Source organism: Sceloporus occidentalis, unplaced genomic scaffold (genome assembly GCF_023333645.1).
Source record: "Sceloporus occidentalis isolate IW3139 unplaced genomic scaffold, rSceOcc1.0.p SCAF_5, whole genome shotgun sequence".
NCBI lineage: Eukaryota > Metazoa > Chordata > Lepidosauria > Squamata > Phrynosomatidae > Sceloporus > Sceloporus occidentalis.
The window spans coordinates 101,919,523-102,063,701 of NW_028316985.1; the positions used below are offsets into that span (position 1 = coordinate 101,919,523).

The 144,179-nt window shown below is 41.2% G+C and overlaps 1 protein-coding gene across 3 annotated transcripts; it reads right to left on the bottom strand.

Annotated features, from left to right (window-relative positions):
• Positions 1–6,111: 6,111 nt before the first annotated feature.
• Positions 6,112–97,940, bottom strand: LOC149312595 (proline-rich protein 5-like). Of its 3 annotated transcripts, none has more exons than XM_089524940.1 (10): positions 97,785–97,870; positions 66,334–66,466; positions 50,378–50,491; positions 33,791–33,871; positions 31,284–31,332; positions 28,940–28,997; positions 26,707–26,798; positions 23,521–23,661; positions 9,904–10,042; positions 6,112–8,360 (listed from the first exon to the last, which is right to left on the bottom strand). In XM_089524940.1, the coding sequence occupies exons 3-10, from the start codon at positions 50,479–50,481 to the stop codon at positions 7,807–7,809; spliced, it is 1,218 nt and encodes a 405-aa protein (XP_089381066.1). In that variant the 5' UTR covers positions 50,482–50,491; positions 66,334–66,466; positions 97,785–97,870; the 3' UTR covers positions 6,112–7,806. The 3 variants fall into 3 exon arrangements, with proteins under 3 accessions (XP_089381066.1, XP_089381065.1, XP_089381067.1); XM_089524939.1 differs by having other exon boundaries at positions 50,378–50,636; XM_089524941.1 differs by lacking the exon at positions 66,334–66,466 and having other exon boundaries at positions 97,785–97,940.
• Between the last annotated feature and the right edge of the window lie 46,239 nt (positions 97,941–144,179).

A 144,179-nucleotide genomic window follows, 5' to 3' on the forward strand; every position in this document is an offset into this window, starting at 1 on the left:
ATAGCACAGTTTTTTCTCTCTTTCTCATACTTAAAACAGAAACAGGGAGAAGGAATGCGATTATGGGTTGCATTTTTTATTTTTATTACAGCAAATTTCAATGTGTAAATCTACAGCGCTATATAAATAAAGCATAATAATAATAATAATAATAATGTAAAGTACATTTCAATATGAGCTTAGATAATAAATGTGTAATTTATTATCTAAATATAATAAATGCCCCCTTTTCAAAGTGATCATAATAAATATAAGGGTTTTGGCCCTTTTGTTTGTTTATTTGATTATTTTTTGGTGCAAACAGAACAACACCATAGCACTTTCCGACTAACTTTCTGATCTCTGGTTTGCTCACTTCTGTGATTAATAGTGAGGAGGAGAAGTGACACACAGATTCAAAGGCCAGCACAAACCTAGCAGGGTGTCAGTGAAAGCAAATTGGTAATTGATGGACATTCATACATTCAACTTTCACAGACTGTTAATAGGAACTGCAATCACAGCAAATTGGTTTTGCCACCAGCCAAAAATAATCTGCTAGTCTCAGCAACACAGCTCATTGAATTTCCTTCCACATGCTCAGGACCTCATGCCAAAAACAAGTGTACACATACCAGAAATAGTGGGTAGCAATTACAGCAAATGCCCAGCATTGCAAACCTCACTTACTCACTCTTAAATTATGCCTATTGTTAAGGTTGCCAGCTTGGAGTTCTTGCAGGTCTTGTGTTGTGAAAAACTGAACACCTGGTAGACATTTAAAAGCTGCAGGTTTACCCAAAGGGGAATGCATTGATGAGAAAAGCTTCATTTGTTGAATTTCTGCCTGTTGGAAAACTCACACCATAATTTAACTTTAATTTTTAATTTTTAATGATTTTTTTTTTAAAAAGCCTAGGGACTCTCCTTTCTCCTCCCACTGAGCCACAACCTGTTCCTGCCAAAATTGAGAGTTCCTGCATGGCAGAATGGGGTTAGACTGGATGGCCCTTATGGTCTCTTCCAACTCTAAGGTGACACTATACTCTTATAGTGCTACTATTCCACTTTAACTGCTCTAGCTGCCTCCTGTTGCATTCTGGGATTTGCAGTTTTAAGGAGGGGTATTTAGAATTCTCAGGCAGAGAATTTCTCTGCCTGAGAATTCTAAATACCCCTCCTTAAAACTGCAAATCCCAGAATGCAACAGGAGGTAGCTAGAGCAGTTAAAGTGGAATAGTAGCACTATAAGAGTATAGTGTGATAAACACCTATGACTCATCAAAAGAAAGAAGTTTGGGGAACAGTGATGGTACCCCCATCACCGTTACAGTCCCCTGGCGATGCCACTGCAAATAATCCTGGATTGTTGGTTTTTCCCTTCTTTGAAACAAGAGCCAGATTTGGACTTTCCTGAATTCTCACATCAGAAGCACTTGGGAGTAATAAGAATAAGACCATGCTCAGTGGGACATACATCCAATAAGTGTACAGATTACTATAGCCTTAGACTGAAGACATGGAACAGGAAGGTGCATGAAAGTGCTCTCAGTTTAGCTTACAGACAGTACAGATCCTCAAGCAGAAGCTGCTCCATAAGTAGCTGTCAATGGGAAACCTCACATTATGAGCATTTGGCCTCTGGATGGCCCCCAGTCTGTGTTTCTATATAGAACACATGTTTTTTGTATGATTTTTCTAAACAACAAATATCAATCCACAAATCTCCAGCAGAGAATGTCTGTTTGATGGGAGTAGACACTACCGTTTCCTGAGACTCACCCACTGGAAGGAAAAACAAAAACACAATTGAGAAACAACAGTAGGATACAATTGCAGAATGTCTTTGCTGCCAAGACTGCTTTGTGATCTCTTCCTGCTGCCTGTTGATTTAGAGACATTTCCTCATTTATCACCAGCAGAGTGCTTTACACCCTGTTGAGAAGCAACTTGGGTTGTTTGTACAAGAACAGAAATGTAGCCAACAAATGATGGTTTTGTTTGGGGCCGTGTAAGTATAATATCACTCATGGAGCAGTAATTTAAAAACAAACACCATGGAAATAAAATAGCTTACACACACAATGAACTGGGCACCAGAGCTTGGGACTACGTTGTCTTCTCCTTGGAAATACCATATTACTCTGTTGCCAAGGCAGTGGCAAGAAAATCTTGGGGAAGAAGTAGAGTCTGTAAAGCCCCTGCAAAGGGGTTTGTCAGTCACTCTCTCTAGGGTATAACTATGGCTCACCAATCCTCAAGGTAGCTTCCTCCTTTAAAACTCTGACCACTCTTAACTTCTTAGAATCTCCTTGTTATTTTATGGCAAAGGGAGGTATTCTGAAGGAAGTGGTGGCAGATCTAAAAGTCTGGTCAATTAACATGTCAAAGCTCCATATCTGAGTGCTAAAAGTTCAAACAGTCTATTCGAGTGAGAAAGATGAAACAGCTGAAGACAACCTTTCCTTGGGGAAACGGTGCAAGTGGAAAGTGTAACTCTACCTCCTAAACTACTTCTCTCCATCTTTGTGATTTGTGAGAAATTTGTGATTATTTTGATCTAAAAGAAATACCATGGAATATGTTGATCCCACATTTTGCATGTGTGATATCGACTATGCTATGAGAAGCTACAGCAAGTTGCTTTTGCCTGAGCCTACAGGGAAGGACAGAATTCTGCTTGTTCTTCTATCTCCCCTGCTGAGTTCATTGTGTGCAAACTATGTTTGCACTTTGAACTCAGTTTGCAACAACTGAAGTAAGCTGAGGGCAAAGGGGAAAGTGGGATGAGGAGATAAGAAAATCGAGAGGATTCATCAGGACAGTGCCTGACAAACTGGGACTGAAGGGGTATGATGCTGTATGAAAATAAAACAATAAAAAGGTATCCATCCCAGAGGCATGCAGTCTAAAAAAATGCACTGCAGTAAAGGGTATGTATGATGTCTAGAACTTTAAAAAAATCTGGAAAGGTTATTTTCGTGGCGGGGGGGGGGGGGGAATAGATTCCCAGAATCACACAGCCCACTTCTCTGAATGATGAGAAACCTAATGTATGTGTGTGCCTGCTTATTTAGGTATGGTTCCTTTGTGGTTGTCAGGTTGGAGAGTACTTGACTTTTGCAATATTTGTATTTAAATGGTGTGCAAAGAGGTTGAGTATAAGTAGAGGCACAGTTTAAACAGTCCAGCAAACCATGAAATCCACTGCTTTCATGCCTGAACCTAAGAAGCAGCATCCATGATACAGAGTCCCCACTCCTCAAAAATTAGTCCATTGCTGTTTATCTGTGTCTCCCAAAGTGGAACATGGTTTCCTCTTCTTTTTACAGATATCTAGATTACACCAGCCTTGACTGGGAGCAGAGGAAGGTCTATTTTTACCCCATTCAGAGTAGAAATCTTGCCATTAGCTCCCATGGAAACATATCTTCCAAATATCCAGGGGCCATAATACTCCTTTGTCAAGTCCCAAACTCCAGCTAGGTATTATCCTAAGGCAAACTGCACTTATAATACTATTCAAAGAAATCTGATTTTCAAGCCTATTATGGTATCACCTTACAGCAGCAGCTCTTGGTAAAAATGCCAAGAAATCAGAATTGCTTCTATTGAGATAACGGAAGAACACTTTTATGAACCCAATTCAACATACATACTATGCCAGTGATACTGGATTTTGGAATTGGGCTAATTTACAGAATTCTTAGAATTCAATTTTAAAGCTTTACTGGAATTGTACCACTTCAGAGTGTGAACTGTTTAATGTTGCCTGGAAGCAAAACTAAGCTAAATCTTTATTTCCAACATGCAAATTCTCTATGTACATCAATGTTGTTTTTTAATGGACAACTGTGCAGATACGCAACATCTTCGTTCCTAAAATCAAAAGCTCTACAGTCCAGAAAGACCTTGATTGAAAATGAATTCTGCTGATTCTATAAATTGGTCCTACCAATCGTTTTTAAGTAGACAACTGCTATGTGAGTGAGTTTCACTCTGGCATCACATTGCTGCCTGCCCACTGCCTTTACTTGGCACAATGGTGCATTCCAGTGGCCAGTATGGATAGTAGCAGTGTGCTGTTTCTTGTTTAGGAGTACTATGACAAATATTTGGGGTGAAGGTTTCTGAAAAGGTCTCTCTCCAAGGCAGGATTCCAGGATAGACTGAATGAAAGGGAAATGAAGATGCCCATTAGATGCTGATAGTTCAGGTGCAGAGAAAATGCAGTTGGTAATTGTAATCAATAGGCATTATCATTTTAAAAGCCTCCATTTTCCAGTGCTTCAATTAGCTGAAACTGAAATGGGAAATTATGGAAACATGGCAGATTGGAGAGCAAATGAATATGGGGAGGCAGCAAAAAATGGGACAGGGTAGATTTTTCTTCGTCTCCCATAGTAAACACAGGGGAATTTTATATCCAAAACAGAACCATCACCAAGATATTAAAGACAATTTACATTACAAGGTAGTTGAGACAGACTTGTCATGAGAAGACTCTGAATCATAGAATCATAAAGTTGGAAGAGACCTCAAGGGCCATCCGGTCCAAACCCCTGCCATGCAGGAACACATAATGAAAGCACCCCGGAGAGATGGCCATCCAGTCTCTGTTGAAAAAACCTCCAAAGAAGGAGATTCCACCACTCTCCGAGACAGCATATTCCACTGTCGACCATCAGGAAGTTCTTCCCAGTATTTAGGTGGAATCTCTTTTGCTGTCGCTTGAATGCTAGCCTCTGAAGCAGAGGCTGGGCAGGGTTTTCAAACAGAAACATTTTGTGAGGATTCAAGGATGTACCTGTCTTAGTCTAGGTCAGAAAGAAAAGTTTCTTGGCACTTTAAAGCCAAATACATTTTATTAGGCATGATTTTTCATTGGCTACATCCTACTTCATCTGAAGCATGATTTCAGAATTCAGTTACCTTTAAAATTATTCCAGAAGATCCCTACAATTATACTGCATGGGTTCATGCCTGGCATTTTCTTTGTATATTACCTTAAGACTATTATTTCTGGCCTAGAAAGTGGTATGTGAGGGAAAGAAAGTAAAAAGGAAACAGACTGCATGTGCTTTGAGGGTTTTACCCACAGCAAAGATCCTGTGGGAGAGTGCTGTTTTGTCTTCTCAGAGAAGCAGCAAGATCTTGAGTCAGTGTAGCAGTTAGAACCTGGATCAGTGATGAGGGGCTAAATTGAGCTATGTCCGTCCTCTTCCACTCTTGTTTGATGATCACATTTGTTTTTACTCTGCCTCCTGCTGATCATCCCCACCCAATGTGTTGTGTCATCTTTATTTAAATGAATGGAGCCCGTTCATTCCCTCTTCTCCGCCTAATCATTCACTTTCTTGCTCATGTAGCAATCTTGCACACTTTCTCCTTTCATTCCACCATACATACATCGCAGAGCTCTGAATAACCGAGTGAGCAAATAATGGGACGAGGGAATGCACACACTCCAGTCACTTAAATATAAACAAGGATGACACAATACTGATTGAATGGGGGGAAGAATAAAAAATATGTAAGAGACACCAGGCTTGCCAGACCCAACCAGTCCCACTCACCAAAAATTCCTCCTGCTCTTGGCTCCACACTGAAGCCACCTCACGGGACTGGAGAAACACAGAATATTCATATTTTTAGATGTTTGGGGTAAAAGGTGACTTCTTAGAAATCAGATTAAAGCTCTCTGAACCACATTCCCTGAAAATTCACAGCAACTTCTCTGTGAATTGCCAAAAATGTTGTGTGCTTGCTGTGAGGTAAGGCTGGTTTTCTTTTTTTGGCCCTAGATGTAGAATAAAGGCAACACTTCTGTTAGGTCAGTAGATACCATTATGCCAACAAAGTATCACAGTGGAAGGCCAATGGGAGAGATACACGACTTTTCAAAAAGCCCAAATTCTCAAACTTCAAGTAGTGCACACTCAGTATAATTAAAGCCAGAATGGCTTCAATCTCTATGTATAAATTTTCAGTGAGCACCTCTGGCACAAACAAAATGCTCTTTCTGGTTGTGCTTCATGAGAAGAAGCTGGAGATTTTAAGAACTATATTTATCAAAATTATCTTGCATCTTCTGTAAAAAACAACAACACACCACTCAGGCTTCCAAGCATGTTATGTATCACACTGTTTATTTTTTCAAACTTCAACTTGAATCAGTAAAAGGTGTTTCAATGTACTCAGAAAAAGTAACAAATGGTCACTAGAAATCATCAGATGCTGCTTTTTACAGTTAAAACAAAAACATTGTTTGAATCATAAGGAAGTGTTTCCATTCAAAGCGCAATCCTGGCATTTATGTGTGCTTGGAACTCCTGAAAAATGAAGGGACAAGAGAGATGCTCAAGGGGCTCCAAGATCAAGGTCGGAAATATGTGTACTGCTGAACAATATTTGACAAAGGAAACAGTACCTTGTTCAGGAATTTAAATAGACAGTAAGAAGCATTCTTAGATGTGTGTGTGTGCATTGTGGTGCGTGTCTGGTGCTGTTTCACACATGCATGCATGTTCACTACACAATGACTGCAATATTAATGGTGATTTGTGAACGTGACTGGGCTATCAAGATTAAGCACCATAAATATATCATTGCATACCACATCAAACTTAATGGCCACAAGGCAATTAAAGTCTGCCTATGTCCCAATAAAACCCAGAAGGCTCATGTTAATCAGAACTAACTTGTCTCACTGATTTCAATGCAACTTACAAGGAACTAATTCCTTTGTGGCTTTTGAGGGGTCATGTTAAGCCATCAATGATGTCATTGGGAATTAAGTAATCCAGTGACACCCCTCCCCCCATTTGTTCATTCATTGTGTCTGATCCCTCATGGCACTATGTTCTATTCATCCTGCTTGCTTGCACCACAGATGGGCAACCATGATGATTAATTCCACTACTGCAGCAGTGGTATGGATTTCTACCATACCCCAATAGTTCTGATTTTCCTGAAACTGTTCCTTATATTTTGTGTTTATGCTGAGCTACCCAACTGGGAACATTGAATGCTTTCAGGCAGGCATGTTCTCATGCCCAGGTCATATGCTTCTATTCAGAATGAAATCCTCATCCATCTGCCTGTGTCCAGCACTACACTGATAACACACTTGTTTTCAGGAAGCATGTGGACTAAAGTGAATTGCTTCCTAAACTAGTCATATGTCATCAGTTAGTTGCATGTGGCTCTACCTATTGATTAGAGCTGCAGTGTGGAACTCAGTCATTTGGAAAGTGTTCCAGTGCCATGTAGGTAACATATAATTCAAGCCTAAGGGCAGAACAATAGGATGGGGAAAGAACCACAGTGGCCAAGCTTTGAGGCTAGTGTGTTACAAACCTAATGTCCACTAGAAAACATGTGCAGGATTCTCAGAATTTTGCCTCTAGTCTGTTGAGCCTGGGAGGAGGCATCTGTATAGTTGGAGAACAGGTGAGCTCATCTACTCCAAACTCCTGCTGGCTGTGCCCCATGCCTCAATTCGACCTCTGATGGAACTGAGTATCGCTTTCAACGGACTTGGCTTGCAGTTCATACAACCTGGCAAAACACCACTGTAGTAAACAGAGGAGGCACTTCCCAACAACTAAGATTTAGTGGTAATTACCATTATCCACACCATGGGTATCCCCCCACCCTATGTTCCTCTCGTGTCACTCTGAGTCTTAGGAATGTATTCTTTTATCTGAATTTCCAATTGCTCAAGAATTTCAGATGAACCTCCCAAATCATTCACATAAAAGATGTGCTGCCGAATTCCAAAAGCCACATTCCTAAGCCCAAACTGGAATGTTTGTCTAGAGTCCTTCAGACAATGCTCTGCCTGCTCACATCCACATTATACCCAGATGAACTGGAGCAGCTCTGGCCAAAATCAATGAAAATCCCATCAGAATCTGATTCAATAGACTCCAAGATCTGGTCCACGATATTTTCAGGGCTGGCGGTTGGGGCTATGGCGATCAAGTCTGAGTCCCTGGCCAACTCATATGCCCTGCTTTGGTCATCTCTTGGGTAGAAGAGTCCTTTTTGTTGTTCCACAGCACCGAGGTGGTTTGAACACTGAGCTGAGCCTGCAGAAAGGCGCTCTGATTCTCCTGACTGTGAGCTCTTCGTGGTGACCATAGAGCTCTTGGAACCATTGTCTGTGATGGTTGTGAGATTGGAGTAGCCCTGCACTTCTGTGCAGGAAGTCATTTCAGACACAGAGTGCCTTCGAATGCCCGTGCCATTGGGAGGTGCTCCCTCAGTTTCATACTCGGCTACTGGAGTTAGCAAGGGATTGTTGTAACTTTTGGATCTCACTACAGGATTTTTGGCAAGAATGTCCCCAGATTTAGAGCGGCGAAAGTAACGCTTTTCTGTTAACAAATAGAAAGAATAATTAAATGCTTCACATACATTAGAGGATCATCTCTCTATTCATTAGGGAACTTTCTATTATCAAAATCAGTTTTTTCAATGGATTATTTTCTCTTACAATATATCAGTTCATTCCTATCTTCCTAGAAGGAACTTATATAGGACTTACAATGGTCTTTTATCCAGAAATTGGTTATCAGCCATACCCTTTTGACTTCAAGAATAGGAAAGAATTAGCCAGACTTACCACTGGAATTCTTTTTCAGAATGGCCACAGGGTGGCACCAGTTTTATGCTGTTACTTGCAATGGAATAAATACCTTTTGGAAATGGGACGGTTTCTAAAAAATGACTGGCTTTCTAAACATAGAGACCACTTCAAATAACAAGACTGAGCATGATACACAACTCTTTCCCCCCTCTAAATATTCTAAGCAAACAAACACAGGTTGAGTATTCCTATCTGAAATGCTTGGGTCTAGAAATATTTTGAGTTTTGGATTTTTTTTTAATATTTGCATATACAGTGGCGCCTCCGCATACGCGGTCTTTTTATAGGTGGCTTTGAGCATAGGCACTCAAAGCCGCCGGCGCGTGTGGGGCAGAAGGGGCGGCGCGTCCCATTCAATTGAATGGGCGCGCGCACCCGTTGCGCCTCGTGCACTGCCACGCCGCCGCGCACGAGCCCCATTGGAAACAATGGGGCTCGAGCATAGGTGGATTTTATACGCGGAGGGATCCGGAACGGATGCCCCACGTATAATAAGGTTCCACTGTACATAATGAGATATCTTGGAGTTGGGATCCAAGTATAAATTTGGATATATATATAAAATTAATGTATGTTTCATATTGTGATTTGCACTGTGGCCCTTCTGAAATCTGCCCAATGACTAAAACAACATATCCTGAAGAACCCACTTCTTGCTCTTCATAGACTGTGCAGGTGTTGCAGTGTCACCTCGATGTGTTCCTCTGTTTATATCCTTGGTGTTGGTTATTTGGGGCATAACTATTTGTTTTCATCCTAAAGGCTGGATGGATGAGGGAGTAGAGTGAGTGCTTCCAGGACAGTGTTTCTTGCCTTTCACCAGGGGATGGTTTCTTTTACAGTACGTACATTGATCTGTGGATAAGTTGGCTCAGTGTTTTAGGGATCAATGTTTGGATTGGTAGACTTATACATGAATATATACAATATTAGGACTACTATTTCCCCTTGAAACTATGAGAGCAGAAAACAGGAAGCTGATTAATGTCACTGCCCCCAACTTGGTTCTGAGTTCACAGAGTAAGGTTTTAAAAAAATGCAATATACATTTACCATAGATTAGCCTTAGAGTTTACTGGAAAAGGAGTCACAAGAGCAGATGCACTCTGCTCACCCTCTCTTTATTATACACCATTAGCCAAGTAAAATCTCCTGGATAAGATGGACTTGGGTTATTGAAGGCACATTTTCAGCTGGCAAAAGCTCATTACTGAAATAACTACTATGTCTGCAAATAAAAAGTATGATCTTAGACATTTGTATTCACTTACCTAAAATGCACGAAGAGTGTGTGATAGGCCCATCACTGGAGTATAAGCCATATGTGCCCAAATAGGGGGAAACAACCTTCTGTAACAGGACTTCCAGTTTTAAATAGTCTTCAGTTACTCCTTTTGATTCATGAACCCCCTGAAAAAAAGAATAAAAAACACACTTCCATAAAAAAAACAACAATAATATTTCAGGATCAAGTTATTCAAGTTAAAACAGGAGTGGACTTCTTCCAAAGCAGAAGGTCACACTGCCACTCTCCTGGTCTGAATTCACAACTGTACCCTGCTGGTGCATAACCAATTTTGCTGTAATAATGTCAAATTTCAGTGGTGCAGTCATAGCAAAACAACAACAAAAAATGATGATACAGGATTTCCTTTGAGAAAAGAAATGTGCAGGCAACATATGCTTTGTTTTAAACTAGAATTCTGCTTCCAGAAGGCTTCAGAGAATACAATTATGCTTTAAAACAAGGTGGCAGCTCCCCATATACTATGTTTCCTGAGGAAATTGAGAGGTTTCTAGAGCCACAGTACCAAATTAAGTGGATTCTCACATTAGTGTAAAACGACGCACTGGCTCAAGTAGTTAAGATGCTGACTCTGTTGACTGCAAGACTGGCAGGTTGGCAGTTCGAGACCTGGGTGCTGCATGATGAGGTGAGCTCCTGTCACTAGTCCCAGCTTCTGCCAACCTACCAGTTCAAAAGCATTCAAATACAAGCAGATAGATAGGTAACACTTCTCAGTGGGAAGGTAACAGCGTTCGGTGCAGTCATGCTGGCCATATGACCACCAGAGCAGTCCTCTGACAATGCTGGCTCTTTGGCTTAGAAATGGAGATGAGCACCACCCCCTACAGTTGTTTACGACTAGATATTCATGTCAAGTAACCACCTTTACTTTTTACCTTTATACTTCACTTATCTATGAAATATAACTGTTGGCTTAACATGAAACATATATAATGACTTGACTGAAGTGCAACAGGGCTCAAATCAGGAGAGGTTTGCTCCTGCAGTTACTGACTATGTATATGGCTCCTATTGCCCAGAGGGATGAACTGCAAGCCTTCTTCACACAACAGTACGGAATCTGCCTGGTCAGTGAATATCAATAAGTTAAATCCCACATGCTCCACAATATGGTGCTTCACTTCCTATGCTGGAAAACAGGACCTAGTGAAGTAATGATATTGTCTGTCTGCACTGACAAACAAATGCTCTTTCACCAGTCCTGCTACTGTCTACCTGCTGCCCAGCTACTTCAGATATTTGCTGTTCTCCCTCAGGCTTGAGCACAAAACATGAATGTTCGGCTTCAAAGAGCTCCTTCCCTTCTGAAAAACCTCTTAAAAACTGGCTCTTCTCATTCATCAAAACATCAGAATTTACACTAAATGCACAGGATATGTTGGCCTACTGCAGTGATTCCCAAAACTTTGATCCTCCAGATGTTTTGGACTTCAGCTTCCAGAAGTCCTGACTGTTGGCCATGCTGGCTGGGGCTTATGGGAGTTAAAGTCCAAAATGCCTGATGGAGCAAAGTTTGGGAATCACTGGTCTATTGCATCAGTACAAATTGCTCACAGTCTGAGGCTACTTCATATGGAGTAAACACTTACTACAGAGCACATAGAGGTCACTACCTTCTTCAGCTCTACTTCGCAGCCTGTAGATAAGCCCATGCTCCAGCCCTATTGCCCAGTGTGTAGCAGCCAGACCCACAGCCCTCAAGTGCTGGAAATACTGCATTACACCCATGGTCCATTAGGTGCCACTGCAATGCAAGACTTGTACTTGCAGAGATTAGGAAGACAAAGTTATAGCCCAGAGGTCTTGCTGGGAGAATGAAGAATTGGTAGCTGATTAGTATGCTGAAGCAGAAACAGCTAAGAACTGTGGCTTCTTCAAGTCCGACAAGTTTTATTTAGCAGAAAATTTCATGGGCTGCAGTTCACTTGAATAAGTCATATTGCATCTGATGAAGTGGGCTGCAGTCCCCAAAAGCTTATGCCAGACATAATTGGTTATGTCTTTGAAGACACTTTGTTGTCTTGTCCCAGAAATCTTGTTTACAGTCATAACTTACAACAGCAAAATGGCCTGCTAGTGGGTTTGCTTTATTTACACAGCAACATCTTAAGGAAATCATGGTCCAGCCATTATGGTTGCCCTTGTGAGAAAAAAATATGAGACATACATACACAAAAAGCCTGTTTTTTCTCTGTCATGGGAATAAATAATTCTTTAGCTCAAGGGTGACTACAGGCCACTTGTGTCTCACCCCAGCTGTTTTATGACTCCCAGCCCTCGCAATAAAAAAAAACAACAACTCTTTTTTTGCCTCAAAGTGCCCTAGAATACTCTCTATGAGGTATGTGTATGTGTGGGATTTTCCACATACTTGTCCCCCCATCCATTTTAGGCTCAACTCCCTCCTCAGACCCCTCCCAAGGCTGCACCCAGCAAGCTTTAAAAGCCTGTTTTTCTCTGCAGTCTCTCTCAAAACGACAACAGGAAACAAAACATCACTTTCTGTTGCCATTTTGAGAGGGTCTACAGAACAAAAGGGAGGTTATTTGGGGTGTATTCTGGAAACCTGTGAGGATGAGGTGTTTTTGCATTTTCACACTTTGGGGGCTTTCAGCATGGTTTGGTGGCATCCCCCCCATCCACCCAAATAGCACCTATGTTTTTTTAAATGGGTGGGGGACAGTGGGGGGAACTAGTGAGGGTTTGACAGGCCACAAAACATCCAGGGGTTGCATATGGCCAATCAGCTGTATTTTCCCCACCACTGCTGTAAGTAGTATTATTTACATTGTGATAAGCCACTTTGAAATGACCCCCCTGTCCTTCTTTATATCACGGATCTTATGCATGAGCCCAGTTGCTAACTATCAGGAAAACATCAAGAAAACATTACAAGAAACACGTGAGAAAGCCTAAAACACTAGAGCAGTCTTCCTCAATTTTTTTGGGGGGGGCTACTGCTCCCTTTCATCTTGGGTGCCAATCCTAGCACCCTCCCACCCCCAGTGCATGTGTTTTATATTAGGTCTACTGCAAATTCAAAACAACCAATCTTGGATGCAGTTCCATTTGCACTCAGTCACCAAGCAGCTGGCTAAGCAGTGAACCAGAAATTTCTTGCTTGTGGCAGCCTGGTACAAAGCAATCATTTTGACTGCTGTTTGACTGGCTGCTCGATTGCTGCTCCCTTTGTGTCCTATCATCCTGGGAGCAGCAACTGAGCAGCTGGCTGAGCAGAGACTGAGAAGCCTCTCACCCGTGCCAGCCTTGCAGCATAGGCCAGTGCGGACAAGGGGCCTCTTGGTTGCTGCTCAGTTGCTGCTTCCAGGGTGACCAGGTGCAAGGGAGAAGCTTCTCCCTAGAGAGGAGGAACTCTCAATCCTTCATTGGGGCAGAGGTAGGTGCAGCTGGTATGTGTCTAGGGGATTTACAGAGGCCACATGCTCTGGACTGGAGACATGTGGGTTGGAAAGGAAGAGATTTTAACTACAGGAGCCACTCTAAGACTAAGGACTTTCTCCAAGAATTGACCACAAATACTCCTTCCCCAGAGACATGTCCTCTACACACAGCTTGACGTGTTCACTCACCCATAAAAAAATTATTTCTTCTGCTACCTCTTCTCTTAGCCTGTCTGACAAGAGAAATCTGGAGCAGCAGTGCAACTCCAACCTGCTAGCCATGCCCCAGCAAAGGCCACAAAGCAGATTATCACACAGAGGCTTATCATCATTAAAATGCCACTAAATCATCCTAAAGCGCGATGGTGTGATCGCCAGTCATGCTTGTCCCCTGTGATTAAATTGTCATGGAGGTGTCCCCTCGACTCTCTCATCATTAACGGGTTTGCGGAGCAACTATTTCTCCAATAACGGAAGTTATTCTTGAGGGAGAAACCACAGAATACTGAAGGCTAGAAAGACTACCATGTCTGAGTTTTAATTAGAGATAAACCAGAGAGTACAGTGAACTGATACATCAAAAGACAATGGAACCTTTAGTGCTCTGCCATTTTCTACTTAATGTTATCCTTGAGAAAGAAATCACCCAAACTGGGATGGCTGGCCTGGGAGCAGTCCATTTAGGTTCCAAAACAAAAAAAGGTGCAATGTGGACAAGGCAACTGGGGTGAGGGAATGACAACTAGGGTGGCAACAGGGATGTAGGTTGCTAATATGTGATATTAACCATCCTCAGTTAGAGGTGGTTATTGTAACACAAGAGGCTTAACTCTTGGTCCATTTGGATTATGATCAAAAGTGGATTTTCATTCACATTACCAATGGCTCTCTTCAGGTTTCACTTCTGCATTAAGAATGATCAGAATTTCATATAAACACTGGACACAAGACACTCAAGCATCTTTGATCTACTTTTTAATGAAGCTATTCAGAGATTTAAAGTCCTTCATCAATCCCAATCTCATTTCACTTTGAGAAATTAGGCTTCCTTAGGAATGTAATATATGCCCATCTAATTTCTTTCAAGGGCTGTGGTGTAGAACATTTCTCAAACTCATATGGTGTATATAAAAAGGAATGCTGTTGATTTTTTATCCAGGAACTGGCAAAGAACATAGGCCCATGTTCTCCCTTGAAAATGGAGCGCAATGAACAGTGAGGCTGGTGTAAGAAGCCAACAAGCAAGTCTCAAGCCAAAGAAAATCTCTGGTTGTGATTTGTTACAGAAATAACATAGTATAAAAACTCTGGGGTAAATAAAATACATTGTAGTAAATGTGACACTACACAGCTGATCTGAGTTCAAACATACAAGTTATCACCAAGACATAAACCAACTTGTGTGAGCGAGACTATTTGTTTATATATATATGTATATGTGTGTGTGTGTGTGTGTGTGTGTGTGTGTGTGTGTACACAAACACACACACACACACACATATGTTATATATGTTTTGCCCATCAGGAAGCTTTGGCTAATAGATTTAAAATAAAAAAAATAACAACCCACTGGCCCAATGTCCCGAATCTGGTCTCAACTAGCGCATATCCACCGAGTCAATGAGATTTACCTTTGTGTTGATTTACCATTACACAATTAATACAAAGCCTCTACTCTAGTGAAACTAAACAACAGGATTCAGGTGAATATTTCAGATTATGACTAACTTCATCTACACATTCAAGTTGCTCCTTCGAACCTTCCTTTTGGAAAATTGTCACTGATATTTTTACAATTTTCTCTGCTGTTATTTCATGCAATGCAGACAATCTATTTTTAACTTTCAGGAAACCAACAACAACAGGCATCATGAAGGCACTCAGCACCATTCAGGATGTATTCACTCAAGAATACTTGGTTGCCTGTGGTGAGTAAGAATAACCTCCCAATTATCAGGTAGGAAAGTTTTATATAAAACTTGCTTTTTGTTTGTCTTGCAAGCTATCTAATATGTCAGTAAGCTCCTAAACAAAAGTACATCAATAAGTTTTGTGAACCTGTTTGCAACAATGCTTTAATTGTGAAAGGATAATTTAATTAAAGTTGCAACCTCAAGTCTAACTCTGAGTGATGGGAAAACAGTAGGAAAGCTGCACCCACAAAAGACATTTGTAACCTCAGAAATTTAAGAGGGGCATGGCCTCACGTCTCAGAAAAAAAATAATCTGTTCTGCACAGCTTTAGGAGTACCTGCAGGGATTGTTTTAAAGATGAGAACTTAAGGAAATCTAAGCAAATATTTTTCCTCTTTGATGTTTTATTGATTATTTCACAACATGACAACAGACTTGGAGGTGATAAAGAGCTGCAGCAAGAGCTTTAAATGTGCAATGAAAACACTGACAGTGTTTACAGCCATTCAGAACAAATGTTGCTCTTTTAATGACACTCCATTAAAGAGAAAAAAAGATACACAAAGTGCTGCTGTGGCATGGACTACGCATAGATCTTCCTTAAATTGTCCCATTCTACAATGTGACAGAATACAAGCCACACATCCCCTTTTGTGTCAAGAGAGCTGCCCACCTGATCACTCTTGAGACCTTAGTTGGGTGTCATCTTGGCCAGCATAGTAGAGACCTCCAGCTCATGCTCCAGCTGCAAAAGTAACTAGCATGGCTCCCTGGAGCACCAGCCTCATTCATGCCGCACTCTGAGGATTCACTTGTGCAAGGCATTGTCAAGCCTCTCCAGAGAATCATTCTGGATGTGTTCCTGAAGTAAAGTCTCTAGAGTGACCGACCTCCTATCAGATATCTCACTCTAAGAAGTCCTCAGAGTGAGACATCCATTAGCCACCACTACCTCCTCCTCGTTGAGTTTGCCTGACTGTCCTGATGCCACAACAAGCAAAGTTTAGTGTCCCTCCTGGCAATCAACGAAACAATTCACTACATTTTCCCAACTGCCCCAGAGAAGAAAGGTTCATCCCATCTCTTGGGAGCAATACCCCTACATTTATTGGAGAAAGTCTAAAGTGACAGCTCCTGTGCTCACTGCCACTACTTAGCTAAGTCTCTCTACACCACTGGTTCCCAAACTGTGCTCCTCCAAGTGTTTTGGACTTCAGCTCTCAGAAGCCCCAGCCAGTTGGGACAACAGTCAAGAATTCTGGGAGCAGAAGTCAAAAACACTTGGAAGACTAAAGTTTGGGAACCACTTCTCTACACCAAACCCCATCCAGTGTAGGCAGATGTTTTCCCCAGAGGAGTAAAAAGTGACAATTGGCCAACACCGTGGTTGTAGTAAACCTGTTTCTTGCCCCAGTGGCCTGACCTGTGGAAAATCAAGCATGTTCCAGTGCTATTATCTTTCTTTCTATAGAGTGAAACAGAATGTTGGTTGTTGAATTTTATTTAAGGGGGTCGTGCAATAGGTTGTAATATAGCTACATCCCCTAAGAAAGGTGCTCCTGTCCAGCACTTCAGACAGCTTGGAATAGGATGTCTCTGGAGCTCTTCAGTCAACAGAAGACTGCAGCGCTAGTGTGAAAATCTTCCTGTCTCAGAACACTGCAGCTACAGTGTGTGTGGGGTGAAGGAGTTCTAGGGACTGGACCATCCCTGAATATAAAAGTGATGGAGTTTTTAACCTTAAGGTGTGCATGTTCAAAAAAAGGTACTAAGGGCCTGAGCAGGCTACGTTTCTCTGTCTACTTGTTCCTGAAAATTCTTTTGAGGTGTAAGGGTAATTAGTGTCAACAGATGATGATGATGATGATGATGATGATGATGATGACTGTCCTGCCTTTTCTCCCAAATTGGGACCCAAGTCAGCTTACAATTTAATACAAGCAAAATATGGCTAAAAACATACAGAAGCCCAATATTAAAATAGAATTAATATATTAAAATGATATTATTTTATATTATTAAAATATTAATATTAAAAATAACATATATTTAAGAAAGATAAACCATTTAAATAATTCAGTTTAAAAAACACAGGGCCCTCTTAAAAGCTCCTTCTTTAAAAAGTTTAATTTCTAAATGCTTTTTTAGATGCTTTTGCCAGCTGACAGAAGGACAACAATGTTGTCCTTCAGTCTCTGGAAGAGGCAGTTCCAGAGCCTAAGAGCAGACACTGGGAAGGGCAGCTCATCTCATGTGAAGGCTGTAGGACTGAAAGAAGGGAAAATTCTGAGGATCTCATATAGCTTGGACCTAAGCTATAAGTCATAGCTCACTTCAAATTGTGCCCAGAAAAGAACAGGCAGACAGCAGAGCTATTGCAACAGGGGCATTGTATGGGTTATGATAACAATAACAGTGTATGCTGCAGTTGCTATCACCTTATAATTAACTGACAGACTCACCCTGATCTTGTTCAGATGTCAGGGCTATGTGTTCAAGGAACCTGTGGTCCTGGAATGAACAGTTCTGCTCCCATCACTGTGTTATGCCCACCTACCCCATGTGTCACATATGATATTTCACATATTTGGGCCCACCAATGCTATATGGAATCCAACTACGTGAAGAACTTGTAAGTACTTAAAACAGTTACTCTTTTTAGACATCTGTCTTCAATGAATGGACACTAGGAAGAGGACATATATGATGTGGGAGTGGGCTGAAAGAACAAGGCCTGATATAGGTTCACACATTCCTCGAACGTAAGTGCCCTGAGCTCTGAATGTGGCCTGTACTTTGTTAATTTCTGGAAATTTACAGTCTCTTATCTCTCTACAGGCTCAGCTGGAATCAGTATAATGTAAATTCAGAGGTTTTCATCAGACAATTTTGAGTTTCTTTTTAAAAATAATATTACATCGAATCCTTGCAAGTCCATATTGTTGTGTGGCCCTCACAGTTCACCAAAGAGGAAATTTGTATACATTTATTGCTGAAATTTAGCATATTATTGCAGCTGAGATCCAAGTAGGAGGAGGACAAGTTGATAAGAAAGTTTACTTTAAAAAGCTGTGGTTGGCTTACTTATATTTCTTTGAACTCAAATGCTAGGCAGGTGCTTTTGAAGATGGGTGAATGCTGGCAAGCCTGCAGTTGAGCACTTGTGAGGATAACACAGATACACAAATCTTTCTATACCTATGCTCTCCAACTAAAACATTAATGAGTTTTTCATTTTGATGGATTTCAGTTTTCAAAGGCTCTTCATAGCTTTTCCCTCTGAGAAGAATTATATCAGTTTGACTGGTTTTTTCTTCTGCTTTTGAAGTATGACTGGAGAAACTGATTAGAAATCTTTATAAGGTTGTACAGTGCAACTATTTTTGCCATCTTAATAATTAGGCCATCCATTTTTGTTAAGAATTTTAACAGTTACTAAAGGCAATCCATCATGTATCCTACAGAAGACTGTGCATTTTAATATATGTGATGTGCCCTACAAAATAGTCAAGTGTACACTCAAAGCAGTAATTCCTTTAAAGCTTCTCCATGTTATGGTTTATTGTCCAAAATGCAAGCGAACAGACACTGTCAAAATATGTCTAAATCAATGCTCGAAGAACACCACGCAAACACAGAAGGTCTAGATCTCTATGAAGTAAAATTACATGTAACCAAATCTGAAATAGCAATATTATAACAAAAATCAAGGCTGCTTGAGGTACTTATTTCTACTAATGGGGTTTCCAATATTTGGCTTAAAAATAAACAAAGACTTGACACAGGGAAGAGTAATGGTGGCACCATTTGCCCAACCAGTGGCTTCCTAGAAACATAATGATCCTAGATACAGAATCAGGTGTAAAGTCCATGTTTAAAATTCAATAAAATTTTCTTTAACATATTCAAATGAGGCAGCTAGCAAAGTATTTAGGTCTTGTTTCTAAATATTTTATGACAGCAAGACCTGGATTACTAGAGTTGTTGTGTGCACACTGGATCGTGTCCTATGAATTCATATTAGTTTGAAAATAGGTGAATGCTATCTATAGGGCCTCATTATGTACTATATGCTGCCATGTAAGTTCAAGGTTTGTTTTGATGAATTGCCACAAGCAGAATGTACAGCCCTGAATAATATGGTAGGCTCAGGTGGAATTCTATAAATGCTTCTGGCGCTGCAGAGAGTGAGACACTGAAAATCTTTCACACCTACAACTCTCATACTTACTATGTTCACATTCCCTTGGTGACTCTGTTACCCTTTTGGATGCCTCAAGCGTATTTCCAACTGTTTATCTGAAGTTTTCCATTACTGCAATGCTAGAAATTTGGGGACTGATGAAATATTTCATTATGGGAGGACGATGCCCTCATTTTACCCCCACCCCACCCCAGTGACAACTCTTGTTTATGGCAGATGTTTATTTTACATGGTGGTCCTTTCTGTTGTGTATGAAGCTTCATATAATTATACCATGACATAGTCAGATTTCTATTTATCTGCACCATTTTTGTTAAAAAATGCAGTTTGTGAGTTCATACTATGATGTGGGAAAATGTCATCACCTTGGCACTGTCTAAATTTACCCTGCTACTTCCTCACAAATGAGTTCTGGATCAGGATGTTATAAAATTATAATATTTCTTTATTGTGCTCCTGGCACTCTGCATCCTCTTCCTTTCAAATTGCAGAACTCCCAGTACTGCCAAAGGGACCTCTATGGCTGACTGAAGTTGGAAATGGCCCTCCCAAGCAGAATCCGTTTCAGCTTGACCTTGTCCTATCCCTGAGCTGCAGCTGGCCAAGCTCCAGGCATTCATAACTACATAGGGTTCATTTCACCCTGTTACACTGTAAATAGAGCTCCCAGTGTTGTCCAAGCACATTATCTATAATTAGGCTCTACAGTAATTAGCTTATGCCACTGCTGACTTGGGAAAGATCTGGTGATGACACAGGAGTTACTGAAAGACTCATTGGCCTAATGGAAAAGAACTTTAGCTTGGGTGCTCTGTCTTGATTGATTCATGCTGAGTTATACAGACAGCTTTTACTTCTCAATACAGGGCCAAGTTAACAAAGCAGGGAAGCAAGAGGGGAAGAAATAGTTGCCTGAAAAGAAGCTGAGCTCTTAGTTACCCAGCTTTTCAACTGGACATCTTGCATTCTTTTTCCTGCCTTTGAGTTTCTTCTCCTGTGACTGCCTTTTAATAGTCTCTAGCCACAATATGGGAGGACAGGATGACAGGAAAAAGGGAAGGGGAATAACAAAAGCAGATAAAGCTACCACTGAATGAAATGAAGAGCAACAGAAACTGCAAGGGGTAAACTATGACGATTGAAGGAGGAAATACTATGTTCACTCAGTATTATCTATTGGTGTTCAATTCTAGTACACCTACAGCAGTGCAAGCAGAAAAGAAGGCAATGGAAGGTGACAAACTCCCAGCCAGAAATCCTGGCAACCAAAGTGAGGGATTATTATTATTTGAACAGGGCTTTTCCTAAAGGCACCCCTTGTTGTTGTTCTTGTTGTTAACTGCTTTCAACTCGACCCTGACTCATAGCAATCCTGTGGGTGAGACATCTCTAAGACCCTCTGTCCTTCACCACTCTGCTTAGGTCCTGTAAATTTAGGCCTGTGACCTCCTTGACTGAATCTATTCATCTGGTGTGTTGTTAGGACTTTAGACTGCAGCTAGGAATGTTCTTCCCATATATAGAAAACTACCATGGTCAATTTAAGGATTTATTCTTACCCACTGTCAGCTATATATAAAGAAGTCTTCTGCACAGAAAGTACCTATCTGAAGCTGAATTGGTATAGCTGAGACAAAGGCAAAGTGGGATCTCCATCACACCACCAGCTTGGTAGCCTATAATGCACTATCATTTTGAAAATCATGATATAATCTCAACATTGTATAAAATGTTTTCAAGTTCCTCCTTCCCTTGTGTCAAATTGTGAAGTCATTTTGATAAATAGCATTCATGTTTACCAGCTCTTTCTCCTAGGCCAAAAATAGGACAATCAGGACACATTACCAGAAAACAAATGACTTCAAGCCACAGGCTTCTATTTCTATATATTTGTGGTCTTTTAGACTGTTGTACAAACAGTTTCTATGAGGCACTGGATGTTTATTCTAGTTCAAATCTTGCTTTAGCCCACAGCTCACCAGGTGGCCTTGAGCAACCTTAGCAGTCACTCAGGGCTGATTTGCACATTATAGAAGAGCATATGCACACAAATGCTTAGAAAGAACTGTATCGTGCAGCCTCTCCCTTGCAAGTGTACACTTGGCAGCAAACCTTGGTTTGATATCAAACAACTAGGCCTTTGCCTTAGAAATACCTACATTTATTCACTATGACTTAAAGGCAAAACAGATGGCCCTGATAGAGGGGTGCCCCACTGACCTTTTCAGCACTGGATTGGGGCTGCGGCAACTGCATGCCGCACCCCACAATCCGGCACTTTCCTGGCTAAAAAGAGGCAGCAAAATGCCGCTCCTTTTGGAGCCAGAAAAAGGTGGTTTTGCCATGGCGGCAGCGCTTTTTGCGCTCCTTTGGTGCAGTGTGCCACCTACCGTGCAGTCAAGTGGGCAGCATGATGCCGGCATGGATGCAGTGTCAGGGCGTGCGTCATCCAAACACCATGCCCCCACACTGGCACTTCAAGCCAATCTGTTTTTCCCTTTATACATATAATCTAGAATTAATTTTCAACTCATAATTTTTAAAAAGTAACTGACTTCAGAAAACAGTGGCCTTCAGTTTGTAGAAAATATACTAAGAAAATACTTGTTTCCTTTCTGTAGTTACACTCTCTGTGAAGAGAAAGAAGCTCATATGAATGACTACCCAAAGAATTCTAAATTCTACTGATAGGGAGAGTTAAGAACATATGTAAATATCCCCTTCTAAATCAACAAAACTAGACTAGACCACAAGATATTTACTAAATTTATTGCTTGTAATTTTAATTTTTAGAAGTGTATAATCATTTTTAAGGGGGGCTATTGTTTATATTGTTATATCATTTTAATGTTGTACGCTGCTTTGATTGTTTTAACAAAAATCAGGACATAAATAAATGTTTTATTATTATTTATTTATTATTTGACTAGATCATATCCACTTTTAAAATTGGTTGTATTCGTCTGACTGACACACTTCCAAAATGAGCAACGATCTGGTCTTATAAATAAATGAATACAGTAAAGCTCTGTTGCATATTAAAGTTGCAATGGCTGCCTTGTCCATAAAGGGTATTAATTTCCTTCTGTACACAAAACAAAATGGCAATTTAGAACATACTAGCATACTAAGGGCCCAAACAGACAGGCCAAAATAAAGCTGCTTCGAGTTACTTTGGAGGTATGCTGTTTAAATGTTGCATGCATCCTAATAGGCTGAAAGCCGCACCAAATCATGCTCCAGTCCTAAGGACTAGAGCACAGCTTTGGCGCAGCTTCTGGCCTCTTAAGAGATGTTTGTCATTTAAACAGTATGCATCCAAAGTGACCCAAAGCAGCTTTATTTTGGCCTGTCTGTTCAGGCCCTAAAAACCCTTTTTCCAGTTTATGAAAGCTTGTTTTACCACATGATTAACAATTTGCAATGTTGTACTAAAGATAGCGGCAATCACCTCTTGTCTATGAAAAGGACATTTATGCAGGAAATGGGGAGAAAAAACAGACTGAGTGACAAATCCCTAATTAGGGTCCAGAGACCATTGTTCCCTCTCCCTGGTCTTTACAAGCCACACAACTTCCTTGCAGTCTCCCCCTACATATCAGTCCCCCAGATCTCACCAAAAAACCTCTAGGGATGCTATTTGCCTTATTAATGCAATTTCTCAACTGCCAGTCTCTCTCATTTTCTATTTTCTTTCTTTCATTTCTTTTTTTTTTTTTTTTTTTTTTTTTTTTTGTTAAAAAAGGTGTTTCTGGCCCCCTACAAATGTATAGTAGGAGTTCCATTTATAGGGTGAATTTTACATTCCTGAGAATTCTTTGGGGGTGATTTGTCTTGGGAAGTATGATTTGGAGTAAGTCTTAGGCACCTTGGGTGCCACTGCTATACTTTATTCACCCCTTCCCTAGATGAATGGGTTGCTTCATAGAAAGTGGTACTGCATGGAGCAAACTAAAGCCCTTTTGAAAGGTTATGAACCCAAAGTCAGCAATACCAATAACTGCTTTGATGTGACATATCCTGACCATGACACAGATTTGGCATACCCAGGAAAACATACCTGTAGAATAAGCAACATCTGAATGATTGAAGGAGGAATCCTTGCTCGGGAACGGGACAAAGCATCTTCCAATTTAATATTGAGAGCTATAATATTTCTGAAATGCAACAAAGCCAGTTGGCGAACAGATGGCTCCTTTCCCTTGGGGAAATAAAAAGAATGAAAATAAAGAAATTGAGTGGACTTATCCATGGGTCAATTTAAATACTGCACTTTAACTCTTTTTAAAAACAATTTTACTGAACATTGAACATTTAGCTCTTATTTAAAAAGAAAAGGCAAGACTATAATCTGTTCTGGAAGCCCTGAGCCCTCTGCTGCTCTCTCATTCATCCACCCTTTAATGTCAGCACAAACAGTTATAGTGTGCCCTTGCCTTATGCAGGGGATCTGTTCCGGACCCCTCTGCATAAGGCAAATAGCGTGTATGCTCGAGCCCCATTGAAAATAATGGGGCTCGTGCATGACGTGCGGCGCACACGCCATTCCAACCCTGTCGCGTGGCTTTCAGCATAAGCTGAAAGCTGCGTAAAAGGTGCCCGCATATGACGCGGGTACACTGCATTCTTGCTGAAATTTTGTAAATTCTTTGGCATCGTTTTCCTTTGCTTCATCCTTTAGATCCTTTGTTACATGCCCTTAAGTTTTACCCTCAATTTATCCATGGGTCACATCAAAATTGTTAATTTTGGCCCCCAAAAGTGCCCTTGACTCAAGGTCAACCATATACGGTGTATCTTACTCTTTCAAAAAATTCTAGTGCAATAATCTCACTCTTACCTAATTGAAAATGCTCATTTAAAAGGTCCCAGCTATGTTGGTAGTCAGCCATTACATCTATAAAGTTTTGTTCTTGGATGCTATCACAACTTTTTTAAAATGTACAACTAGATGCAAAGAAATTTGTGTAGCTAAAATTTTTGTTAAGACAAATTTCTTTTGCATTAGCAGACCTAAAAAGTATCTGATAACAAAGTGAACAGCAAAGTAAGCAATCTATCCTCTTCTAGAATGCCAAATCCTGTTCAAGCGTATCAATGTCTCCTCCTGCTGCCAAAGCCAGTTTCTGCCAAATGTTCAGCAGTTTTAATGCTATATGAAAGAAATAATTCTTTCATACAAATATAAATCTTCATTTATTTTATTTTCACAACTCTGAATGAAATTTTTTGAAGTTTTCTCTCTGCTAGGTGAGTTTATGAGTTTTTGTGTACTTTTCAATTATTTTTATTTTCTTTTGTAAACACTGATTTTCACACGCAAAAACTGATTTGTGATTCTGTTCACACATTGCATAACATAAAATTACACCAGCATAGCTACAGTGAAGACACTAGACTGCTGCATTGCATAACCAAATGGGTAGTATAAGTGTGCATTCTCCCATTGCATATTTGAGCCAACTTTCCATCCACTGCTTAGCACTTCATTTATGGAACTGCAGGAAGACAAAACTGCTTGCACAATGGTTTATGCCTGTATTCCATGCAACCTGAAATAGAATGGCAACCTTGTGCAAACTCTGAAAAACAGAAAGTGCTGGTGCAATGGCAATTATACCCACAGAAGCCACAACAGGATTCTTTTGTGCAAACGGTGTACTATAAAACTGTAATGTTTTGGTATAAACAAAGTTTCACAAAAAAATTCCCCTGAATCAGAAAAATGGGCTATAATATGTTGCAATTATCCTTTTTGCTTAAGGATGAGAAAGTTTGCAAATATTTTATACATTCCTGTTTGAGAACACAAAGAACTTCCTCTTGAATGAAACTGAAGTTTACAATATTATGGTAAAGATGATACTGTCAGAAAATATCTAATACATTCTTTAGTAGTACTGTGTTTGTACACCTCCTTTAAAAAAAACAACCCTCATTTCACCAATTTTAAAAATTAAAGTACATACTGCCTTTGTGCAAAGTTTCCAACATTCTGCATTATTTCTATAAAATTACTATGATTTTCTATAGGCTTCTAAAGGTCACAGACTGTTACTCTAAGTAACAAAAACAGTCAGAAGGCAAAGGCATAATGGTGTTATAGTGACATAGGCTATAAAGATGAATCATAACCACATGCTAATGTACAACTGTGTCTCCCAAACCAGAAAAGTTCCTTGACCATCCTTGCTTTTCTTAAAATTGTTTTTGTGTTCCTCATGTTTACTAAAATCACAAACTTTGAAATTCCACTCAGTTTCAAAACTGATTTGTCCTATGTTCAATGGTGCTGGATAGCACTGTACCATATTTTCCGGCGTATAAAACGACAGGGCGTATAAGACAACCCCCAACTTTTAAGATGAAAATATAGATTATAGCATATACTCACAGTATAAGGCTACCCTCCTCCTGAGTAGCGCAGCAGCCGGCCGTGCATGCACCAGCTTCAAGGGGCCTCCGGAGGCCCCTTAGAAGCCGGCGCGCGTGTGCACGGCCGGTTGCCAGCTTTCCGGGCCTCCGGAGGCCTGAGAGGCTGATGGCCCCAGAGCGCGCACGCCAGCTTCTAACGGGCCTCAGAAGGCCCCTTCAAGGCCGGCGCGGGGCTGCCGGCTTCCCAGGCCTCTGGAGGCTTGAGAGGCCGGTGGCCCCAGAGCGCGCGCGCTGGCTTCTAAGGGGCCTCCGAAGGCCCCTTTGAAGCCGGCGCGGGGCTGCTGGCTTCCCAGGCCTCCGGAGGCCTGAGAGGCTGGCAGCCCCGAGAGCGTGCGTGCCTGGCCGCGGGGCTGCTGGGCTCAACCCGGCCTACAAGATGACCCCCGACTTTTGACTCAATTTTATTGGGTCAAAATTTCGTCTTGTACGCCGGAAAATACGGTACTTCAAACAGCCAGTCCAAATATTCCCTGGAAAAGCAAAACAAGTTATAGAATTCTTTAGGTCCTGGCCAATTATATTGAGGTACTGGGACACAGCTACATTGGGAGGACAGTGGAGAGTTTTTGTGAGTCAAAACTATTTTTTTAGTGACAACATGAATATTGTGACATGGAGAGGAAAATGCCTACAAGTTCTACTGTTTTGATCCTTTCCCTCACTCTGTGTTTTGCAGAAGTACTTCCTGATCCACGCTAGTATCAGTTTGCCATGCCAGGATGTCTGACAATTTATGGCTCTCTGTTGATCAACCAGCAGAGTTACTTTTTCTGGTTTTTCTGGATTTTGAAGCAACAAAGTAATACTTTACCTGCACAGGATAGAATATAGCCTGAAGCATGGGCAAGACATCACTGAAAAAGAAGTCCCATGTTTCAGCCAAGGTATCCAAAAGTTTCTGTCCTGTATGTTGGGGGAAAAAGTATAGTCAAAGGACACAGGTCACAAAAGAACATCACAGACAAAGGTATTTTGTGTATCAGTGTTAAAGCTGCCAAATAGATGAGTTGTGCAAGTGGGTATTTTCAGCTCCTTGTCTTTCTAAGATTCAAACAATAGAGGGGATTTCCCCCCCCCCCCATAGATTTTAGAAACAAAGTATGCAGAGTATATTGTACATGGAGATCATAACTGTAAGGCATAACTGAGGACTCTTGAGTTTGTTGATATGGGAAGTGCCTTCAAACATCACAGAGAAAATCCACAGGGATGCATGCAGACATAATGGGTGAATCCATTTTTGTAAGTGGAAACTCTGCCTCCGGTCTGGTTTTGTTGCAAGCATAAATTATTTCACCCTGATAACAGACTGTAGTTGCAGTAGCTGAAAACTGAAATGAAACTAATTTGCTCTTGTTCCTGAACATCCTCAGAAATTCTGAGTTAAGGTGGCCAGTTAGGGATGGAAAGGATATTCACCATTATTCATTGCCAAAAAATGAGGTTTTCTGAAACTTGGAAAACTTGATCAGGAATACAGTAGTAAGACTTTTGTGCAGATTTCGTCTAGTATTTACACATCCTGAAGTGTTTTGGGAAATTACTCTGCACAGGAATACACGTGACAGACACACATTATTTTGTGCAAAAAACAGCTATCCTGCACACACACATCACATTTTTGTTGTGTAAGATAAATGTTTTCTGTGCAAGGCATTTGTTGTTCAGGATTTTTTTGTTGTTTTTGTGTAGAAAACAGAAATCTTGCACGAAAAACACATGGCTGCTTGGAAACAGTATTTATTGTGCAAAAACACACCATTCTGTGCAGAATAATTTCCCAAATCCCTTTGGGCTGTATGAATATCAGGTGAGAACAGTGCAGAAATATTTTTTTCTCTCTGTAGCAGTGAGAAAATTGTAGAAATTATTCATTGTCACTTTTGAGGATGAAACAATCAAATATGAACACTCAAAAGGTCTGTCCACATGGGCAAAAAGAATAGTGCTCCCTTTGGCCTTGTGGTGACCTGTTTGGATGATGTGAGTCATTAGCCCCAGGCTGGGATCAGGATTGGATCCAGTGGATACATCCTGAGCCCAAGGCAAAGGAGCTTCAATGCAAGTCAATGTGACCCCATTTGTCGTGGTGTTAAATCCGCATGTTCTTTCCTGGTTTGTTTGCTCAGCCCCCTGGTCACCAGCAAATTGAAAGGAAAAGTTGGTGAGGTGCACAGCCTGTAAACGAAGAACTGGCAAATTCTGGACTTCCCGTTCTCAGTCACCAGGATCCACTGCAAGCTGAACTAGCCCCTATATTCACCCACCCCCAAAAGAAAACCAGAGGTGGCAAGAAGTTCACTTCCAATGGGAGCAGGGGAGATGCTGGGATCCATGCATCCTGTCTGAAGGAATCTTATTAGACAGGCATGAGACCTGATCCATAGAATTTCAGTTTTGGCTGTTTTCCCTCCCTTCAATGGAGGTATGTATTCAGTTCCACTTCCAGGATCAAGCTGGGAATTATGCACAATACCAATTTTCCATCCAGTTGGCAGTGTGTGTCTGTGTGTCTGTGTGTCTGTGTGTAGGCTTTCACAGATCTATAGTCCCTCACTAGATTTAGGAAGGCTTGCTAATTCAAACATTTGGAAACCCGCCATAAAGTCCCAGGGAACAGTGTCAAGGCACATAATGCAGCTCTACCACAGAAGCGGTTGATCTGGCCCCAAGCACTGCCAGGATGGGAGACTGCTTGAGAAATGCATGTAAATGGCTTCTATTTGAAAGAAGAGTAGTCTAAGCAAAATAATATTTTTGGTGAAGTGCCTTCTGCAGTTTTTCACCAATGTTCATGTGGCTATTTAATTGTAAAGAGTTTTATAATTTGAGAAAAAGGTAAACCGTCACCCTGGAGGCTGCAGTTTGCTCAGCTGATGTGCCAGACAAATTTCATTTCCTTGTTCAGCAAGCAGGAACATTAAACGACTGCTGAGGCAGAAGCTGGCTGTTATGGGTTTTGGTCTGAAGCCAGTTGAAAAGGCATTTTGATTTTGATGTCCTTTTAGATGAGGCTCAGCAGGTATAATTGATGTCTCGATTACCTTCATAAAACCGGATCTTGTCCCTGAGGATCACCATGCCTTTTGTGAGCAACTGATTCTGCAAATGTAACATAAATAACTTCATTTCTCTTTTCTTGTAACCCTGAATCTATTAAAGACATTAATCTTTTATGTCAACCACGAATAACTTTTTTAAGAAGGCAATTCATTAAAAGAGAATTGCTCATACTTTTTACTTGGGCCATATTTGGCATAATTCTGCTGTATAGGATTTCCTGTCTTAACATTTTAAGCACTGTATAATTCTAGACTCTGCTTATTGACTGTATTAGGGCTTAATCATTTTCCTTTGGTAAACAGTCAATATGCAGATAGACTAGGATTGTGCAATACTCTTATAATATGTTAAGAGGAATCAAACTTACAAATTGCACCCTCATTGATTTTCACACCCTTCACAAACTGACTTGTCTGCCAAGTAACCCTTGCATATTGATAGAGGAACTTGGGTATGCTCTGGGGTGTGCAAGCAGAGGCCTAAATCAACTGTTTGTTCCAACTAGAGTACACCCACTGGATCATCAACATTTACATAAAGCAAACAATTCAGTATGTCTACTCTAGCTGAGAAGAGAAAATGGATGTAAGCCAGAATATGCTCTAATACTGTTAATTTTTTTCCTGTTTATTTCATTTCAACCATTCATTCAGGAAGAAGTGAAAACAAAACTGTGCCAAAATTGTGAGAAGTGGTAATACTTTGAGAAACTTCTTTGAGTACAGGCCATGGGTACTTCCCTGTTTACCCTAGTCCAAGGAGGTGGCTGAGGGGTGGGGTGAATGGTTGTGCTCTTTATTTTGCAACTTGTCCATCATCCTTATTTCCTGCCTTCTTGGCTTCCTGAAAAAGCTCCTATGGGAATTAATCTCATGCTCTCCTTCTACGGACTTCTCCAGTGCTGCTGCCAGCTGAGTGAAACTCTGAAAATTCAGAGAGATTTTGTTGTTGTTGTTGTTGTTTTGCTGTTGTTAAAGCAATTGTTTCTCTGTCTTTATTACTTATAAAATTATGACAGTGACAAGATGCAGCTTGTCTTTTGGGCACTCAGCAGGGAGCACAATCAAAAGCTCCAGGGAGGAGGTTATGATGTTAGGACCTCAAGGAGGCTTACAGGGAAGTTCAAGCAGCTAGGGAAGGCTGCAAAGCACAGGAGAATGGCACATAACTTGCAAAACAAAGAACACACTCTTCCCAGCCATTTTGTTAAATTAAGTGAGCACTGAAGAGAAATTCTCAGAAATTCTCTATTCACCCACAAAAAAGGGGAAAAATACAAAGGTCTCTTTGGAAGAAGGGCACAGGGCTTGGAAAAGGACAGATGAGGATTTGATGTAGCACAATTTCTAGTATTCCTCATTCACTCTGGAAAAGAAGTGGTGGCAGGGGTGTAGTAATGGGTGGGGGCAAAATGAGGGCATTGCCCCCAATAACAATTCTTCCTCACCATCACGTTTTCCTTTTGTCCCCAAATATGAATGATTTTCAGTGTTTCAGCCTCTGCAATAGTAAACACTTGGAGAATGAAGGAAAAATTCATCTAAGGGACAAAATTCTTATTTCGCTAAGTCCTCATTTTGACCCCTGTATCTTTACCCTGAGTGGTGGGTAAGCAGTTGTGGGGTAGGTAAGTGGCTCACAGGCCACATACAACCATCAGTGTCTTGTCCCCTCAAACAACTCTATGGCTGAACAGAGACTGCCAAAACTCCATTAAAATAAACAGGCATTTGAGAACATATTAGCACCATCCTACTGAATATCTGGATGCTATTAACTGAACAATGTATTCTTTGTTTCACTGGAGAGCTATGATTACTGTAAGTTATAACCATTAAATATGATCTACACGGCAGTTTGACATATCTGGTACATTTCAATTCCACTTCCTGCTAGCCTTCCTGCTTTAAGGCTATTTTAGAAATGCAAAATCTCCTCCTGTCCCTCCCCAGGATTTTGATATGCTGAATACATGAGTTGAATGGATGAAGAAGAAAAAAAGATTTACAGTGGAATTCAAAGCACATGCCCTCATTCCTGAGAGATCTAATTGTGTATAGGACAGCAACCATAGTTGCTTTTGCAATTATTTTGACATGAAATCGCTATACCTAGAGTCCTGTGTAAAAGGAAAATGTTATGTATGAATGAACACTGAAATATGTGCACTCTCCCATGCTATTTGACAATGTGCCATCCAGGCATAGGGTGGCGACTTCATTGAGAAACAGGCCTTGGATTATGCTAACAGTGTGTCCAGCAGCCTGCTTCAAGTAACAATGCAAAAAGTAAATAAAAGCTTGAACATGACAAAAGTGTACAAACCTGTAAATATTCACTAAAGAAGGATCCCAGCTCAGTTTTCAGTAGCTGCCTATTCCAAAGAGAAGTTTAAAAAAGCTATGTAACTATAGGATTGTACTATATATATATACATATATATTACTGTAGTTTACAGTAAGGAATTAGCTTCTTGTATCTGTTGCTTACGTTATTATACTGCAGATGCATTTCCACCTGTATGTTTGATATATCACCTTCATCACCATCTCAAACTCAGTGTGTCCAGGAAGAAACTAATAATCTGTCTTCTCAAATGTTGTTCTTGTCAATCTCCCTAACATTTGCCAATAAAAATGGCTTAATCTTTGCTGTTCACTCTTGCTTGATCAATTCCTTAGTTGTGCTAAATCTTTTTCATTCCATTCCTTCAGTGAAGATCTCTCATGCTATGGCCTCCTCCCATGTTACCTACTACTGACTTTTCTCCTCTTGCAGACCTCAGTCATTTCTTAAAAACGTGTTATGCATTTCTTTTGGGCCTCTGACAAAGTGATGTCTCCTCTTGTAGTCCTTCACAGCCCCCATCCCCTTTTATATCCATTGTATTCCTAGTTGCTGCTTTTTGAAGGTACCCTCAGCCTCACCCCCACAACAACCTTTAGTCCTCAGTTCTTGTTATATCTCTGCTGCTCCTGCTCCACACCATACTTAGCTAACTGGATGTCTCTTGCTCCTTCAAATGACTTCACCATTCCCAGTCACAACCACCACCACTTTGAACAAGACATGGTGCCACCTCTCTCCTCCCTTCAAATCTATATCAAGTGAAGAAGACTAAAGGGACAATTTTATAAACCCAAATGCTTTGGAAAAATGTTGCCCAGTGCAGACAATATTGCTATCCAAAACAAAAGTGCAAGTTCATTTAAGTTGCTTATTGTTCCTTTTTTTAATCTGAACACAACATGTTATTAACCTGATGTCAAAACAATTGTTCTTTCTAAATCTGATCACAACATGCTATTAACATGATGTCAAAACAACTGACCCATAAAGATCAAGCAGCCATAGAAATTCTCTGACCTTGAGCTATGTATGGTACATACTTTGTAATTGCCATGGCAATGCCTCCCCAGGTTGAATGAAACTCTACTGGTAGTAATCTTTACAAGGCCTCACTACACTACACTGTGAACTTCCATAAATCCCAATAATCTCCTCATAAGGTGAGTCTAGTCCTCACACTATAGTGCAGTGGGTCTGTCATCTTAAGTATCAACACAATCCAGGCAACCAACAGGATTAGTGTTTGCAACAACCACTGTGAAATGAAGCAAAACCATAAGCAAGAGGGTTTTTTGCTTTTTCTAACAGACCCAGTCTGATCTTGGAGGCTAAGCAGGGTCAGCCCTGGTTAGTAACTGGATGAGAAACAGCCAACAAATACCAGGTGCCAGAGGTAGTATTTCAGAGGAAGGTACTGGCAAAACAACCTCTGAAGCAGTGACATAGCCAGGATTTTGGGAAATGGGGGGGGGGGGGGGGTCCAGACTAAGTGCCATCATTATAATGGGGCTTGGGTGCAGCGGTGCGGCAGCACACACCATTCATTTTATCTAACGGAAGGGGGGTCTGGACCCCAAGAACCCCCCCCCCCCTTGGCTATGTCCCTGTCTGAAGATTCCTTGCCTAAGAAAACCCCATTAAATTAATGGGATTGCCATAAGTCAACAGGCGACTTGAAGGTGGGGTGCACACACACTATCTTGCCATGTTAATTCCTTGTGGGCAAAAACCTATCTTGTTGTCTTCTTTTTCATTTACCATTTTCTGTACATTACCATTTTAAGCAGGTGTGGTGGTCTGAATGATGCAGCGGGGATTTCAAGAGGATTCAACTCTCCTCTCAGCCATGGAAACCCCTTGCATGACCTTGGACAAGTCACACTCTCTCAGTCTTAGGGCAAAGCAATGGCAAATCTCTGAATTAATATTGCCAAGAGAAACCTAAGATATGGGTTCTACAAGTTACAGATGATGTGATGGCACAGTACAATAACAGCATTACCATGTACACTAAGTGTGGGCAACTTCAATATGTCCAAAAAGCAAATAATCCAAACATCACTTTATAGATAGTACTAGCTGTCTGCTGCTGTTGTTTCATGGCAGAAGTGCACGTAGCCACACAAAGGTTTTTAAAATGCACCTTCTCATTAAAACGTGGCATCTAGGGGATGCGTGCCTTATTCTAAAGGAAAACTGTGGTCTGAAAGTGTGTTTCACTTGTTGTAATAGAAAAAATGGGTATTGTTTACCACTGTGCTGCACTGACAAATTGTGATGAAAAGCCACAACAACAGGCAAGGGAAGTTGCATGTGGCCTGTGGGTGCTGTGTTGCACAGTCCTGATTTATACCAATGGCACTTGCAAAAGCAGCGGTGGTTCGTGGTTGCCATGTTTGGGGAAGGCAGATCTGCTCCATGGTTGGTTCTGAACTTCAATGGGGCTATCAAATAGTTCCAGCACCTAGGATAATATTACTTACCTGACACCTTCATTGAGATTGTAAAGTTCATGTTCTGCAAGTCCTTTGCGTTGGAATACAGCTATTACTCCATTATGGATACTGCAAGGAAGAGGTTAAGAAACAAAATGTTAATAATCACAAATCTTCAAGAAACCCACTTTCCAACAAGCCAAGAGCAAGGAAGCTTTTGATCTTAAACAGCCAGAAGGCTCAGGAAGGGAGACAGATTACAGCAGACAGATTACATTGCCAGAAAAAACAAAATTAGATTGTTAGGAAGGGAGTCAATAGCAAACACAAGGACTTGTCCCCTTTCTCCTCCTTGTCTAGGAAGATTACAATGCTAGTGGATGTCTGAGTGTAGGGGAGCTTCACTATTTTCACCCTCCTATACCTCTCTGTAGCTGCTCGGTATTTAATTTTAGATCTTCTCCCACATCATGTGGAATACTCTCCATGAGTGGCAGGTCTCTTTTGTCCCCTACTTGTCAGTACCATCTTCATCCTACTGCTGCTATAGAACCATAACAGGGCCAGGTTTTATCATGGAATCATAGAATCATAGAGTTCGAAGAGACCACAAGGGCCATCCAGTCCAACTCCCTGCCATGCAGGAACTCTCATTCAAAGCATCCATGACAGATGGTCATCCAGCCTCTGCTTACCCTAACAATATATTGTTGTTGTTGTTGTGTGCCTTCAAGTCATTTCCGACTTACAGTAATCCTAAAATGAACCTATCATGGGGTTTTCTTGGCAAGTTTGTTCATAGGGAGTTTGCCATTGCCATTCCCTGAAGCTGAGAGCATGTGACCTGCCTAAAGTCACCAGTGGGTTTCATGGCAGTGCAGGAATTGAACCCTGGTCTCCAGATTCATAGTCCAGCACTCAATCCACTATGCCACACTGGCTCTCTCCCTCCTATGATACTGATATTATAATCAGATATTTCCTAGGATAAAACTTGTGTGCAGGGAAGTGGCAATCATGCTTTTGTTCAATGGCTGCTGTGTTTTTGTGATCCTTTCTGATTCAACAGCTTATCACTCACTGCCAATTTGGCACAGCTTGGAAAGTTACTTTTAAAATGGAATTAGTTGTGACTGCAGGATCTCCAGACGCGTTAGTTATCTCTGTAATTATTTTTTTTACAAAGTAATTCTTTACTCCCTGTTCATAAAATATAACTGTTTCTTTCAGTTACTTTAAAAAGAAAACAATGTCACTGGCCTGTAGTGTAGAACTTTATATATCTGTATATATGTATTTCTGGAGTTATTCGGCAAAAGAAGTGGTGTTATCCCTCATTAATTTAAATTAGGTGTGCCTTTAAAACTGCAAAACAGAATTAATTGCAAATAATTATTAACAAGGGCTTGTGTCCAGGCATCACAGTTTAGTACACACAGAAACACTGTGGCGAGACACAGGAACTGAAGCAAGAAGCTCTGGCCTCATCATAACAGTTACAGGAAACTAAAAGTGGCAGTCTGGGGCAATGGGGCCAATATGCAGCCATGCAGAAATGCATGAACAGACGAAAATAGAAAACATGTTATGGTTTACACCCCAACCATCATTCTTTCAGTTAATAAGAATTTCAAACTTGTTAAAATCCTTTGTTTGAACTCTTGTCCTAGAAGCACAGTTCACTGCATTTGGGTTAGCATTAAGATACATGTGACACAAAGCTAAACATCTTTATACACAGCATTGCAACAGAGGAGTAATTCATACGATATGGAACACAGAATATCTGTAGACACTTTGCAAATGGAATTGGTTTGATTTGTATTTTGCATAAAGTAATTTATTCTACTACTATGTATGTATATTCAAGAAGGAAAGCAAAGGGGTATTTTTGTGTGTACGTGCCTTCAGGTTGCCTGTTGACTTATAGTGACCCTATTAATTTCATAGGATTTTCTTAGGCAAGGAATACTCAGAAATGGTTTGCCATTTCTCTTCTCTGAAATATAGCCTACAGCACCTGTTATTCATTGGTGTTCTCCCATCCAACTACTAATCAGGGGTGATCCTGCTTAGCTTCCAAGTTCAGATTAAATCTGATGCCTTTAGGGTATTTCAGCTATCCTTAAAAGTAGGAACCCCATTCAAGTGCCTCCCTAAAATGTCAGCAAATATTATATACACACTTCTAGCACATCACTGTTATATTAAGACTGAGAGTCACTTTAAAAGGGTAAAGAGCTGAAATTATCAGGAAGCTGGATTCTGCATTTGGTATTCAATGCTGCATTTTTCAGTGCTCCTGATGAAAAAAAGCATCCCTAGATCTATTATAGTACTAATATGTATCTACAGCATATCTATCTATATCTATATCTCTGTATATATTGTAATATATTAATATATAATATATGATTCCATGCCCACATACATCAGAACTGGGAGCAAATATATTAAAATAGAAAAAGCGTGCGCCTCTCAGACATATGATGCTCACTCACAAGTGGTAATTTCTCTTTTTATATTATCATTTTTGAAGGCACCCTGGTAGCACAGTGGTTAAATGCCAGTACTGCAGCCATTCACAGCCACAAGGAGGGTTCCAGGGTTGACTCAGCCTAGCATCCTTCTGTAGGTTGCTAAAATAAGTACCCAGCTTGTTGGGAGCAATTAGCTTACATGTTATAAACCACTTAGGGAGTGCTTAAATGCATCAATAAGCAGTATAGAAATGTACTTGATATTGCCATTTTTCTACACAAAAGTTTGGTTCCTTTTCTCAAGGAATGCTGCCATCGGCTAGGTTGGGAGAGAGTAATGGGATTTTCTTGCCAAAATTAGTTCAGAGGGGGTTTAGCATTGCCTTCCTCTGAGACTGAGAGGGTATAGCAGTTGCCCAAGATCACCCAGTGGGTTTCCACGGCAAAGTGGAGATTCGAAACTTGACCCTCCAGAGTCATTGTCCAATGCTTCAAATCACTACATCATGCTGGCTCTCCTTAAAAAGTGAAAATCCTGAACAGAAATCTCTCTCTCTCTTTCTCCCTCTCCCTCCCTCTCTCTCTTTCTCTCTCCCTCTCCTAAAAACACTGTTCAGCAAATTGTCCGTCCTGACATTTCTTGAATTGGTCAGACTATCAAAATTCCTAACCAATCACCACTCCTCTTGAATACAAAGTCAATTATCATACAACACACTTTTGTGCCATGTTCCCCAGTTTGCAGTCAGCTGAATTCAACCCCCAAATGAATTGTAATATGAAGTAAGTGCAACATATTTTGTAGAAAAGGCTGCTGCACAATGTTCAAAAATTCTTTGTAGTCATTGTCACAATTCACTATCAAGGCAACGTCTTCCAACATCTATGGCTGTGTTTCTAAAATTGCCAGCCCAATAAAGGGCTACTTGGTCACACGGGCTACTACCCACTGATACTGTACTAACAAACCCATCTTCAATGAGGTTATGCTCAATATTATGACCCCTTTCAACTGAGGTATCCACCAACAACACCCGTTCAAGAGGTCTACCACAATTCCGATTATGTTGATTCTTTATAGCCTATTTTCAAATGCTAGCTGTTCTAATAATAATGTTAATGCTACTTATAATCATAATATATAATAGAGACAGTTTAAAGATTAGGCTAAGAGTCCATAGTGTCAAACCACTCATGCATAGAATCATTACATGAATCATTACACATCAATTTTGGTGCTCATTCAGGGAGCTATCCAAGACAACCCTGCACAAGGAGAAAAGCAGCAACAGTGAGAAACAGTATAGATAATCCCTGGCTGTCCTTTTATGCTGCCATGAGATAGCCATCATCTGCCACTGACCAGCCTCTTCAAGAGTTCTCAGTACCTAGACACTATGGGATGAGTGATCTGAGAAATTGTCTGTGACTTTTTGACAGGCACTTTCTCAAGCCAGTTTCCCAAGTCCTCCCATACTGCCTTGGCCTTGAGACATTAAAAAGATCAAATGAATTGAAAAGAGTGGACTTTTGCCAGAAGGCATGTACTGGATGATCTGGAATGCAATGCCAGTGAAGCATTCTATAATGTAGTATAGCATCCAACCACACAGACGTGGCTCCCATCCTGCACAGATAATGTCCAGGTCTACACGAATTCTAACATAAGGACCAAGCATTCTGCTCCACCAGGTGAAATAGCATCTTTGTCTTTATGTTAGAATATATGTAGACCTGGACACTACCTGTGCAGAATGGGAGCCACATCTATGTGGTTGGCTACTATACACCATCATTATAGTCAGATGGATCACACAGCGGCTGTCTGTGGCCCTGGGAAAGAGTAAAACAATTCTTGGAGGCTGCCAAGGCACCCACCCCTTCCACACACAGATTTACCAACACAACAGGAAGGTTCAACAGTCCAAAAGGAGCTGCCTTGGCAGAAGGAAAACCATAAGAATTGGCTCTAACACAAACTTTGCACCAGCTTGTGAATAAGCAACTAGCATCATAGTGGATGCCGAACAACCTCCAAAGGTGGCAAACACTAGCTTCTCACAACATTATTATTGATGTTCTTTTTATTTACACACCAGAATCAATGTTCATAGTACTTTAATATACGGCGAATACAAAGGGCCAATTCTCTATCCAGAGGACTTGTAGTCTGTAATTCAATCCGAGGAGACAACAGAAGAAAAAGGAGGCAAAATGGAAGCACAAGTAAATAAGTGAAATGATACACTGTTATTTTCCTTACACATAATTAAGCTCAGATACAAAGGCAGAGGTGTGGGGAACCTTTCCTCGCTTGAGGGAGGCAGTAACTCTGTGGAAACCTGTTGGAGGCCACATGCCAGCAATGGGAGGGGTCACCCACTCAGTTCACTCTCTCTTTCATACACACACACACACACACACACACACACACACACACAGCCACACACACAGAGTTTCACACTACTCATGCAGAACATGGCTGGGCAGAACACAGAGGACAAGAAACAAAGTAAGCTAGCAATCCTGGAAAAGGTTGCTGTCTCCTTGAACTACCAGCTGCCTGTTTCATCTTGGGGGATGAACAGACTGCCCCAAAGAGGCAGCTTGTAGCCACCTCTTTCTTCGCCAGATCGGGGCTGTAGCAACCACATACTGCAGCCCCGATCTGGCCTTTTTGTGCCATAGCTGCCAGCACCACAGCTTTTCGGCACTCCTTTGGCACTCCGTCAACTGGACGCAGCACCCGAGGAGCACCATGATGCCACCTGCTATGTGGTGGGGTGTGTGGCATCATGCCGGCATACAGATGGAGTCAGGGTGTGGGATGCCAGTCTGTAGAGCCTGTTGGTTTACTGAGAAAAGGACTGGAGCTCAAGAAGAGAAATTTTTTGGCAACTGTCAGAGCAGCTTCACTTTACCTCTATTCAATTAATAGCAGAACAGCAGCTCTATCTTCCATCCAAGAACCACAGCTTGGCTATTTGGGAAAGAGCTGGCAGCAGTGAAAAGGCCTTTTGCTATTCTTCAGGAGCAAGTGCCTAGTCACTCTGTGCACCTTCATGTAGCAGCTCCCAAGAATGCTGGTGTTATGTGCTCCCATCCCAAAAATGGTTAAAGTGGTGGCATCCCAGAAAAACAATCCCATTTGCTATTGGTTATCACACACAGAGCACAACAAGGGGTTAAAAGCACATTAAAGTGGGTCCAATGCAAAAGGAGACAAACAAATCCCCATTGCCTGCTTATAAATATCTTTTCTGAGCATGCTCAAAACTGTCATTTCCACAAGTGCACACACAGACATGCTCCAGGGAGGGGAGGAGAGGGGAGGGGGGATACAGGGGGGAGGGAATCCTCTTTGGCACAGAAGCTCTGAAAGGTGTTTTAGAGAAAGGCAGAATGAGGCTGCCCTTTGCAATTTGCATTTGTCTTAATTATATTCCCAGATTTCTTATTGCCTCTCCCTTTCATCATCCTGTTACAATACTAAAGATTAAGCCTGAGTTGCACATGCTCACAAAAGGACATACAAAGGCAGACACTCTGGCTTTATATATGTCTGTACTACTCTCCATTTGGACCAAAGGTCAGAAACCAATTAAAATCTATGTTTTATGGCCAGTTTTCACTTCAGCCCTCTTACTCCTGACACACCACAGCCAGCAGCTAAAAAGCTCAACAAAGAAAGAAAGGAATCTACATTATCTTAATCCTGTGCAAATAATGTGTGCTTTAATGAAACTATAAGAGGAGGCAGATTACGCTGATGTTTGCAGTTTGTCTGGTTTTTCTTGTGCTGTTTGTGAAATGGGCATTGTAAGCTGCTTTGGGGGTTTCTGGGAAAGCTGAAGAGGCCATGAATTTATAAAGTATAAATTTACATAGCAGAAACTTGGCAGCAGATTCCCTTTGATCTGACATTTTCACTTTAACTTTGAAAGCTAAGGGAAATCCCTGCAGAGAGAAAAAGCATGCAAGGAATTCAATATCCTACAGCCCAGCCAAATCGTGATTGTTGTAGGGAAACATTCCATCACACCTCCTTTGACCTCAAGCACTGCCAAGGGAAAGAAAGGGCCGAGAAGCAGCAAGACCTCATCAAAAAGTGTGGTCAAGCATCACATATTTTGTTTGGCCATTTTTGCCCTGAATTCTATATCAAGGCTTCTGTTGAATAACTCAAGCATTTTGAGTGTGTGATTTTCAATTCTTCTTTCACCCCCTATACCCTATTTCTCCATGCCTACCAACTAGCATGTCAAAATGCGCCACATGCTACCTCTGCCCCCTCAAAAATGTAGATACCGGCCTTTCTTCCACTAAAAAACGGTATTCACTTCCTCCTTCCCAATCTTTAAAATCACATTTGTCAGTTTCAACTGCAATCCAGAATTTTGCTTTAGTCCTTTAAAATTATCAAAAAGAAGTGAGGAGGTGAAGCAGGTACAACTTCTCATCCCCATTTTCCTGCACTATTTTTTTATTCTTTACAATCTCTGTGATTCACAAAAAACTTTTTGATTCTCACCATTCCCACCCATCTGTCATAATGGGTGCTTCATGTGTGACAGAACAGGGGAGAGACAGGTGCTAGACAAAAGGTATGGGGATAGGGGAAGGGGTACATATACCAGGCAATCAAATAAATGTAACTGCATTTAGGTAATCATCCCAAGCTCAGCAGCCATCTGTTTGTCTCTCAGATGTAATCATACGATGACATAACTATGTATAAGTATACTCTCGGCCCTCCTTATCCACAGATTTTTTAATCCACGGATTCAAGCATCCATGGCTTGAAAATATTCCAAAAAAGTATAAATTCCAAATAGCAAACCTTGATTTTCCATTTTATATAAGGAACACCATTTTGCTCTGCCATTATATTTAATGAGATTTGAGCATCCACGGATTTTATTATCCACGGGAGATCTTGGAACCAAACCCCAGTGGATAACAAGGTCCCACTGTATTAGCAATAGCATTTACATTTCTATAGCACTTATCAGAACTCAGCACTGTCTAAGTGGTTTACAATCTGTAAGCCAATTGCGCCCAAGAAGCTGGGTACTCATTTTACTGAACTACAAAAGGATGGAAGGCTGAGTCAACCTTGGAACCCCTGGGATAGAACTCACAACCTTGTGGCTGTAGTACCGCATTTAATCACTGCACCACCAGGGCTCCTTGTATTGAAAAGCTAAGCATGATAAGCCAGAAGGTAAACCACTAGGGTGGTTCTCTTTCATACTAGTCCAACCTGAGTCACAAAAAAGCTAGCTATGCTTCTTCTAGCATTGAGTGATATGTATTGGGATAAAGACAGATAAGACAATTTGGATGCCACATACTCTAGTATTGAAAGCCTGAGACATCCTGGCTAGAGTAACCAAATGCTGGATATCCATGTGTAGCACATCACACTGTTCATTGTTAGCATCAAAATATGCTTTGAGATAGAAACAATTTCTCAAGAGACATTATACTATGGCTACATTACACTATGGCTTTCCCCATGAATGATTTGTTGATGAAGCATCCCTGGTTCTTTCTAGGATAAGTCCTCTCTAATCGTGACATTGTGGAAAAATCTTTGCTGTGATCACACGACAATCCCGTGAAAACTACCCCTGATTTCCCCCATGTGATAAAGTCCCTAGTCCAGCACGCAAGCTACTACACAATGCTGGTTCTCTATTAACTGATGAACACAGAAATTTAACAGTAAAGCTTTCCCCCATCATTATATGTCTAAGCTGGGATGCATAATTTTTCCTCTTAAAAACAGGAGTGTTCCTACTTGTAAATATACTGCAGCATTCTTTTTTTGAAATATTTTTTGTTAACTAGGAAAACCTAGTTGCTGAGGCATTCAGTATAGGACAGGCACATTGTGCCTTCATACGGTCTACTGAAGAAAAAGATGTGTTCTTACTTAGCCTTTCCCACTAAATATTAAATTCAGGAGCTGAAATTTTTCCTTTCACTCATTTTTCAATGGCAGAGAATTTCTTTCCTATATTTATACAAATCTCATCTAGACTTAAATAAAGAGAAGGGCTGCCTGGTTGATTAATCTCTGTAGAACAGACACCTCTTGGCTTTAACTCACATATGGAGGAGGCATGGCTATGCAGCAGTTGAAGACTTAATACATTATTAAGGCGGGTTACAGACTGCCCGTTTGGGGCAGGCTGCACCCGCCCCTTTCCCCGCTGTATCGGGGCCTCAGTGTCCAGAGCGGCAGCCGCTGAGGCCCCGATCCGCCGCTTTTCAGGCTGTGGGGAAGCGGCAAAAGGCCCCTTCCTCGCAGCTTGGAAAGGGGTGTCCTTGGGGCTTCAAGCCCCAAGGATACCCCGCGGCGGCAGGGAGGAGGAGAAAGGGGGCGCTTGGCCCCTTTCTCCTTTGGTCCGCTGGGCGCAGCTGTCTGAAGGCTGCGCCCAGCGGACCAAACCAGGAAGGAGCTCCGAAACGGAGCTCCTTCCTGCTCTGTGCTATGGGTGCACTAAGCGCCCTGGCGCGGAGCGAGGACATCACATCCGCCCCACCCCGTATAGAGGCGGCGCGGTCGTGACGTCCTCATGGCGGCGGCCGTGTGGAACGGCCGCTGCCATTTTGTGCGTGCAGAGCGTGCACTAGGGTTAGGGGGGTGCAGAAGCACCGCCCCTTTCTAACCCTAGTACGCGCTCTGCACGTACTTTCCTGCCCGTTTGTAATGGGCCCAAGTAATATTGGTTTGATGCTGGTGTAACTATCACTGTGTCTGTCCCATTTTCCAAATCTTAGAACTGGTAGTCCAGTAGCATGTTGAAGATGATGGTAAATGTAACCATTTCCTTGCTATCCACTCCTAAAACTAGGATTTGAAGGATCACCCTACCCCCTAAAAAGGGAAATTACTATTACATTGTTTTAAGTATGAAATGGGAATTTGGTCATGGTGGACTTTTGTTCAGAGCATCACTTGCACAAAGGTGACACAGAATACAAAAAAAATTGCTTTTTAGCTCAAATTGAAGCCTCATTCCTTGAAACTGGGTTGCCCCCACTTCAGAAGAGGGATGCTGGTGAAGTTTGTTCCACCTATATTTTTAAGTGAACTGATCCCTTCCAAGTCCCAAATTAAAACACAAACTGATATGCAGGCTTCCTTTGGACTGTACAGTTATCCAGATCTTGTGATATAATTCTTGGCTCAAAAATGTATACAAAAATGCTTATTTTAGTGGTCAGTGCACATAAAAATGTGCATTATATAGGTAAATGCCTACAAAGATGTGTTTCTGGCAAAAAAAATTACAATTTGAATAGAAACCAGTTTTAAAGCATATCACAAAAATGAGATGAAAGGAATACACCTGTAACACATAAACAGGCAGACTTCAACATCCCTACTTCAGAAAATGTCTTGAATCAGAAAATGTAATGTGCCTTAGGACAGGAAGGACAGGAACTCTTCTTCCTGATGTCTAAACTTTTGATTTAAAAAGGGAATGGCAAAAATCATCCAGTCATGGTGAATTTCCACTTGGATATGAAGTAATACAGCTTGACATATGTTTCTTATCCTAGTGAGAATAAGAGATAACCTCTTTGAAAAGTCCTGGCTCTTTATTTTCCAGTGATGATACACCTTGCCTTGGCTGATGCCAGAGCTTGGAAAAAACAAGGTACGAACAACTATTTAGTTGTAATTGACTCCCTACTTAATGAAATCTAACTGTTGTAATTTGATAAGAAATAACATCATTTGCTCTATGATATGACAAATAATATTTAGTAACTTGTATATTTATAGGCTGCAGCCTCACTAAATGGAGGAGAAACTGTACCACCAGGTTCAGGTACAGGCTTGTGCTCCTGAATGCAAAACATTCAAATGTCTCTCAAGTAACTATTTTGTTGTTGTTGTGTGCCTTCAAGTTGTTTCCGACTTATGGCAACCCTATCACAGGGTTTCTTCTTGGTACGTTTCTTCAGAGGGAGTTTGCCACTGCCATTCTCTGAGGCTGAGAGAGTGTGACTTGCCCAAGGCCACCCAGTGGGTTTTCATGCCTGAGCTGGGATTTGAACCCTGGTCTCCAAGTATCATAACCCAATACACAAACACTACACCACACTGGCTCTATAACTACAGGTATCTATATTTAGTTATCTTTGAAAAATGGGGAAGATAAAAGTTGTTAACTATAACAGTAACTTATTACTTGAAGGGTACTGGGAACTATAACTACTGTAATTCCTATTTAGGTGTAACTCTCAGTCCTGATTGCTCATGGATCTGACCTAGTACAAGGAGCTGTATGTCCTTCTGCAGAGTTGCTGTCTGAAGCAAAGGCATACACACACCTCACACCTATACAGCACCACTAAAACTCATCCATGGAAACATCTGCTCATGGTTAGAATAACAATACATCTGACTATGGGTAGAAGCTGAAAGAACAAAGGGCAGGAAATGCTTCTCTCACCCTTCTTTCAAATACCCACTCAAAGAAAGCCCTGCCATTCTGTGAAGGCTTCTACAGAATTCCATATGCCAGAATAAATATTGTAGGACCCCTGTATCCATGGTTTCACGTACCCATGTCTAAAATAATATATTCTCTATATTCATTTTCTAGGTCCTCATGATTCTATGGCATGCTTCCAGAGGAAGCTGACCGTACAGTCATGCTGGAGGACCTAGAAATGTATAAAGAGGTATTCTCTCTAGGAACCTCTAGGGCCTCCAGCATGAATCTATGGTGAACTTCCACAAGAGGTCATTCATTTCAATAGGGTTTGCTAATATCCACCATTTTCTGTTTCCACAATACATCTGGGAATGTATCCCCTGTGAATATGGGGGCATATTGTATCATGTGTCCCATGAGCTCTAGACAGCATAGCCAATGAGGAACCTTCAAAACTATAGCCCAACCACCTCTGGAGGGCTGCATGATTCTCACCTCAGTCCCAAACCTTCACACTTTATTCAACATTCAGCCTAAATTTTGTAACTGAATGAAATGAAATACATCTCCTTGCTCTCATTACACTTGTTTTCATTTTCTTCCCTTTCCTCTACATTTTTTGCATCATGCTGAGTTTCAAATTCTGTCTTCTCTAGGGCAAAAACCTGTTTTGTTGTACTTTCAGTTCTAAAGCACAGTGCACAATAATGGCAATAATAATCAACACTACTCATTTCATAAGGAAAGAGCTCACATTTTTGGTAAAAAACAAATGGCAACAAGAAAATTACATTTAAAAAAACTGCAGAGGATGGATGTATTTATTACCTGTTAAAGCAATAACAAGTGTTGCGTGGCACTGTAAAAACTACTAGTTTCATTGGGGTATAGTTTATGCCATAATAAATTTGAATGAAAAAGCAGAAGAAATTATAGTTAAATCCTCCAGTGTCTGTAAGGGAAGAATGATGTGGGGGGGGGGGGGGAAACACTCTTCCAACAATATTTAGTATTTTCAAAAGTCATCTATTGCTTTGCAATAACAAGGTTTAGTTTGGAATGTGTTTGTTTTAACCACTGATAAGCAGGAGATTTTCCTGTTCACAGAGGTCATCTGGAGCTGGTTTTATGGACCATTATATTCCGTTGTGTCAAATGAAGAGTTGGAATATCTTTCTGTTACTAAGCAGCTTGCAAACAAATCCAAGGTGAATTTACTAATCTGCTGGGCCCTCTCTCTGTCTCAAAGGGCACTGAGTAAAATACCAAATGCCATCCTTTCCACAGAGGAAGGTATGCAGGTATGGCTGTCATATTACTTGTCAAAACACATAAAAATTGTAATGCCTGTAAATCAAGCTACTATTAAGGTAGATGACTGGGGATTAAAATTTCTTAAATATAGTTGGTCCTCCATATCCATGGATTCTTTATCCACTCATTCAACTATCCATGACTTGAAAATATTTCAAAAATATATAAATTCCAAAAAGCAAACCTTGATTTGGCCATTGTATATAATTCTCATTATATATCATTGAACTTGAGCATCCACAGATTTTGGTATACATGGGAGGTCCAGGAACCAAACCCCAGCAGTTACCAAGGGCCCACTGTATTATCTTTGGCTGTAAAAGGGGTAGATGTATGCTTCAATCCTATTGTTAGTCCTGACTTTTGTTGCTGTTGTTATCTGCCCTCAACCTTGATCTTGACTCATAGTGTCTCTGTGAATGAGGCATCTCCAAGACTCCTTGTCATTAGCTTCTCTGCTCAGGTCCTGCAGGCTCAGGCCCTTGGCCTCCTTGATTGAGTCTATCCATCTCTTATGTGGTCTGCCTCTCTTTCTTCTGTTTGCTCTCTTTCCTAGCATAATTGTCTTTTCTAATGATTCATGTCTTCTCATGATGTGGCTAAAGTATGACAGCCTCAATTTGATCACCTTGGCTTCCAGGGACAGTTCAGGCTTGATCACTTCAAGAACCCATTTAATTGTCTTCTTAGCTGTCCACAATATCCTCTGAGTCTAGGCCTGCTTTTTCTACTATACTTTCTGCATAAGGCTGAATAAACAGGGTGACAGTGTGAAGCTTTGCTTCACCCCTTTCCCAATTGGGAACCGCTCTGTTTCTATCATCACTAGAGCAGACCATTTGAATCAATGGGATTTACCTATGTGTTGAATTATGGTTCTACTCTACTTAGGACTAATCAATGGGATGCTAGCTCTAATATGATTTTCAGTTTAAATCCTACCCACTTCATAATATCATGGTATCTCAGTACCTGTGCACAGGTACACTGTATCCTGTTGGATGCTTATGAACTGGTAACAAGTTGGCATCTTTGTACCATGTAAGCTGGCTATGGCCGGTTACAGACCGGCACTTGGGACGTCCACAGGACATCCCATTTTAAAAAAGGGGCGTCTCTTCTAGACGCCCCTGGCTCTAATACGGACTATGTCCGTACAATATGGCGCCAGCCGTTCCACACGGCCGGCGCCATCTTTACATATCGGACGCTGTGCGTCTGAATGTGTTGCGGTGTCTGTGACGTCGCGAATGCGCCCCTGGCGCCTCGCGACGTCACAGAGGCACCACAAGAAGAAGCTCCATTTTGGAGCTTCTTTTTCGGTCCGTGCGGGAGCCGCGCGGTGTGGCTGCTGCGGCTCCCGCACGGAGCAAACAGCGGCGGCGGCAGACCGCCTCAAAGCGGCGGTCTATAACCCGCCATAGTTTTAGGCACTTTTTACCAAAACAGGGAAAGCAGTAACATATATTGCACCATAGCAGTTTACCAACCACAAAAGAAAAAGCAGATCCTGCAGCCATTAAAAAAAAGAAGAAAGGAAAAGGAAAAGTTGGCTGTTAAGCTTACAAGCCAATGAAGAGATTATCAGTTTAAATGCCTACATGGTGTGCCACAGAATATGTAAGGACATTTTAATTAATGAATTTATTAAGAAACGTTCACAAGTGGCTTTGCTCTCTGGTCTTTCAAGAGTTTTAGTTGTCCAGTGGGAGGAAAAGCTGCTGCTTCTTTTCCCAGCCAACCAAATGATAGGTTTTGATCACAATAGACTACATCACAGGAGTGTAGGAAGCCTCTAAGAGTGGTCTGAGTGTTGGACTGGGAGACCAAGGTTTGAATTCCTTCAGCCTCGGGAACATATTGGGTGACCTTGGGCAAGTCATACTCTTTTAGCCTCAGAAGAAGGCAATGGGATACCCCATGATAGGTTGCCATTAGCCAGAAATGACCTGAAAGTAACAATAATAATGACGTAACAATAATAATAACAAAAATACAGTCGGCCGCCTCTTACGTGGGGGATCCATTCCAGACCCCTCGTGTATGGGGAATTGAGTGTATGCTCAAACCCCACTAGGGACAATAGGGTATGATCCCGTGGTGCACCATGGTGCACCGCACCCCATTGTTTCTATGGGGTGCACGCACCCCATTGTTTCTATCGGGGCTTGCCTTCCGTGTGAGCTCAAGTCCATGGAAGGAAAGCCTGCATAAGGGGCAGGCCAACTGTAAATCACAAAGGAAGAGGAAGTGGCAGCCTTGGGTCCAAATTCAATTCCCTCTCACGCATGCTCAGGCAGTGCATTGCTTCCACTAGTAAGACACAAATGAGAGTCCTTCTCACAGACCTCATTCCCTGAGAAGCCTATTTTGGGAGAGGTTCTCCTTCAAATATCCAGTTCCCAAGCCATTTCATCCTTAAAATGAATTCAAACCAGTGAATCCATTAATTCAAGCCAGTCTAATACCTTTAAAACCTGTATTCTATTATTGCTATGCAATGTTACTGTCAATTCCCTAGCACTAGCTACAGCTTTTGAGTCATTTTCAAGGGCAGTCCCATGTACAGCACATAGCAAAAGTCTAATCAGGAAATCCCCAATGTATGAACTTCTATGACCAAGTCATTTCTGTTCATGAAATGCTGTGGCTGGAGGAACAGGTGGTATGCTTCTAGGTACTCTCAGACACAGAGTTCATGTAGGCCTGGAGTGACAGAAATAGATCCAGGAGCACTGATGCAGATTTACCTATGTGTAATAGCCCTCACGTACAAAGGCTGAAAGAAAAGGCTAGCTTTGACAACACTCCATGTGCAGCCTTTTTGAATGCTGGGTAGTTGGACCAAATGTGCAATCTCTCCACACCAACCCAGCTAAATATTATCCCTGGCATGTAGAATTCAACTGTGTTTCACAAGGAGTTTTAACAGCATCTCTAGGATCATTTCACATGTAAGACTATGCCAGGAAATCACGAGCACTTCCTGTTTCCCTTTGCATCCTAAAACATCTAAAGCCAATCTAGGCAGCAGTCTTAAAAACCATGTTACAAGGATGTGGCTACTGGAGGCAGGGGGATGAGGGTAGTGCTTCCTAAATAAGAATTCTGCCAAATGAATTTTTTCTTAATTTCTATAGTTCTAAATTACTGGATTAGTTTACAGTTGTAAACTGCTTAGACATTGTGAAGTCGAAAGCTTTCATGGCCGGCGTCCATAGTTTTTTGTGGGTTTTTCGGACTATGTGGCCATGTTCTAGAAGATTTTCTTCCTGATATTTCACCAGCATCTGTGGCTGGCATCTTCAGAGAATTTCTCTGAAGATGCCAGCCACAGATGCTGGCGAAACGTCAGGAAGAAAATCTTCTAGAACATGGCCACATGCTCAGACACTGTTAGTTCAGTATGAAGCGGTATATAAATGAAGCTGTTTGAATGCTAGAAATTTAGGTACTACAGAAAAAATTCATTGGGGGCAGAATTCTTGTATTGAGAGGGAATACCCAGATACAATCTGGTCCTATTGAGGTCTATGAAGTTTATTTCCAAGAAAGGCCCTAACTCTGTTAAGTGAAATGTGCATGTGTCATAAACCCCCATTTTTAAGAGAAAAGGGATAGTAGAGGATTTAGAAAAAGCAGGCCCCTCAGTCTTTTCCACTCTAAGTTGTTTTCTCCTAAAATGTTTTCTTACACAAAAAGAGAGAAATCTATTAAGGTTTTATTGTACATACTTGAATATAGGACATTTACTTAGGTCCAAAGTGTCTGCATGTTTCTTTCATTTTGCAAAAACGTACAGTCTTACATCAGTAACAGAAAAAAATGATTAAGTGTACAGGAAATTCCAGAAATTGTTTTCTTTCAAGAAATCCCTCTCCCTCATTGCTGGGATTTCTTTCCGGTTACAAACATACCTAAATAATTCACTTAAAATGTATAAAGTTTTAATAATCATCCAGAAACATGAATGGAAGCCATTCCATTATATCTCCTTTTCAGGTATGGGAGGACAGCTGTGCAGTTAACTTTCACAAAGAGCAAAGCAAACAGGAGACAAGAAAAACAGCTGGATAGAAAGAGTTCCCTAGATCTTCCAGCCAAATGAAACAAGTATGAAGGAAAATTATCCATTTCATATCAGCATGAGTGAAATGGGAAGGCATACTGATTTGCTAGGAGGCATTTTCCAAACAAAATCAAAACCAGATTACAAACTGTGTTATGCTTTTTTTTAAGGGATGCAAGTGCATTTTCTTTTACAGAATTGAACAGCATAGTCATGTTGGCAAGGGTGAGAACATTCCTGGTGAGGAGTCAGGGGAAGGGCCAGAAGAGAGAGAGAGAAGAAGAGAGAGAAGAAGGAAGAGACCAAGTCTTACCTGTTCCAGGTGGCGTTGGAGCAGGCCCGTCGCTGTTGTGTCCCCCGCTCATCCAAGGCTGCTGGCTCTCTCTTGCCCAGATCACTGAGGCTGGGCGAACTCATGAACTTCAACCTGCGAAGAGTCCTCATGGTCAAATGTGTTGTTTTGTGCGTGGCAGCTAGAGAAACACCATCCTTTTAACAACACACACGCACGCACGCAGCTGGAGCAGCAGCACCAATGCGAGCGGTTCTCCGTTTGCTGTTCAAAAATGAAACTTAAAAAAAAAACACAAAGGGGAAAAAAAACAAAAACAAAAAAGAAGAGAGAACCAGTCTCTACAGAACACACCTCCGCCAGCAAGAAAACAAACCTTTAATCAGATCAACCCTGACGTCACAAATGGTAGTTAATAATTTCTCTAGGTGTTTTTGTTTTTAAGCTGAACCTCTCAGTGCTGTTCTTTACATATTAGAAAAACCCTTTATAGTGGAATGTGTTTTAAAAAAAGTTTTCTGTCCTCTAAAAAGAGAGAGAGAGAGAGAAATATCGTCCAGTGTGCATGTTCCACCTGCTGTAGTAAAGGCTTCCTCATTCAGTGAATTAACTTCAGTTTTCCCCCGCCCTCTTCTCTTGTAATTGGAGACGTGGACTTAGGGGAGGGTGGAATCTACTTACTAAAGGTGACGTATGGGGATTTTAGAGGAAAGTTTCATAATTACAAATCCTTTGCCACATTACTGCATGCACTTTCTCTCTTTACTCCCCAAGCAAACAACAATTCTGCTGTGTTCTTAAGAAGCTAAACTGAAAGCATGAGATAAACCAGTTGAGAGAGATTGGAGTGTTAAAACACAAGGGTGCTTTAAAGTATTTTAGAAACTTAATGTTGATGTCCTATAAGATTTTGGGACATAACTTTTACAGTAAGGGATGTACTTAGGCTGAAAATTAACCAGAGATGAGGTTAAAAGAAAGGAAGGAAATTGGGAAGTGACAGACAGAAAGAAGGGAGAAAAAATAAATCACAATGAAGGCAGGCTGTAAGCTTTCCATGTATCTAGCAGTTTATTGTGCAAAACCTGGAATTGATGTATGACCCATGGATCCCAGCATCAAGGGACTTTTCATTCTCATTAAAAATATTATTCTGAAGCCATTTTCACTTGCCTCAGGAACTATGCAGACCCACATCTGTTCATTTCTCCGAAGCTCAGTGCTCTCCTATTTCATAAATATTTGACCATAAAACTGGTAAGTTCTACATCCCAAAACCAAGCCAGTGACTGGATTGTTTTAGGCTTGGCATAGCCTCTATTTCAAACAGAAGCTATTGTCATTTCCAGTTTTTAAAAGTCTATTTGAGATCTAAAACAGACCCCAAGGTACCAAAAATGGCCTTTAAATGTTTTTTAAAAAGCTATTTGGGTCCAAAATCAGGCCACAGGGCACCCAAAGTAGCTTCTAAATGACCCATAGTCCATCAGAAAGTTTTGCCGAATGCAGCTAGCCATTTTTATGCAATTTTTCCAACTGAGAGGGAATCAAAGGGGCTGTGCTGGGGATCCTGTAGGCAGCCTACTTTGTCCACTTCTCCAGTACACAGAATGATGTTTCCTGAGAATAGCCTTTCACTGAATCCGCAAAGAACAGTGTGGCCCTGCATATATGATATGCAATATTGCAATGTGCAACATGTTATTGGGGGGAATAGTTTATTTTGGTAGGTAAGCTGAAGACATATTGACAGGGTCTCTCTCTTGTTTCATACGCTAAAGATTAGCAAATACATCAGGTTGTTAGTTGTGCGCATTTGCAATAAATCTCACAAAGCCAGAGCAAGGAGTGTTGATATTTTAAATGATATTTATTTTATAGGACCAGGTATTTATACATATGTCTACTATTCATTATTAACAACTAGTCCATAATGCATTTCTTAACCAGATTTCAAAACTGAAATTTTCCCAAGGGGGCTTTCAATGGAGAACATAACCTGTTTATAATGGTTCATTTCAAAGCAAATCAGATTTTGACTATGTACTTTACATGCACCTCCCCCTTGACACATGCTGCACAGAAGTGCAACAGTTCAGGCTCCTTCATGGTAAACTCTCTTCAAAGCCATGCTGATTGGGATGATGTAGTCCAACACGTTTGGAGGACTGCTCTATAAGTGGAGTCACTCTTCCCAAATTGCCCCTATCTTTCAGCCTGAAGACTTTTCTTACATTACACAACACAGCAGGAATGCCTTCCCAGCCCTGGGGACCACATGCCTCTGGTGTTGACTGGGGACCACATGTCACACATTTTGCATTATAGACTGAAAGGACTTCCCTCATCCTACCTGCCATTCCTTATCTGTCACCAAGGTGTGATGCTCACACATACCCTGCTTTGCTACATGGAGGTTCCATTTTGTCATCATGATTAAAGAGTCATTCTCTGTGGGTTTGTGTTTAGTTTTTTTTCTTTTAAAACTGTGTGTTCCTAGAAACTGTAACACTAGGGCCACTGACTCAGATTAGTATAGATGGTAGTCATTGAGGCTGTTGGCTAAAAAGCGCTTCTGTGGAATTTTGTTTTTTAATGCCAAACTCCACCAGAAATATTCTAACTGTATCCGGATGTCGCTCTCTCTCACTCACGCATGGAAATTACTGAAGCAGCTGCTTCCTCCTCTACTGACAATTTTACTCTCACCAGGCCTGAGTAGCGGCTGATCTACATTGTACACCTTCCCCCTTATACAAAAGCAGTTAGTTACATAAACATTTTACACAGAAAACATAACTTGTGAGTTCAGACAGAACTGACTGTAATTGCCACAATCATGCTGATTGGAAAAAGGTCACTGAGCATAGAAACTGCACCTTGATGCTTGATTTTGTCCTAATGATGTAGTGAATATTACAGTGTCCAATAATTGGACTGTTTAAAATATATCAGACATAGGCCTTTACAAGGGTAAGCAGACAGAAAAGGGAACAGGGGTCCTGTATTTTTAACAATTGTACAATAAATAGTTCTGGGCCTTCTCTCCTTTCAACCAGGCTATCTTATGCCTGTCTAGCAACTTGGGAATAACTGTTTCCCACCTTCTTTTCTGTGTGTGTCATCTGAGTGCATATAGAAAAGTATACCTTGTTGCAGGAGCATCATCTAGTGGTCACAACCAACCACTGTAACTCCATTCAGGAAACATGAAATATTCTTGAGGAAGTCAAGGGGGACCTGTTGTGTTGCAATGTGCTCTCATCTCCTAAAAGTGGTGTTGCTGTTTGGAGTTCCAGATAACCCTTCCTCCTTCCTGGATATTCTTGTTAATAGGAGCTGGGATTTATAACTGCCCCATGTGATAAGATGCTGAACTGCAGCAGTTGACAACTCCTAAGTAGAATACTCTTCAGCTCTAGACTAATGGCACCCAGACCAGCTACCAGAACTTCCTGAAAGGGATTACTACTTGAGCCTTGTTTGGTCAGCAAGATCCTTCTGAGCTCTGATATCTGCCTTGATCCTTTGACTCTTCCTCCTGCTTGCTCCTTTACACTTTACACCCAACTACTGGCATTCTCCACAAGCTCCCAACTCAAGGTTGACTTCTGCCTGCTGCCTAGGGCTGACCCTTGACAACTATATGTTGTAAGGGAACTCAGGCAGGCGAAGTCACAGGCTCCTTTCTGTACTTCCCTTGGTTGTTCTGGTTTTCTTTTCCAATTGACACAACATTCAATGGTCCAGGAGCCCACTAAGCATGTTCAATCCATCAAAATGGACCTTTGTTTCTGCCATTTTGTTTCTCAGTGGACCCATTTCTTTTCCAGCTGTGTTAACACTACCCTCTCCCAAGTTTATTTCAGGAAGTAAAGGTGCAATTTGGCTTGAAAACTAGAACAGCTACCTCCCCCACAACAGGAATTCCATATAGGAGTGTAGCATAGCAGAGGAAGGGTGTATGACATGAGGCACACATCCTATACTACTAACATTACTAAGGATTCAATCACGCCAATTGCCCCCATATCTTTCTTCTTCCCAAATGGCATATTCAACATTCCATGGATCCTGAAGCACAACATACATGGTTGGCTTATTGAACTGTTTTGTTTTTCTTTCTGAACATTTTTTGTATAAACCTGGGCAGTCTCCTACATACTGTATGTAGAAACTCTGACTTGGTCAGATGGTGCCTCTGTTTCACAGCTTTGGCAACATATATTGTACCACCAAGTTTATTATCAGAAGGAATGAAATGGCTTTTATGCTTTAGCTAATCTGCACAGTGTGTGATGCTCAACTGATATATCAGAGAAAGCCATGCAGTAACAGCCAAAAAGGAAACACTGGAAACTCTTTGTTCACCTCAATGCTCTGTATTGTTCTTTAAGTTGCCTACCTTTGCAAAATGTTAATTGCTTCTCAAATACTTTGATCCTCATGTAGTACTGAAAGTACTACTGTCACATGCAAGTGTGTCTTTTAAACCCTTGCAACCAAATTGTGTTTCTTGTAGCCAGTAGCATCACTGGGGGGTGCAGTGGTGCGGCCTGCATCGGGTAACACGGAAGAAGATGGGTGACACCCGGTAGGGCCCTCCTCCTGCATGGGAGGCAAGTAGGCTCCTTAGTCGCGAATAGACTGCCACTACAGCTACCTTTACTACAGGGAAGGAGAAGGGGTTAGTGGGCCCTTTTTGGCCATGCCCCTTATCAGGTGACACTGGGGGAGAGGAAATGTCACTACTTGTAGCCAAATTATCTACATCCAATATTTTAATTTAATTATGGAAGAATCAGACAGCCATATTGCTGTATTTCTCTGTCACCCACTCTATCTCTGAATAATGTATGTAAAGCATGAGGAATATTGTAAAATAGGCTTGTAAGTAGTTGCTTGTAACAAGTAAGAATCCCCCCAAGGTAATAGTTTCGCTGAAGTTATTATTGCACCAGCCCCTTCAAAATCTAAAAAACACAGCATTAGTATCTGTGGATAAGAGAGGATACGAATGCTAGGAAATGTATTTGCAAGATTAAATCCACTTTAAGTACCCATGTATCCACAGAGGATACATTCCTAGACTGTAGAAACATGAAACCACAGATAATAGCAAATCCTACTGAAAGGAATGACTTTAAATGGAAGTTGACCATACAGTTGTGCTGGAGGACCTAGAGATTCCTAGAGATAATACCTTTCTAGGCATTTCTATGTCCTCCAGCATGATTCCATTGTCAATGTCCATCAGAGAAGCATGGCAGAGAATCGTGTCGGAGAACCTAGAAAATTTTTAGAGAGAAAAAAAATGTTTGGAAACAGGTAATGAAACTGTGCGTACTGGTTCCACAGATACACGGTTCATACCGTATTAAGATTATTTGATGATGTCTAGAGTTATACATATTGTCTTCTAAATTACACATATAATGCAAATTTGTATACATCAATTTTTCTTAATTACAGAGAGCAACATAATTACAGGTTTTGGCCAATGTCCATGGTCTAACTATTGAATATTCAAGCCAGGTCACCCTCCAACTTAGTTGTTACTACCCATTTTCTACACATACTCAAATCTATCTTTACAGCCATAAAGCTGCTGAATTTACAGTCATTATCGTAAATGTACAATCTAACCAAGCCTAAAACCGAAAGAAATATTCATATGCATATAGAAATATATATGCACAGGTTGAGTAACCCTATCTGGAATTCCAAAATCTAAAATTTTCCACATGGTGGATGAGATAGTGACACCTTTGCCTACTGATGGTTCAGTGTACACAAACTTTGTTTCATCCACAAAATTATTTAAAATGTTATGTATGCAATTATCTTCAGGCTATGTCTATTACATGTTTACAAAACATAAATGAATGTCATGTTTAGACTTGGGTCCCACCTTTTATGTATATGCAAACACTCCAAAATCCAAAAAAATCCAAAATCCAAAACACTTCTGGTCGCAAGCATTTCAGATAAGGGAGATTCAACCTGTATTTACATTACTACCAGATTTAAATTTAAAGCTTGCCACTGTAACATAAAGGATAAAGTATACAGACTGGAGGGCTGATCCCTGGAGTGAGGATAAAGCATGCAGCAAAGAGAGTGTGAGGATCCTCGCTTGTCATGCACAAATTGCTGGCATTAGAAGTAACAGTACAAATCAGTGTTGCTAAAATGCAAATTCTTCTCTGCTTTATGCCCCCCCCCCCAAAAAAAACCCCCAAAATCTCTGGATTCTTTCTTTCATTATCTATAAGACAGCTCCCTGGCTTGTTGTATTATGGAAACTAGCCCTTCTTAGTCTGAACTATCCCAAAGCATTGTTGCAAGAAGAAAGTTATTGTGGGATATAGGTGAAAAATTGCTGTTCAGATTTCAAACAAGAAAAGTTCCAGGTTGTATACTGAATAGATAATTACTACAAGGAGCCCTGGTGGCGCAGTGGTTAAATGCCTGTACTGCAATCACAACACTGTGGGTTTGATCCTGAGGGGCTTCAAGGTCAACTCAGCCTTCCATCCTTTTGTAGGTCGGTAAAATGAGTACCCAGCTTGATGAGGGTAATTGGCTTACACATTGAAAACTGCTTAGAGACTGTTTAATTCAGTATGAAGCAGTACAGAAATGTATATGCTATTGATACTGCTACCGTGTCTAGACTGGTCTGGAAAAACATCAAAAGTAAAATCTCACACTGCCATCTAGGTTATTACATCTAGGTACAAGTGTATCAAGTATGCTCATCCCTCCACATTTGTAGCTTTTACATTTGCGGATTTGATTATTCACAGATTTTATTAATACATTTTCGCTAGGAATATCTAGGTCCTCCAGAGCAACTCTATGGTCAACTTTAACCAAAGGTTGCACTGAAGGACCTAGAGAGCTCCTCGTGTGCAATTCTATGTCCAATGTCTGGCAGATATTGATCAGAGTTGCATTGGAGGACCAATAGATTCCTAGAGAGGTGTTCTCTCAGGTTTAAATATAGTGTTTTTTGTTACAGTGCACCTTTCATATGCAGCTTTCAGGATATCATAAAAGCTGCATGCTGGAAAAGGCAATCGTTCGTGTGCCACATTGTGCCGTGGGCATGAGCCTCACTGTTTTCAATAGGGCTCTGCAATACGCTGTATTTCCCTTACACGGGTGTGTGTGTGTCCAAGATAGATCCCCACGTAAGGGAAGGGTGCACTGTATTTGCAGTTTTTCCACATTCACAAGGGTCCTGTGCACCTAACCCTAGTGAATGTGGAGGGATGAGTTTACTGCCATATTTTAAATATTATGTTGAGACTATGAAATAAGAATCAAATACTCTTATCTCAATTATTGTATATACTCGACTATAAGTTGACCAGGTTTTGGGAGCATATTGGATTTGATATGATCCTTGCTTAAGTCAAGGGCAAAACTTAGGGACATGCAACAAAGGATCTAAATGATAAAGGAAAGGAGAACAATACCAAAGAATATACAAAATTCTGCGTAACAATTTTGGCTCACACTAAAAGCTGGATGGAAGAGAGAGCAGAGAGAGGTCAGTGCTTCCAGGATTGACTCTTGTGTTTCACCTGGGGATGGTTCTCTTTTTAATAAGAGTTAAAGTATAGTATTTATATTGACCCATGGATAAGTTGACCTAGGTTTTTGGGGTCAATTTTTTTACTCAAATTTCTAGACTTATCCATATGTATATACAGTAGTTCAGATGATTAGATAAACAGGAAATATGGAAATCAAACATGATAACATTTGAAAAACAGATGTGGAATGTCTGACATGTTTTGAGCATTTAAAGGATGGTCAGCAACAGACTTTGCTGAGAATTGTTGGGAGCAAATTAATTTCAGCTTGAACCAAACTTAGCGAGTATGACTGCCAAGGTTCCAAAGGATTAGGCCAAGTTCCTTTTCACCAAGTGAGTTCTAACAGAGGTCATGCAGATGTTGGACTGAGGGTCAGCATCGAGAATTGTCTGAAGGGCCTCACTTTGCCCACTCTGCAACACACTGTACTGAAGAGGTCCAATTGAGCTTCTGAGTAGAGATGCAGGTTCTGAGATCTATAGTAGGGGTGGACAACTGTGGAAGGCTAGGGAGTTGTGCTAGCTCCCAAAGTGAATATGGAGGCCTGCATCTCCTGCCATGCACGCTCACATAAAAAAACAAATGAAATCAACTTTTTTGCCTTCACATGTCCTCTAAGGGAAAAGGGACAAATATGGTGGAAATGCCTATCATGCCCCCAGAGGGGGCACCCCAATCTAAAGGGTGAAGATATCTTCTAGATAACAGAATAGAAGCTACTGGCATGCTTTGGGTTGAAGAAGAGTATGGTACTGCTTGTTACTTCAGGGTTAGATCTGGGAGAAACAAACAGAAAGAGAATAATAGAAGATGATTCTAAAAGAAATACAAAATAGGGCTCTCCATTCATTGTTGTTTCTAATATTTTAGTTCATTCCCATGAAGACCTGTGAAGAAAACTAAAACCTTGAAACATGATGTCAGACTTGTCCCTTAGCCTACATTTTAATTTTCCTTGGTCGAATTTGCACAAGGCCAGGAAAGATAACTAGACATAGGCATCAGTTAACCAAAGTGATATATGCTCCTATATGTTACATCTTTAATAGAAAATTTGAAATAAAATGGAAAGAACAGGGAGAGATTCCTGAACCACAAAAAAGAAAGCATAGGTTTAAAAAACACTGCAGAAATAATGCAGTTTGAGACCACTTTAACTGCCCTGGCTCAGTGCTAGGGAATCCTGGGAATTGTAGTTTATTGTGGCAACAGAGCTCTCTGACAGAGAAAGCTAAGTGTCTTACAAAACTTCAGTTCCCAGAATTCCCTAGCACTGAGCCAGGGCAGTTAGAGTGGTCTCAAACTGGATTATTTCTGCAGTGCATTTTGGACCATTGTGAACTTTCTTGATAGCTCTTGAAAGCTTCTTCTAAAATACATCCAGGGCTGCTGGTTTTTATTTTCACCCCCCCTCTACTTTTCTTGTGATTTCCATTTTGGTAGCCAAACTGGTAGATCCATGTTCGTTTCTTTGTTTTTAAACATGCTGGGGTAGTTCTATCTGCTTTCCCTTCTCTTTTGTTGTTACTGCATGGTCAGTAAGGGATTTTTGAGTTACTATTTACCTTGCCTGTAGACACATGTCTACAACAGAAGTGGTCAAGTAGAATTCCACTGTCTATTACCTCAAACTTTACTGCTATAAATCAATAGAAAAAAAATCTATTTCTCCAGCCCTACTTCACCAATGTCAATTCTGCTAAATTGTCAGAGGACAAGAAGAAAAATTGGCCAAGGCCGAGAATGCATAAAAAGTCTTTTTAAAACAAGCTTCTTTATCAGAGGTCTCATTAACTGAGGAATGCCTGTATAATTTTAATCTTGAACTCGGATTCACCTATTTGGTATATTCTGATTCCTAATATCTTGAATATTTTATTGTTGCTAATTTGATTTGTTATGCAAGATATGTTTAGCTCTGTTTTCATAATGTTTACTGTTAATCACCCAGAGTGCCTGCTTAGGACAAGAATGCCATAAGAACATCTGAAAATATGTTTCATTAACTGGATAAAACCCAGCAGCCAGGGAGTGTCATTCCATACTAATTTGGATGCAAAGCTATGCCAAAACCTTTAATTATTTCACATTAAAGGCTTTGGCTTTCCTTACTCATGTAGCTCCTGTACACATATCCATGGACAATCCTACAATGTAACTGGCACAGTGTAACTGGCATTTCTGGCCATGCTGCACACCTATCATATGCAAATGATGCCTATTGTTTTATTAAATTATTGAAACAAAAACCAGTCTCAGCTAGTGTTACTTTATCCTTTGAGGGTGATTCCACATCACTTTAGCAGCAGAAATTCATGTCAGCACTTAATGCCATTAACTGGGTCAACTTTAAGGTTGCAAAATACTGAGCAAACTTTGGGATTCTCTACTACTCATCCAGTATATTCCAAACTCAAATATGTGCCAGCTGCTTTCAGTCAGGAATAGGCACAAGCCTATTCTGTCAACAGAAGACTTCTCTTCTCCTGACTGACAGAAGAGATCTGATGACTGGGATCTATTGCCAATGAACCAAAAAGGTGGGGAAGGGATGGTGTGAGGGACAAGCCAAGTTAGTCAGATCCAAACCTCCTCCAGCCCAGGGACACACCCACAGGCAGCATGCGTATAGTCCTAAACCATTTCCAACATCATGGACTGGGGATTTGGATTTAGCACAGCTTCTGCTGGACTAGTGTCCACTGAGCTGTCCCTTTGTCATCTTCACCAGAGGTACAGATTCCATGGCTTCATCACCAGCAACCTTTCCTCACCCCCCTCCCCCTTTGTTTTATTTTCCATTTTGCTGGATGTCTTTGGCAGTGATTTGTGAACTTTGTGACGGCCCAATAAAGCTATTATGCTGATGAGGGTTTTAGCATTTACCTTTGGACACCATGGTTAGATACTATGTGCTTTTAAAAGATAATAGTAGATGGGGGAGGGGAACAAGTTTAATGTCTCTAGCCATGGAAATTGCACTACAACCGCAATGCAGTTGGCATTAGAAAAAGAAAAAATCCCTTTTCTAAGGACAAGTGCTGAATATCAGGGAGGCTGGTTAAAGTTGCTGTAAGGATCCAGAGAATTAAACCTACTTCCCTGCATAATGTGATCCCAATGAAAACTGTGAGCCCTCATACCTACTACTATTTTTTTTTTAACAAACTAGACATAATTCTTAACCATGCTATTAAACTTTAGAATCATGGTAGTAAAAGTTCTTGAAAACATAACAGCAACAACAAGAGGCTCAAGACCATTGTAATGCCTGGTTTGGTCCTGAGCCTTCTGTTATGTTGTTTTTAGCAGTCCGCACTATTCTGAAAGATTGCAACAGCCGTGTGGATATAATCTTCCATGCATGAACACAACTTTGAAAATGACATTTCTTTCTCAGTATATTTTGTTCTTTTTCTTTCAGGAAACAATCTTTCCTATTTTGTTTTCAATGAAGAACCATCTAACCATTAACAACAATGGACTGAAGCTTTTCCTTGTTGAAAATGCCTCCCTCTACTGGCTGGCTAAGGTGCAACTAAGGTAAAAACTAAAGGTATTCCCTGTTGACAAAGTTGTCAATCATGTCCAACCATAGGCAGTGATCATCTCCGTTACTAAGCCAAAGAGTCAGAATTGTCAGAGACTACTCTGGGATCATGTGGTCAGCATGATTGCACAGAACGCTGTTTACCTTCCCACCAGAGTGGTACCTATTTATCTACTTGCATTTGCATGCTTTTGAACTGCTAGGTTGGCAGAAGCTGGGACTAATGATGGGAGCTCGCCTCTTCATGCGGCACCCAGGCCTCGAACTGCCAACCTGCCGAGCTTGCAATCAACAAAGTCAGCATCTTAACCACTTGAGCCTGTTGCATTGCAACTAAGAGGCAATGCAATTATTTCATCTTTAAAAATGTGTAATGACAAGCAGACAGGTTTCAGTTGTTATAAGGCTCTCATCAATATTCAGTTTTTAAAATTATTTAATTAATTTTAATGATACTTAGTTTTAATCTCTGGGAATTAATTTTAACTTATCGATAATAAATTTGATATATGTACATATGTGTAGGTTTTATGAATTTTATGTTTTATGAATTTTAGTGGCATTGTGTGTGTGTATGTGTGTGTATATATATAGTATTTTATATCTTGGTTTATATTTGGGTCTATGACCATAAATAAATGATGATGATGATAATTATAAGCCCCTCATCACTGAAATGCAATAATTAATTTTTAATGTGCTATCTTGGTCCTATTTGATTATATTTTATTTATTGTATATTTAAATCAACTACCTTTCCCATCATAAGACCCCCAAAGCAACTTATACAATGCTCCTCTCTTTTAAAAGATAATAGTAGATGTTTTGTAGTAGCACAGTGCTGGCAGAGAGTATGAAACTTGAGATCGTCTGCGCATCTAAAAAACACACCCCGCAGGGGAGGGTTCTGTCCCTTCTATGTGCATGCTTCATATTAAGCCAGTCAGAGAGTGGGGCAAAGCGAAACCAGATTGAAAAAAAAGGGGCTCTGCAAGCAAACCAATTCATTCCCCTACTCCCGGATGGAAGAAAGAAAAGTCCCGCAGTCTGCAGCACAGTACCATAGGATAAGGAAGCCGCCATGTTGCCTAGGCAACCAGCTGTGCTGCAATGTAGCACAGGAGAAATAAAATAGCATGTATTATTATGGCGATAGCAGGCAGTGAGGAAGCAAAGTTAAGTTATTCTCTCACACCAAACATCTTTCACTGGGTGCTTCCTCATGAGGGAGACTGTAGATGTGCCCTACGACAAAGATGTGGACTGCATCCATTTTGGCAGAAATAGGTGTAAAATACAGACCTTGGGGGAAAAGTTACTTTTTAGTTGGGCAATTCCTAGAATCTCCCAGCTCATTGTGGCCAGTGCCCACATCACAGGGGATTCGGGGAGCTATAAGCCAAAATGGCAACCATCTCACATTCTTTTTAAAATGGTATAGTTCTCTTTAAAAGAAAGTGAAGAGGCAAAGGGGAACAAATTGCTACTCTTCCCATTTGTTTGTAGTTTAAAGGCAGCCCATTTTGTACACATGTATATGACACATGCTTCTATTCTTGGCCACACAGATCCTCATTTGGGCATTATCCTGTATACAGTGCAAAAGCAGGGGCCACACACTTTATCCTAGCACTCAACCTTGTCCCCCTATTCCTCTGACCATCTAATGGGGGAAAGAAGAATCTGTCCTTTGGCTGTAGGCTCTGCCAGTTATTTAGAACCCTGTCTAAGTTTCATATTAGCACTCCTGATCTTTTCCTATCAGGTAATTTATCTGAGGGTAGGGCCTAAATACCTTAAAAACATCAGGGGGTTATTCACACTGTGAAAATGATCCAGGATGAATCTGGGTTGAATCTCCATTGTTCACATGAATCCTGATTATATCTGATTAAGTTGGGGGGGGGGGGGCTTAAGAAAAACACTTAATCCAGGATGATCGATATCAATTTTTTCCTGAGTTTTTTAAAAGATCTGCATTGTCGGTTGTGTGAATAACTCTGTGAATAGAACTGAATAGACTTAGGATAATACGCTGCATGACTTGAACTTGTTCCAAACGCATTCGCATCACTGATTCCAGCTTTTTTCGAAGAATTCCAAGAGGGGAGACCTAAACCTGAATGGAGATGTGGCAGTCTAGTCTTTTCATCTTGTTGTTTTTGTTTTGTACCTTCAAGTCATTTCTGACTTTACTCTAAGGTTATCACAGGATTTTCTTGGCAAGATTAGTTCAGAGGGAGTCTGTCTTTGCCTTCCTGAGGCTATGACTTTCCTAAGGTCACCCAGTCAGTTTCCATGGCTGAGTAGGGATTTTAACTCTGGTCTCCAGAGTTGTAATCCATCATTCAAACTATGGCCTGGCACAGACAGGCCCTTTGTGGCACACCCATGATGTGCTAGGGTTGCTCGGGGGCAGGGCGGGCACACATCCCACAACCCTAGCAAGTCATGAGCGTGCTGCAGCTTCACGGCACCATCCAGATGGTATGCACAGCGATGACGTGCCAGCAGCACAGCATTCAAATGGGGCTGCACCGCTGGCACATCATTGCACCATCGCTGGTGCTTTGGCGTGGCACAAAATGGAGCCACTTCTGCACACTCCTTTCTTGCTGCGCAGCAGTGTCGCACAATTTGGTTGTTGCGGCGCTGCTGCAGAGCAAGGAGAGGCGCTTCCCCGACGCCTCTTTTTGGCGCTCTGGCTCCTTTTCATCTTAGGCATCCATAAAGCAAAGACAATGATACAGATTTTTTTTATTTTTAAATGTATTTTGGTAGATTGAAATGTACTGTACTTTGGGAAACTCCTCTCTCTCTCTCTCTCTCTCTTCACACACACACACACACATTATCTGGTTCTATGAGATTTTTGTACTTGTCCATATAAATGCAGTAAATACGAAGCTCATGAAATTAGAAATGGTTGTTCTGTTCCATTTCTCAGGATCTGACTAGCAGTCTCAGAGCTTTACTCTTCTTATTTCAGCTTCCAGAAGCAAAAAGAAAACAAAAGAGTGGGGAAACAGAACCAAAATTGGTTAAAGTGATTTTTATTGTTGTTGTTGTCTGACTCTTTTTATTAGATCCACCCATATGTACCCTTAAGGATCCACCCTGGCACAATAAAGTGTTATGGGGCCTCTCCCCAATCCTGCTAGACTGCAAAGACATTCTCTCTCAAATCTTAAGATCCGGTATTCTGGAGATCTGACATTACAGTATTGACCTTTTATGCAACACAAAGAATTAGTAAGTGGTCAACTTTTGCTAAACAAAAGAGTATTGATGCTATCTGAAAGGATCAGTTGCAAGCATCAGAAAATATTTATTTGCTTGCTAAGCACAGGATGACACATTAGAATGCCATGGAAATGAGACAGAAAGCAGTCTTGGATTACTGAAAGCATTTCTGTCTCAATAGAGCTATCCAGACTGGTTTCTACTGCCTTGACTCACCCAGCAACAAAATTCATTCCCAGCCCTGACGAGCTGAGGAACCCACTGCTTTCTTTCTACAAGGGGCATGTGAGCGTCAGATAACATAGATATAGCTGTGAAGTTTCAAGTGTTCCACTGAATACGAAAAACCAAATTTTATTAGTCTTAACAACTAAATTCATCAGGGTAGTTATCTATTTGTAGAAAACCTGTGGGAAATATGGAGTTTGGTCTATAGTCCTTCGGGCAACAAAGAATCTCTGTGTTGTTCCTTAGATTATAAAATATTCATCATCGTTTTAAAAATTAGATCTGCTTCACTGTTCAAGGCATTCATGCTAGAATGGACCAAAATAGTCTACTGAAATTCTGGTAGCAAAATATAGAATCCATTTTGCCTTTCTCTTGTGGGAAAAAAATTCCATGAGTTTTAAGGAAGTGGTGCTATCCATGATCAGTGGCAGTCACATTAATGCTAATGCTTTTTCACAGTTGCTGAAACTTTCACAACACCCTGACCTCATATTCTGGACATGGAGTGGATGGTGTGGTGGAAAATATTCCGTAAAATGGCATTACTTTTGTGTTGGGAGTGAAAAAGAAAATCTTCACAAATTCTCAAAAACTCTTCTCTGAGAAATATTGGCTCTGCTCTATTGTATCAGCAGTAAATGTTTACCCAGCCTAGTCTGAGAAAGATATCTTGGGCCCCTAAAGCAGGTCTGCTCAGTTCATGACCCATCATCCAATGGTGGGAGCCAGCCAACTTCTTGTGCAGTCCCAGGGAAACAGTCAACGCAGCAGGCTTATCAAATCCTGATGAGACTATGCTTCTGATAAGCGGTGTTCAGCATGACAGTTCACAAATCAGGCAGATTTGCCTGGCTTACTCAGGTGCAGCTGTTACACTATTGAGACATTTATGAAAACCATGCTGCCATCTTAGTTCTCACTTCTAATACAGGCTTATGCATGTTATTTTGCTGCCTTTAAGACACCATGCATTTTGCTGTTGTTTCTGTCTTGGGTGTGGGAAGGAAGATACGTGTTTCTCTGGACTGTAGCCCCTTCTCCTGTTCCAAAGGAAACAGATGTTCAGGCCACTCCAATGTCTCATCTGATCGAAGAGGGCTGCTTTCAGGCGAACAGAAACTGCCTGCCAACTGTTCAAATTGTCATGTGCAAATAGTATGGGAGCAGGTGGGGCACTCTGGTCCCTGAAGGATCTTCCTCAATAACCCAGACCCTCTAGGATTCTACTTTCCCAGACATCTGCCTGCACTGTTGATTGAGCTGGATGCCCCTGGGCAAATACAAAGCCCCTTGCCAAGAGCACTGCAACCAACTAAACAATATCAGAACACCAAGAAGCAGCTTACCTGCTGAAGGATTCAGAGAAGAGGACTGAATATAAGTGTTCAAAAATGCAGTATTTCTTTATGCTCCAGTGTCACAAATGGGGGATTCAGGTAGTATACAGAAGTTGCATGAAGTAACGCAGAAACAGCCGCTCTGCAGATTTAACAAGTTACATTAGATAAAATTAGCTTGCCAATGATCTTTCTTTATGCCTTTGGCACAGGTCCCTAGTTCCTGTGCCAGAATATAACTCAGCCTGTAATGAAGCATAAAAACATGCAGTTCAAACACATGCATAGTGCTTCGCTATTTACTCCAACTTCCTTCCTCTGTTTCTTCTGTGTAGATTTTCGAACTGTAAGCTTCTTGGGGCAAGTACCTGTCATCTTGTTTTCTAAAGTGCCAGGCACATTGATGGAGTTATATAGAGTAGTTTCTCCAGATTCCCAGGGGATTCATTCCTCGCCCCCGTGGATTCAAAATTTTACGAATATTCAAGTCCCTCCCTTCCTTACCTCCTTCTCTCCCCCACCCCCAGGCCTAGTTTTGCCTCAGGGGCTGGGAGATGGGCTTCCCTCTCTCTGGCGGGAGTGAGGCAAGGTGCAGGGCCCACTGGGGCCTGTAATCCATACTGGTCATCTGCCATGGAGATTCGCCCTCTTGGTGGCACAAGGCCTGGCATGCATACAGCTCACCCCCTCCGTTGCAGCCAATGGGTGCCCTCTTCCTTTCCATCTCAACCTCCATTGCCACTCAGCAGAACCAATCACAGGGGTGACAGGGACAAGATGGGAAACAGGGGCACCTGCCTGCTTGATTCTCATCTTGGGAGGTCCATATTTTAATAAATAATAAAGTGAAATTAAAAATAAATGATCTCACATGAGTGGAGGGAGATTTTATTTGTGCGTAAAGCGGTGTGTGATTTTATCCTGTAATAATGAAATTTGAATGCATAAGCGGAGCCAATCACAGGATGACAGGGACAAGATGAGAAGCAGGGGTGCCTACCCGCTTGCTTCCCATTTCACCCCTGTTGCCTTGTAGCCGGTTCAGATGAGCCAATCAGAAGGATGAGATGGGAAGCAACAGGTACCCATTGGTTGCACTGGAGGGGGGGGCATGTGCACACCAGGCCCTGAATGCCATCGGGAAGGCAAAACTCCATGGCGGCTGGCACCAATTACAGGTCCTGGCAGCCTCCGTACTCTTTCTCACTCCCATCAGACTGAGGGAAGGCCCCCTCCCAGGCCCAAGGCAAAGCTAGGCCTACGGGGGAGGAAAGAAGGAGGTAAGGAAGGAAGGGAGGGGATGGAAAGGAGCATGCAGGAGGGAGATGGGGGAATGCACGTGGCAGCAACCTTGTGAATGATCAAAACCGCGAGTTCCAAAGCTGTGAATCTGAAGGGACAACTATATAACTAGCATCCCAGCCCAAGCCTGAAAATGTACTTTTGCCGTAAACACAGACAATGAAATGTCCTACAACTCCATAACCTATTGCTACAATCTCTCATGAGGTTGAGCTAGGCTAGCCCATAGGTTTACTAGACAGCTGGCAGAGTGAGATGGAGACAAAAGACATTGGTGGAAAACCTGGAGTGAGTCTGATTGAACATGAACTAGAGCTTATTTGAAGGTATACTTCATGGCAGTAGAGGCAGCAAGATGAAACAAAATGAAAGAAAACAAAACAAAACCCTTTATTTTCTGCCATCACTGTACCTGTAAGGAATCATCTAGCAGAACTGTTTCAGGTGGTTAGGGGGTCTCCTACACCTTGGGCTACAAGAACAGAATCTAGACCACTCAACAGTCTGCTGTGAATAATTTATTAAGCACTTTGCAGATAAAACTGTTTGGTTCTGCTTTGATTTTGACGCTGTCATAGAGCTGCAGTATGATTGCAAATGGGAACTGATTACAGTACGCATATAAGTCCTTTGTTACAACAACTCCACTGGCTACCAGTCTGTTTCCAGGGGCAATCCAAAGCATTGGTTATGATCTACAAAACTCTATGCATCTCATGTCTAGGCTATCTGAAAGATTATATCTTCCCATGTGAGCCTGCCAAAACTCAAAACTCTGAGGGTGGTGCTTCCCTTGAACCCACCACATTCACAGGCACATTTGGGGGGATCACAGAACAGAGCCTTCTTCATGGGTGCTCCAACAGTTTGGAACTCCCTTCCTTGGCAGGTTGGGCAGGCTTCCTCCTTGCTACATCCTCCAAGGATTGCGGTTTATAGGGAAAGGGCAGAATTCAATGAACTTTTTAAATGAGAAAAAAGTACCTAAAGTAGATAAAAAGTGGATGACTTTTCCATTTTCATTTTATGCATTCAAATTTCATTATTACCAGATAAAATCACACACCTCTTTACGCACAAATAAAATCTCCCTCCACTCATGTGAGATCATTTATTTTTAATTTCACTTTATTATTTATTAAAATATGGACCTCCCAATCATTATTTAGAGATCTCAGGGTGCCATGCAATTAAAAAAAAAATCTTACAAATTAAAAAAAAGTTTAAATAAGAAAAAGGGCTTTTAAAGGCTAAAAACATGCTAAACACTTTAAACAAGACAGATTAAAACAGTTAAAACAATTTTAAACAGTTTAAAACCATGGAAATGTAAGGGTTTGTGTAAAATCAATTAAGCCCCTAAAACTTGAGCAAAAAACAACAACATGTTTTCACCTGTTGCTTGAATTATAGCAATGTTGTTGCTGATCGGGCCTCCAAGGGGAGAGTAATCCATATGGAGTGCCAAAACAGAGGAGGCCTTCTCCTATGTCCAGCCACAATATATTACCCTGACAGATGGGACACAGAGGAGGGTCCCTCCAGCAGACCTTAAACCTTGGGCAGGCGTATATCCCAAACCAGTATTTAGAAATATTTATTTCAATATTAACACACAATTCATTGTGAACGAATGAATTCTCCACACTCCACACTTCATTAATTACTATTGAATTTATATGTAAATATACATAAACTGTACTTAAATGAAATTTAATATATATATAAAAAACCTTTACAAAAATTGAGGAATAAATTATTATACAAACATGCAAGAAACTAAAAGTTCCCTTTCCCTTTTGAGTACAGTGCAGTTGGTTCCTTTTTGAACTGATGATAGTGTAATTTGAGTGGCAAACCGGGATACAATATTAAAACAACGTGAGGAATAGTGGAGGCACAGAGAGGCTACGCAAAAAAGGCTTGGAGGCTGCATGAAACTTTGACACACACCCCTTTAACATGGTAGAGTAATCCACCAACACTTCAATTGATGAGCCAATGCACTAGCAATAGCACCTTCACTTATATACCACTTCATACCGCACTGAGCAGTCTCTAAGCGGTTTACAGCGTGTAAGCCAATGAAAATCTATTTTAATAAACAAAGCTGATCCAGTAAGGCTATGCCTATTTATTTTTTAGACTGATTTTATTTTGGTGTGTTACTTAAACAGGAACAAAAGAGAAAATATTATAGTTAGTATTTCTTATCTATAGAGATGTGAAGGCCTATTTAAAAAACTGTAAAAATGGTATTCCTCTCCACAGCTTTGTTCTTTATAAAAATTAAAATAATCCAAAATGGATTATGGATTTTTTTCAACATTACAAAATATTTTTAAGACATACTATTTGTCCCCACACTCTTTATAAAAACTATGTAGCAGAGAGACATTTATCTGAGACTATGCACATTATTTCAATGCAATTATTAGTCTTGGTTTCCTTTTCTTAGTTCTTTTTATGAGAGTGTTTTATATCTGCTTGGCGGTATGCGGTTCTAAAGGAGGCAAAATAATTTTCTTTACTAATGTGATGGTTTCTTCCGTTGTTTTTTATCCTCCCCTCTGCTGTTCATAACTGGTAAAATCAAAGAGATTCCTTATAGTTCAGGTATTCCTTACAGTCCAAGACCCTGTATTTCAATTTATAACCAAATTAAAAAAAATGTAAGAACTAGATATGATTTCTAATAATTTTTGAATGAAGTTTACTTTTAACATACTGAACATAACATGACAAGCCAAATTATACAGAATGTAATTTATGTTCCTAAAATAACAAGTTAATTCCAGTCTGTAAAAGATCCTAATATTGCACATTTCAATTTTCCTAAAAACCTCTGATCCCCATCTCCCAGAAAAGAATTAGGTTTTAGCCATGGCTACAAACTTTACAGAAATTTAACATTTGTACCTCAATACACCCACTTAAGGTCTTTGGATGAAAAGTGGGATATAAATATAATAGTTAGTATGCCTCTTCCCTCTGTTGAAGTTTAGAGGATTCATCACAGTACTATATCATCACAGGAAACAATGATATTTTTAGAATAATGCAGTACTGACAGGCATTTTCATTTGCAGTTCCGCCCAAGTTTTGTTCTTCTGTGATCCCTGTCTTGTACATGAATTTAAGCATTCAGCCATAATGCATCTCCTCCCCCACCAGCTGGCAAGGAAGTATATTCAGATACAATGACACATAAGGATGACTCAGGATATCTGTTTGCTCTACCAATTGTTTTTGTTGTTGTTGTGTGCCTTCAAGTCATTTCCAGCTTGTGGTGACCCTAAGGCTAAATGAACCTACTACAAGGTTTTCTTGAAAAAATTTGTTCCAAGAGGATTTGCCATTGCCCTCCCCTGATGCTGAACGAAGGTGACTTGCTGAATGGGGATTCAAACCCAGATCTCCCACAGTCCTAGTACAATACTCTATTGGAGTCCTCAATATTGTACTGGTGCATGAATCTGTGTTTTAATGGTATATGTTTTAATCTGATTTTGATTTTTTATTCTTTAATAGCTTTTTAACTTTTGTATTTTGTAACTTTTAACTATGTTTTTTTTTAAAAAATGTTATAAGCTGCTTTCATCAACAACACTCTACTACACCATGATCCCTCTCTCGCTCCACCAAAAGGTCCTATTTTTCTTTCTTGGTTAATAAAATCTCCAAAGGAAGAAAGACCAAATGTGTCTTCATTCTGCAGCACTGTGTAAATTTACAGCACTTTATAAATAAAGGTTAATAATAATAATAATAATAATAATGATAATAATAATAATAATCAGAAATAGTGAGTGATGGGCATGCCTATGATGAACTCTGCTGTGGATTTAATCACAAAGTCCTACACTGCCACCTCATCATGACATGGAGGTGATCCGGGACTCTCAAAAGATACACCAGCCAAAGTACAACTGTTGTATAGGTATTAGGAGAATACAAAAAGGCCTAGGGTTGCAAATATGCACCGAGCTCACATTAAGACTGTGACCCTGGCAGTAGAGATCAATGTTGTGTGGCAAATCTTCCATTGTCAGCAGGTCAGTTGTCTGTAATCTCCCTAGGAGCCAATGACAAGGGAGAACTGTCCTTGGAAGAAGATTTATCATCAGGCACCTATCTCCTAGGGCAATTCCTCCCACCAAGAGTCACATAAACTACAGATGAACCCCCTCTCTGCTCCAGTTTCAGTCTAGGTAGGTATCTGTCAAAACGGAGGGAAGTTCATGCCTCAAGACTGAGCCTCCTCATTATGTACAAATTTGGCAGTGTTACATATACATTGCACCCGTGTCATTATACGCTGAAAGCAGAGACAAAAGAAGTGGTGCTGTGTGCTGGAAGGAGTAATGGTGTGTGCGCACATGGCATGTGCGTGCTGCTGCACCACCACAAGCATGAACCCCATTACTTCTAATGAGGCTCAAGCATACACAGAATTTCTTTTATGTGCGGGGGGAGGGGCGGAACGGACCCCCCATGTAAAAGAAGGTACCACTGTACTAACAAAGGAGAGGGAATCACGCAGAGTCCCCAAAGTGATTGCAGATGCCAGTACTCCTCATCACTGGCTATGCTAACTAGAACTGCTGGAAACTGCAGTCAGACAACAGTTGGAGAGCTGAACAATTCCCACCAGTGGTGTCACTTGGGGGTGTGGTGTGGTGTTGCAAACCGCACTGGATGACACCCCAGTGAGAGTGCGCAGCTGCCTTCTGAATCTCACATGGCAATGGCCATGTGGGACTTGGAAGGCTGGGAGATGTTGGCTGCATAGTACTTGGAAGGCCAGCACAATGGCCACATAGTACTTGGAAGGCCAGGGCAGCTGCTGCAGTGCCATTCTACCTTGCTGCTGCAGTGAGATGGGGTGAGTGATCTTTTGGCCCTGTCCCCAGAAGCCCTGCCTCTCCACACTGGGTGACACCCCAGCACTGAGTCCCACTCCTATCCTAACACAAAGACATACTTCATAAGGTAATAATATATACATTTCTAAGCAGGAGCCTTGAAATTTTATGTAGCAGAGTAGTGTCAAGGCTGTCATTAACTGAACAGCAGTACAGTTTTATGAAGAGGCAGATGGTGAGAAGTGTCTCTAACCTTCTCCTTCTGTTTCCTTCTATGTTTCCTTTTATATTGCCAGGGCTCAGATGTGCCCAACACTGCTAAGTAAAGTATTTGTTCATTAGGAGCAGCAACCAACTTCTAGCAGGACATATGGTACTTTTTGTCATGCAGCCCTTTTATTGGCAGAAAGCCTGCTACAGCCCCATGGATGTCAGACTAACTAACTAAATAAAGAAATAAAAATAATTTTCAAAACCCCACAGCAATGCACACTCAGGATGAAGGAACAACTGAATAGTATCATCAGCTGATAATCAAATAGTAGTTCATCTGACAGAAAATGAGTTGACATCTCAGTCCTACATTTAATGGATACCTGGCTATATCATAAAAAGCCAGTCCCTGACATTCTGTCATACCTCAGAGTGAACAAGCCACAGAACCTAGGACAGGAATCTGAAAAGGAAGTTATGAAGAGAGGAGCCAAAGAGCAAACTTAGCCATAATTCCAAAGTGCACTTATGAGAGATTGGGTCCCATGCATTCATAGGAAGAAAAGAACAATCTTGTCTTCTTTGTGGGAAGTGGTTATAGTAGGGGAGCTTTACTCCGGGCACCAGGTATCCTTGATTGACCTGTCTGCAGAGAGAGCTCTCTCTCCACACAATAATTTGTCACAGATACCTTTGAATGTGGTTGATGTGAAGGGGAAGAACTAGATGTTAGGTTTTCAATACAGGTTGCATGCCCTGAATAAAATTCAAGGCCTGTCATATATTTTAAAGGTGCTGGATCCTGTCTGATCTTGGAAGCTAAGCAGGATCAGCCTTCAATAGTACTTATATGGGAGACTGCCAATGAATACTAGGTGCTATATGTCAGAGAAAGGAACTGGCAAAACCACCTCTCAGTATTCCTTGCTTAAGAAGACCCTATGAAATTCATGGAGTCACCCTAAGCCTAAATCAACAGGCAATCTGAAGGCACATGCAAACACACATAGAAAGAACATTAGGTGCCTCTGAACAGAAGGACAGAAAGAAGGAGAATAAGGAAAACAGAGGGCTAGAGAAGTAAAGATTAACTGGAGAAGCTTCTGATTAACTGAAAAGGTTACAAGGACTTTCACTATGTTCCCAGAATTCTGGATTATACAGATCACAGCACTGGTGATCAGAAAAAGTATTAAGAGCAATGGAAGAAACAGCATATTAGACGTATTTTAACAGCTGAATCATTTTAAAGATGACTCAATCATTGCTTTATTTCTTCTTAGTTCACTTTCTGTTATTAGTTACTATTGTACTCCAAAAGCATTTAATAAGATAATGCTCATTAAATTGTTCTTCAATAAGTAATCATTGCCATGCAATATGCACTCCTTACCTACTTCTTTAGCTGCCCCCGGTCTACCTTTGCCTCCGGAGCTTGGAGGGGGCCTTCCCTCAATCTGGGTGGAGTGAGCCAGGGTGTGGGGGCTGCTAAAGCCTGTAATCTGCACCTCGCCGGCCGGCTGCCATGGCGATTCCCCTTCCCGCCGGGTGCACACTCCACCTTCCCTGCCACGGCCAATAGGTCCCTGCTTGCTCCCTCTCTCTGCCCCGTCACCCTGGAGATGGATCAGCTGAGCCGTCTCCTAGGCAATGGGGCAGAGAGGGGAAGCAACTGAGAGGACCCTCTGGTCCCTCTCTCTGCCCGATTGACTTGGAGATGGCTCGGGTGAGCCAGCTCCAGAGTGATAGGGCAGAGAGAGGGGAAGCAATTGAAATGACCCTCTGCTCCCTCTCAATGCCTCATTACCTAGGAGATGGCTCAGTTGATCCAGCTTGAGGGTTACGGGGCAGTTAGCAAGTGGGGACCCAGTAGTCATGGCGGAGAGGGGCGGGGTGTGAACTCAGCGGGAAGGAGAATTGTTATGGTGGCTGGCTGGCAAGGTGCGGATTACAGGCCCTGACAGCCCCTGCACCCTGTCTCACTCTTCCCGAACTGGGGGAAGGTTCCCTCTAAGCCCCAAAGACAAAGGTAGGCCAGAGGTGGCAAAAGGAGGAGATAAGGACAGAGGGGAGGGAAAGGAGCATGGGGGAGGGAGGCGGCAACATCGCGAATAATTAAAACCGCGAGTTCCAAAGCTGCAAATTCAGAGGGACGACTGTACATCAGTTTGGCCTACATTTTCCATCCCTCCATACTTTTCATATTTATTTCCCTCCCAACCCAAGTGGAAAGAAAAAAATATAAAGATTTTAATCAGTTGAGAACAGTTCACTTTCTATGAGTTTTCTCTCTCTCTCTCTCTCTCTCACACACACACACGTGCAAAGCAGATAATCTCACTTTATTATTATGTCTAATTCAAGAAAGATTAAAAGAAGAGCGGAACCAGAGACTCCAGCTTTCCTCTCTTCTGTAGCTGGAAAGAATGAGAGTCAGACAGCAACCAGAAGACCATCTGCTCCAGAGTGAAGATTAAAGGTAAAACTAAGAAGGGTTTTTAAAAAGCACTTTCTGCTTAGTGTGACAAACACAAAAAGCTTTCCCCTGTACTCACAAACACTGCTTTCAAAGAAAACTGGCCAGGAGGCATTGTGTTATCTACACCACCTACAAGTATTCTATGCATCTAACCCCAAGAAACTTCAGTTCTGCAGCAATTTCTGGGAGTTAGGGAAATAATGTTTGTTAAATCCATTACACACTACCAGCCTGGATCAATCCTATTAACCTCATTCACCTTTCTTTATCTTGAAGCACCCATGAACAGTCATGCCTAGTGGATGAGTTAGATCTTTTGGCACGGCAAGAGTTTAATTAAGTTAAAAGAACTTGAAATAAATCTGTTTTAGAGAATGAATGCAATAAAAAAGTTATAATAAAAGAAATGCAACTTACACTAAACTAAAAATTCACAAGAACATGATAAAATATCTAATGCAGCCATAATAGCTTTCAAAATATCATCAGATGACCTAGGAAACATCACAGGTCATTTCCGATAATGTGTGGAGAGGTACTCAGAGTGTGACAAAAACACTGATGAAACCTTACTCTTCTCTCTCTTGAGGTTCAAAAGGGATGTTGGGGACAAAGAGGAGGGCACCACCTAGGAGATGAGGTCATGTTGTGTGGTAAACTTTCATTGTGACACTGCAGACAAGAGAAGAAACTATGAGCAGTGGGGATGTCACCAGGTGCAATAGTACACCTGGGGGTGTGCAGCTGCCCTCTAGGTCCCGCACGGCCACGGCCACACAGCACTTGAAAGATAGGGGTCTGCTGAGAGGGCCAAGTGTGCCCCCCACTTCGCTGTCATACTAAGTGCCATGGCAGTGAGGTGGGGGAGCGCCCTTTTGATCCTGCCCCAAAGCACTGCCCCCAGAAGCCCCACCCCCACACTGAGTGATACCCTAGGCAGGGATACCACTGGCAATGAGCACCTGTCATTAATGGGAGCAATGTCATGGGACATGAATGGGAATGGGCTTGCATTCATTTTGCCTTATTGGGATGGGAACCACTCAGCTAGGATTGATCTTGTTTGTAGTTATAAAAGAAGTTCTCATTCAGAAAAAAAGATTCTTAAAGAGATAGGAAGGTGGATGTTTTTGTTTCTGTCAGGGGGATGACTAGCAAACCAACCTGCAATCATATGTAGGATAATAATGTATCCACCTCTCCCTCCAGCATGGAAATGTTATACGTAGAAGACCACATATTTGATACAATTACTTGTCATCAGCCCTTCAGAAGGTATGGCACTGGTGTGAGGAAGTAATCATATGATCCTCCCACATGACACCCAACTTTATCATGTTGTATATATTAACCATTCAGCTACGAATTTTATCAATGTACCCTTTGATTCTTTCATTATTATCATTGATTATTTCAATCAGTCTTCTTCCTGCTATGGGGAAAAATGATTACTTCTTTGAGGTTTTTGTCCAGTATTTCATGCAAAAAACATTGTTTCCAGAAACCTCTTTTTTTCTATGCAAAAGTTACCTTTTATTTTGCAAAATACATCAACTTTTCACATAAAAAGTTTGCTTCTGGAAACAGTGCTTTTTGAAAAATGAAAAATCTCAGGGGTTTACACAAACACACAATTTTCATGCAAAATACACTAGAAACACAAATGTAATTTGTACAAATAATGTGTATGTCTGGAGACCGTGTGTGTGTGTGTGTGTGTGTGTGTGTGTGTGTGAAAACTAGTTTCTGTACAAAAATGACTTTCACATGAAAATGTCCTTTAAGAACAAAAATATTTTTGTGGGGAAATTGTTGAAAAAAATCCACAATTGTGTGGCAATGATTACTTACTGAAGAACAGTTTAATCTCCCAAAACACTTCAGGATGTATAAATATTGAATGAAAGCTGCATTAAATTCTTGCTTCTGTGTTATACCTATTTACTGAGGTTTTGGGAAACCCATTTCTCAGATAGGAAACAAAATACAATGACTATTCTTTCCATCTCTACCCTGCACAGGCCCCTCACTGTAACACCACCACATTATTGGTTATAAATTTTCAGTCCCAAGAATCTTCTTTTTTTATGCGGCATTTCTTAAAACTAATTTCCAGCCATTATATCTAAGCATATATGAAATGTCTGATGAAAACTCAGAAGACAAAACTAGCCTATACACAGAGTGAATAAGCAAGTGTTTAATTTGTCTTTGATTCTTATTTATTTGTACAGTGGGATCTTGCCATCCACAGGATTGCCATCTGCAGATACGAGCATCTGCAGGTGGCAAGCCCTATTGTTTTCAATGAAGGAGCATGCACTCAGCCATAGTAGCAGCCATGTGCACATTGTGCCCACAACTGGGGACAATGGGACTTGAGACTCCACATTTGTTCTTATCCACAGAGGGGTATGGAATGGATCCCCATGGATAAGAAGGAAAAGTGTACTTCTACAGTTGCATTTGAGCAGATAATTGTAATTTATGATTTTAGATGCTGTACTCGTAATTTTAGACAAGTGTTATCTGTCATTTCAGGTGTGTACTATTTGTTATTGTTGTTGTGTGACTTCAAATAGTTTCCCACTTATGATGACCTTAAGGCAAACCTATCATGGGGTTTTCTTGGCAAGATTTCTTCAGAGGAGGTTTGACATTGCCTTTCCCTGAGGCTGAGAGCATGTGACTTACCCAAGGTCACCCAGTGGATTTCCATGGCTGAATGGGAATGTGAACCCTGACTTCCAGAGTCATAGTCCAATGTTCAAACCATTACATTATGTTGGCTCTTTGAGATGTGTATTAGTAACTTAAAATCTTAAGTGTGGAGGTTAGATTAACAGCTATCCTGTGTTCTCATGAGGAAGGGCAGGATATACACTGAATAAATATATAAAAAGAAATTAAAATTTCAACAACCAGTGAAATTCTCCTTCCATCCCCTTCTCCAAGACTGATTCACAACAGAATTAAACATGCTAATTAAGTATAACCACATGTGCACAATTAAAATATGCAGAACATTTGTTCACATGTGGATTGCCTTGACACAGAATCATTTTATGATTTTAGGATAACACTTCTTCTACGTTGTCCTGCAGCCATATGACTGAGGTAAGAGAACTTCTGTCATATTCTTCACTACAGATGCAATGGGTGGGGGGAGACTTTAACATACAAAAGTGAACAAACCACAATCACGCCCACAGGAAAAGATGAGTGAATGATGTCTTATCTTTGTAGACATCTTTTAACCTTTACATATTTTATCTCTACATCTCTGTTCACTTATGCTGAGAGGCAAATCCTACCAATACTTTCACAGCATATTAAAGAATACTGGAAAATTACTATACAGGGGTATTTAAAACTACCTTGCACCCTAGGCAGTTTTCTCTGAGAAATAATGTCTAACATCTGCATAGGCAAAACAACAGTACCCTTGTGAACTTATCTTCACATTCTGAGTGTATAAAATACAGAAGTCTTATAAACAACTAACTGCAGCAGCAATGTAGATGTCAATTTTTATTCCCTTTGTCTTATATAATAGTATTAAAGACACTTCTAGTCTTCTTGCTCAAAAGTTTACAAGACGGTGAAACGTTCTGTCAGACACCCAAGATCTGTTCTAACAAGATGTGCTTTAAGGTAAAGATACAATCTCAAATTTCCACATTGCTAGACAGGGAACTCTTTATGCACTAGACCAAGAGTGGGTGGTATTTATCTATTTGTTTAGGACTTTCAGGTATTCCATGTACCATTAATGTCCTGACACACAACCTAATATAACTTACCAGAGGTTATCTTTTTTAACCCACAGTATACGTTCTTTGTGCATTATCAGACTTCGTGGATTATTTGAAAAGCTGAGCTAGTTGGATCTAGCTTGTTCTATGAAGATATAAACCAGTGCTCTCAAATACAGTGAGCCCTTAATATCTGCTAGGGGTTGATTCCAGGACCCCCTTATGGATACCAAAATCTGTGGATGCAGAAGACTTATTATATACAATGGTGTAGTAAAATGGTGCCCCTTATATAAAATAGCAAAATAAAGGTTTGCTTTTTGGATTTTTTTTCAGGGGATGGAGGATATTTTCAGGCTGTGGATGGCTAAATCTATGTGTGCAGAATTTGTGGTTATGGAGCACCAACTATATGAACACATCTATTCTAATTCAAGCCCAAAGTAGCCTTGAAGACTAACTAGAGAAAGGGTTAGATGCATGTCATGCACATTTGGAACAACAGGTCTTCCAATTAGAAAAGAAATTTCTAGACTAAGAGTTACAAAGCTTGTTCTACAACTGGAGATATCTGACCTAAAATTCACATAACATAATTCAATATAGTTAAAGCTCTAGGACATCTCCAGTTCTCTGTTACAAATTAAGACATTGGGGCTTTCACTGTCAAGTGTAGCCTTTTCTCTTACATCTCTGGTTTTGTTTTTTTAAATACTGTTATTTTGCCTCAAGAAGAGTTCTGGAAAACCCAAAAGTTTAGTGGCACTTTAACTGGTGGCAAAGAATACATTACTGTCCTGTTATTTTGTTATTATTTTATTTATATTTCTAAAAGTTGAATAACTAAGGTATTTAGAATTTTGTGGGAAGACATGCTTAATATTTTTAGCGGAGTAATTCATTTTCCTTCTAATTATTTACGCCTAATGTAGCTGCTAGTCACTACTACATGAGCAATTTATGGCTGACTTGAGTCTATTCTAGTGGGGTCTAGTAATTGGACTCAGGCTTTAATGCTAAAATTAATATTACTATATTAAAATATGGTATTACATTATAATCAAAATCAAAGCCTTCATGTAGGTGTACTCTTCAGAAACAGAAAGCAGTATGCAAACCTACAAGTGAATTGTATCAAACATCTATCGCAAATGCTTCAACTGTCTACTGTACTGACTAATTCAATTCAACATTTCAGTTCTAATTAGAATCAGGGACGTAGCCAAGGGGGGGGGGTTCTTGGGGTCCAGACCCCCCCCCTTCCATTAGAAAAATGAATGGTGTGCGCTGCTGCGCCGCCGCACCCAAGCCCCATTATAATGGTGGCACTTAGTCTGGACCCCCCCCCCCTTCCCAAAATCCTAGCTACGTCCCTGTTAGAATGCATTTACAACCTGGGTTTTGTAGAATTTATCTTCCCCTATGTCATTCTGATAAGGTTAGACTGCTCAGTGGAGGAAGATGTTCTTATGTGGTTTAAACGTGTAAGGTTTAAAACTTAGACTGTGACACAGTCTTGTTATGTTCCATTCTTTTACCATTGCACTAGCACTTTTAAAAAGGTCTTTTTTTAAAGAAAGTGCTACCGCAGTGGTACAAAAATGAAAGATAACAAGTCTGTGTCACAAGTTAAGTTTTAAATCAACCACTTCCTTCCTCCACCATGTCTATTATTCTGAATGAGAGAAAAAACTCTCAGTCTGCCCTAGCACTCTCAAAAAAGCTGGAAAAATAATCCATGGTTTGCTTGAGGTTTATTTCTCTGGCTTGTCATGCGAAAGAAACTTGCAGCATGAATGATAAAGCAGAGTGCGTAAGCATGCTATATCATCACCAACCAGTAAAAATTCTAGAGACTTCTGGCTTGAGATTGTCTGTTAACATGATTATCATGTCAGTAATTGCTGAAATGCTGAAGTCAACAGAAAGCCATCATTGTAGGATTTTGGCTGTGACTTGTTTTCCATATTTTTGCTTCTATTTTGACACTATTGTATTTGTTTTTGAATGCTGTCATGAATTTTCGGCTTCCTTTTGGAGACAAACTAATACAGTCAGCCATCCACATTCACTGGTTTCTCTTTCACCAGTGTGATGATTCGTGGATGTGATTAATATGTTCTCTCCAGGAATCTCTAGGTCTTCTGACAGAAGTTGACTACAAAGTCATGCTGGAGGTCCTAGTGTTCCTTAGAGAAGTGTTCTCTCAGGTAAAGAAAGGCATTCACAATTTTTATTTACATTCACTTATATTTATGGTTTTTCTACTTTCATGCAGGGGAGAGCTGTGCCCCTAACACCTGTACAATAAGTGAAATGTAGGGGTTTCCGCACTGGCAAAATAAAGTAGCTTCAATCTATCAGGAAGTTTCAAACTGACCTGAAGCTTTTCTGTCCAGACGATACAAAACCCAGTGGAAAATGACCTGAAGCCATGCTCCGGGGCTTAAAACCAGAGCAAAAAGAAGCTCTGATACTCTGCCTGAATGGAGAAAATGTGCATGCATATAAACAGCACAGTGCGCATGTGGAAATGTGGGAAAGCACAGTGTACAGAAGCAGTCTGGAGCATGCACCCTGGGACTGGTGTGATGCAGCCACCAGCACAATTGCTTTCCATACTTTTTTCCTCGTTTGAGCATACAGGCACATGAGTGGCCATATGTATCATTGACCCATCGCACCATCAAGCTGTCACACACCCTATGAGTGAAAGTAAGACAAACAGACAGTTCAACAGGGTGGCATGGGGTGAAGAGGTAAAAGTGAGCATTTATAGGGGACCTCTATGAATGTGCTTTGCCAATGTGTCACTAGGCTCATTCATACACTATACGGGCAGTATATTGCTTGTGTGACTGTGTGGCTGGTCATACTGGGCATCCAATGGGTGAGAGAAAGGAGGTCATTCCAGTATTGGGTGGTGTGTTCATGTGATGGTGTGCATGCATGGTGGGGAGGTGAGTGGACCTCTAGGATCGAACTTACAGTGTTGTGACACAGTGGTAAATGCTGGTACTGCAGCCACAGCATTGTAAGTTCAATCCTAGAGGAGGGCTCAAAGCTCCAGTCAGCCTTCCATCCTTTCATAGGTCAGTAAAATGAGTACCCAGCTTGTTGAAAGCAATTCACTTACACATTGCAAACAGCTTAAAGAGTGATAAGTGGTATAGAAATGTACTTGCTATTGCCATTACTAAAAAACCCAAAAGCTGTGGCTTTACATCGCATGGTACGGATTGCCAGTTGGTATTTAGCCCACCTTGGGAGCAGGCCATGCAGATAGTGAGATTTCCAAGCAGGTTGGGATGAAATGGTATCAGCATGCTTTTTCCTGTCCATCTGCTCAAGCCCTAAAGCATTATTTTATTCATCCAAAATAAATAAAGAGGGAAAATAATGAAATGACGTAAACAGTTAAACCCATACATACAGTCTATAAGTCAAGAAGAAAATTCTTACAAGGTATTAAGAATAAGGTAGTGTCTGCTGTTGTTTAAGAAAAGTTTGCATCAGAACAGACGGAAAATTACAATTAGTAAAATTCATCACAGATTGGAAGAGTTCACCCTTTTCATTTACAGTGCTCAAAGTCCAAGCAGTGCTATCTCTGGGAGCACAACTGGTGCATTTGGGACAACATGTGAGACCAAAACAATCAAATACCAATCACACTGAAGTGCCATTAGATATGAACCAATGCATATTTATAAACTTCCTGCCTGAAAATTCAATTAGTCATATTAACTCAGAAACAAACCAGCACTATTCAAGCTTTTGTAAAAAGCTTAAAACAATTCTGCAAGAAAAAGAGCAGAGGTAACCAAATCCCCTCTTCATCACTCAGAGCAACAGTCTCAAGAGCCTCCACAACATAAGGAGGTTCACAACTGAAAATCCTGGAAACCCAGGGTTCCCAACCATGTGGAGGAGGCTCTACAGACAGAGGATCTTGCCTTCTTTAGATTCTTACTGTCCATATTGCAGAACGATGACAGATGACACAGGATTAGCACCTCTTGTAGAATTTGTTTGAATGTGTATAGAGTTTGTATAAATAGCATATAAATGAGACTGAAGAAAACTGTACTAAGACTCTCGGTTTTGGCAATCTTTGATATGAATTTCCCAATGCTATGTGGAAAATCACTTCTGGAATGAATGGGACTTCTCAAAACAGACTGTGATATAACAAGGGGGAGGGGGAGACAGAATGCTCTTCAGAATCAAAAATCGACCTAGGCATATGCAAGACCACAGTTGTTTCCATAAAGTAGATCTTTAGACCTTACCCAATGTAACTGGGGCTGTCAAAGCACTCATAAGCCACTCAAAAGCGCCCTTTTTGTTTTTTAACAGAAACATCTAGAACTGCAGAACAGCATTAGCACACAGCAGCATGTAAACCCAATCTCTCTGCAAATCGCTTAGCTATGTGAATGGGTACAAAAGTCCTATTCATAGGCTAAGCACATACAGCAGCCACACCAGTTCCTATTAATATTGTCAGCAGGGCAAACAATTCCCTAGCAGTGAAACAGAGCAGAAACTTTACTAAAAATTTCATCTGCTACCCGGATAGTGACAGGGTGAGAAAGATTCAATGAACATATTGTGCTGAGTTCTAAGAACCTGCACTTAGCATGTAATGAGATGATGGAATGACAGCCATGGATAAGGTAGCAACCCAAGACCTTGCACAGCACACAATGTGTAAGGTGGCAAGGTCTCATCATGAGGCTGCTCCAGCTGTTAATATTTGATGGGCTGTGCTGAACTTCACCTCCAGCATTCAAGGCGTAAATGAGCCTCAGTATTTATTAGGTGTAAAGTTCTTGTTCTCATGGCTATGTGGGAAAGCTTGCAATGACACCTGCGAACACAAGCCCAAAGATACCCTCAAGTCACTTTCCACATTTTCATAGTTGGACTGCAAGTGTTAATTATCATTAACTGACTGAGTGATAAAAGTTTTAACTGGCTGGAAATTCAGAGTGCAAATTCTAATCAATGGGCCTGGAAGTTATAGAATCAGTTTATTCTAAATTGGTATTAATGTTGGTGTGCTAGTAAAAATGGGGCAAATAGGAAATGCTTTGTTTTACATTAAATGGCAAATTCTTACACATTTCTGAACAGCTCAGTTCTGTTATATACATTAAAATAAGAAAGATGGTAGAATTCTGAGGTGATAAACTATCTATATCAGTAAATGGTGCCAGTGACAGTAAACACAGTTTTAGAATCTTCCCTTGTAATAAAATAAATAAATAACTAAAAATCCATGTGCAAAGAAAACTAGGACAGCAAAAAGCAAAAGGGCCTAGTCTCTCTCTTGATGAAAGAACAAGTAAGAAATTTTGCAATATGATAATAAGCCACTGGCCACTGCTAAGACGAAAGGTGATGTGTAAGTCATGTGCTAAGGCTCTGAAATTTAAAATCTTTGCTACATTAGAACCTGTTTTTGTCAAAGAAGTAATACTGAGACAATTTATTCCAGTACTTGCTTTTCCACTCAGTAAAGTGATTATTCCTCATTCTCATATTCTGGATCTATGTACATCCTTCTCAGTTAAATGTTCACAAACCCAGAATTAATGGAATAGCAGATAAGCAGTTCATTGTACATCAGCTGTCTGCTTAATTGCAAAAAAGAAATGTAGCAGACACTAAAGAGACAGAATGGTATCACACTCCAGTGTAACAGCAAAGGAAAACAAATGTACTTGCTGAAATCCTAAATAAGTGTTTGTTGTTGTTGTTAACTGCCTTCGTGTCAGTCTCAATCCATGGTGACCCTGCTGATGAGACATCTCCACTGCTCTACCCAACTCCTGCAAACTCATACTCGTGATCTCTTTAATAGAGCCCATCCATCTAGCATGCAACCTTCTTCTGTTTCTACTTCATTCCACCTCTCCTAGCATTATTGGTTTTTTCCAGTGATTCATATCTTCTCATGATGTGTCCAAGTACGTCAGCTTAAGTTTTGTCATCTTGGCTTCCACAGAGATTTCTGGCTTTATCTGCTCTAGGATCCATTTGTTTGTTTTTTTGGCTGTCCATGGGATCCTGAGCACTCTTCTCCAGCACCACATCTTAAAGGAATTGTTTTTTCTTCTTCTTATCTTCTTTCTTAACTGTCCAGCTCTCACATCCATATGTGATAACCAAAAAAAACCAATGTCTTGTATGATTCTAACTTTTGTGCTGAACTGCATACAGGTTGCTCTTCGCTTACATGGGGATCCATTCCGGATGACCCCCCCCCCCTCGGCATAAGGGGAATTCCATGTATGCTCAAGCCCCATTTAAATGCATGGGGCTTTGTATGTGGCGGCAGGGCAGCACGCATGCACCATGGGCATGCACGCCATTACCCCTCATGGGACGTGTTGCCCACTTTCACAGCGTGGCTTAAGTGCACCCGCGTATGATGCAGGCGTGCTGTATTTTGCATTTTAGAATCTTTTCTAGTTCTTTCATAGCCGCTCTTGCCATACTTAATCTTCTTCTGATTTCCTAGCTGCAGTCCCCATTACCTGGGGGGGGGGTGTTTACAAGGGGTGCGGACCACACCGGGTGACACCCCAGAAGTGGGATGACACCCCAGACGAGGGCATAACACCCAGCCGGTCCCCTGCCCCCTGGGGGGCCTTCCTGGGGCCTTGGACCTGCTCTCTGGGCTGCCGTGGGGCCTCTAGTGCCCAATTTGGGTCACTGTGGGGCCTTCAGGGCCCTTCTGGGCTGGCACGGGGCCTCCAGAGCCCCATCTGGGCCACTCGCACAATCCACTGGCGTGCGTGTGCCAGAAGCCCCACCCCCAGAAGCCCAACCCACTGCACCAGGTGTAACCAAGTTGGGGTACGTCACTGCCCCTTACTATCAGTGTTTAATCCCAAATATGAGAACTCTTTTACTATTTCTATTTCCTCATTGTCTAGTTTGAATTTATGTAAGTTCTCCGTGGTCATTATTTTTGTTTTCTTTATATTCAACAGTAAGCCTGCCTTTGCACTTTCTTCTTTGATCATCCTTAGTAGTTCTTCGAGATCTGTGAAGTTTTCTGCTAGTATTATGGTGTCATCTACATATCTTAGATTGTTGATATTTCTTCTTCCTATTTTCACCCCTCCTCCTTCTGTGTCCCAGCCTGCTTTTCTTACAATATTTTCTGCATAAGAGTTGAACAGGTAGGGTGATAAGATACAGCCTTGTCTTAACCCTTTGCCAACTGGGAACCAGTGTTCGGTTCTGACTGTAGCCTCTTGTCCTGAGTACAGATTCCTCATCAGGACTATCAGATGTGTTGGCATTCCCATGTCTTTAAGAGCATTCCATAGCCTTTCATGATCTATGCAGTCAAAGGCTTTGCTATAATCTATAAGACCACTGATTGCCAGGGTTGACTCAGCTGATTTGGCTGGCGAGGTGGGTGTCCCCTTTCTCCCTCATCGCTCCATGTGCATCCCTCCTGAAGCTGCACACTCAGTGGAAGAGGACCGCCATCCCAGACAGATGTCCTTTGGTTAAGGGTATACAATAGCTGCGCTCCTGGCTAGAACCTCCAAACAAGCTATAAAACACATGATGATTTCCTTTTGAAGTTCCTTGGTGCACTCCATTAGTCATCGTATGTTTTCAGTGTGGTCCCTAGTGCCTCTTCCTTTCCTGAACTCTGCTTGGACCTCTGTAATTTCTCTCTCCATGTATGGTAGGAGCCTCTCTTGCAGCATTTTGAGCATTATTTTGCTTGTGTGGGAGATCAGTGCTATGGTCCTATAGTTGCTGCAGTCTCTTGTGTCTCCTTTTTTGTAGGTGGGGATGTATATTGATCATTACCAATCTGTTGGCAATCATTTTGTTTTCCATATCTGCTGACATATGTTGGTCAGCACTAGAGTAGACTCTGTCAATGTGGATTGCAGCAGTTCGATTGGAATATCATCTGTTCCTGGAGACTTGTCCCCCCCCCCCCCCGCCATTTCTCTTATTGCAGGTTCAGCTTTGTTGACGCCCCTCACATGTGATGAGGGCGTCAAAATGGCGGCGCCCTGTACTTAAGGGTGCCGCCATTTTGACATGACAGACGCCTAGCGTCTGCACGTCTCAGCGCCCTTGTGACGCCGCAAGTGCACCATTGGCGCCTTGCAGCATCACAACCGCACCGCACAAAGAACCCGCTTTTTGCAGGTTCTTTTTGCTGTGCGAGGGAGCCGCACGGTTTGTCCGCTGTGGCTCCCTCGCGCAGCAAACCAGGGGAGCGGGAGACCGCCTTTTGGGCGGTCTGTATCCCGCCTAGGATTCAAATCCCCACGTGGCCATGGAGGCCCGATGGGTGACCTTAGGCAGGTCACACACTCTCAGTCTTAGTGGAAGGGAAAGGCAAAACTTGTCTGAATAAATCATACCAAGAAAACCCTTTGGGGTCACCATAAGTCAGAAACAACTTGAAGGTGCACAAAATAACAACAACTGTGCAGATCTCTGGTTGCTACCTGACTTAAATGCTGTGTTTCTTTCACCACCATTTTATTATGATTTTTATCAAATCATATACATCACTTTTTTGTCAGTTACTGCTATTATACTTCCACTTTGGCCTGTGTCTGATATCTTCTGAATTTTTATTTGTCTTTATTTAATTTCTATCTCACCTTTCTCCCAAGGTGCCTCACAAGTGGAGTTGAAACAAAATACAGTTAAAATAATGTATAGTGGACATGTTAATAAACCAATACACAAATAATCATATTAAAACATTAATTTAAAGCAGTTTTTAAAAGGCTATTAGAATAATAATGTTAAAATACAGACACTTTTAATTTTGAAATTAAAACTGCAGGCTTAAATACTTAAAATAAAGATTTGTTCATGCTTGAAATGCTTGGAGTCAGCAGAGGAAAAAGTACCTCCTTCCTTTAACCAGAGATATAATTATATCAAGTTATTGGGCTAACAAGAGTGGAAAGAAGGAATTCGACCTAGTTATTCTATCGGGGAAGGCCTCAGATCACTAAGTGACATGTTATCCAATTTAGCTGTCAGACTGCATTTAGAATTCAGTACTGGTCCTAAATATTTGACTTGCCTGAAAATGTAAATGCAAATTAATTTAGACTGGTACTTTAGAAAGAGAAGTGGGAGATACTTATAACCACAATTCTCTTTTTCAAATCTCAGCCTACACCCACACACCCTTCCACCTACAAAGCATAATTCCAAAAACAGACTGAACAAGGACAAGATTACTTTAAACAAGACAGTCCTTATTTACAATTGGAATGTGCAGTAGATTTCAGCAAGCTTTCTTCTCAAAGCTTAAATGTATATCAGTTCCTGAAAACTAAATATGGGTGACATTCCTGATTTGCCTAGACATGACGCTAGAACACCTTTAATCTCGTCAGATTTGCTAATGCTTCAACATATGAGCTGTTCCATATAATTTTCTGATATACATCATAACCATGGTAGTAATTTTCAAGGAAGTAGCTGTGTTACTCTCTTGAAGCATAAATAGGAGAAGTGGTGGGAAAAGGAATGTAGCAGAACCTTTAAGACTAACTAGTTTTTATTTTTGCATGAGCTTTAGTGGATACAAAACCACTTCTTCAGATGCTTACAGGAATAAAGCATATATACACAGTTGTGGATGGAATGGAACAGAATCCAGAAGGATGAAAATCATGACTCTTCCTCTACATTTTCAAAGAGCTACATATAGTGATACAGGTTTTTCAAATCTTTACAGTGGTCAGTTGGTGCTGATGTCACTTTCATACACCAATAACTAACTGACCACTGTAAAAAATAATTCAGGGGTAGCCATGTGGACTGTGCAGCAGAATACAAGAAAACACAAAATCCACAAGCAGCTATACCTTTTTGGGGTCAGCTCTAAAAGATAAAATACATTATGCAAGCTTTCAAAGCTTCACTGCCTTCTTCATCAGGCAAAGATGCATGCTTCTCAATCCTACTATATTTCATCTCATTCCCATAAAAGTGTATATATGCTTTATATCTAAGTATCGATTTATCGTTCTGTAAGCATCCAAAGAAGTGGCATCCACGAATGCTCATTCAAAAATCAAAAACAATTAAAGATGCTGATACATTCTTTTTTCTCCTCCTCCTCCTTCTCCCCTCCTCCTTTTTATCATCAACATGGGGATACCATCAGATGCAGTGTCTGCAAATTTTGTTCCCTATATCAATAAGCTCTTGACTTCTTCTCAACATGGCTGTTAGGCTTTTTGAGGAATCATTTCCCATGCTAAATCTAACATACCTCACAAATTCTAAAATACATTTTAGCTTCATTCACAAACAGTTTAAAATCAAAACCTGGGTGTTATTAACACTGTGAAAATAATCCAGGCTGAATCTGGGTTAATTCTCCAACGTTCAAACGGATCTTGAATGCATCCAATTAAATTGGGTGTGTGTGTGTGTGCCAAAACCCCACTTATTCCAGAATAATCAATACTGGGTTTTCCCTGGGTTTTAAAAAAAGATCTGCATCATCGGTATTGTGAATAACTGCTGTGAATAGACCCAAATAGACCTAGGATAAAATGCTGCAAACCAAAAAAGGGGTCCCAGATCCATTTGCATTGTTGCTTCCATGTTTATTCCAATGCTTGTACATGTGAACAACCAAACTAGCAGAGATACACATCGATTCAGTTCCATAGTATGAATAACAAACCTGGAATGCATGAGTGACATGATTCGCATTGCTGTGCTAAAAACAACAATGTGTGGATGACTCCTAGGCATTCTACCCAATTTCTGCCTTCACTCAACTGTGTAGGGATCTAATCTGACCCTCATACGTCTAGGCACCCTATCCTAGTGCAAGGTAACATATATACTTGACTATAAGTCGGCCTTATGTATAAATCGAGGGCAGCTTTTTGGGCCATAATTATGGATTTTGATATGACCAGAGGATAAGTCAAGGGTAAACCTTAGGAGCATGTAGCAAAGTATCTAAAGGATGGAGCTAAGTAAAACAATGCCAAAGAACTTTTAAAAATTCCAGCAGGTATAACTGTGCTCATACTAAAAGCTAGATAGATGACAGAGCAGAGGGTGATCAGTGCTTCCAGGGCAGATTATGCTTTTGCTTTTCACCAGGGGATGGTTCTTTTTTAAAATAAGAGTTAAAGTACAGTACTTACATTGACTCGTGGATAAGTTGACCCAGATTTTTTGGGTCAATTTTTTGACTAAAATTTCTAGACTTATACATGAGTATATACAGTATATGTTGAATAAAAACCATCAGACAGTCACAGAGATGGGTTTATTCAGACAAATTAATAATGGCTGAGTTTGGGTCTCCTACACACCCTAATCACCTGTTTCCTTCATTTACCACTCCTATGCTGGGAGGGGAGGTTAACCTAGGATTATTGTTCATGTTCATGTGTCAACACTGTGTCATTCATTTACTTCTGGAGTGGTTCTATTCTGCTGCAGAAATGTCAGTTATCCCTGAGCAATAGCTTACCACACAGTCCCTAGAATGTCTCACTTGTGAGCACTATTAGCATGGGATAAAAAGCAGAAGAAAGGCAGTTTTGAACTGAAAGAACATTCTGGACTTCTGTAGGTTCTTCATCGAATTAGTTGCCCTGAAAGAAAGATAGATGCTTCTAAGCAAAGTCTAAGTCAGCGAGAATTCTGACACTGATTTAATTGAGAAAATGAAGGGGAAAGCCTGTGGGTATAGAGAAGTATGCCTATTGAGCCCAGCCCAACACATTTCAAAATGACTTTTTCCATCAGAGCTGGAGAGCAAAGGCTCAAACTGAATGTGTGCAAAAATACTCTTGAAGAAAGGTCTATATTTAAACGCAATGGACTTTCCATTTATCTTTCTGCATTTGATGCCTTCCTGTTTATTTTTTCTTGTATTTGCAATAGTCATATTACATAAAAAGCTTTCTATCGCATTGAGAAAAATCAATTAATTATTTTGTCAGTACCTGTAACGGCAATATGGCATTTTTGGCATCTGCCCAACAATTAGTTTGACAACCCTCATAACACTTTGCATTTTTCTAACAAAATACCACACTGAGCTGCCTGGTGCAGAAGGAAAGCACGGATTGCTTAACTGTAGCTAACAAAGGAAAAAGCCCTCTATACTCACTTTGATCAACCACAGTCAATGCTGAGCAACTGTCCCTCTTCTTGAGGATTGGAAACCAAGGTCTGAATTTGACCTGGTTGTTGTATAGTGGGTCCCAGATTTTGGTAGATTAGGGTTTCCTGTATCTATAACCACTGGATGTACAGGATGGGACATTGGAAGTGATGTTCAACAATATCTGCATTTCATATGTCTGTAAGTCATTGGCTGAAGCCTGGCTTGGAAACTTGATTAATAGGAAATCATCAGTCGTTACCCATCTTGCCCATAATAAATCATTAGATGCAATTTATGCTCCTTTCAAAGGAGTTTTTCTCCTACAGTCTTGAAATGGAAATATTGCATTGTCTCCATCAAAATGTAATCTGTGAGTTTAGGGTTCTAGGCAGGATTACAAGATTTTCTAAAAAATAAATTGTCTTAAATTGGGCAAAAAAATTCTGATACTGTTTAGCCCATTTGAATACATAGTTATCTGCAGATACATAGTTATCTGGGGGTGTGTGTGGGGTGACACCCAGTCAGCTTCCCTGCAGCATCCATGTGTGCTACCCCATCCATATGCACATGTGCCCCCTCTCCCCCACGTCCACACTACTCTGAGCCACATGTGCACACACCACTCTACACATCCTCCCACGCTGCTCTCGCCCACCCACCTCTTCGCTCTCTGCTCTGGCCATCTGCCTCTCTGCTTTTGCCCACCCACCCACCTCCCACCTTCCTCTCCACCTGCTCACCCCCTACCTCTCCACCTTGCCCATTCGTGCTGCTCTGGCCTGTGCTGGCCAGCACATGCACCAAGGGACAATGCTGAAAATGATGCACCAGAAGTCCCACCCCCAGAAGTCCCACTCACCCCTGTGCTGGGTTTAGAAGTGGATATTTGTGGGTATCCACCTTATTTGTGTGAGTAGCAATACATTTTAGGTACTGAGATAGTTATAAATCTTGCAGATATTTATAAATATATCAGCACCTAAGATGTATTGCTACTCACACAAATGCAGTGGACTGTTCCCATCCACAGTGGTTTGGTTCTGGGATCGACTGTTGATGGAGAAAATGATGAAAGTTCAAGCCTCATATTATTCAACGGTGGCAAGCACCACCACCACTGAATAATATGGGGTGTGCTGATCCAGGGGTGGTTGAATCTGCAGTTCGCTAGTCCATCTATACAGTGGGCCCACTGTACCTCCAGATTCTAGTTATCTGGAAAGCAAACCATGACTTTCTTCTGCCTGGAACACCTAGGAACCCCTGTAACGGCACACATTAACCACTTATATCAACATATTTGGGTATATTTATATGCAGTGCACCAAAATGGCTACTCGGACTGTGAAAGTATGCACATTTAGCTATGAATTAGCCCCAATGAACCCACTTCTGAGCAAACATATATAGGACTGGTCTGCATAAACAAATTACAACATAAAATACAATGCACAAGAGTGAGGAAAGTTGTGCAGACTATCCTGCCAGCCATATCCCTTGCTAACCACCTGAAACAGCCCTATAATTGTACTGATGTCCACATGCAGAGCTTCATCATACAAGGGGCAGATCAGAATATAGAGAAGCCCTACATGCCTACCTCAATCTAAGGGCTACTACCTTGTCTAGCTAACAAAGGAACAGCCATCAGGGACTTAACGAGCAGGTACATCACCAGTGGGTATAGGGGGCACAGCCAGCAAGCAGAGCAACAGCATGACCAACTTATATGTAATAACATGTGAAGATCTTCACCGGATCCCCTGCATGTGATACTTCATTGAATTTTCCACTGTATTCTTCTATTATTTTGTATCAAATATAAATCCCCCCCCCCCAAAAAAAAAAATCCCAAAGGATCAGTATGATGCAGTGATTTGATTGTCAAACTCACTAGGACTCTAGGAGACCAGGTTTCAAATCCCCACTCAGCCATGGAAGCACCATTGGATGACTTTGGGAAAGTTACATTCTCTCAGCCTTAGAGAAAGGCAATGGCAAACCACCCCTGAATGCATCTTGCCAAGAAAACACTGTAAGAGGGTTACCATAAGTCATAGTTAACTTGAAGGCACATAAGAACAACAAATAAATGTCTTCTATAAGAGGCTTCTTTGACCATTTTCATAGTATTGTCATCAGTGGCTTCATTAGGGCTGCACCAGGTAATACCTTAAGGAGGGGTGACACCACTGCTCCCCAAGCATCTGCCTTTAGGCTATGGCATTTGCCTGTGTCCCTTTAAAACACTGAAGAGCTAGTCTGAATGGGATGAGGCTCAGTGGGAAAAGAGAAAACAGGCTCAGGATTTTTTTTACAAAAATAATTTTTTTAAATTAAAAATAAAATTTGAATCTTTTAATTTTTTAAAATCATTACAATATCTTATCAAAGTTTCCCTTTAAGCACATAAAATGAAAATACATTTAGTCTGTGCATATGATATTGCGATTTAAAGGTATAATTATAATTCTTCTGATTGTGTATGCCATACGTATTGCCATTACATTTAGTGATATATGAGAATTACAATAACTAAATAACATTAATACAAAAACATGACTAAGGATTCTGTGTGGGTGTGGCATGGGAGGAGGTCAACAGGGTCGGTGACACCATGAGTTACTGCAGTGGATGACAGCACCCCTAGTGATACCACTAGATGTCATTTACCTTCTTCTTCTTATTTCCTTTCTTTATTTTCTATTATTTTCTATGATGATGATCTTTAAAGCTGGATGCCAAAAAAAAGGGGGGGGGAACTGGTCTGGGAGTAGTTGTTCTTTTCATCTTGTGGTTTACTGGATACTTTGAAAACTCTAAACTGAAAATTCTGCTGGAAAGCATTTTTCTGCCAACATCCATCATAATCCCTACAAGAAACATATCTTAATTTCATTTTCTTCCCATAATTACATTATTAAATGCCAAGTTTGTTTACATGATGCATCAAATAGCAACATTTGATGCACCAAAGGATGCAGTTGCTCACCGACTCCACAGAGCAGGGCCCTTCTGTATCTCGCTCAAACCCCAAACCCATTCCCACATCTTTTGACTCTAGACTTTCCATGTTATTCTGGGTTTACTCAGACAATTTCAAAATCCACCTTTCTCTCACTTAAAGATCCCTTGAGATCCTACTATTTTAAATGGCTTAATGCTTGGTTAAGGAGAACAAACATGAAACACTAGTCATCTATGATTCACTATTCTTCATACACAATAATCAGTGACTTTGTCTACAGGACTTTACCTACATTTCACCTTGTTTTGTCTGTACATATGAATGAGAGGGGTCATGAAGGCTAAATAATGCACTTAACTTTAATGTGATCAGCTCTAAAATAGTAGGACATGAGCTAGCTTTGCAAATAAGCGCACCAAATTTATTGCCTCCACCAAGCTTTCTCATGCAAAACACACATTTAAAACATTTTAAATCAGCAAATGTATAAGAAGATGCAGTCCACAAGAGTGCAGGGTAGCAAAATCATCTCCCTGGTCATGATCTAAATCTTTCTTAATACACAAAATCTCACTGGGACTGAACTGATCACAGCAACCTCTTTCTCCATGGGCTCAGCTGGAGCTGCACATGATACACAAAAGATTTCATATCCTCATGATGTGTTTTCTGTCCCAGAACATATACACAATATTTGCCTGAGTTGTGAAATACACCTGCATCTGTACCGTTATGCCCACACACCAGCCAATTTTATGATGCTTGAGTGAGGAACCTGGCAATCTTACAACATGAGTTTCCAAACTATTATGGGCAAAGGAGAGGAAAACTTAAGTGGCTTTCCTCTTTTTCTTGTAATGTGAAATGCCAGCTGGAGCCTGGCATTATCTTGCATTCACTGGAGAAGAAGCATCAGTCAGAAATTGTCACTGATTTGCTGTAGGGCATCTAGAGTCTACCCATACATCTTGATCTACTTTCTGCCTGTTCCTGGGTTAGATGAAATTCAAAATAAATAAATAAATACATTCCATCTAACCCAGGATCAGGCAGAAAGTAGTTCAAGATCTACTGGTAGACAGACCCCTAGATGCCTTGCAGCAGATCAGTGACAGTTTCTGACTCCCTGAGCAGCAACAAAAAGAATTATCCCTATTCAGCTAGGTTACCAGTATCTCTAAACACCTGTATTTTAGATGTAGAGTTGAGCACATATTCAGGGCATCCTAGTGTTTAACTCACAGGATTCAACAGGTTCTGCCTCTTGAACCACCATGCTATGCTACATTTTGTTCTGCCCCCTGAGATGCCATTTTGCTGGTGGCTCCGAAGCAAAGTAGATCCTGCAAAGCTGGCACTTACCCACATTTGGTGCAGCATTTGTGTTTCCCAGCTACACTGACACTGGTTACACCAGCAAATGTATCAAGTTAGAAAGGATGGCATAGCAATAAGCTGGCAGTAAATGCATACCATTCAGCCAACCAGGGTCGCCCAGGGCATCTCCTGAAAAGCTCCTGTACAACTGGCTTCTGCATTTCTTCTTCGTTCCTCCCCCAAAATGAACTGGATAAACTGTGAAACTTGGACTGTGTGCAAACTAGATTCTGATATTGTGGGAAATTTTTTTGATTGGTTTTTAACTTTTGTGCAATGTTTTATACAGTAATCAAAAACAACAGTATGGTAAATATAACTGATAAAGCTGCAATCAAAGTAAGTCTTAACTCAACTAGATGTTGCAACAATCCTGCTGCACAGATATCACCCATGTCCTTCAATAATCTAAAACTCTGCCTTTAATTTAAATAATCAAATGAAGTTTGATTTTTTAAAATCCCTTTTCAAGGTGTGTCTCTACTTAGCCAACATGGCATAGTGGTTTCAATATTGGCCTACAACTCTGGAGATCCAAGATTTGATTCCCAGATCAGCCATAAAACCCACTGGGTGACCTTGGGCAAGTGACATACTCTCAGCCTCAGGGGAAGGCAATGGCAAAGCACCTTTGAACAAATCTTGCCCAGAAAATATGATGAGGTTGCCTTAGGGTTGCCATAAATCGGAAACAACGTGCAGGCACACAACAGCAACACCAAGCGTCCCTAAGACGGAAGCCCTTTCCCAGTGCCAATATTCAGCGATTTCACAACGGCACCAAGAACAAAGCGATACTTGTTTGGCTTGGACTCTAACCCTGGAGAGGATACTTGGGCACCACACTATTTGATCCTTAATGTTCACATCGAACCCTTGACAGTGTTTCAAGTCTCACAGACTAACAAGTCAAACACATAGCTGTGCTAGTCTGTGAAAATTCAGTATGGAAAGGGATCCTGCAGCACTGTTGAGAGTCACTGAAAGAAAGAAGCGGTGCCAAACCAGATTATTTCTCCAGTGTGGATGCAGCCTAAAAAGGATGCTTTTTCCCACTCTCAAGCCACACTGGCTAGCCTTGGGCATGTCCCCCCCACGACTTCAGCTTCCTTGGGCCAGGATAACCAGGCAATCCTCCTTTTCCAGGACATGTCCTCCATTTCAACCTTATGTCCAGGAAGAATTCCCAAATGTCCTCCATTGGAAGAATGGTAAAGAAGCACAAAATGTCTATTTCTATGCGTGTTTTTAGCTTTGGTGGGTCATGGCCTACATTTTTTTGGCTTGGGTGTCCTACGTTTTGTGGCGCCTTGTCTTCCTTTGCGGTGAGGACATTTGGTCTCTCTGACAAAGCGGTGTATAAATGTAAATAATAATAATAATAATAATAATAATAATAATAAATTTTATTTTTACCCTGAGGCAGCTTACAATAAAAATCCATACAATATAACAATAATCCCCATTATCCCCTTCCTCCCCTAAACCACAAGGGGGTGCTACTGCCTGGCATTTCGAACTACACAACCCCACAACACACAAACACACACACACACACACACTTTGCCAGCCTAAGGAAGCCATTATTAACTGGGCACATAGAAGACATAACAGACCTCGATCTCCCTTGATTGTTGGGGGCCTTCCAGTCGTATGGCGACCCTAAGGCAAGGGGTTTTCTTGGCCAGAGGGGTCTTGTTGCCATGGCCTTCCCCTGAGGCTGAGAGAGTGTGACTTGGCGGAGGTGCATTCGAACCCACTGCCTCACTCTTATAAGATGGGCTCTTCAGAGACAAAGCCATGGAACCTCGTTGGTTGTCCTTTTCCAGTCCTGTGTGGGTTTTGGAACCCCATTTCCCTGAGGAAGAACAAAGGGCGGGAACCCCCCCCCCCAGACAACTCCAACTCCCAGAATTCCATAGCCTTGAGCCAGACCCAGAATTCCATAGCCTTGAGCCAGACCAAGAATTCCATAGCCTTGAGCCAGGCCAAAGAGTGAAAGCGTGGCCAAACCGGGTTCTCTCTCCAGTGAGGATGCAGCTCCCAGACACACCCTCTCAGCCTCAGGGCATGGCCACAAACCCCCCCACCCCACCCTTCTCTCTGCACCAACCGAGCTAAGGAAAAGCCCAGGACAGGTTCCCCTTAAGGCACCATAGGGGATTAGGGGCGTCCTCCTTTCCCCGGACGTGTCCTCCACCTCCAGTCCTGGAGGCATTCCTTGGGGGGGGTGTCCTACATTTTGGGGCAGAGAGGACCCATCTGGCCAGCCTGAGGATGGAGAAGCAGAGAAGCCAGGGAAGGGGAGGCGAGGGTCCCCATCCCCACTCACCGTGGATCCAGGGGAGAGTCATGCCAGGAGGGATGCTCTGGAGCCTCGCTAGCAGCGCAGCCTCTGGGGCTCCTGGCTGCTTCCTTCTGCTGCCATTTTAGCCTCTCCCTCCGCAGAGCTGGCTTCCCTGGCTGGGATGGAGAGAGAGAAGATAGAAGAGGGATGGAGGGAGAGGAGGAGGAGGAGGAGGAGGAGAGGAGGAGGGAGACTGTCTCCGCCCTGAGAGAGGAGCCAGGCAGAGGCCCTCCTCTTCTTCCTCCTCCTCCTCCTCCTCAGTCAGAGGGAGGGAGAGAAGGAAAGCCCAAGTCCTCCTTCCTCCCAGAGTCTTCCTCTCATACTGGCTACACCTCCAGCTGAGGCCAGAGAGGGGAGGGCTGCATCCACACTGGAGAAATAACCCGCTTTGGCAGCATGCTGAGAGACTCCAGGGCAGTGGGGGGGGGGGGGGGTTGTTGCTTGCCTTCCCTTCCCCACAAGGGAGCTCTGTGGGGCCAACTAGAGCTCCCAGTCCAGGCCCCAGACTGGTTTCAACTTCTCAAAGAACCTTTATTTCAGTGGCTCCTAAACATCGTGATGTTTATCACACTATACTCTTATAGTGCTACTATTCCACTTTGACTGCTCTAGCTGCCTCCTGTTGCATTCTGGGATTTGCAGTTTTAAGGAGGGGTATTTAGAATTCTCAGGCAGAGAATACCCCTCCTTAAAACTGCCAATCCCAGAATGCAACAGGAGGCAGCTAGAGCAGTCAAAGTGGAATAGTAGCACTATAAGAGTATAGTGTGATAAACATCCTCTGGAACAACCTTCCGGAAGAGATCCATCTTGTTACCTCCTTGGAAGGTTTCAAGAGGGCAGTTAAGACGCATCTCTTCCGGCAAGCCTATCCACCCCATCTTCTGTGAAGACATCATTCCCTGTTCTACCCAGGATCAGAATATTATATCTTACAGTTGTCTGTGCTGCTTTTAACTGTGCTTGAAAATGATATGTTTTACCCTCGTATCGTATTGTTATCGTTGGGTTGTAATCCTGCCTCGATCCACCTGGGAGAGGCGGGAAAATATAAACAAATTTTATTGTTATTATTATTATTATTATTATTAACTGGGAATAGGTGCTAACATCTGTGGGGGGTTGATCACACTGGGGCTGATGTCGACACCAAAGAGAGATTAAAGCACATGTAAAGTGTCCCGCAAGGAGAGCGGAACTGGCGAATGGTTATCGCACGCAGTTGCACAAATACAGCGCTATCAGGAATAATAAGTAGATAAATAAAACTTTTATTTATATCCCGCTTTTCTACTATAATAGCAATTAAAGCGGCTTACATATTTAAAACCAATACAGTAAATAATAATACATAATAATATATTTTACCCACATCCACCCCCCTTTAAAAAAGATTAAGAATATAGCCTGGTTAAAAAAACCCTGTTAATAACAAATGGCCGCTTGGGCAGAGAGGTAGCATAGTGCATAATGTGTGGGGAATTCATTTATAGCTATTCAGGAAAGGCTTGGCAGAAGAGATCCATCTTGATAGCTTGTTTTGAAGCTATCTAAGCTGGTAATTTGATGGCTCTCCTGTGGCAAGCCGTTCCACAGTCTGGGAGCGCTTGCAGAAAACGCATTGTCGCTGAATTCCCGACAGTAGAAAGATGAGGGTTAATGCTTCTTCGTGACCACTTTAATGGCCATTTTTGCGTGACACCACGTGAAAGCATCCCACGTAATTATGCTGTTTTCCCAGGATGTTCATGGGATACACTCCCAATCTCCTTTGTGTGATAAATCCCTAGGTTGAGGAGGCAATAATAAAAAGAAGAAAAAAAAAATTTTATATCCCGCTTCTCCAATTGGATCAAGGCAGCATTAAAACAGCATTAAAATGCATTAAAACACCAAATAGTGATTAATATAATAAAAACCTTCTAACAGAAAAGCCCATCCACCCTCAAGTTTAAAGGAGGGACTTCCTCCTATCTTCCTTATTTTTAAGTCCAAGGAACAAATGCCTCCCTCATTATCCACTACATGAAATGGCATGTTATCATCTTTGGAATCTGCCATCTCATACAAATTTTATTTCTTCTGGACAGTAAAAACATTACAGTTAGCCCTCCACAGCTATGACTTTTGTGGATTTGATGACTGTATATACTCATGTATACGTCTAGAAATTTAGGTCAAAAAACTGATCCCCAAAAACTGAGTTGACTTATTCATGGGTCAATGTATGCACTAGACTAACTCTCATTTAAAAAGTGAACCATCCCCTGGTGAAAGGCAAGAATGTAATCTGTCCTAGAAGCACTGACTCCACTCTATTCTCTCATCCATCCAGCCTTTTGCATAAGCACAAACAGTTATGACTGCTGGGATTTCTAGGTTCCTTGGCATTGTTTTCCTTTGCTTCTCATCCTTCAGATTCTTAGTTACATGCCCCTAAGTTTTGCCCTCGACATATCCATGGGTCATATCAAAATCCATAATTTTGGCTCTCAACTTATACATGAGGTCAATTTATAGTCAGGTATATACGGAATTTGCAGTTTTGATTGAAATGTTCTCTCCTGGAACTTTTAGGTCTTCCAGCGCAACTCTGCCGCATGTTGACCATAGAGTTGTGCTGGAGAACCTACAAGTTCCTAGAGAAAATACATTTCTCCAGGTAGTTGTAGGTCCTTCAGCATGATCCTATGGCCAAGTTCTGACACATGTTGACCATAGAGTTACAGTGGAAGACCCAGAAATTGCTAGAGATGTGCTCTCTTAGGTAAAAGGAACAGGGGTTTTTTATTTGTGGTTTCTCCAAATTCACAGGGGTCCTTCACCCCGAACCCCAGTGAATGTGGAGGGACTGCTGGGAATCGCATGATCCTCCAGATATTGTGGGGCTGCACATCTCTATATAAGCTAAAGTGGGTAAGAGAGTGCAGGTACATATTTGGCCCTTCACCTTGCGTGCAGACTGGGTACTAAGCTGAATAAGGATACAAAGTACCTCCTCGGGATAAGAAAAGCCTTACGCAAGATCCCTTCCAATTAAAAGCAACCAGGCATATGGCTTACCAGCTGTGAGTATATGACTGCTCAGGATCTCAGCAAAGGATCCTGGTTGTGCCCTTATTATTTATTTATTTATTTATTTATTTATTTATTTCAAGGATTTATATCCTAACTTTCTCCATTTCTCTTCTTCATCTTTCAGAAAAATTCTCAGAAAAGCTTAGAAACACCTGCTTGCTCAACCTTGCTTGGCTTTTGACTAAAGGGTAATTCACACTGTGAAAATAATCCCAGATGAATCCATGTTGAATCTCTGTTGTTCACACACATCCCGAATGCACCTGATTAAACTTGAGGGGAAGGGCTATCAAAAACCCACTTAATCCAAGATATTTGATATTGGGTTTTCCCCTGAGTTTTTAAAAAATATTATCATCATTGGTAGTGTGAATAACCAATGCAAATAGACCCAAATAGACCTGGAATAAAATGCTTTATTCAAATGCTTGCACATGTGAGTAACCGAATTTGCAGAGATGTGCATCGATGCAGTTCCATAGTGTGAATAACAAACCCAGAATGCATGAATGAGATGATTTTCATTGTCGTGCTAAAAAACAGTGATGTATGAATGACCCCTTAGGGTCAAAGCAGACGTGAAGGGGAATGTGCTTTGACTCCTATAACAACAGGGATGCAATCCTTTATTCATTTTGTTCTGGAAGAAAGCATTCAGTAATTTTAGCAAAGTTCTTCTGGCTGTGAGAAAGGCTGTGTGCCTTTTTCTCTGAAGCTGCAAGTTTGACTCACCCAAGGTCACCCAGTGCGTTTCCTCCATGGCCAAGAGGGATTCAAACCCTGATGTCCAGCTTTGTAGTCCAGTGCTCAAACCACTACACCATGCTGGCTCTCAGCAACTTTGGGACTTATTTGTAAAATTCACACATGGATATTTTTTGTAGAGAAAACAACATTTTGTACACAAGAAGCATTATTTTCTGCACAGAAAATGGTGCTTTTGCACAGGAATACGAATTCCTGTGCAGAAAATGATGTTCTCTGCACAAAAACATTCTCATCCTTCCATGATTTTTCTCATCAGGATTTCCTGACTATTAAGAAACATGTTTTTGACCATTTGAGGGGAATATTTTTGAACATTCTTCCCATCTCTGTAACAGGATTTCCTGTGAAATATGGACTCTAGTCATCAAAGTTGCAAATTAAGCTTGTGCTTATCTACCAGAGACTAATCACAAAACAAAGCATGCTACATATACGTGAGGAAAGTCATGTACTTTGGGAAACAGTCATTTTTCACCACACATATGTTTCCCCACTTTCATATCACCCCAACCGTTCCACCTCAGCCATTTTGGGAGTTGTAGTACAATAAAGTAACTTTGATAAACTCTAAAAATGTTAGTATGCAAAGGGATCTTGTAGGCCCCATTCCCACTGGCCCATGTAACGTGGGTGGAACTGGGTAGATCCGGATGCTCCTCCCCTGAATCTCTCCGTTAGCGAGTGACCACTACCATTGAGGGACATTTTAACCCAAATGCCTTATCGGGTTTAACTTGAGGGTGCCTGCTGTCAATCAAGCAATCGTCATAGGTGACGTTTGCAGGGGAATCGGAAGTGTTCTTCCCCCCGCCTTTTTTTAAAGATCCATGCACAAAATGCCCCAAAGTGCGCACATTTTGTCAATTTAAAATCTCTGTGTGTGTGTGTGGGGGGGGGCATTTGGGTCAGTGCAGGTTATGATCTGCCCTTGGCCCCATTTTCAACCCCCAAATGCAAGCTAATGCATCCTGTATCCCCAGCTCCTTGCCACCCCAGAATGTAATAATAATAATAATAATAATAATAATAATAAATTCCTCACTTCAGAAATGCCAGAAAAGGATGCAATTGTCATGCATTCTTTTTTGCTTTTAAAAGCAATTCAGGGCTGCCCCTGAATTCCTTGCAAAAGCATGTATCGTTTTGCCAATTGCCTAATTGACAAGAGCAACAAATATAACATTCGAATTATAACATTGATTCACAAAGGAAAAAAAGTCTAGCCCATTTGCAACATTTCCCCTTTGCTGAAAGCCAGCAAATGAAAGGGAAAGGGAACAAGCTGCCAGCCACATTCTATATATCTATATATCTGCCTCAAGAAAATACAAAACAAAACATGCGCACATTTTGTCAAAATTAATTTTTTAAAAAAGGGAGGAAAGTGCCTGATGGGAGCTCCGTTCATGCCCTGCCCTTGACCTGACATGAACTGACCCCTTTCCTCTTGCTTACACTTTGCCATTGCCTTCCACTGAGGCTGAGAGAGAGTGACCTGTCAGTTCCAACTGACCCATGGAATCAATTGGGAATAAAAGGGAAATGCAGCGCAGGCATTCTGACCGTAGCATCCGCATATAACACTAATAATAATAATAATAATAATAATAATAATAATCCAGGAGCAAGAGGAAATGAAAGTAGCACAGTAGCACAAGCAAGCACACAGACATGTCACCCTTTCCTTCTGACCCTCCCCTCCCAAGCTGCCCTGGCTCCTTCATCCTCCTCCTCCTGCTCCGTTAGAGAATGCCCTCCATGGCTCCCTTCTTCCCAGGGCTCCCTCCTCCTCCTCCTCCTCCTCCTCCTCCTCCTCCATCATCACTTTCTCCACTCCCCCTCCCTCTTACAGCCCTTTGCAGCCCAAAAGTCACCCTGATTCCCCCCCCCCTTTTGCCTCCTCTCAGCCTCCAGTCCTTCGGCTCTTTCCTCTTCCTCCTCCTCCCCCTCCCCTCTCACGAGGGGAGGGAATGCTCTGACCTCTGCCCGCCCTCCGATCCTAATCCCTCCCTGAATTTGCCCCAAACATGATCGAGGGCAAGTTCATATTTCGTGGAACCCAGGTCTTTTGGGAAAAGACGGATTTTAGCCTGATTCTGGATACCCCTGGGTAAGGGGCATTTCCTTGTGCAAGCCTCGACATGGATTGTGACAGAATCGGGCCCAATATGAACTTCACGTGCAAATTTCGAATCCTGATCTGGGTTAAAATGTAGTCTGAATGGCCCCTTAAGATATGGTCATCCAGGGGACTTTGAAACACTTCCTATAATTTTGCTAATATAAAGCAAATTTCTGAGTGCTGACATCAGATAGCTGAGAAGCAATGGTTTGGAAGGTGCGGCCTGACTGATGAGTTTTTACAAAGCTTTCTCGAATCTTCTTTCCTTCCAGGCAAATCACCTTTTGTTAATTAAAACCTCTGAACTAATAATGCTGAACCATTTTTGCAGCTATTTTTTCCCCTCCAGGGAAAACCATGTATGTTTATTTTCCCACAGGGGCAGAACTTGTTTGGAAAAGGAAGAATATCCAGAACACTACATATATTTCTCTTACGCCTTTTCAGTCCAGGCACTGACCTGTTTATTTCTCCAGGACTTTTACAATTATGTAATGTTTCATGATATTTTTAATTATTTAATTCCCCTGATATTTTAGTGCTAGTTTTTTTTTTAATTTTAGGTTTTACCTTTAATACACAATGTGTGTATGTTTTAACTATTATATCCAACCTGAAATACATGCACTGAAGAGCCGTCCCTCTCCTTCTCTCTCTTTCTTTCTGCATAATGTGGCACTGCAAAGCAGAAAACTAAAGGGCAATCCTTGTTATAAAAATTACATCTCCATGCAAGCTTTTGCTTCTGGTTGCTTATTGCTATTTTATAAGACCAATTCCAGAGATCAAGTATGGTGATTACATTGCTTTCTGGTCTACTGAACTGTTGAATTATTGCTACTGGACAAAATAGAAGGAGGGAGATTGGGTTGGTGAGATAAAAATGGTAATAGCACAAAAGCAAATATCAAATAGGAAGCTATCACATTCTTAGCAGAATCTGATATGTTTAGCCAGCAGCTTGCTGGGCTTGGTAACTAAGGCAAACACGCTTTTGTTTCCATCGTTCTTGATTTTATCAGGAGCTGGGATGCTTTAGGTTAATGTTTAAAAGATATTCATAATAAAGATGTATCTCATTTTCATTATTGGCAGCGTTGTGTGCTTTTAAATGCCACACAAGCTTTTAAATTGCTTCTTTGAATGTTGTGGTGTTTCAGTACTATAATTTTGTTTCCTTGTGGTTTAATATTTTACTTTTTCATCTCTCTTGATCTGTACCTGTTTTTATTTGTACTTTTTTCATCTTGTATGTTGCCTTGAGTCCAAGTCCTGAGACAGGCAGGATGGAAATAAGAGAAAGAAGAGAGGGAGGAAGAGATATCAAAAAAGAACCACAGCGTACTTTTATACTTGTGTGCGTGTTTCAGTTACAAAGTTGTTTTTTTTAATTGAATACTTTATTCATAATACAAAATACAAAATCTTGCAATCATAAAACAATGGTATAAAAAAGTTTCATGTCGTTAAAAACTTTCCTTATTAAAACTTTACACAATTCAATTTGTTTAAAATAAATCTGACCATAAAGAACAATGGCTAGATGGAGGAGAAACGGATGTAAAATTTGTATTAATGTAATCTATAAGAGGAGACCATTTTTCCTGAACAGGCCTTTGATTTTGTTGTTTTGAGTTATATTTCATAATATATTTTAATTTCCCCATACAAAGTTAACAGCAATCATAACTGGGAATGTGAGGAGAAGGGTAATAAAACCAAGAAAATATTAATTTAATTTTTACATTGCAAGCAAATTTGATTTATGCAAATTATCTGAAGAATTCAAGCATGTTCAATATCCGATTGGGATAAGATGTTTTGTTGTATTTGTTATATTTTGAGATGGCCCATGGGCTAATCAATAAACACTGTTGTTGTTATTGGGATAAGAATATTGTGTGTGTGTGTGTGTGTGTGTGTGTGTGTATTTGTGTGCATAATTTTAACAAAATAAATGTCTGAATACAATTTCACCCAGCCCAGTCCTTCTAATTGATTTCAGTTTTTAAACACAACTTCAGTAAAGCAAGCAATGTGTGCCACACATTCCATTAAAGGGCAACTAGAGTAACACACCTTCACACCAGTCAACAAGAAATAGTTGTTTCTGGGGTTCCCAGGGCTCCCTCCTAAATACTACCTAGGCAGATCACCATGCTATATAAGTAAACCACTGAACTTCACTGTTCTTCTAAGCCAGTGATGATGAACCTTTTAGAGGCTGAGTGCCCAAACTGCAACCCAAAACCCACTTATTTATTGCAAAGTGCCGTGTCTCTCTGGCTTTCTAGTAACAAACTCTGGCAAACTCTGTGCTGGGGCAATGGCACATGTGCCCACAGAGAGGGCTCTGAGTGCCACCTCTGGCACACGTGCCATAGGTTCGCCATCACTGTTCTAAGCTGTGTATGATCAATGGATACCTGTAGAAATCTGTTAGCTTTTGTTGAAATCTGTTTGTGTTAGATGGAGACAAATGAGATAAAAAGATGCCTTGTTGCATATTTTGCAGATGCAGCCTGAGCTGGATTGGTAGTTGGGAATGTGTAAAATAGCAGACGGAACACCAAATATACTGATATTATTATCTCTCCTAATTTACCTGCTGCCAGCTCTGCTTCTATCTGGAGAAAACTGGTCAGAATCCTCTGTTATAGCCCAATGTCTTAAGGCAGGAGATAGCTGTCTGGCTTCTACTCTTCCTTCCCAAGACCTGCATGAAATAAGAGGGCTGTTCAGTCACCTGAACAACAAGACCTGAACAATGCCCAAAGCTTGAACTTCTGGCTGGGTAATTCTGGCCGTAGTCAAAAACTAACTTGTTCTAAACTCTGCAAAATCCTGAACCCCCAGTTGTGGAGCAGTTTTATAAACTTTGCCAGCATTAAAGAAATAAGCCATTTAGGGTGTGAGTGCAGAAGGATGAGCATGACAGTGGAATCTATATTCAATTTGTCAATATATTTGTAATTCATGGTTTTCCTGCTGCAAATCCAGGAAGAATCCTTAGTAAGTTGTTCCCCTTTCTTGAAAGTATAAATTAAATGAATATTAAAATGTAATTTTTTTTAGCAGCATAGCCCAAAACAGTCTAACAAGCATCCATAAAATCTCAGGATGTACAGAATGTCAATAGCAGTAATGGCTACTGGGTATGAAAGACAGACCTTATTCAAGGCTGGACAATATTATTATTATTATTAACCTTTATTTATGAAGCGCTGTAAATTTACACAGCGCTGTACATGCAATCTTTTAGTTAGACGGTTCCCTGCCCTCGGGCTTACAATCTAAAAAGACATGACACAGAAGGAGAAGGGAGTGGTGGAGGGAGAGGGTAAGAGGTCCAGCAGTTCCTCTCTACCTCCGAGGCCTGGACCAAGGCAGATGGACTGGAGGGAGGGCTTGGGTTCTTAATGGATGGTTAATCATTTTCCAGGGAAAATACATACTCTCATGTAGGATAATGCATATACAGTACATATACAGTACATAGCAATACATCCCTTATCCTAGGCCTAACTTCAGAAATATTCCCAAGAGAGCAGCTCAGACCACAGGCAATTTAGGCATTTTTAAAAAAGCATTGTCTGTCTTGTCCCACCATCCCCAGAACCCAGCCTCATGCTAAAAGATGCATAAAGTTATTATTAAAATGCAATTAAAATATCTGTCCCTCAACTGTTGATTAAATTAACATAAATTAACATTAAACTATCATTATCCCTAAAATATTATCAAACTATTTATCTTCACTATTCATTTATTCCCTTCTCTGGAAGCATGCTGTATGTGTAAGAGAAAGAGAGAGAGTGCACACACTGTTGTTATTAAAGTGTTTCACTAATACATTTCCCTTAAAAAAATCCTTGCTCAGTAATTTTCACAATGCTGCATCAGCAGGAATGCTAACAAAGGGGAAATGAAGGGCACTCTCATGCTGGTAGGTACAGAGCTTAGAAGAGTAACCTTTACCAGTGGCTCTGCTGGTTGGGATTCTGGGAGCAGTAGTCCAAAAAGTACGTAGCCTTCCCAGACTCTGCTTAGATACTAGAAGCTGATCCTGCAATTATACAGTTGAGTCGTAAATGAGGAGGAGATGGCTGCTATGAAAGTTTGCCCAGTGAAGAAACTGCTGGTGCCGTCAGAGAAAAAGACATTCTGATTTATTTATTTTTATTTATTCATTTAGTTTTGCATTAACATCAATAGGCTTTGGGATGTTATTCTAAGACTGTCCAAAGGTTCAAGGAGATAGATATACCAGAAGCGAGAGAAGTTTTGTATTTTTTTAGCTTTTGAACTTGCTCTCATAGAACCCAGATTTCAGAATGAGAGAAAAGTTAATGATCTAGTTCCAAGGGGCTGATATTCTTATCCACAAATATACTGTATCTAGTCTATTTTAATAATAATAATAATAATAATAATAATAATAATAATAATAGGATTTATTTATATCCCGCCCAGTCACTGGGAATCTGGGTGGCTTTTGATCTCAGCAATTATGTTGTTCTCCCTAAACACCCTAAAGACACCAAATCCTGTCTGATATTGTCTAAGCAGGAGCAGGCTTGGTTAGTACTTGGATAGGAGACACCCGTGAATGCCAGCTGCTCTAGACTATATTTCAGAGGAAGGAACTGGCCAAACCTACTCTGAGTATTCCTTCCCCAAGAAAACCCTATGAAATTCATGAAGTCACCTTAAGTCAATAGGTCAGATGAAGAATTCTTGTGTACCTTAGACTTGTTTCCAACTCATGGCAACCTGCAGGTGCACCCATCACAGGGTTTTCTTAATATGATTTGTTTGCCTTTGCCTACCTTTGAACTTAAGTGCCTGTGACTTGCCCAAGGTCATTGAGTGGCCTTCCATGGCCAAGTGGGGATTCAAACCCTGGTCTCTAGAGTCCAAGGCCAATGCTTAAACCACTACATCACAGTGGCTGTCCTGGAGAAGGAGAGAGAAGACATGATGGTAATCCTACTAGCCATTCATTCATCTGCTGCATGTTAGTTTTGTTTCTTTTCATGAGGGTTGTCAATTGATTAAACTTGCTTTTAACTTTAATTTCACTTACTACAAAAGCCTTAATACTAGGATCTTTCTGATATCTAAAAAATTATGCTTGTGATAAACTCTATTAAATAATCAAACACAAATTTTCATGTGGAGGGCTAACTTGAGTAACCTCCCCCATTCCACTACATTTAAATCATCCCAGAATTAAGGAAGTATTAATTAATAATTAGCTTTCCTAACATTTGTCCTCCTTGGCCACCCCAATTAACATTGAGTCCTACTCATTAATCAAGTAAAAATTTAATTAATCTCTTAATGAAAGGATGCAGCTGCAGTTCTATGGTTGTTTAGCCTCTGAAGTATTCCACCAGTCCTCCAAGAGTTGCAGGTGGTTCTCTAACTTCATCTTTGCAACAACCTCATTAATAAGGCTAGGGTGAGTGAACAAGGACTTTCAGAGAGCCACCTAGTGACAGTAGAGGTTTTAAAAAAGATAAGTTTTGTCCTATTTGGGACTCATGTGCCCTGTCCATTATGGCCAGCATCTTGTTAGTGATGTGTGTGTGTCACACAGACAAAAATTGGAAGGTTAATGCAGGGGCATCCCGGGTGCAATCCTGGGGTTGAGTGCTATTTCACGAGAGACATTCACATGAAATCAAAGGCAATGCCAAGTCAATTCGAACAGAATCGGTGGCATCCCAGGGATGGGTAAATTCAGGGAAACATTGAATGTATAAATGCTGTTCCACTGTAAAGTTGCATTCAGTTCGAATTTGTCAGGTGTGGAAAGAATTTCTAGGGCACTCTTGGATTGCCTTCACATCAGACTACAGTTCCCCAAATCCTCTCTCCTGTGCTCCCTGGATCCTCCTTTCTGGGAGCAAGGGGGGGGGGGAGTGAAGGCGACTTTCCTTTGTACTCCTTTGCTGAACAGAGGGTAAGGGAATGCTCTTTTTGGAGGAGGTACAGAAGGCTGAGCATGCCTCCGCCTAACCTCTCCTCCATTCTGTCTAGAGGCACTTGAAAGTCCAGGTGGGCTGTGAGAAAGGGATTCTTTCTGATGTCATTGTTAGACAAGACTGTATATGGTTCTCCCTGCTCAGTTTTTCCACTTGAAAAATAAGCCCTTGCTGGCTTCAGAGAGAGGCAAATTTTGGGGTGCTGAGCCTTCGGGGTGCAAGGAGGAGCCTGGCTGAATTTGAGTTCTAGGGGTCCCTCGGGAGCTGAGTTTTAGGGGCTCCCTTACTCCTGATGGGCCCTTCTCCCCTCTCCGACCCTCCTGGCTTTGCTGCTGGGTTTTCTGGCTTCAAGTCTTTCTGACTTGGGGAGACCCTAAGATGACCCTGTCACACAGTTTCCTTGGCAGCCTTGTTCCTTATTTCCCTTAGTACCCTATGGGAGAAAAGAAGAAACATTTGCTAACTCTGGTGACAGATGAGAGCCTCTGAATTACACTTGTCCATTGTCTACTGTTACACGTCCTTCTCTCCAGAGCACAGTCATGGGAAAGAAGGAGGTACTCAAACTATACACTCAAGAGTCAAACTATGTGTTTTCTTTACTACAGAGTGTCTATTTGTTTACTTTTTAACAAGTTGCCAGTGAAGCAATGGATGTGTTTGGATCAAGATCCCAGCATGGAGGAAAAGGAAATTGTAAACCTCCTCCCCCTTGGAAATTCCAGTATGGAGGGTGGGGAAACAGATCTACAATTTACAGAGCTGCAACACCCACAGATCATCAGGAAGTGCATGGGGATTCCTTGACTGGTACGCTGATTCAGCAAATGCTCCCCAGGGGTACAAAATTTGCAAAACACTGCTGATAAGCCTCAGCAAAGTGTTAGAAATTTACACTGGCCAATAACATAAGCCTTGTGCATCATGTTCTGGGTATACTGCAAGCATGCCAAGTATAAATGTACACTAAAAGAAGAAATACTCACTTGGGATCCATGTTTCATCCCACCTCTTATGACTTGGTGAATTTATGCTGATTTAATGTATCCTGACAACACCACTTTGCAAATTATTTTTAGCTTGCTGTACGTTATCTTCTCTCAGCCTGCCACATGGTCTTCTTTCATATTTATGGTTGGTAGTTTAAAGCACAGGTCTTTTTTGTCCCTTTATTTAAAAACTTTTATCATTGCTATAGATCATTCTGTGACATCCAGCTCCAGGAGGCACAGTTATTGTCAGAAGCAAGGAAAGGTATGCGTGCGCCTGTGCACAGTGCATGCCTGCCTTTAAAAATATACATGAAAAAATAAAGAATATGTCATTTGAATTCATTTCATCTCAGCTGCCTTTTTTTGCATTTTATTTGTTCATTAATTTAATACTAATATTCTAACATACAATCAAAATCAAAATGATATACATTCAAAAAATACATATGGAAAATAAAGAATCAGAGAGAAGAAAGAGAAGAAGAGAAGGGGAAATACATATAAATTAGCTACAATAGGGCTCTGAATGCCCCCAATCTTAACTGTAACGAAAAGGAAAAGAAAAATATAGGAAAAATATGTTATTCTACTAATACAAATCAAACTTTTTAAAAAACCCCTACTAGAATTGCTTGACAACCATAAACACAGATTATTATATTGTTAGATGTCTTATTGCTCAAAAAGTTCATAAAAAGTTTCCAGTCTTTCAATAAATAAATAAATCTTTAATTGGCTTATCCTTAAGAGCCCATGTTAATTTGGCAATTTCTGCTAACTCAGTGATCTAATAATTCATTCTTTTGTCATTGGTGCTTTTGTCCTTTTCAGAATTTGTACAAACAATAATAATGTTTCTGTTATTATGCATCAAAGTAGTAGCCCATATTTATTATACACTTCTTTATCCATAATATCCAGCTTAAAAAAATCTGACTTTAATTTTTTTAAAAAATTAACATATAAATCTTAGACCAATAACTTTTTGCCTTCTTGCAAGTCCACCACATATGAAAAAAGCAGCCCTCCTTATCTTGATATCTCTCACAATGATTTGAAACATTTTTAGACATTTTCAACAACCATTTGGGGGTAAGCTGCCTTCTATAAATCAATTTATACAAGTTTTCTTTTAAATTATTCCTCACAGTAAATTTTATATCTTTGGAGTACATTCCCCCCCCCCCCCCCCATACACCTATTTGAATTTTAGGCACAAGACTTTGGCCTCACCTTATCATGTACTCTTTTACAGGTTCATCTGTCTCTAATTTCAAAATCCATTTATACACTTTTTAATTACATGTTCATCATCTTTACACAACTCTACATGAAATTAATTTTCTCCGACCTCTGTTGTTGCATTACTATCATCTTGATTAAATCTACCTTTACATTGCATATCAACAAACCAATTAAGATCTTTGCCTTCCTTAAGACACATCTGGCTTGACTTAAACTTCCAGCTGTCTTGTTCAAAGTACAAAAGATCCTTATAAAACAACCACCAACAATCTTTAATCCATTATTACTTTTTAAAAAATTCCTGAGATGAGGTGGTTAGTATTATCTTAAGAAAAACTACATGCTTATATTTATCCTAAACTTGTAAAAGAGCCTTGCTAATACAACGATTTTTAAATTCAGTATGTGCCTTAATTTCATTAAAGCATAAATAACCGTATCAGCCAAATCTTAAATTATGAACTTTAAGTTCCAAATGTCTCTCATCTCTAAGCAATATCCATTCCTTCAACCGTACAAAACAACATGCTTCATAATACTCCCAAGCCACCCATCATACATTGCTTTAAATTTTATTTTGGGTTTAGTCGTTTGCCAAGCAAATATAAGATTTCTTTCTTCCATTGCACAAAAACTATTCAGTTTCTTATAATGGGGATAATATGAACTGAAAATAAAAGCCTTGGCAAAATATTTGCTTTTATTACTGTGATTCTTCCCAAAAGAGGTACATTTAAATCTACCCATTTTTCTAAATCTCTTTTAATTTATTTCCAGACTTTTTCATAATTGTTTTTAAATGGTAAATTATTACTCTTTGTAATTCCCAAATATTTAATTCCCCCCTTTTCTACTTTAAAATTTGAAAGAGTGGTTAATTTTCCTCTTCTGAGGACATTTTTAAGTCAATACTTTTGCTTTATCGCAATTCATTTTAAACCTGGAGTGTGCACAAAATGTCATTTCCCCCCAGAAGAGCCCTCATTGAATCCAAAGGGTTTTGTTTCATTGGGGTCATGGAGAAGGGCCCAGAGGAGTGGAACAAGGCCACTCCAGCATTGATTGCACTGGGACTGTGGCAATGGCACAAGATCCCTCCTGATGTGGGCGGGTCCCAAACGAGGCCACTGGCAGGAGTAGATTATATCCGATCCTTTTTGGCTTGATTCTTTTTTTGTTGGTGCAGCCTTGGCACAGCTTCAGGCCTCATTCAGGGCATGTGACATCTAACTGCCATGCCCCCAACACGGCATGAAGGCAGCACTTCTGGTCAGTCTATTTCACAAGGACATCCACACAATTAAAACAGATATAAAATCATATCAAAGAATGAACAATACAATTAACAATTAATATAACAAAAAGCAGTTGAAAGCATAACCATTAAAATGAAATATTAATACAAGCACCACAGCATGTGAAGGGCCCTTTCCCTCTCAACAGTAATCCCTCAAAGGCCTGCCAAAACAAAGAGGTCCACCAAAGAATAGCAAGGAAAGTGAAACTGACCTCTCAAGGGCTGCATCCACACTGCAGAAATAAGCTAGTTTAACACCACTTTAATGGCCATGGCTCCATGCTATGGAATTCTGCAAATGGTAGTTTATTGTGGCACCAGAGCAGAGATCTGGTGCCACAAGAAACTACCATTTTCAGAATTTCATAGCATGGAGCCATGACCATTAACGTGGTGTCAAACCAGATTATTCCTGCAGTATGGACACAGCCTAAGAAGGGAATTCCAGAGCCAAGGAGCAACTACCAACAGGTATACCTGTGAGGGTCATGGGACAGAGAGAATCCCTTGCTCTAGTCACTACAATAATTATCCTTCTTTTGAAAAAAATACAGTGTACTGTACATTGTGACTATTATTAATAATGATGTTGCTCCCCCAAAACACATTTCATTTGTTGTTGCCTGTTCCCTTAACATAAGCATCCTGGAAATTAATGATGCTGTCATACATATGCATGTAAAATTGTGCTGGGTGTGCTCCGCCACCCCAGTGTCATTTACTTGGAGATAAGCAAATGTTATATTTCCTGTTCGAAGTATTGGATTCATCTGTTATGCATAAGCAATTGGGAAGAAGGCAGTAGTCTGGTAAAGGCCACTCAGGCTCTTATGGGAACAGAGAGGAGCTAGACTTTAGAGCACCTAGTATGAGAATTCTATCTTCCCACATGTTCAGTACAAGGTATATAAGAAGCACAAGTATGAACTTCATTTTCTCAGACACAGGATTGGATAACATTCCCAGCATCGTATACCACTGTTTGTGAAATTAAGATATGATGGCCTTGCTTCTTATGCTCCTTCCTTGCATGATGCTTTATTTAAATCAAGAGTTCCCAGTTTTTGAAGCACCCAGGATCTCTGTGCCAATCACAGGTCCAAAGCATACTCATTCTTGGCTATGGTTTATGAGGGCAGAACATGATGTCTAAATAAAAGCTGCCCATTATTATGAAATCTATTAAAAGCCTGGACAAAAATATTTAGCTGATTAATATTTCAGATTAATATATTGACTTCAGCCTTAATGCATTAGTACAGTGGGTCCTTCCCATCTGATTCTGGGCTCCACGGAGATGGGGAAAAATAGCTCAAGTCCATATTGGTCAATGAGCGGCGATGTATGTGCCCCTATTAGTGCACCACTTTCACATGCTGCCATTGGCTAATGTGTGTGTGTGTGTGGGGGGGTGAGGCAATCTATGGGAGCAATGTGTGGATAGCTAGCCTGCCAATACCGTGGGCTCACTGTACTTACACACCACAAGTGTCCTTTTCTCCCCCACTTTTGGTTTACTTCCCCCTCAAACAAACATTGTCCTTCTGGACTTCTTCTCAGTTAAGCAAGACCACTTGCCCAAACTCTTTTCTTAGATCCAGCCTTCTTCTTTTGACCTACTGGGGTTTTAGGCTTCCCCCTCTTTCTAGGACCTTTTGTTTTTCTTGCTCTCCTGTATGATCCAAGAGTTCAGACATACAACCAGAAGCCCTTCTGTCTGCCTCACCTCTCTCTCACATGGGGCAATGTTAACCAACCCTTACCATAACCTTCACTGTAAATTCCTTCATGCACTGCAAGCAAACAGAGTCACCAGATGAACAGAGGCCTCTGTATGTACTAATGACATCCACAATGAATTTATTATTTTCTCTAAAGTCACCTTCAGGCACTGGAAGAGAAGAGGCAGGTGGTGGCTTAGAATACTAAAGCTGATAAACATAGAAGGGCATAGAAAAGCAACATGCAGCCATCAGACAGGATTCTTCCTACTAAGAGGATGGGAAAATGCCTAACAGTTGTCAGAAAGCAGCTGCCATGGAAGCTTATGTATGAACTAAAGAAATGCTATAAGAAAATAATTCAATCTTCTTCTGAGGGAGACATGGAAATGTCTCCTGATCAAGGCAGCTAGCCTTTGAATGTACGGGGCACTCAGACAAGACATTTCCACAGTCCATCCTTCTCGGAGTCTGGGGCATTTTGTTAGAAAGCAGATTGTTCCTTGTTACTCTTTAGGTACAGTACTTTTTGTTTTAGTTATGTTTTCATGTCATCATACCTGCCAACTGTCCCAGCTTGGTGGGGACAGTCCCAGTTAATTCTCTGTCTTCCCATTTTTTCAGTTGCTTTAAAAATATCCCACCTTGTATCACCTTCTCCCACTTTCCTCCTTTGCTGTTCACTTTCTTTAATTGCTGTGAACTGAATTCAAAGTGCAAAAAATTGTTTGCAATCATTACCTCAGCAAGGAGCAGAGGTGGCAGAATCTTGCCTCTCCCAGTACTCAGGCCAAAGCAAACTATTGAAGCCTCCCTAGCATGTGTGATCTTCCTCAGTAATTTTGCCATCTTGACCATACTCTGATGTTGCTTGGCCACATGTATCCTGGTTTTTATCAATGGAATGTTGCTCACTGTGTCAGATCTATGTTTATATGTAGATATGTATTACTCATGACTCATGATGTAAAGTGTAACTCATGACTACTGTGTTGCTATTGTTTTGTATTTTCTTATATTACTACTTTAAAAGAATTCAAAGACATAGATGTGTTAGTCTGGAAAATCAGTATGCAAAGGGATCTTGCAGCACTTTTGAGACTGATACAAAGAAGACTTGAGCATATTTCCTCATGTTACCAAGTTCTTTCTTTCAGTTAGTCTTAAAGGTGCTACAAGACCCCTTTACAAACTACTTTTAAACAAACATATTTTGGAAAATATAAAAATGGCCTCCAGTGCCTTCCAAATTACAGTCGCCCCTCCTAAGACATGGATCTGGGATCCGCGACCTTGAAAATCCATGGAAGGGCAACCGCCACTATTTTTAATGGGGTGCGTCCCTGGCGTGCGCACATGACACATGCGCACAGGCATGGACATACACCCCATTCACGCCTATGGGGCTTGAATATGTGCAAGCCTCCATTTTTGTGGAGGGGGGGGTCCAGAACGGATCTCCCGTGAAAATGGAGGGCCAACAGTACTTCCGAATATAAATGTTTTAAGAGTAAGAATAAATGTACAGACTGTCATACTTTGGCCATGCCATGAGAAGACACGCCTCATCAGAGAAGACTACAATGCTAGGAAAGGTGAAAGGAAAGGGAGGAAGACCACATGCTAGGTGGAGGGACTCCATCAGGGAGGCCATGGGCATGAAACTACAAGAACTGAGGACAGCAGTGGGGGGCAGGGAGTATTGGAGATGTCTCATCCACAGGGAAGCCACGACAACAACAACAAACATTACACCTAAGTAGCCGTTTTACCTGTCAGTATGTTTTTTATTTATCTATTTTAAAATAGGGCATTGTTCCTTGTAAGACATTACCTTCACGTTTTGACTCATTGAAGAATGTCTGAATTGACTTTTTATTTTTCTTGACCTCCTAAATCTAAAAAGGTTTCATACAACTGAGCCAAGGTAATCCTGTGGATCACTCTTTGGATGTGACTCATGCAGGGTGTCAGTTACTGGAAAAGGGACTGCCACTTTCTGAACATTTGGCCTGATAGCCATTTGAGTTTGACAGTATAGAGGAGGACTTGTCATAAAAATAATAAACACAGCATTTTTTGGGACATATCAACGTGTTTAGAACAGATTCGGAAACGGCCCCCCTTCTGTATATGTGTGGGCTGTTATAGGAGTGATTATACAGTAACACAAATATCTTCATGTGTGAACTCACTTTCAGCCTTGCAGCTTCATTGAGACAAACATCCTGATCCCTTGCATTTATTCAATTCTTCAGGAAACACAGAAAATATTGACAGTAGAAACAATGGATGAGTCAGGAAGTGTCTGAGAAAGAAGAGGAAATGAACTTTATCTTTCTTTCAGCACTGTATCCCTAGTGTGTGAGAAGCCTGGATCAATTGCTCCATTTGCGCCACAGATAATCATCCCTGGTTCAGCTGTTGGCCTCCCTACATAAAGAAGGGGCTGTGTGTCAATTCTTGAAATTGAATATTCTCACTCTGGGATTGAGTCAGTGGCTGGAAAATTCTGGATCATGGGAGACAGTCCAGAAAAGGTCAGTTGGTGGAAGCTATTCTTCATGGTCTCCAATATTCCACAAGGGAAATATAGACATGTGTGGTCAATGTGTGGCAAAAAGGGTGTGGACAGGCAACAAGAGGGCAAAAGTTATTAATGAGGAAAAACATATAAAAAACCTACAGTTTTAAGACGAGGGACCATGAGACTTATGTACTGATCTTAGGAAAGACATAAAAGAGAAAGCAGCAAACAAGCAAGCAAGCAAACACAATACTTTGTAGTTTTTTGTGGGTTTTTCAGGCTATGTGGCCGTGTTCTGGCAGAATTTATTCCTGACATTTCACCTGCATCTGTGCCTGGCATTATCAGAACTAAATTTTTCCAAAACACGGCCACATAGCCCAAAAAACCCACAAAAAACTATGGATGCCAGCTGTGGAAGTCAGCGACTTCACACAATACTTTGTGTTTGTGTGTGGGGAGGGCAAGTGTAGTATGATTTACAATAAATATAATATAGTGCCTTTATCAGATCTATTTAAAATCACACCTTTCTCTCAGATCCATGGTCACTGTGTCAGATCTATGTTTATACTTTTGCCCAATGCTTATTACAGATAATGTCTAATCTGTTTCACAGGATTGCTGTTAGAATATAATAATTGGGTTGGTTAGGTAGGAGAAAATGTAAAATACATTTAGCTCCAAGAGATAAGTGAAATTAAATTAATTTTAAAAGATTAGTTGGGGTAAAACATGATTGCTCAGAGATGCCTAGAAAGGTTAGGAATTAGAGTAGGGCACATAAAGAAGTAATTAAGGAAAATCATAGAAAAATTTTAAAAATTAAAAGGTGGCAAAGACTTATATTAAAAATAAAGTATGGGGTTCTTTTTGTTCCCCCGTCTTCTTCATCAAGATCCTTGCTGCCCTTTCTTCCTGTGTGGATTTGAATGCCACCTGCATTCTCTACCAGGAACACTCCAGCCTACAAAACCCCCTTAGAATCATAGAATCATAGGTGCCATTCCCACTGGCCTATAATGTGGATCAGGATGCGAATCATGGGTGCATCATTTCCATTAGAGCGCACATTCGACCCACATTGCTCCGATATCGTTTCCATTGAGATTCGAATCTGAATAGAATTATCCTGAAAAATCCAAATTTTAGGTCAATAAACCGGTTTAAAAAAATAGTGGTTTTTCAGTGAATTTTCCTGTGCCCCCGGAGTCTGTTTTGGGGCAAATGAATGGGAACAAAAGGCTGTTTGATTCGGGAACCTGGAGATGGGAGGAGCAGTGCTCAAGGGGCTGGCCTGGGGGTGTCACCCTCTTTGTTCTCTTTTTGCATCACCGGCACCATTTTCTTTCGTTCCCATAGCCTTTCCCCCAGTGGACTGGGAAGCAGGGTAAGGCGATCGTGCTACATTGAGCCCCAAACACAGTAAACACATTACTCCCCCTGCAACCTCCCCTCTAATCCACATTCATAGACCGATGTGTGAGGAGAGCCATTGAACACTATTTTAAACTATTTCTTTCTTTCTTTCTTTCTTTCTTTCTTTCTTTCTTTCTTTCTTTCTTTTTTTTTTTTTTTGCCTCTGCCTGAGCAGCACATGGGCTTTGCAGTACATGCCTGCTTGATCACCCCCCAGACAGCCCAGGGAGCAATGGGGCAGGCAAAGGGATTTGGGGTGATTAGAGGCTCCTCTTCTCTCTTTCCCAAAGGGAATCTGGGGAGACACAGATGAGCCTTGGATGCAGCCGCTATTCATTGGCTGCCCCCCAAAAAACAACAACAAACAAACAGAAATGGGAACGGGGACCAAAATAAACCGTGTCAAAGTGTTTTGAATCAGGTGACGACACTTGTGATGTCTGAATCCTACACGCTTGATTGACAGCTTGCGGACACAAATGGGAACGGGGAGCAAATTACTCCGCTTTAAAATACAGTGATTTAAAATAAATGGGAACGAAAACAGGGTCTAAATCAATAGAGGTAATTTGCCCCCTTTCCTAATGGAAATGATGGGAAAAATTCGAATTAGAGTCAGAAAATAATCTGAGTCAAAATCGCGCCAATATAAGCCGTTTTATCTGCCAAGTGGGAATGGGGCCAATAGAGTTGAAAGAGGGAGTTTGTTTCACTGTCAAACAGCCCTTACTGTCAGAAATTTCCTCGTCATGCTGAGGTGGAATCTCTTTTTCTGTAGCTTGCATCCATTGTTCTGCGTTCTAGTCTCTGGAGCAGCAGAAAACAAGCTTGCTCCCTCCTCAATATGACATCCCTTCAAGTATTTAAACAGGTCTATCATATCACCTCTTAACCTTCTCTTCTCCAGGCGAAACATCCCCAATCACAAACTTTCTTCTGTAATTTTCTCCTCACATTTCAAGCTGACTCCTTGCATCTCTTCCATTCCATGACTCTTTTCTTCCTCCATTTCCTCTTGTAAGAATTGAATTTCCTCACCCTCAGTGTATATTTCATTATATAACTCTTAAAGTCATTCCTAAGTTTAAGTTCCTGGCATGTCTCTTCTCAAGGTTGCATCTTTGCTCTTTTCTATTATACCAAAGAGTTAACCTTTCTCTTCTCAGTGATTCCTCTGATCACAGCATAGTGATTAGGCTTTCATGTTATTCAGGCAGTTTTCAATAAGACTCTTCCAGCCCAAAACAATTTCATTTTAATCAAAACAAACCAGTTTCACTCTTTTTCCAAATTTATAAATATTTCAACTTTATGAGTTTGCTTCACAATTCCACATTGCTATGTCCTTTCTCCATAAAGAATTTTATTTTCCTTTTACTCAGAGCCTCAACAGACTGGCATCAAAGGCTGGCATTGGGGTGGAGTGGGGGTGTGGTGTCCACATGACGCATACTCCAACTCTGCCCCCATGCTGATGTTACGTTGCGTGGCCCACCACACGGTAGGCAGCATCATGGCGCTCCTCTGGCTCTGCATCCTTATGATGCAGTGCCAAAGGAGCACCAAAAAGCTGTGGCGCCAGTGGCTATGGCACTCTTTCTGTGGAAAGGCCAGATTAAGACTGCAGCCCTGATCCGATGCTGAAAAGGGCAATCTGTTCAGCCCCTCACAAACTAACTAAATTTTCTGACTTTAGTCTGCCTTCTTAAAACATCTTAGCAAGATCTCATCCAGCAACACAAAGGGCAGAACACTCATCCAGGTATTGATGACAACCACTGGCTCAAAGATTTATCTCCATCCCATTATTGTTAGAAAGAGAGGTAAAGACAGAAAGTATGGTTGCTGATTTAGTGTCCATAAAGGCTTGGATGCAGCAGGATGAGCTGACTGAATTTGTCTTGCAACCCTCCCTCTCGGTTGTGTTTGACTGCTGCAGTCCCCTGCAAGCTTGGTAATGTTTTGGACCTTTATGAGCAATCTCCTTGTCCCTCCCATCCCAGAAGATAAATATCCGGTTGAACCTTGCCTCCAGATCAGTGATAGCACCACTGCTGCACTCTCTCTCACACACATAGCCCCATGAAAGAGATGTCAGTTGTCCATTTCCATACCCAAAAGTCTGAGCACAAAGAACTTTGCAGGCTGTTTTCAGGCTGTAACAAGCAATATGTGGCTGACAGACCAGAGAAGGGGAGAAATAGAGGGGAAATTGGGACACTTTAAGATGAGCTGAGAATCCAGGAATGCAGAAGACTGTCTCTGGCAGTTGTGGCTGATCTGTGGCTATGCTAATCTCAGCGTTTTTTTTTGCTGACTCTTGAGACAGAATTCAGCTTAACAATTTTCTATTCATCCTGTTGTATGCTGTGTCTCACAGTTATAGCACTATAATTCTGTTTTAATTGCCATGGTTCCATTCTATGGAATCGTGGGATTAGCAGTTAAGGCAGGGCAATTTTAGAAGACTCAGCCAGAGAGCTCCATTGCCTCATAAAACTACAATGCCCAGCATTCCTCAGGGTGCAGCCATAGCAGTTAAAGTGAAGTAATGGTGTTAGAATTGTACAGAGTGACTGGGTCCTTCAGGTTGATATTAAAATCACAAGAACAAAAACAGTAAAAGAAGGCAGCTGCATCCCTGAACACTTAAAGTACACCTGTTCTTTCAGTATTTAACATAAATTAGGGTCATGTTTCCAGTGATATGTCTAGGTGGATAATTTAAACATGCATTCAGGCAGCTGCAATTTTAATTAGGGCAAGGCAGTTGTTTTTCTAAAATGTCACAGTTAATGCATTGTGTTCCAGTGTTCACTGTTTCTGCATTTTGATAGAGATGGGAGAACTTGTGACAATTCATCAATTCCTGTCTTCTTGTTTTAGGCTGCCTTTCCATTTTCAAACTATACACACCTATAAATGCAGCTTAAAAAAAAACCAACTCAGATTTTTCACCGAAAAATCAGGTCAAGAATGTGGTGTCAAGGCAAACCTAGACAGAGCAATAAGCATATTATTGTCTCCTGTGTGTTTGGTTTCTATTAAACTGCAGCATTGAGGAGCCTGACCCAGATACAGACTGCAGTATGTGAGGAGACAGTATTTCATGCATTACATTTACCAGTTGGTTCCCTTGTCCCCACATGCTGCTGGATTTTGGCTTGGCGGCAACTTTTCTCCCACACTAAATGACATCTGGGGAGGGGAAGTGAGGGGTCAAGAGCCAGTGCTTGGAAAATTCATTATTGACCACAACTCCCAGAATCCCCAGTGAAAAAGTAACTTTCCTCATCTCTGCAATGGGCAGAAGGTTAAATCTCCCTTCTCTCTTAATATAGATTTCTCAAGGGTCCACAACTTCTACTTAGGACTTTATTATACATGGCCCTATGTGCTTCCATCCCAAAACTGGTTAAAGTGGTGGCATCCTGGAAAAGCAAACCCATTCGCTAATGCCTATCACACGCAGAAACAAGGGGTCAAAGGCACATTACTTAGGGTCCAATGAGAAGTTGGCTATCAAAACAGGATGAACAATTTCCCATTGTTGGCGTAGAAATATCTTTTCTGCACATGCTCCAAGCTGTCCAGTGGTTGTAGCTCCAGCCAGAGAGGAGAGGGACCACAGATCCACCCTTGGTACCTGGAGCACTTACCCGGAGAGTGGCACCAAGAGCCCCAGGAAGGAGAGACCCAGGACCCATGGATGGGGTGACTCATGGAGGGACGGAGGGATGGGAGGGAGGGCAGGCATTTGGCCCCCGGGGAGGACAGGACAAGGGCTGGCTCCTCCCCACCTCTTTCTGAGAAAGAAGGGAAAGCGAAGGGAAGGAAAAAAGGGGAAGAAGGAAGCAAAGAAGGGCAGGGGAGGGGATGTGTCCATCGGAGGGGCTGGAGCTGTGGGAGAGCTGGGGAAGAAATACAGTGTGTGTGTGTAGTGAAGGGAATTTACGGCCGATTGAGAAAAGAATATCACCAGCCAGCTGCAAATTGACTCCACATTGACAGCGCAAAAGGAATTACAACTTTGATAGTTTTCCTAATTTAGCTAACCCTGGGTTGACTGGGAATTGCGTTCTCAATGATTTTCCATTCGACTGCGTGTGATAATCTCATTCAAAAAAATGTGAATCCCCATGATTGCACCCAGGATGTCTTTGGATTACACTTCCAAATTTTATCATGTGATCAAGTCCTTAGTAAACAAAAGTCAAGCATCCAAGGCCCTCTGGTTAAGGTGACAACCCTGTCTCTGGACTGTAATGCTTCAATCTGCACACATCACTTCATACTTCACCATACAAAAAGATTTAGTGCCCAAAGAAATCAGGCTGATCAGATGCAAAAAGGGACCAAGACAATGGTTGTATGGAAGAGAGTATTTTTTAATGCATAATTGAAACATCAGAATTATTACAAATGCAGGAGCCCTGGCCTTCTTTTTCATCTGATCATCATTAAAATCAGCATGTTCAAGACATGAATTGATTTTATGTCTTGCAACTAATTTTTCTTCATGAAGCATTCTTTTTTTATTATTTGTATGTAGGAGAATTGGAAATCATGTATTCCTACCTGTGGTCTGAACTGTGTACCAGCCACAAGTGCACCACCAGGGTGACAAATAAACCTCAGGTTATATGGGATTACAATTTATCCTCAAGACTCTGGTCATATTTCTACTTTTTTAAAATTGGTCTAGATTTGCCAAGAAAAGTTAAGAAGAAATACAACTCTGAAACACTTTGCCGAAGCCATTTTCAAGTTCTGTTTTAGCCCTCTCAAATGGCCTATCATTGTTATTAATTGTCATTTTCATTGATTTGCATCACTTGACAGAGACTGCTACACATGAAATTAGCTCAGATTCCCTACCAGCATTTCCTGTCTAACATCAGTGTCCAAAGGACAAACACATTATTTATTAGGTAGTTGAAGAATGAAATAGAATGTACTCAGTTTCCACCATCTGTTTTAATAAAATATTTATTACTGGTGTCTGTTTCACTGTAAAATCTTGTACTTCAGCAGGTTAATACAGTTTCCTCAATCTCAAGAACAATAGCCCAGCTGTTCATGTTTAATACTAGATGGGCAGGATAAAAATAAATTATTATTATTATTATTATTATTATTATTATTATTATTTATTCTTCCATGGTAGAAATCTAGCTCATCGTACACAATCTGCATTGAAGTTTTTCCAGCACTTAGTGGCTCTAACATATATATTGTCTGTCAGTGTGACAGAGTTGCCCACTGTGCAGGAAAAGCCCCAACTTGATATGCTCTTTGACCTCTAAAACAGCTTTGTGTGTAGAAACCAACAGCTTTTCATAGCAGGGAGACACAGTAATCCCTGCTACTTTTCACATATCAGGCTGCTGTTAACACTACAGCAGCTGGCTGAAAAACTTGATGTTTAGCCAAGGATACAAGACACCTGTAATTATAATTTTTGGTGTACAGGAGGGCATTCAAAGGGACCCCAAATTCTGAAAAGCGAGTTGAGAGCTGCAGTAAGAGAAATGACAAAAACAAATCAACAGGGACAAATGATATTCCAATGGAATACGACTTTTCAGGAACTAAGCAGAACAGTGGAGGGCAGGGAATATTAGAGATGTCTCAATCATAGGGTTGTCATGGGCTGAGATCAACTCAAAGGTGGTTAACAACAACAACATTAATTTGCCAAAAGATTATTTTCTTAGTCCAGTAAATGAGCTCAGGCCTTTCAGGTAAGATACAATCATTCAAGAACCTCTTTATTTGTTAGATGCATAAGAAATTATCTCCTTCAGAATATGATAGATTTGAGTGTTCCAAATTACCTGATCTTGTATCCAGAGGATTAGTGATACATTAAGAAATTTTGTATTTCGATGGAAATTTTTCCACCTTGATATTCAGTTGGCCAGGTTCCCCCGCCCCACACTTCTTCCTTTCCCTTGAAAGTAATGTGCCTCAGCAGTACAATGGACAGATGCAAAAGAAGGCAGGGCTTTTGTACCTTTACATGCTTAAACCTGCTGAAGTGCCTTTCTCCTCACAACCATTAGAGCTATGGGAGCCTTGCTGTCTTCACAACTGACCATGCTGACCATTATATATGCAAGCTGATGAAATTAGAGCACAAAAAGGAATCCTGTTGCCATTGTGCGTTCACATGAAGGTTCCCTTTTATTTGTCTAGGTGCATAACAATCACATGTAAGAGACAGGAGGAAAAAATGAGATCATGAACTGAAAACTGAAACAACAACCTGCGCATCCAGATGCTGGAATACATTTCAAACCGAGCCAGCAGAACAGGGGACTTTTATTCATCTCAATTTATTTGTTTAACCTTGTTTTTCCTGCTTATAGGTCATTCTCTAAGTCATTCTCTAAGTCATTAAAGGTCACCCTTGAATGCTTACAGCAGGAGTAGTTCTATTTCTCTTCATTTCTTAATGATATAGGAACTCTGTTCCGTCTTGAAATGGACCATCCTAACCTCTCCTCATGGCTGAAGACATATTTGCTCCCCACAGAGATTCAAATGATGAAAAATGAAAGAAAGAAAGAAAACAAGCAGTGATCTCATCCACTTGGTGGCATCACTACAGCAGTGCAGAGGATGCAGACCACACTCAGAGACAGTCCAGAAGAAGGGTGACATCCAGCCAAGCACCCCCCACCCAGTGCCATGCACCACAGGAAAATTATGTGCAGTTGAAAGAATGGGAAAGACACTGAAGACATTTTAAAATGTTATTACAATATTCACACAAATTAGCATTCAATTTCAAAACAAATTGCTCAAACCATATTAAAACACCATATATTTTTTTACCAGAACCTGCACATTTTCACCTCCATCTTTAGGCAGGAACACTTTATTGACTTCTTGTAAATGACTTTGAAGAGTCCCTGCTTTTGTGACTCAGGTTTTTCTCAAACCTTGTGTTCTTTTTTTCTGCAGCCAATGCAAAACATCTGGCTTGGGGTCCCACATGTTTTGAAGTTGTTTTGGCAGCACAAATTTTATGAGGCAGCAGAAATGACCCTTGCATAAGTCTGTCACTGAGCTGTTTGAGTAATAGGATTGTCTTGTTAGTTAATGAACTAGTTTCATAAATGAATTGTTGTTTCACATTACATAAGAGCTACTGACCCCTGTGAAGAAACTGTCATTGAAACTGTAAAGAGCAAAGCATGCTTTGGGTTTTTTTTTTAAAACCTTTTTTATTTTTCAGTGTGGGTGTCCAATGAGGAATTTGTGCAGAAGGAATATTTGCTTAAAAATACCCTCCCCATACCATTAGAAACCTGAAATAACCAGGTCTTCTTTAATACACAAGTATTGTCATGTAGGGTTATATAATTTTGACCCAAACTTAAACAGAGGGATTTTGTAATCTTATGATAATTGTAAGAGGTAAGTACTTCAGAATGAAAGTTTCTCATACATTGATATAATATTCAATGAGTGTTCAGGTCTGAAGAAATCAGAAATGAATAGAATGAAGCTGACATTTTTACAAGTTCCACATTTAAGAATGAATATGATGCTGTTCCTACCATATAGGGAAATCCCATAAGTGTGTTATATCATCTGTAATGCCTACACCAAACACTGCAACATTTCACAGATGAAAACTGGAACATGGGTGGCTAAGTACTATCAGAGTGTGGTAAAGACAGCAAAAGTTGTTAATCAGGAAGTACACACACGCTAGCAGAGGCTGCAGCAGTTTGCTTTTGCCTAAGTCTACTGGGAAGGACAAGGCCTTTTCTCTCCCCTCTGCTGAGTTAGAGTACAAACTATTTTTACACTTTGAACTTAGGTCCAAAGCACACTGCAGAAATAACCCAGTTTCAGACTGCGTTAACTGCTCTGGCTCAGGGAATCCTGGGAATTGTAGTTCATTGTAGCACAAGATCGCTCTGACAGACAAGGCTAAATGACTCACAAAACTACAGTTCCCAGAATTCCCAGAATATATTGAACAGTTAAAATATTCCACAGTAAACTTGGAAATAATTTGGCAAGTACCTCCACCCTGATTAACTGCATGCTGTACAGATCACCTTAAAAACCCATCAAGGTGAACCCACTATCTTAACCATTTTAGTAGAAATGAATAATTTTAAAGGAGGGTTGGGAAATGAGTGGCTCTCCAGATATCATTTGTCAACCCTCATTAGCTCTAGCCAGCCTAAGCGATGATGGGATCTGTAATCCAATAACACCTTGAGGGGCAAAATATTATTCGTTCCACAATCAGAGAGAAAAGCCATTGAATATACTTGATGGCAGTAAAACTCCTTTACACTCAGGGATTTGCAGGTAAATGGACATACAGGATTGCACTGCACCATGATTTTCATGTTCATATCCTTTCACATTAGAAGGATCTAGAAGGGATTATTTTGTGGAAAGGAACACAATCAGAGAATTTATATTTTCTCATAATGGTGGCAGATCATATAAACAAAACCACAAACTGCTGTCATTGCACATAGAACATTATAACCCTTCCATTATGACCCTTGAAAATTGGGCTGATTCCTTAGCACTAGGATTGACTGATTAAAAGTGAACTGATGGAATTGATGTAGCTGTTGTTCTACATTCTGTAAATGAGGCCCCTGTGCTTCCTTTCCTATTCTTCCTCTTCTGCTGGCTCCAACTTTTTTCCTGACTCCATGGTTTATGGCAAATTCAGCTACAGTTTACATTTGTCTTCTTAATCAGAATTAGAAGCCACAGTTTGAAGCTGCTTTTCCATTCTGCTATATAAGGATGACAATGACCAGAGTATGAAGTTATTCTTGAACTGGGTCCATTACTTCTAAATGATCAGAATAATAATGAAAGGGGGTAATGAAAGAATTTGAATTCCAATTCTGCATGCCTTGATTTTTATGTTCCTGAATAGCCCTTAGATATATAGTCCAGGATTCTGAGGCTAGCCATACTTGGGCGGAGGAGAAGTGAAAGAATATTAATTGGTCAGAATGGAAAGTAAGAGTTCATATATGGCTAACTAAAAAGGATTTGTAGGCCACAAGTGCAGTTACTATTTCCAGGAGGTTTATTAGCTTTTGAGGTTTTTTCCCTTCTCAACAAGTTAAAGAGTTTTTGGAACACTTGATTATTCCAAACATTTGACCTGAGGCTACAGATAATATATTTCAAAGCACACATGCATTCTCTTTACACAGGTATAGTGTTACAGTTACAGTTTGACAAGTTTATCAAAGACCAAGAACTAGTAATACAAATTGTAGGAGCATACTTTCCACGGATCTATCTTGCACAAATACAATGGTGATTATTAAACCTATTGCTGAGTAGAAAGAAGCCCAATGGAAGCGGGAGTTCAAGATTTAAAGATTTATAGCATTTTAAGGTGAGGAGGCCAGTATTTAGCATAATACAGCCTTTGCATGAAGTTCAGCTTCTATCCTTCTCTTGAGCCCTTTAAGTTGTCACATGAAAGTGAGCCCAGAATAATCTGGGAGCAGCCACCGAGAAGGCTCCCTCCTGTGCTGTCATCAAATGCAGCTTTGAATATGGTGGGATGGAGAGAAAGCCCTCCCTCCAGGATTGTAAAATGTGCGGAAGCTCATTTGGATAAACTTTAAAAACAGCCCTGAAAAACAGTCCATGCAGAGTTGATGTCTGTATGCTATAGGTTCAAATGGTGCCAAGCCTAAGGTCTTTGTTCCCTTATTTCTTTTCTAACATCCATACACAGTACAGTCAGTCGACCCCAACTGTTGGCTTGGCATCCACAGATTGGAGCATCCCCAGATGGTCCTGTCCCATTCTCCCAAAGGGCAGTGTGTGCACACAGTATGCTGCTGTTGCAGCATGTGCACTGTGCCACAATTAAACACAATGGGACTTCAGGTTCCTTGAGTTTTGCCATCAGTAGAGGTGGGTGGGTCCAGAACGGAACCTGCCATGGATATAAAGGGCCAACTGTACTTTTTATTACTGACATCATGGGTTTGAGCTACAGTGGTCCCTCCACATTCACTGGGCTTAGGGGTGAAGAATGTGGAAAAACAACAAATAAAAAATCACTATTCTTTTTGCCTAAGAGAATACCTCTCTAGGAATCTGCAGGTACAAGAGTGCAACTTTGTGATCAACATCTGCTAGAAGCTGATCATAGAACCATGCTGGAGGACCTACAAATACCGAGAGAAGTATGTATTGTATAAATATATACCCCACACACCTCCATGCCACCATTCTCTGAAGATGCCATCCACAGATTCAGGCAAAACAACAGGAATAAACTCTTCCCGAACAGAGCCACATAGCCTGAAAAACCCACAAAAAATATGGATGTTGGCCGTGAAAGCCTTTGACTTCACATTTGCCTAGAGAAGTGTTTTCTCCAGGAACTTCTAGGTTCTCCAGCATAACTCAATGGTCAACTTCCAGCAGAAAGGAGCTGGAGGACTTAGAGATTTCTAGAGAGGACATATTAATCAAAAATTGCAAATAATCAAATCCACAAAAGTCAAATCTGCAAATGTGGAGGGCAAACTGTATTTCAATTATTTTGCTTTAGTCTATTGCTATTATTTTGCCTGAAGTGGTCTCTCTTGGGGATCAGGCACCTGGAAAAAAATACTTTTAATTGATGAGGGATGTGGAAATGAACAGGCAATGAGTTTTGGGGTGGATACCTTAAAGTGTGAATGTGAAAAAGAATCAGTCAGCTTGACCTCCAAACTAACAGAGGTCCAAAACACACAGCAAAAATAATCCAATTTGAGATTGCTATAACTGCCCTGACCCATTGCTAGAGAATCCTTGGAATTGGCATTTATTGTAGCAACAGAGCTGTCTGACAGAGAAGGCTAAATGACTCACAAAACTACAGTTTCCAGAATTCCCTAGCATTGAGCCAAGGCAGTTAAAGTTGTCTCAAATTTGATTATTTCTGCAGTGTGTTTTGGGCCAGAGTCTTAAGGACAAACTACAAGATGCAGCCAATACTGCTCCCATCCAGTGTGAGGATCACCACAGTGAGTTAGGAAGTTTAAACCTTCTCTGCCAGCTGCTTATTTTCTGAAATGTGACTTTCTGAAATTTGCTTTCACTGTTCAGGAGCTATTTAAAAAAGGAGGGGAGAAAAATCTCCATTGACACCATTGGAGTCCAATGCGCTTGCTCGTGAATAAGAAACAAAGAGAGGGTCATATGTTTGCAACATATTGACTATTGTGTAGTCTGACTCCACAGAGAGAGGAAGGAATTTTGTGACATGTCTGTAGCTGTAGCACTTTTGGAGGGCAGCTGTTGCTTTCTGTAGGGGACTTGGCGAATGTTAGCAGCTGTGCGGGCTGTTTATAGAAATTTGTATGTCTTGCTTGTATATCTGTAGGATGATTACAAAGACACCACAAGACTCCAGACCTATTGCATCTGAAAGAAAGTAAACCCCCGTGTCCAACCTCAAGAATGTCTTATCCCTGGAAATCTCATAATGATATTTTATTTTCATACTTGCCAGTGAAACCATAAAACACAAGTACAGCTTGATATGTTTGGAACAAGATGAACTCCTGACGTCTGTTCTACAGCTTGGTCAGGGGCAGAGAACAAACCCATACCACTAATTTATGAATGATGCAGCTCTTCAACACTTTAACATTTGAGCCCTAAAACCCACAGACTGCAAAAAGAAGAACAAAACTGGCAGTGGCCACAAGTCTCCTTCTGGTTTTCAAAATACATTTTTTAATGTGAAACAGTGCAGGTGAAGCCTGTAACTTATTTGAAAATTGAACTAGACATTCCTGACCTGGATGCTTTTAGAAGAGCCAGTTTACCCTCCTTTATGACCAGAAAAAAGGTGGTCTGGGAAATCTGGTTTGGGGCCACAAAAATAACTTTGGAAGGCTAGAATTTATCTGCCCCCTTCCAAATTGCTCTCTGAGATGGAAATATCCCTGTTTCCTTTAGGAGGGGGAATCTTTTTGTGGTAAGATATGAGGAGCGTTCTTGGTTCAGGCATCCAAAAGGAGTTTTCAGAAGACTCAAGAAGACTGGATTATGCAGAATAGTTCATAAAGAAGGATGTTTTGATCGATGATTCTGAATAATGCTGGGACAGTACAGCTGAGAAAGAGAAGGAAGTGCTCACTTAGGAGTTATCACACAGGAGGCCAAATGCCCAAACCCTGTTCAGAAACTGGATTTAAATTTTGGGAATATCCTGCAAAAGCAGGATTGAATCCAACATTAACCCACACAGAAAGTTTACAAAATTGGCTGCTTTTTACTTTCAGGAAAATCCCAAAAATAAAAAGTGCCCAATTGTGTTCCCTTTCTGTGTGGGTTAATGTTGGATGTTGGATTAATGCTCAATACCCCTGATGTGTCTGAAAACAATCTCACATTTGCGGGATTTGTCCACTTTCTTAGATTAATGCTCAATGTGTCTGAAAACGATCCTGCTTTTGTGGATTTAAATAACATTTCTGCATGGGATTTGGCCGATTTCCTCCAATGTGATAAACTCCTTGTTGCCTTAATAATGCAGGGAGCTCCAACTCAGCATGATAGGCAAACTTTGCTCATTTGTGCCAATCCAAATTCTAGGCAAAATACACAATTGCTGGTCCATTTAATTCGTACTTATATCCCAAATTGGGCCCATTTCCTTCATAGTTGTTCCTAATCACAGGTTGCAGCCTAAGCCATATGAGACAGGGGGTCTCCTCTCCTACGTAAGTTTATATAGCCGTATGTTTATACAGCCGTGTCTGTAGCAACAAGGATGTCACAAAGGAATGAAAGATTGTATCTAATCATTTTTCTGCCTCCTTCACATCCTCTCATTCTCTCCCTCCCACTTCCTCCTAGTTACCTGGCTTTGGTTGTGGAGACAATGAGTATATCTTCTCCTGTGGAATCTTGGGATTTGGGTTTGGGAAAGCGGCTGAGAATTCTCTAGTGCATTTCTGGAACCCCCAGAAAATTCCAAGCTCCCTTCCCCAAACATCCCAGGATTCCATAGGAATGGTGCCATTGCAGTGAGAGTGGGACCAGACTGCTATAACACTGTGGATACCTTAAATATGATCCTCCTTTAATCTCCTAATCCTCCTTCCTCTTTCTTCCTCATCCTCCCTTCTTGGCCACAGCAGCATTTCAGGTGTCAGGGATACAGAACTGTTGCCCTCCTATCTTGCATCGCTAAGCTAGTGAACAGTTGAGAGAATAAATGGGTTATTCCTGCCTCCATTCACCTCGCTTTGGTTGCCAAGTTTTATAATTGCTTGGCTCTGAATCCAAAAGTTGTACATCATAATGATTAAATATGAGTACACCTCCACTTAGTTCTTGTCAGGCTAGAACATATATCTGGACCAGAAAAGAACAGTATTCCACTTCATTCAGTCTCCAGTGTTTCTCCATCTCTTCCAAACATTCAAGACCACTAAACACTACATACCCTCATAGGAGACTCCAAACATTAACTTCCCCACGTACACATACATACGATGCCAAGCCTCTTGTTAATCCTATTACTACTGGAAGTTTGTACATTCAAAGGAGAGGGATAGGAGAAGAATCTTGCAGTTTTGTGTCCCTCATCGGGGGCGGGGCAGGGGGGGGGGCAAATGAGTACAGAATCATGAAATCATGAGTTGGAAGACCACAAGGATTAGCCAGCCCAACTCCTGCCATGCAGGAATATACAATCAAAGCACCTCTGACATGACCATCCAGCTTCTGTTTGAAAACTTTCAAAAAAGGAGACTCCACAACACTCCAAGTGTGTTCCAGTGTCAAACCACTCTTACCTTCAGGAAGTTCTTCCTAATGTTTAGATTGAATTTCTTTTCCTGTAGTTTTAATCTACTGCCTCTGGAGCAGCAGAAAATAAATTTGCTCAATCCTCAGTATGACATTCCTTCAAATATTTAAACATGGCTGTCATGTCTCCTCTTAACTTTCTCTTTCCTAGGCTATACATACCCAGCTCCCTAAGCTGCTCCTCATAGGACGTGGTTTCCAGACTTTTCACCATTTTTCTCACCCTTGTCTGGACACACTCCAGCTTGTCAATATCTGTCTTGAATGGTGGTGCCCAGAACTGGACACAGTATTCCAGGTGAGATCTGACCAAAGCAGAATAGAGTGGTATCTGTTTCTTCCCTCTGTCTAGACACTCCCATTGATGCAGCATAGGATTATATTTTACTTGCTGCATCACACTGTTGACATGTTCAGCTTTTTTTCTACTAAGACTCCCAGATCCCTTTCACATGTACTGTTGTCAAGTCAGGTGTCACCCATCCAATCCTATATCTAATTATAGGTTTGCTTGGAATAGGCCAAGGTATCCGCTTTAATTATTATTATTATTATTAACCTTTATTTATGAAGCGCTGTAAATTTACACAGCGCTGTACATGCAATCTTTTTAGTTAGACGGTTCCCTGACCTCAGGCTTACAATCTAAAAAGACATGACACAGAAGGAGAAGGGAGTGGTGACGGGAAAGGGTAAGAGGTCCAGCAGTTCCTCTCAACCTCTGAGGCCTGGACCAAGGCAGATGGACAGGAGGGAGGGCTTGGCTTCAAAATGGAAGGTTAATCATTATCCAGGGAAAATACATACTCACAAGTAGGATAATACATATACAGTACATAGCAATACAGGAAATGGATCGATAAACAGTCAACAACAGAACATCAGATAGTAAGCGACAATTATGCGATGCCTGGGAAGGCTTCTCTGAACAGGATGGTTTTCAACTCCGTTTTGAAGCTGGTTAAAGAAGTGATGGCTCTTGCTTGTGGAGGAAGAAGGTTCCAGGAGTGAGGGGCAGCAAGTGAAAAGGGGCGAATCCGGGATGGGGCAGCGGAAATCCTGGGCTGGGACAGGAACCCTTGACTACCAGAACGGAGGGCCCTGGTGGGAAGGTGAGGAGAAAGAAGGTCTGATAAGTAAGGAGGGGCCAGTCCATGGAGGGCTTTGAATGTCGACAGCAGGAGCTTATACTGAATGCGGAAAGGGAGAGGGAGCCAGTGAAGGGATGCCAACACAGGAGAGATGTGGTCAGAGCGGTGGGTGGAAGTGATAATGCGTGCAGCTGAATGCTGGACAGAGATTAAAGGACGGAGGTGAGAAAGAGGAAGCCCAGCCAGGAGGACATTACAGTAATCAAGTCGTGAGATCACTAGGGCATGGACCAGGAACTTGGCAGTAGAGGCGGAGAGATATGGTCGGATTTTGGCAATCTTGTACAAAAAGAATCTACAAGCCTTGGCTGTGGTCTGGATCTGAGGGATACACGACAGAGAAGAGTCAAAGATAAAGCCAAGACTGCGGGCTTGCTGGACTGGTTGAATGGAAATGTTGTCCACAGAGACAGAAAAGGAGTGTTGAAGGTTGGGCTTAGGAGGAAAGACAAGAAGCTCCGTCTTGGACATGTTGAGCTTCAAACGCCGATGGCGCATCCACTGTGAGACAGCTGTAAGGCAAGACGAGACTTGCTGTTCAAGCCTTGGAGAAAGGTCAGGGGCAGAAAGATACAGCTGGGTGTCATCGGCATACAGATGGTAGGAAAAACCAAAAGAGCTAATGAGTTTTCCTAAGGACAGTGTGTAGAGAGAAAACAGAAAGGGACCCAGAACAGAGCCCTGGGGAACTCCAACAGATAAGGGAACAGGAGAAGAAGTCTGACCCCCTGCAACTACTGCAAAAGATCGGCCAGACAAGTAAGATCTAAACCAGTCGAGAACAGAGTCTGAGAACCCAAGGTCTCAGTGTTTGGTAATGTCTGGTGTTTGTTCTGGCACTGTCATCTGTATTTTTAAATAAAAAGATGTTACTTTAGTCTCATCAATGTCTCTATTAGGAATGGAGCTGACTCTGAAAAATGCTGCCCTGTTGAACTTCCTACTGATCAACTCCTTAGTTCCTAGCTGGAGGGTGAAGCAGAGAAGCCACACAGTGAAGGGACAGTGTAACCCCTGAATTATAGTTTGGCCCAGTGGGTGGAGGAAACCCTAAAGAGGGGGCTGTTCTTACTAGTCCAGTTCAGATACTGTTGTCAGGGATAAGGATGAGTCCCTTTTCACTTTGAATAAGGTAGCAGGATTTTCACCTACATATTTAGTAAGAAACAGAAGGGTAAATCCTTATAGTGAAATTTCTAATATGCATATCCACCTATTTTGTTTCTTTTAGTTAGGGTTTTAGGTTTGCATCTAAAGGCTGCAATACTTCTGTGTAACATAGACAGAACAGTTCTGCATTTGAGTCATGCACTGGCACCTCATTGGGTGCATGGAACTTTTAGGACATTGGAGATGTGTTCATTTTAATACATAATTTCTTGTAGTGCTGTTGCTGTTTTCTAAAATTTGATGTAAAATATTTACATATCCATTTGTGATTGGGCCCATAGAAGCCAGAAGGAAGCACATAAGCACCAGAAGAGGGACTTGAAGCACACATCTGTCCCAATAAAGCATCAGAAGGAATTTGAGATATGACTGAAAGGTGCATGCAGGTAGGGGAAGAGGAACTTTCTTTCCTCCTACCATGTTCCACTTTAAGACAAAATAAGATCCAACATCAGGGCAAACTGAGAAAAAAAGGTGTCTGGAGGAGCCAGCTCCATGGTGCAAGGGGTAAAGGCAAGTTCAATAGATTTCCTTCCCAATGTAATCCTTAAAATCACAGTTCACCTGCCCCCCAGCCTTGACTATTCACATGAATAGGGCAGACTTACATTAAAAGTCATACTTGGTTGTCTTGTGTAGTTTGTTCTGAGTGTAACTCCTCTAGTCTTGCTGTGCAGCTTAATTAATCTACCCGTGTACACTGCTTGCAGCAAAGTATTATCCCCTCCCACATGCTGATCACATCTCCTGTGAACTGAATTAGTATGAAAGTCCCTTTTCTTCCTTCTTCTTCAAAGGGATGCCTTGTGGCATCTGGAGCTGGAAAGCCAACACTCCCTGAAGTGCAGAAAATAAATATTCAGCAGATTTTCTTTTCAATAAACAGCAGTTCTTACTCTTGAATGATTCTAAAGATGGATGGTATGTCAAATTTCATGTGATTGTGTTTTTATTCCCCCTTCCCAAGAATAGACAATGATTACTAAAGGGACCTCCATGTTTGGAAGCAGTAGACCTCTGAATAGACTATGCATGGCAAGCAGGTTTGGGGCTTTTGATTTCAAGCCCTGCTTTAGAGGTTCATGGTACATCACAGCTGGAAAAAAGAAGCTGAAGGAGGTGGCCCCTTGCTTTCATGGGAACTTCTTATATTCTCCTCTGCTTCTTAACAGTTGTGTTACATTTCTTGTGCCAAAGATTCTAGGTGACTGTAATAGAAAGCATGAAAGGCAAGCTGTTCCAAAGAGTATGAAGCTGAGACAGGCAGATGTCACTTCCAGCGCAATGTGTTAGTAAGACCTGGAAAAGATTCCTTTTTGAACTGTGACTCCCAGAATCCACAAGCTAGGATAGCCACTGGACATGCTGATAGAGGATTATTTGGAGCTGCAGTCCAAACAGCTCCTTCAGTGTTTGCACTGGGCAGTTCCAATGCATCTGATCTCATATAGCTGTCTCACTGGAGTCTGAAAATTAGTTTTCAAACACAGCCAAACATAATGTTTCTTTAGATGTGTACTACTAATAATACATTTTTTATTTCTATCCCACTTTTTGCCAAACAATCAAAGCGCCGTACAACAAGTTAAAATACATCCATATATACGTAATACCCCCCTTAAAACAAGATTAAACAATGTAAGATTAAAAACTACATATTAAAACCGACTCTACCCTTGTTCCTAGTCTGGAAACTCCAATTAGTACAACACATGGCAGCCAGGTTAGTTACTGGAAATTCTAGGAGTGACAGGATAACACTGACCCTAAAGTCACTCCACTGGCTGCCTATTAGTTTCCGGGCTCAGTACAAGGTGTTGGTTATTACCTTTAAAGCACTACATGGCTTGGGTCCAACCTATTTAAGGGATCGTCTACTTCCATACAATCCACCCCGCACACTTCGGTCCTCTGGGAGGAATTTATTGCAGCCTTTAAAGACCAGATTAACTGCAACCTCCCAGAGGACCTTTTCTCCCAGGCTATTGAACGGTCTGCCGGATGAGGTTCGTCAAATTACCAACTAAGACAGCTTGAAAAAAGACGGATCTCTTCCAACAGGCCTTTCCCGCATGAATTCCTGGCCATAGATTGATTACTCCTTCACCACCCTGCCTATATTATCTTTATTATAAATTGATTTCAATACTCTTTTAATTGTAATATATTTAATTTTTTAAGGGGGGGGGATGTTGTAATTTTATGTATGATATTGTATGTGGATGTTTTAGCGTGACCCGCTCTGATTGTCTTGCTACAGAAGAGCGGGATATAAATAAAAGTTTTATTTATTATTTTATTTATTATTTATTTATTGTTCTTAACCATTCTGATGCTTTTTGTGGGGGGCAAAATTTTCATAGATCTCGCAAATATTTCCCAATCGGTTTTTGATAGCTTTGTTGGCTCCACCTTCGACATATCTGCAATCATGAAATGTTTTGTTTCTTCGAATATCTCTCCAAGTCCTGTTAACACAGGAAAGAAGAGAACTCTTCTCAAAACTCAACAGCCACCACCACCAAATGGCTTGTGCTTGTACCAAGTCACGCCTTGCAGTGCTTTGGTAAATGTGACATAGTTCTCTACCTGACCTTGCCATGTTCTTGCCATCTTCCCTGTTTGCTAAATGTGGTATGTTCACAAATCATGCACTGCTGTCACATGGGATCGATCCAACAAAAGGTGCTGGGGGAGGAATACTCACCTCTATGTTAACAAAGTTTCCCATCAGCTACTTTATCTCATTGGATGGAGCATAGCTCTTGAATGTTAACTCTTAATAGGCAATTGCATGGAGAACAGCCCAGAGGAAGAGATCCTGCTAAGGCTTCCCTTCCTGGCTCTGGTAGTTAGAGATGACACAGACTCCCTCCCTACCTCTCCCTTCCTCCAGCAGCACAAGACATTGGTTACAGATATGATCCTTGTTCCAGATGGAAAGTTAGGAGGCCTGGGTTGGGGATGATGTGGTTGCTTTTTCTGACTGGCTGGCTATTTTCTCCGAGTCTTTCTTCCAACTCTGCTTAGAAATGTCTTCAGGGCTGCTGGTCCTGGTGCTGACCTTGGCTGGGAAGTCCGCCATCCTGGGTCCCTGATGCCTTTCCTGCCCTGGCCCTGGCATTCTCTGGCCCTCCGGGGACCAAGGCAGCCCAGTCCAGCCCAGGCTCTTTGACGGTTAAAGTGTTGGCATCCCGGAAAAGCAATCAAATTCGCTAATTCTTATCACACACAGAGAAAAACAACGGGCGAAAAGCATATTAATTAGGCAAGAAAGTGGGTCGAATACGAATTTGGGTTTCAGATGGATGAGGACAAATCCCGTTGCAAGCTTGGAAATAACTGACCGCTCCTGAAAAAACCTTCCCTGGACCCCCTGGATTTGAAAAACTACAGGCCTGTATCTCATCTTCCATTTTTGAGCAAGGTGATTGAGAGGGCTGTCGCCCTTCAACTCCAAGTCATTTTGGATGAAACTGATTATCTAGACCTATTTCAAACCGGCTTCAGGACAGGATATGGGGTAGAGACTGCCATGGTTGCTCTGGCTGACGATCTTCGTCTAGGCATTGACAGAGGAAGCGTGACCCTGTTGGTGCTTCTAGACCTCTGAGTGGCCTTCGATATAATAGATCATGACATCCTCTTGGAACGCCTGGGAGAGTTAGGAATTGGTGACAGTGCACTCCAGTGGTTCTGGTCCTTCCTCTCGGGTAGATTCCAGAGGGTGATGCTTGGGGACAGTCGCTCCTCAAAAACGGAGCTTAAATGTGGCGTCCCTCCAGGCGCCATACTGTCCCCGATGCTATTCAACATTTATATGAAGCTGCTGGGGGAAATCATTCGCAGACATGGAGCAGGGTTTTATCAGTACGCTGATGACACCCAAATATATTTCTCCATGTCCCAATCAGCAGCTAAGACAACAGATGGCATTTCTCCCCTCAATCAGTGTCTTGAAGCAGTAATGGGCTGGATGAGGAAAAACAAACTCAGTCTGAATCCTTACAAAACGGAGGTATTACAGTAGGGCCCCCCAAATCAGGTACAGGGTTGCAACCTCCAGTCCTAGATGGGGTCACGCTCTCCACAAAGGACTGTGTTTGCAGTCTGGGGGTGCTCCTAGATCCATCGCTTCACATGAGAAATCAGGTGATTGCGACGATCAGGAGCGCCTGTTATCAGCTTCGGCTGATATGCCAGCTGCGCCCTTTCCTGGAAGAAAAGGACCTAGAAACTGTTGTACATTCACTGGTAACTTCACGACTTGATTTCTGTAATGCGCTCTACATGGGGCTACCCTTGTGCCTAGTCCGGAAACTTCAACTAGTGCAAAATATGGCAGACAGGCTGGTCGCCGGAAAAACTAAGAGTGACCGAATAACACCCATCTTAAAATCTCTTCACTGGCTGCCTATTAGTTTCTGGGCACAGTACAAGGTGTTGGTTATAACCTTTAAAGCCCTACATGGTTTGGGTCCAATTTATTTGAGGCATCGCCTACTCCCACATAATCCGCCCCGCACCCTCAGGTCCTCTGGGAGGACTCTATTGCAGCCTTTAAAAACCAGACTAACTGCTACCTCCCAGAGGGCCTTCTCTGCAATTGCTCCCAAACTATGGAACGGTCTGCCAGACGAGATCCCTCAAATTGCCAGCTTAGACAGCTTTTAAAAAGCTGTCAAGACGGATCTCTTCCGGCAGGCCTTTCCTGAATAAAAGTGCCCGGCCACAGAATGACTGCCCCTCACATCATGTATCAGCCCTTGCTGTATTTTTTATTGTGTTTTTGATAGATGTTTTAATTGTAACTTGTTTAATCCTGTTTTGTGTGGGAGGGGGAATTTGGGATATAATTTTGTAAATGCGGATTTTAATGTGTTGTAAGCCACTTTGATTGTCTTGTCACAGAAAAGCGGGATGTAAATAAAAGTTTTGTTTATTTATTTATGTATTATTTATTTATTAACTCCCAGATGCCCTCCTTTTCCAGGACATATCCTCTATTTCTCTCTCCTGTACAGGAAGGATCCCAAAATGTCTCCTCTCTCTGCGTTTTCCCACCAGCTTCTCCCTTAGAGCAGCGGTTCTCAATCTGTGGGGGTTGAACAACCCTTTCACAGGGGTCGCCTTATACCATTGGAAAACATATTTCCGATGGTCTTAGGAACCAAGACACTGCTCGGGGAGGTCACCACAACATGAGGAATTGTATTAAAGGGTCGCAGCATTAGGAAGGTTGAAAACCACTGCCTGAGATATAGCTATTCTTTTAAGAACAAGGCTGCCTCTCTCTCCTTGGCACAGCAAGGAACCATGGGAAATCTAGGAACAGGGAGAATCTGGCACATGGTTTTCAGACTGCTACAGGTAATGCCCTACTAAAAGCTTGCTCATTAATAATTGAAAGGAAGAAATACGTGTGAGAATAACCACGTTGTTATGCTTCATGATACATCTTGCTACATCATGTTTTCTCAATGCATTCCCACCTTCTCCAGTACAAATGGCAAGCTCTCAGGACCAGGACGTTGTACTTTCTGCCTTTTGGATATCATGTTTTGCGGCATTGTTAAAATGGGAGATTAATGTGCTCTCTCAAGAAATATCTATTTATTACAGATTTGTGATGTTTATAATCTTTGTTCAGTGCTCTTAGGACATCATTCCTGCCTATTCCAATTTAATGCTTATTTGTTTGTTGAGGGTGCTTTTACAACTCATGTCCTGCTGATGGGCTTTCTGTATGCAAATGGTTGGCTGTTGTGTCAACAGAATGCTCGAACAGACAGCCGTTTGGTTTGTTCCAGAATTATTATTATTATTATTATTATTATTATTATTATTATTATTATATTTCCTGCCTGCCCAAGGATCTCAGGGCAGCATACAATAAAATAAATACAATTTAAAGACTGCCTCCTACTATATGTTGGGAGCAACCTAATCCAACTGTTAGACTGGCTCCACTCTTGAGCTTTCACTGGGTAACTGAAACAGTGTTCTTCATGGCCTTTAATATTTGACAATACTCTACTTTTAAATTATATTTTAGGATTGTTTTTAAATTAATTTAAAATGTTTTAAAAGAGTATTTTAATTGGAGATTTTAAACAAATATTTGTCCTGTTTTCATAGTTTTTATCAACTCATTGCTTTGGGAGTCCTTGTGGGCAGGAGGCAGAAGAAAAGTGTTGTCGTCGTATGCCTTCCCACCGTCTTTGGAAGTCCCATGGCCCCCTTGGGGGTCAAATGCACTTTTTACAAAAAAATATGCCCCCAAATGTCCCAGGAGTAGCGTGAGGATAATTTCCACAAGATTTGCTCCCCCTTTCTTGGCCCAGTTGAAAGAGGATGTGAATAGGAAGTCATTTCTCCTCTCTGCCTGTTGTTTAAAAAAGGCTTCTCCGGGGCCTAAAATGGGCTGGAAGATCCCAAAACATGATGGAAATGTTCCCCAGGGCATGTCTACACTGACAAAAAACTCACAGTGATCTTGCAGTTACAATTAGCTATGTTCTCAACAATGTGCAGGAAAGTCACTGTGAATTCACAGGGAACGTGGTAGAACAAAAAATCTCCTTTTACCTTGAAATTTCCTTAAAAATCGAGATAATCCTTCAGCGTGGAGCCAGAGGGGGAAAGAGGTTTTGGTGGGCAGGACTACTGGTTGGTTCTGGCAAGCCTGGGGTGTGTCACCAAGTTTCTATATACTTCAGTTTATGTTCAGCCACAAGATCAGCAATAGTGGGATAGTTTGGGCTACCCACTCCCTCTTCCTTGCTGCCTGCCTGAATGTCATGCTTGTTTTTATTTTTCCACCCCTCTGACTCTCCCTGCCATCTGATCAGTGTTGTGTCTCCTTTGTTTTTTACTTCAGTGAATGGAGAACGTCATGCTCAGCCAGGCTGAGGCTGAAGAGGCTGAATTAGAGTCCCAATTTGGGGCTGAGAATGAAGCTAAGCCGGGCCCTAGCTCTGCTCTGCCAGCTCCAGCAGAGTCTGTCCTGTGTCAAGAGGCTCAGCAGCCTAGCCTCCCACCAGCAGAGATTCCAGGCACAGAAGATATGGACGAGCCAGAGGCTGAGATACCTACCTTTAGCCAACGAAGGTCTGAAAGGGCCTGCCTCCGCCGGTCACGGAGACTGTGATCACGATCTGGGAAATATAAACAGGTGCAGGACGCTGAGCTCCTTTGTCAGAGACTATCTGAGCTCCCTGGCGAAAGCACATTTCTCTGACTTCCTTTGTCTTCTTGGCCTGAAGTCTTGACTCTTGCACTGCTGACTGATCTGGACTCCCTGGAACCCTTCACTTTTGGACTGCCTTGCTAAACCTGCCTTGCCAGAACCCTTGACCTTTGGACTGCCTGACTTTGAAACTGTGCTTTCTGTGATCTTTGTCAGTCCTTGTGAGCCATTATCAGCAGTCTTGGCAGCTTTCCCGGAGAGAAAACACATTTAGGTTGGCCAGTTGCCCTCCTTTTCTAAGTCACAGCCTACATTTCCACCTTCTGTCCATAAGAAATATCAACATGTCCCCCATTCTGAACACTGAACATCAGTGTTGTGTTGTCTTTGTTTTTACTTTTGTCAATGGATTATGCATTCCCCCACAATCAACCTCCCTCCCATCAACTTTGGGTGGCTTTTCATTTTACTGCAGAGAATGTAAGTATGAGGAACTACTCACTATTAAGTGAGCCAGTGAGTAAATGATTTGGGGTTTAGTGATCTACTGATTATTAAAACTAACCAAATACATTTTCCACATTGCAGTGAAAACATTCAATTGGCATAAAATTTAATGGTACCAATCTGCCAGTTGAAGGGACTGTCTAATGATGTTGCCAGCCTGGTCCAATATCATAAATGTGTGCAGTTTGGCACTCAGGCCTCCAATCCTTCTAATGGATATTTATTTTTGTGAAATAATACTCCAATTTTTTCCCTTATTATATATTACAAACCATCTCTGGACTCTTGTTTTCTGCCTACCAGAGATGATAAGTAACTAACCCTAAGTCCCACAAAGCAGAGATTCTGACCACTAGAGATTTGCCACATCCAGAAGCTTGGTCCATTCAGCCACTTAAAACTCTTTCTGTTTAAGCCACTATTGGATCATGATTTTTTAAAACAATAAAATACTGACGTATCTAATTGCTACTGCTGATGGGTGATACACAGCTGAATGTTTCAATTATTGGTTATGCTGGTTTTCTTAGGCAAGGCATACTCAGGGGTGGTTTGGCCGGTTCCTTCCTTTGAAATATAGGGCCAAAACAGATTGCAGAAATAATCCGTTTTGAGACCTCTTTAACTGCCCTGGCTCAATGCTAGGGAGTTCTGGGAACTGTAGTTCTTCCTTGTGGTCTCTGTGATTCACACAAATGGGTTCTTCTGTACCTGTGCAGCTTTGGAAACTTCTGGAATCACTAGACAGGACTTTTTGGCAGTAGCTCCACCCACCCTCTATATAAGTTCCAGGTCTTCCCGCTCTTTCCCAGTTCCTTTTGTCCACTATGGTAGCAGCTTAGAAGGAACTTTGCTTGTTGGAATCAATATGGACCAGGATGCGTTAGATCCCATAGATGAAAGGGTACATGGAAAGGTCCCAACCCATACTCCCATTGCATTCCTGCCATCTGTGGAGAAAATAGCATAACCCTTATGGGCTGCTCCTGCCACCATTGTGTCAATTTCCAGAAAGATTGAAAGCCTTTATCCAGAGGAAGGGCAGGTGGGCAGGCAGGCAAGGACTGAAGGTGGACTGTATTGTTCGCCACTGTGCATCATCTTTCTTTCCTTCATCCATTACCAAAATTGCTTCTGGGAGGTTCTATGCGATCTCTGGCAAAGCAGTGGGTACCAAGGTGAGGCAACATCCATGGCTGTCTCCCCAGGAGGTGTCTGAGAAGGCGATCAAGATGTCACTACCACCCAAAGGCACATTAAGGATTTGTTTAAAAATTAACAACTATGTAGTTTATCATACAGAGGGCAAATTGGTAAAATCCCATGCAGTAATGGGATTTTAAAATCTGGGCGTTGTTTGTCAGA

Excerpts from the sequence above, each read along its gene's own strand:
- LOC149312595 (XM_089524939.1), bottom strand. The coding sequence starts at position 50,508 with ATGAGGACTCTTCGCAGGTTGAAGTTCATGAGTTCGCCCAGCCTCAGT. Across the intron at positions 10,043-23,520 it reads AGATGTTGCTTATTCTACAG|GGGGTTCATGAATCAAAAGG; the intron begins GTATGTTTTCCT and ends TCTTTTTTTCAG. Across the intron at positions 8,361-9,903 it reads ACACTCTTCGTGCATTTTAG|AAAAGCGTTACTTTCGCCGC; the intron begins GTAAGTGAATAC and ends ATTTGTTAACAG.